This window comes from Sebastes fasciatus, chromosome 5 (genome assembly GCF_043250625.1).
Source record: "Sebastes fasciatus isolate fSebFas1 chromosome 5, fSebFas1.pri, whole genome shotgun sequence".
Classification (NCBI taxonomy): Eukaryota; Metazoa; Chordata; class Actinopteri; order Perciformes; family Sebastidae; genus Sebastes; species Sebastes fasciatus.
In genome coordinates, this window is record NC_133799.1 from 7,656,237 (window position 1) to 7,799,036 (window position 142,800).

Here is a 142,800-nt window from a genome sequence, read left to right on the forward strand (position 1 = left end):
GATCCAGTGTGTACGACATCCATCTGTGATAATAAGTGCTTTGTGCCTCGTCTCAGTGATATTACTGCCTTTTGCTCTCTGTGGGTTTGGCGGCCTGCAGGGAGGTGAACAGGGATACTGCTGCTCATGTGTGCAAAACCATAGGACCCTTTTTTAAAGTAAGAAGTTCCATGATGAAGATCAAACTGAACGGCCGTTGGCATTAGATACCGATGCATTGTCAAGAATATGTAACTTCCCATACATGTATACCTTATTAACAGTATGCATTACTTGTTGTATGCCTTGTTTAGCATCCATATTAAAGCAGAACACTCCTTCTTCTTGCCTCATCAAACTAATATTGTCAAGTGCCTCAATGTAGTTTCTATTAATTTAAAGTGTACAAATTGATTATTAATCTACCTTATTTTGCACATATAAAACAGCATAAAGTTCAATAACAAGTACAAGAGATGTGACAGGAAAGATCGAGAAGACAGAAGACATTGCCCCCTAAATTAAGAATAAAAAACTAATATAAAAGAAACATGAATTGGCAAACTTAGAAATATGTAAAACAAACTAAAGCAAAATAACATACAGAATAAACAGAGCAATGCAGCAACAATCAGCTGAAATAATGATATCAAAGAAGGAAACGATTATTTACACATCAAGATTAATCATGAATTATATATTACGGATAATGTACTTTCACCACTCGAGCAGTTGGGACTTTGTAATTAGGGAGCACACTATCATGTAATTCAATCACACTCTCCATCCAGGTGGACCACACGTTGGTTTCTCTAATCTTAAGCCTGCCATGTCATCCTCTGGGCTACATCACAGCAGGTTCACCCTCTAAATTGTCTGAACTAGAGAGCAGATTCTGTGCACACTGAAGGGCCTAATACTGTAGAAGCAGGAGGCCAAAGAGACAATAGTATAGTAAAAGAAGACAGCTTCAACACTGCAAAACCTTTAATTGTCAAACTTTAATTGGGACCACAAGCTTGACAGATAAAAGTTTTGCAATGAGACCAAGAGCAGAAACTCTTTTCTCTTGAGCTTTTACATGTCAAACTATTGCAGAGCAGAAATGAAACTCAGACACCTTAGTAAACACAAGGGGGCACACTTACTCTACTTTCTGTACTTCCAGCTTGACCCAGTCAACTTCTCACTGTGGCATGATCAGTGTTTTTCAATTTAAAATGTCATGGGCTCGATACTTCCTCTTTTCATGGTGCTACAGTGTCTCTGTTTACCTGACTGTTTGTTTGGTACGCCCAGTAATCTCAACCACATGCTGTTATCATTATTGGCTCCTTGACACAAGTGCACTAATGAGCGCTTTTCCTCTAATTGGACCATGACATGATGGGAAAATACCACAGGCATGATATGGTCCATCAGCACTTCCAACCACAAAATACCCACAGTGCAGACCAGCCCTAAACGGTAAAAATACATCAACACAGTGTTCAGCCTTGTATAGTAAGAGGGATCCTGCCTTTTGTTCACTTATAATGAAAAAAAAACCTACAGTAATTCTGTAAACTTTCAAACGAAACAAAATCTATATGTGAAATCTAGTAGAAATAATGTAAAATGATAGATAGATAGACAGATAGACAGATAGACAGATAGATGGATAGACAGATAGATAGATAAACAGATAGACAGACAGACAGATAGATAGATAGATAGATAGATAGATAGATAGATAAACAGATAGACAGACAGACAGATAGATAGATAAACAGATAGATAGACAGACAGACAGATAGATAGATAGATAGATAGATAGATAGATAGATAGATAGATAGATAGATAAACAGATAGACAGACAGACAGATAGATAGATAAACAGATAGATAGACAGACAGACAGATAGATAGATAGATAGATAGATAGATAGATAGATAGATAGATAAATAGATAGATAGATAGATAGATAGATAGATAGATAGATAGATCGATAGACAGAAAGGCAGGATATACATGTCTGGTTTGCTTTTGGTTGTCTTATAATCTTAGTTTTTCCCCCTATGAATTAATGGATAATATTCCCCTTTTCTGACCTTTAAAAAGCATTAAAATAAGACGAGAAAGAAAGAAAATCCACCTTTGGTTGAATTGATCACATCATGTGAACATATGCACACTGATGAGGAGCATAGCTGGTTTTAAGGAGTCACATTTTAGTTTAACAAACGTATAGTTGTTTTCAGCTTTGAACACCATCCATCCATCCATCTGCAACCGCTTATCCCGTTAGGGGTCGCGGGGGGGCTGGAGCCGATCCCAGCCGACATTGGGCGAAGGCAGGGTACACCCTGGACAGGTCGCCAGTCCATCGCAGGGCTGACATAGAGACAGACAACCATTCACGCTCACACTCACACCTACGGGTAATTTAGAGTCCACAATTAACCTAACCTGCATGTCTTTGGACTGTGGGAGGAAACCGGAGTACCCGGAGAAAACCCACGCCAACACGGGGAGAACATGCAAACTCCACACAGAAGGGTCCCAAGCCGGATTCGAACCTGCAACCCTCTAGCTGTGAGGCGCCAGTGCTAACCACTGCACCACCGTGCAGCCGCTTTGAACACCAAACATGTTTAATATGTAAATAAAATAATAAAATTCTTAAAACAGAATAAACTAAAATTCACTCAACAGTAATTGCTGCAGTGGTGAATATATTCAGGGACAAATAATATCATCAAACAGGTTGCCATAAGGTCAGTGAACTGAAGTGTTACTGCATTAAACCAACAGTAACTAGGTTACTTAAGTACATGTAGACTCATTGACTATATATCACAACAAAAAATATTTGTTCATGGATGACAGAAACCTCTACAGTCAATAGACCAAGTTTGTCCTTCATTACATACAATGACCCTCTCAGCAGTGGAAAGTTACTAAGTGCATTTACTACTGTGCTTGAGTACTATCTTGAAGTACTTTAACTATGAGTATTTCCATTTTCATCTACTCCGCCACATTTTAGCACTCTATTACATTAATTTAGCAGCTATACTTTTCAGATTAAGATTTTACACACAAAACACATGATCAGTTAATAACATATCCTGCATTGTTCTTGATTAAACTGCTCAAAAGTACATAAAGCCGTAAAAGTGAGCTCCGCTTCATCAGCTATAACATGAAAGTACTGCTTTCACGTTCATGCATCAATAATAATCATTTAATAATCAAATAATCAAATACTGACCGGGCATATTCTGCTTAATGAATATTTTTACTTTTGGTACTTTTACTTGGGTATAATTTTTAATGCAATACTTTTATTTGTAATTTAGTATCTTTATAATGTGGTATTGCTACTTTTACTTAAGAATATCATCTGAATATTTTTCCACTACTGGTAGCGCTCATGTATTATCTTTTTTTTTGTACCTTTTTTCTATTAAAGGCTGAACAATAAAACACCCTGCTGACCCGTTGAAGTTAAAGACTGTCCATATGGTATTGATTAGACAAACCAAGTCTGTGAGGATGTGAAGGTGTCCAGCTCAGTGACTGAATAGCAAGTCATAGTCACAACCTATTTTTTTTTTCTGTTGCTCAGACGTGTGTGTGAAGTCAGCCGTCTGTCTGGCACAGATGTGTGTTGATGTGCTTCCAGCTGTTTGTGGGGATTCATGGTGACTGGACCTATATGGTCTGGTCTGGTCTGGTCTGGAGGATCCTCCCTACAGCCTGTGAGATCATCACACTTTTAATTAGACCGGATCCGCCAATTAACGGGAAGTCAGACGGTCTCTCTCAGCCCTTTAAAAGCAGCTGAGTCAAAGCTCCTGCAGGATTCGGACAGAGGCTCAAACAGGGTGAGTTACCTTTTATTCCCTCTCTTATCCCTCAGGATTTTCAGAATAAATGAATGCTCTGATTTATGTATTCTGTGTGTCTCATGGTTTGGTTTCAGATTTACAGAAGGATGTCTTCCACTGTACTCTCTGCTGTTATTTTGCTGGCGTGTGCCTTGACATTTACTGCTGCTCAGAGTGAGTTTAACTCGTGTGACATTTGTTTTGCATAGAGAAACATTTAGCTCAAATGTATTATTCAGTATTCTGATTGCCAGAAATTTGTTTTTAATGAGGGCTTTCCTGGAATCTATCATGTGCTTCTGTTCTTGTACTTGTTCATGTTTACTCTGTTAATAATTATTAGAAGGGGAACCGTATGTCTGTGTATACAATATGTCACCACTTCAGAAATCAATTTCTGGCACAGTTGTATTATTTACACACTATGTCCTCAAGTAGACGGTGTTATTGGACAGAAGATGATGCACATTTTTAAAAGGCACAGATGCCATTACTTCCCTCTTTGACATTTCTTTTCTGTTTCCATGTTCTCATACACAGCAAACTGTAAAGGTCAATGTGGTGCCGGGTTCATTAGGGGCTCCACGTGCCAGTGTGATTATGGCTGCATGGTTTATGGAGAGTGCTGCAAAGACTTTGAATCCCAATGCACCACAGGTGAGAGTTTTTCCTTCTGATATACTTATAACCCTGTCACTAGCAATAATGTAAAGTATTACTCTGTTGATCTCAACCTACATACACTGATATCCAAACCTTTTCAGTTACTGATAATAAAAAAAAAAGTACACTCATCAAATGTGGTTTTCATGTCAATTTATAACAGATTTTCAAAGTTTGCACTATTTATTTTACCAATCCTTATCCCTGAAGAGAGTCAGTGGTGGTAGAAGTATTCAGATTCTTTGCTTCAGTGAAAGTACTAATAACACACTGTGAAAATACTCCATTACAAGTAAAGTCCTGCATTCAAAATCATACTTAAAAGTATGTAAGTATTATCAGCAAAATGTACGTAAAGTATGAAAAGTAAAAGTACTCATTGTGCAGTAATATGTTCCCATGTCAGAGTTTTACTATATGATGTTTCTGGATTAATATTACTGCTGCATTAATGTGTATGTTGCATTTTATTGCTGTAGATGTTGAAGGTTGTGCTCATTTTCCAGCTGATCCAAGATGGTTTTTAAAAAAACTATTTAGCTGAAGAAGTAGGAGAATTTTCCCAACCCATAAAGGAACACTTAATCCTTCAGTTTATCACAAACATTCAAAATCAACACATCTGCAGATACATGTTTTTTACATAACAGGAAGGGGATGCGAAGGTATAATCTGAAACGTAACTAAAGCTGTCAGATAAATGTAGTTGAGTAAAAAGTATGATATTAGCCTCTGAGATGTAATGGAGTAGAAGTTGCATAAAATGGAAATACTCAAATAAAGCACAAGTACCTTCAATTTCGTACAGTACTTGAGTAAATGTGCTTAGTTACATTCCACCACTGAAGAGAGCAACATATCATAATACTGCTTGAATGTTCCATATTAATAACACAATATTTACATCAGTCAGATATAATCAGCCCTGTGTAGTCGTGTTGTGTGTAAGTGTGTTGTGTTTGTGTGCGACAGAAAGCTCATGTAAAGGACGGTGTGGGGAAGGCTTCAAAAGAGGCCGGCTGTGTAGCTGCGACTCTGACTGCCTCAAATATAAACAGTGTTGTCCAGATCACAACACCCACTGTGATGCACAAGGTGAGCCTCGACCAACACAGTCAGCATGATTGAGTGTGTGTGTGTGTGTGTGTTTTTCTGCATGTTAACCTCAACAGTTTTCCTTCACAGTTTCGTACTCAGTAGTATCACCATGATATTTGCTGTCCTGATTAACATGTCCTTTGGAGCCTCCTTTTGATATTTGGTGGTCATTTGATACATGATCAGCTAATACACTGATGGTTGTGTGACAGCATGGCTGCATGTTAAAGTCAGCCCTCACCCTTCTCAGTTGCACTGTCATGCAACACTTATCATTTCAGATTAGTACATATGCATGAATGGTGAAGTGCAAAGAAGCCAGGATTAATCTGACATGGCATGTGGAGTAGCATGCAACGCATGCAGTAATCTGCACCGATGCATTGGGTTAAATTTGACAATATTTTCTGTCTCGGTTAATTACAACAGAGGAAATCAGTGGAGCAGCCAGTGCAACAGCACCCGTGGAGAATAATTCATGCAATAAAGTAAATGATAACAAACCCAAAGGTATATGTGACTTGGCAAAAAGGTCGCTTTTTTTCTACATTTTCAGTCATTTAGGATTTAAGGCAAATTGTTTTTTTAGTTTTTTTACATGTTTAACTCTCTAACTTTTATTCATGAATATTCCCACAGAGCCGACTCTGAATGAAGCAACAGAGTCTTCTCCATTCAGCGAGGGAAACAATGCAGGTGACTATGCTTTTTGAAATTTACTCAAGGAAGCTTTATTTCACACCACAAATAACTGCTACTTGATTCCAATGACAGAAACCAATAATCATAAAGTTAAGGCTGACCTGAATGTTTCAAAGCTTTGACCGTTGCCATGGTAATTGACCTCCAAATCACTATTCGAATGCTTTGTTTTTTAAATTATTTTTTATATATAAGCATGTAATAATAACGTATAAATCCCAAAATAGCCCATGACATAAGGAATAATCCCACAAAATGATTCGTTCATATTCAACATTAATTATTATTAGTTATTCTCAGACGGATGTTATTTGTTGTGTGTAGAGGTGTGTGATTGTACAGTAGTGCAATCAGCCCTACATAAACTCATTTGTTTTAGATTACTTAAAAGATGATTAATAGCTGAACTCAGTGGTTTCAATAAGACATATGTCAGGAAGACAGCAGAAAGATGTGTACGGTCGACTGCCACACTGTGGCTCTGTCGCTGTGGTTTGGTTTGGAGGCCAAGTCTCACCAGAACAAGCCAAGAGCACAAGCCCCACCGGCCAAAAGAAACACAAGGACGCAGTGTTGTCAGGAGTGTGTAGGAGGGTTACGGGCACAGGCTCAGTCTCAAGAGAGGAAAGCACAAAATAAAGCCAAGAAAGGAAGACAGAACATTTTCTTGGACGTTTTAAGTCAGTAATTGGTTTTACATCCGTGTTACTTTTCTCTCAGGAGGAAGACATGTTGTGACATTTCCATCTGGAACATCAGTGAGGTGCATGCTCAAGAAAAAAAATGCAGGAAATATGGGTATAGTGTTGATTAAAAAAAAATGTTAACAATGCAAATTATTAAAGGGAGAGTGTGTAGAATTTAGAGGGATCTATTGGCAGAAATGGAATATAATAGTAATAAGTATCTTTTCTTTAGTGCATAATCACCTAAAAATAAGAATCATTGTGTTTTCGTTACCGTAAATTGAGCCGTTTATATCTACATATACGGAGCTGGTCGTCTTCACGGAGCCGGCCGCCATGGTTCTACAGTAGCCCAGAACAGACCAACCAAACACTGCCTCTATAGGGCCCTTTGCGGTTTCGCGTCAGCCACCATAGTTCTCCTACACGCTTGGCACACAGGAGAAGTTTCAGTTGGTTGCAATCTGCATCCTCACCAGTAGATGGCGGCAAAACCTACACACTGCACCTTTAACATTTATATATTATTTGCCCACAGATGACCCTATGATTCCACTGGTCAGTCCAACATCATATCAACAAGATGATCTCAGTGATGGTGAGCAGTAGTGTGCATGGATAATAAATCTAGCCAAGTGTTTTTCCCCCAGTAAAGTTTCACGAGTATGACGTACTGGTGTTCACCTTTTCCTACTTGCCAAATTCCTCTAGGTAAGTACAGCCAGATTTTTCTCAATGAGGATTTTTCCAACAATGACCCGGAGGCAAGTCCAATCCCAGAGAGCACCAGCGGTTATGGATTGTCTACAGCTGACCTGCTGGATCAAATTTCTACTGAACCCAAACCCACCCAATCCAAGTTCAGCACAGAGACATTTACAGTCTTCTCTCAGACACAAATGACTATCTCAGATAACAAACCAACACAGGCCGACGACAGCCCCTCCACCCTTTACCCCACCACTGAAGAAACCCCCATAGAGAGCACAGGTAGGTCATATATAATAATTACCTGACAGACACAAATAGATGGGTGGCAAATTAAAGGAAAAAACAACATGAAGAACCCAAGTAAGATGTTGTTACAGCACCAGCTGCCAGAATAGCCTCAAAGTTGCTCTGTATAGATTCTCAAAGTCTATCTAATCTACTTGTAGATGAACATCATTCTTCTTAAAGATATTCCCTCGTTATGTGTTTTGATGATGGTGGCAGAGCCCGCTTTCTAACATGTTGATCCAAAATCCCCCCATAGGTGACTACAAAGTCACAAATCATTTTCCTAGTCTTTTTTTAACAGAAAAATAACTTCATTCTTTATTAAAATCATTGTTTGAAAAAAAACAACAACTAAAATGTAGAAGTTTTCCCATCTAGTGGCTAATGTTTTATGCTTGTCATTGGTTTGTGCAATTCATATTTCCACTGTACAGTGATGTTTTATGACTTTAAACCTTTAACCTTTACGAGGTTTAAACAATTCTATTTTAAAGGAACAGTGTGTAACATTTCGGAGGATCTATTAGCAGAAATATAATATAATATTCTTATCCATGTTTTCATTAGTTTGTAATCACCTGAAGCTAAGAATCGTGTTTTCGTTAGATTAGAATGAGCCTTTCATATCTACAGTAGATAAGTCGCGGGTCCTCTTGGGGCGTGTCTAGAAGGTAACATGCAAATTGCGTCTCCTGAGCGAGGAGATTGGCGTTACCACGGTTCTGCACTCGGCAACTCACGTTAACGCAGTCTTGGAAAGGGAGGAGTGAGCGGAGGGATTCTTAGTCGGTTGCAATCTGAAACCACACCACTAGATGCCTCCAAATCCTACACACTGTCCCTTTAAGTTATTCTCTAGGTTTGTGTGGAATATATTTTTCATTTGAAGGATGGTCATTTACATGCTTACCAAACCATTCAGTGTATAAAAAAATCAGCATTTGTATTTAATGTGTATTTCTCTGCTCATATATTCAGGTTTTTCTTTTAATTTTCCATCCATCTGTACAGCTGTCATTAATTTGATGATTTTTTAACATGCCTCTTACTACTGCTGAATTCATAATCATGTTTGTCCTCTTCCAGATGCCAGTGATTCTACCAGCTCATCCAACCCAGGAACAACTCTCCCACAGCCTACAACAACAGCCGACCATGTCTCCAGCCAGGCTACTCCAACCTCAGTACCACAAACAGAGTATTCTCCTACAGCCAACATCCCAGAGCTGGAGATGGTAGCGGATACCACTGTAGCCTCCTCTGATGAGCCAGAGGTTACAACCCTACCCAACGCAGCCTCCTCCACACCTGTGGCCCTTGTGACCACACAACCCTCACAGGGCTCCTCCACAGTCCTGGAAAATGCTCAGACCACCACCATCCCTGCCTCAACGCTGGACCCGATAACCATCCCAGAGGCAACCAGTTCAAACCCCAAACCAGATGATACAGACAGTGTCACAACAGGCCCTCCATCTTCTCTGGCAGACCTTGAAGATCCTTCCACCAGTGTTTCTCCAGCAGGGTTGCCAGAGCTTGATGCTCTGACAACCCACATTCCCTCATCCACTGATGCAGTGCCCAATGACATCACAGATGCAGGAGTAACCACTGCTGATCCACTAGATGTCACACCAGTCCTGACCAAACTCCCACCATCTGAAGCCACCTCCAAACCCCAGAACAAACCTGACCCATACAAGCCATCACCAGCTAAACAAACTCTGGCTAAACCCAGCTCCATAGACGAGACTAAGCCTCTGGACCCTGCACAAACTCTAGACAATACTAGAGACTTCCAAGCAGGTAAGAAATGTTCTTATCATCGGTCCAGATTCTCAACACAACATCCAGAGAAAACAAATAACCTCAAAGATGAATTCTGTGACTCTGAGAGGAGGAATTTCATTCCTGTAGGCTTTGCTGATATCTAATTTATTTTAGACTATTGCAAAAATGGAGGCCTCTAGTTGCTGGTACATATTTATTACTGCCCTCAGCCTGCTTTATGAGCTTGGTTATTTTGTCATCATGCCTACTGGGTGAACAGAGCTGCCTTCAATACGTAGCTACACTTTATTAAGTGGCAGAGGTGGCTGTTTTCACACTCTGTAAATGAATCAAACACTTCTTTGAAATTGGAAATAAAGCCCAGACACGTAATGCTTACAGCTCCTGGAGCCCAATATTACAATTAACACCCAGTAACTCAGTCTGTGATTGCATGGCTTTCTTTGTCTTATTGCTTGTTTATCCAAACAGATGGTTTTTCAGACAATTTGTGTCCTTTTTTTCTCAGATGACAGCAACGATACAAATCTGTGTAGTGGGCGGCCGGTCAGCGGAGCCACTACGCTGAAGAACGGCACAATGGTGGTTTTCAGAGGTTAGTGCCAGCTGATCATTAGATCTAAGTACTGTATCGTGCGTTAAGCCAAATATCATTGATTAACATAGAGAGAGAGAGAGCAATGGTGGAAATTAAGTAATGTATATTGACTAAAGAAATCTACTTAAGAACAATTTTGAGGGACGTTTGCTGTTTTTTTATGCTACTTTATACATCTTCTTCACTACATTTCAGAGGGAAATCTTGTACTTTTTTACTTCACTACATTTATCTGACACGTAAGATTTTACATGAAAAAAAACGGATGAGTTTTTAGAATACAATGTATTGTGTATGAGTTGTTCCACAAAAGAAGGATTTCCATTTAATCAATTTGATGAGATATTTTTCCTTTTCTTTTCCGTCCTAGTAATTATCTCATGACCCCTCAGATTTAAGATTTATCTTATGACCCTTTCTGGGGGCCCAGCCCCTAGGTTGGAAACCACCAGACTAAAGTACTTAACAGTATATACAGTACAGAAGTTAAAGTTAAGTTAGCTGCACATGGACCAGTAAAATACTACTTTTACGTTGATGTATCAGCTTCAACAATCTAAAAATGTCATATATAATATTATATCAGTCACAGGGGCCATTCTTCTGCATAATGAATACTTTTACTTTTGATACTTTAAGTACATTTTGCTGATATTACTTCTGTACTTTTACGATTTACAATGCAGGAGTTTTTTTCAGGAAATTTTACATTGTTGTTACTTTTACTTAAGAAAAGGACCTAAATTATTCAATCACTACAAGAGTACAAAAAGTACAGTTGAGCAGAAATAGAAAATGTACATTATATAACCATAACAATAAAATACACAGTTCCCACAAGTTACAAATTCTGATAGACATTGAAATGACTCTGATGGTAAATCTATTTTATTTTTCAGGGCACTACTTCTGGTCTCTGGACAGACACATGGTGCCTGGTCCGGCTCGTGGCATCACACGAGAGTGGGGCGTCCCTTCCCCCATCGACACTGTGTTCACCCGCTGCAACTGCCAGGGCAAAACTTACATTTTCAAGGTACATTTACTCATCTGATCCGAGATCAATAAGTACATTTGACAAATCTGAATTCGAAGGATTTCATGGATGACACCCTTTGTACCATATCAGGATGCATTTTTGCTGCCAAATACACAATCTTGGCTCACATTAATCACCAATTATCCACCTGCTGTCTAGGGTTATTTTAGTTGCCTGAGGTTTAATGTTTCGGGGTTGTGATCTTTGCAGGGACCCCAGTACTGGAGATTTGAAAATAGTGTGTTGGACCCGAACTATCCAAAGGTTATTGAAACAGGCTTTGATGGGCTTCGGGGCCAAATCACAGCTGCTCTGTCTGTGCCTCAGTACCAGACGAGGAGAGAGTCAGTTTATTTCTTCAAGAGAGGTGAGGAACTGTTGTCTTATTCAAGCTAATTAATATATTTTTATTTCTATGATTTATCATTAATAATATCTTTTTAGTTTCTTTATTGCTATTGTAGTTTTTCCTGTGTGTAAAATAAAATTTAGATTTGTATTAATTAAAAGTTGTGTGTGTCATGCATGAATACATTCTGAAATTGAATGGTTCTTCCAGGGGGATTGGTCCAGAAATATTCATACCAGCTTGGCACAAGTCCAACATGTGGCAGGAAACCCCAGTTTACCGTTCATACAGTCCGCAACCGAATGGTTCGACAAGCAGGTACTCCAAGAATTCACAAGAACTATTTTAAATTGTGTGACCTAAATTCATCTTAATGACAATTTGTGTGGTCCTGTATAAATGTAACCGTGATGAGTGTACTGGATGTTTGCTGAGCATTTTAACAGATTTACTTAAACTCACGTAAACATGTTTTATTTGAGTTACAACACATGTAGTTCTCTGAAAAAGTGAGTCATGCTTTTGTGGGGTAGCAATGTCCATCTTGTAAATCACTGGCAAGTGGAAATAAGTTGCCTGTGTACCGTTAATGGGACTGCAACTGTTGAAGGGTGGTGATATTTAACAGACAAATGTCAAAAATATAACATTACATAAATATACATTAACTACTATATAAATTTACTCATTTGACTCTCAACTGCTTCCAGTGTCTCGTCTAGGGCCAGCCGTCAGCTTCCGTACAACTTGGAGCGGTTTCCCCTCCACCATCACAGCTGCTGTGTCCGTCCCGAGCACCAGAGAACCAGAGGGATACAAATACTACGTCTTCTCAAGATGTAAGTCATCAATTAATACCCGTGTTGTAATCATATCTCTTCTTTGAACAGATTTAGGGAGTGGGTTCAGTTTTATTTTAATATATTTTCTATAAAGACAGTCAAGTACTAAGGAAACTTGTTGGAACATTTAAATTCTGTTTTCTGCACATCAAGGCCCAAATTTGTCTTATTTTGGAGGTCTTTAAGTAGTAATTTCTGTTCCTTCACAATAATATTTAATTGCTCCTCTTCAAAAGAACAAAACATCCTTCACTTGTCTGTCTGCACTAAGACTTTTGTCCTCATTCACATGATGTCTGACAGGCCTAACGAGGACCATGTGTGTGTCTGGGTGTGTGTCAGGGTGGGGTGGGCTACTAGGCAGATGGAAAGGTCATTGAGGGCGTTGTCCATTCACCTACAGCTCAAATGGAGTAACCACAGTAAAAGATTCCATTTTAACAATGATACCTTCAGTTTAAAGAATACTGTAATTCCTGTCTGAGTATAACATTTCACTGTTTAATCATCAGGAGGGGTTTAGTGTCTAGTCACTTATGTCATTCAAGAAAACACTCCAGCTCTTAAGACTCATGCCCTGTTAAAGCTGTCCAAGTTAATTCTGTTTGTACCAAACCCATGTTCACTAAAATGGAAACTGGCATGTACATGGATAAAAAGTACATCCTAAAAGCCATGCATTCATTTAAATGCTAAATGAACCATTCTGTTTCTATTGCAGCCAAATCCTACAATGTGAGGATGGACAGTGAACATCCCGTCATTCCTCCTACAACCAACGCGTCACCTCAGAGCAACGGCGTCTTCAAGTGCCAAAAGAAAGTGCGATGAAAGAAAGTTGTCTCTTATACATTTTTTTTCTTCTAGTTTTAAAGTTTATTACATTATTCATAAAACGCACTGCTTCAGCATGGACCGATTACAAAATGGTACTTTACAAGATCATAAAAAAACAAAAGCCAAACTAAAAACAACAAGTGAATATGATCAAGGCTGAATACAGAATCTAAACACGGTGCTTGGAAAATATGTAACTGGAAAATATAATGACAGCAATGTGAGGGCAGTCATCATTGTCAAGTTCTCTGACTAGTGCTTCATCTTGCGAATCGTCTCCCATGTACACCCCGAGAAGGAAATCCTTGACCTGTCGGGATAAACAATATTTTTGTTTAAACGTAATATATGTACAGTGGCTTAATAAAATATGTATGACATGTAAAACAATTATAGTGTTTCCTCTGTTATTCTCATCAACATTGAACTGAATTATAATACAGCAACATGTATTTAACGCTATGACTGGTAATTAAAATTAAACAAATGCTTTGCCAGGAGTTGTGTGCACATCATGTCTGTTGGTCTGTATGAGTTATAATGCAGAAAATGTGAGTTCCATTATGAGTTAGTGAATAAAGAGACAAAGAGGTTGATTTAGTACTATTTTTCAGGCATGCAACAACTTGCAAAAAAATATGACTAAAGTGCAATAATATATTTTATTAGTCAAAGTCTAAATCTGTAATTTTAGATGTGATTTACAATAAATATGGCAGTATTGTTGCAGAAGTACTGTATGTGTGGAAGCCTGCTGTTTATTGGAATCACACATTGCAAAACCCTCAAAGATGAACCGACTGGCCAAGTGTGGTACCACAGGGTTAATGCTGCTGTTACGTATTTGTTTCTGTGATTTGAGACCTTTATTAGACCAAAGGGAGGACAGAAAATGAGACATCTGGAACGCCTTAAGCCCCTACAGGCCACCGTGGGCGCCCCACATGCTGCTGATTTTGATGTGAAAATACAAACACCGTGTGAAACAGCATCACATTCAGCATGCTGGTTGTTTGGAACCAGACTTTATTGGCATTGTCAAACCAGACTGATGTGATACGACAAGCTGATCCAACATTCCCCTATATCAAAGTACGAAGAGCATCTTCAACCATATCAGGCCCTCATCAGACAGAGCGCACTTTGCAGATGGAAAACGTGAGGCGCAACGCACTGCCTTTTTGTTACTCGATCAGACAGAGCGTTTTTTTCTTTAACTTGAAGTTAGAAAACCTCAGAATGAGTGGTAATGATACCTTAATACAAACCATGAACTGTACAGTGAGTGACTAAATAGTAAAGTACCGCACTAATTTGCCTCCTGCTGTTTTCTGTTCAGATCATAGTAACTACGGTTGGTAAAGTCATATAGAGTAGCTCTGGGTATCCAGCAAAAGTCACCACAATGACAAACAAAACGCTAATGACATTGGGCGCTTTTCCTCTATGAGATGAATTTCTTTCAACTGGCAGTGTTCAGGGCTCTGCTGTAAAAACACGAGGCGCTCAGCAATGCAAAAGCATTGCACAAAATGCTTCACTGTCACTGAAAACAATTTCAAAAAAGTTGCCCCAGGCTGCTAATATGCGCTCTGTGTGATCAAGGCCCAACTGTGGTGGTCGCCCACTGAGTGTGCTGAACGCATCATTTTTACTCTTTTGCTAATGTTTTTATTTTGTCGGTCTCCATTTTTTATTTTTTTTGACAATGACTAATATTGATACTCTCGTTTTGGGCCTCATTTTGTTCAACTACTCCTGCTTTCTTTCATAATATCACATCATGAGCAACTGTTTAATATCCATTTGTGATGCTTTTATTGGAGTTAGCCAGATAGGAGAGAGATTTTAATGCTTTTCATGAATGTTTTTTTCATGTTGCCAAGCTCTATAGCACCTTGAAAAGGAGCTGTGGACTAAATAAACACAAAGCCAAGTGGGCCTGGAACAGTTTCAAGCTCATGAGCAGTATTAGTGCTCTCACCACCTATTGTGTGTGCGTGTGTGCGTGCGTGTGTTTGTGTGTGCTTTCACGTGTTACCTCCTCTCTTCATGCGGCCGCCGCGGTGTTCTGGCCAGCGTTGCAGCTGTCTGCTGGTTCCAGGTCTAGAGGGTTTATGTGGAGCACTGCTTGTATCTAGAAATAAACAACACAGCAAATCAGAACTGAACACCAATTAAGAAACATGAGGAGATAAATTGTCCTTCACAGCAGGGATCCGCACAGATATGTGGCTGCACTGTACCTGCAGAGCTGGAGGAGGGCTCCTGGCTGGTGGAGGGGAGGCAGGACTTGTCAGATTGCTGGCCTGACTCCTCTATATCTCCCTGCGAGACCACTTGATCTACTGACACTTCTCCACTGGACCTGTGATAAACACACCAACAAACAACATGCATGGGAACTGATCAAATTATACAATCATGCCGTCTTAAAATCATCTGTAAAAACATGAAGGCAAGAAAATAAAGAAGCACAAGATGCACTTATTATAAACCTGCTAACTTCTAGAGTTTTATATTTTATTCAGCTATTGATACTGAGAGTGGAGAAAACAAATAATGACCAAATAATGAATAAAGTAGAAAGTAGTGGCGAGCACAGATCCAAATCTTTAACAGTATCTGGTGCCCGGTAGTAGTAAGAACTAGAATGGCACTCGGCCTCTATTGAGGGAAGATATTAGTGAAGTTAATCTATGCTTGCAAACTATACAAAATACACTCATGAATGCTCTATGGCTCGAGGGCTAGAAATGCCTAGTACTACCAAAAAGCACAGAAAAAATTCAAAAATAGAGAGGATAAATAGTATGTTAAATTTAACTTAAGAAACAAATAATGAACGTTGCAGATGAAGGGCAGGGGAAAGCTTGCTGACAGCTAAGACATCTGAATTCCAACAACAGCCAAAAAACACATATGAAAAGATTGACAAGCAGCAGAGAGGAGTGAGCCTCACCTATCAGTATCTGGCTCCAGGAAGACGTCGTCTCTGTCCTCCCCTGTGCCGGCTGTTCCTGGAACAACCAGGCCTGGTGTGGAAGTGCTCACCATGGGAACAGACTGGGAGGCGAGCTCACTGGTGGTGTCAGACTGAGCAACCTCTGAGAAAATGTTTACTGGAAGAGAAGCACATAAAAAGAAGATACTGATTTGGTTGTAGCATGTGATAGCACTCCCAAATATGACAATTTCCATCTGGCTTACTGATTATTTTCAGAAAGTGTAAACTGTGTTGAGTATGCTGATGAAAAGGGTGGGTCTATAGATAAACAGAACAGATACCTTCATATCAGACTGACTGAGACAAACGGAGACAGATACCTGGTGCTGCAACTTGTGACGGTGTGGTGGGAACGCTGCGTCCACCAGACTCCTCTTCATGAGTTGCTAGGAACAAGGGGCTTTCATACATCCCAAGACCTGAAGACAAGAAAAAAAGCTTTTATGTTCTGTTGCAGTTAGCTGGTGGGGTGTTTAAAACTCTGTACTGTGGCGGCGGAGTACCTCCTTGTGATGCCAGCTGTCCCAGGTCAGAGTGCGAGGAGGAGCTGGTCTGTGGCATTTCGCCTGAAAGACCAAACCTGAAGCGAGGCACACCAGCCACTTGAGAACTGACATGCAAAAAACAGTCATTCAGTTCCATAAGACAGCAGAGTGACAGGTATTTTCAGGTATTTTATGGCGCTTTCACAAGCCATAGTCCGAATCAGAGTAAAATTGATACTTTTGGTTCGTTTTAGTCTGGTTCAGTTTCACGGTGCACAAATTAAAGCGGACCAAATAAAATAATTGATTAAAACTGACTAAATGTTGGCTTGTGAAAGCGCCCTTAGGTGCTTTTCCCCCTGCCTATTCCTGTTTGTATAAATAATATCTAAATATTCACTCAAGTCTCCGACTCTATAAAATTCAAAAAGTACATGTCCAAGACCATAACGTAGGTCTGTATGAAAGTTTTAAAGCAATCTAAAAGATACAGAAGCTTTAAGTTTTATTTATACATCAAAATACAAACTAAAAGTAATTCATTAAAATAGAAACCGTCAAAGAAGAAACCAACAAAATATAGAAGTAAAATCATGTCATCTAAAAATGTGTTGTATAATAATATCGGATCATGTACTGTGTTACCAGTGATCATTCTGACTTCCTGGTCTGTGTCCATGTGTGTGAGACTTACTGGATGGCCTGGTCAAAACCATCGGACTGGTGTTGCACCATCAGAGTGGGAGTGCTGGGAACCATCCTGTCATCATCATCGTAGAAGTGCTGCTGCAGAGGGAGAGATGGCAGAAAGTGTTGAATACAAACAGAAAGTTTCACACTAACATACAGTACGTATAGATAATGTAATGACTGTAAATGTTAAAGAGGACTTACAGAACTGCCCGACACCCCGGCAGAGAGCTGAGGGACTCTGCCCACCGACTGACGACGAACAGGGATACGCTGTGAAGTTACATTTGACAAAAATTTAGCAGAGCTTGAGTTCCACATACAGAGATGACATTAAAATATGAATACTGTGAAAGAGCAAATTTGTATAAAAGAATAATCAATAACTCAAAACAATACTCTTTTTTATATTTAAACTTCTCCGGATTGCTCATCCTTCATACCTGAACCTGAGCAGGAGGTCCCAGGTCTGATGTCGGAACAATGGTCAGTCGAGGTGACTGCTGATGTGTTGGTCTCCGTGGCGACTGGGGCATCCGTGTACCAGAGCTTGTGATAGGTTGTTCTGTGGAGAAGGCCTCCATACTGCTCTCGACTGAAACAACAGCAGAAATGCTCAAATAAACAGAGGTCCATTTTATTTTTAAATAAATGCAGAGCTATAAAGAGTTGTGAAAAAAACTAATCATAAAAACAAAGCCAATCCACTTCTTATTCAATTATTTATTGGCTCTAAAATCCTGAGACTTGGACAATTTTTTAACAGCAACAACACAAATCATGTTTAGGGTCAAAAACAAATTACTTGAAAGCATTCAAACGTTATTAAAAATGAGAGAAAGTCAATATGATTTGAGAGGATTACGCATATTCAATAAACAGTTGGTCAGAACAAACGTAAAAAAAAAACTGAATTCATTAAAATTACACTTGAGAATCTGGCTGGTTCCCTAATCGAACCAGTATTGTATGTTTTTCTAATCATGGGCCCCCACTGGTATAATGTACTAAGGTTAAGTTTTACGTCAACCCCCCAGCGAAATGGGTCCACAAAATAGCATGAATCATTAGATTCATTTTATAAGTAAAGCAATGACCTTTATTTTGGCTAACCGATGTACCACTCTTCCCTTCAGACGGACAACAACATATTACATCTGTCTCAGTCATCGTCAAGTGTCTGATAACTAACTGGATGGCGGGACAGTTTGTGAGCGCATGGGGAGAGTCTGGGGTGGATCTATGAGTGTGTGTGTTTGACGGGGTTTCCTGGATCTTACAGCTGGGTGTCTGGGAATCTGCTGGCCTTTGGGTGGAGTCAGACGCCCCCAAACTCTCTTCTGTCTCTGTGCCCGGGTCCGTTACATCAGCTCCCTGAGAAAGAACAAAAGTATGTAATAAAAGGAGATTTTTAAAAAGTTAAACGGGCAAATAAAAAGGTCAAGTGAAAAAGAGCAGTTGGGTAGAATTGGAGGAAGCGGGTTATTGGATGGTTCCCACACACTATAGATGCCAGGATTTACTGGCAGCGCCCCGCATACAGATTATGATTCATTTCCACGCTATATGGAACAAAGGTGCTCTTCAGAAAAGGCCAAAAATTATGAGTAAAAACACTCAAATATTTAATATGTATTGGTTTAAAATGTTGAGGCCCCATCCAGAACCCCCACGCACACCAGACACAATTAGTTTGTCATTCTATTTATTCTCACACTTTGTTTCTCATTCAGGGTTCCTATGGCTTAAGGCAAGATAGATTTTGAATTGGCACTTCCCCATGTCGTCCAGGGTATTACAGTGACAGCTAGCTGGCAGACAGTGGATCCTCTGCTCTGAGAATCCCAGCCAGAAGGAAAATATGATGTGTTTTTTGTTCCGCTATCCAGATCTGTGTAATGTTAAATGCGAGAGGCATTTGATAAATTATTTCTTAAAAATAGATGACTTTACAATGCAACAATTCATAAAATCCTACTTTCCATGTCTTCCCATGATTAAAAAACAAACAAAAAAAGCCATACCAATTAAGGCCTTACTTTTAGATGAATGTATGGTGTACGGTCTAAGACCTGCTCTATATATAAAGCGTCTCGAGATAACTTCTGTTATGATTTGACGCTATATAAAAATAAATTGAATTGAATTGAATTGAATGAATTGAATGCCTTTTAAGACTTTTTAAGGATCCGCTGGAAAATACTATTACTTTCTTTCTCAATATTGGATATTTATTTTCGAACCTGACTGCAGAGATGAGGAGAAAAAACAACAATAAAATAGAAAACCATCTAATCATGAAGCCAGCATGGATACAAAAAGTAAAAATAGAGCCACCAAACATGATCACAATGAGGAAACAACATTACATGATGTGTCCTTTAAAAGATAAACAGGGCATGTTTGTCAAAGTTAAATATAAGGTTTAAATTCGACTATAAGAGTAGCCCAGTAATTTGAGTATTATGTCAGAATAACGTAATGTGTTAATTGTTTTTTTTATAGTTTAATAAATATATTTAATTATTTAGTGATCCTCTCTGATTTGTATCGTCTTTTTTTTTTACTTTCCACCAAGGTTCATAGGACCCAAGGAAAGAAAAACAACTCGAAACAACTTAGAAATATTACAAACATAAGGAGCAGTAGTACTAGTAGTACTAAAACTGGTTGTCTGCTGAGGACATGCCCTCTAATGCGTCTAAAATGTCTCATAATGAGAACCTACAGTTCATATTTTAATTTCTTGGAATAAACTTTGGTCATTGTTACAGCTGGTATGGCCTTTTTTTCTTCTAATAACTGACTTCAAAAGTAAACAGTTTATTATTTAATGACCAAACCCCACCCACAGTGGTTTACAGATTCTCCACTTGTAGATTACAAGCGAAAGACCGTTAACTGTCCCTTTGGAGACACTGACTCATCCCACTGAACATGTGCAACCAAGACTAGAGTAAAAAGGTAAACAACTAAAGTCAACACACATACAGAACTTTCACGCAGACAGAAAGTTACGACACAGGGGTGAAATGCAAGTGACAGTGTGGAAAAACTGAGTGTGAGCTGTGTGAGCTGGAAAAGGTATGTAAATCTCTGACTGGAAGTGTGGGAAGGGTTAACGTGGTGGACTGGAAGTGAAAGCTGTGTGTGTGTGTGGATGTATGAAAGGTTGGGACTGTGAGTACATTATGTGTCATAGGTAATCGAACCTCTGTGTCGTCTCCTTCGTAAGCCTCGTTGCCGTCTCCGCTCCCCTCGTTACTGTCCTCTCCTTCTTCCCCCATCTCCCCATCGTCTTCCTCCTCATCCTCTTCATCTTCCTCCTCCTCTTCTTCCTCTTCCTCTTCTTCCTCCTCATCATAGTCCTACATTGAGCAGGGGTCAAATCATTAGTGGCAGGAAACCAAGTCATTTTTATAAGACAAATTCTGCGACTGGTGTCTAATTCCACTTTACATATTGCCTTTCACAATGCTTGACAGAAACTTCCTACCTGCTCTTCTTCCTCTTCATCCTCCTCTTCCTGGTCATCCTCACTCTCTGTGTCTGTTACTATGACGATCACTTCATGCTGCAGCTGGTCAGGGAGGTCACTTTGGGTCAGGGAAACCTCTTGGTCCATCATGACGGACTGGGAGGCTGCACCATCGTCTCCTTCCTCCAGTACAGGAAACTCCTCCATCTGCAGGACGGAAGAATGGACACTATGAACAACATACATTCTATTCATCATGAAAAGGTGTGATACATGTAGTACCAACAAGTAATAACCACATTAATCCTCCCAGTTACACTGTATTTACCAGCATATTGTTTCCCATGAGATAGGATTTCACAGTAAGGCTATAGCTTTCTTGATGGTAAACAACATGCAGCAGGACATAACTGTTTTTTTTTTTTTTGTAATGGCAGGAGATGTAAAGCCCTTAAAGCATATTAATCCTCTCTAAAAAGCAAAAGAGAAAACTGCGAACTTTGACTGAAGATCATCAAAGTGAAGATACGGTTGAGAAATGCAAATAGTGTTATTACTGCAATGAGAAATGTATTATTTATGTCAGGTGATGACCTACCTGGCTTGCTTCTGCACCATCTTGACTGTCTGTTGGCACCACCCCCTCTGCCTCAGCACTGTCGTCCACCAGCACCTCCTCCTGAGAAGAACACACAACACGTACATGATGACCATGACATAACTGTACCAGTTTTCAGATCCTTAAAAACAATGAAAACACCTATAAGGATTTCTATGTAACCCCCCCTCCTCACCTCTGGATCCACTCTCTGGATGATGCGCAGCTTCTTAGGTATAGGAGCCCTGGGGGTATCGTCCTGGGTGGACTCTGTGTCAGTGACCATAGTGCCGCTATCCTCCTCCTCACGAGGCCTCTTGGACATGGTGGAGGTTCCTGGCGTTGCTGAAACTAGAGATAAGGTGTGGATATTGTTTAGAATGATACTTTTAAAACCACACACCATAAATGGTGGCTTAATCAAGATTTTTTTTAAAGCAGCAAATAAATGAAATGGAAACTCAGTATGGCTCATTCTGGATGGCTGTACCAGCAATGTGGGCCTGCGCTCATGTCTACCATTGTTTAATTTGTAGGAAATATGCAAAATGGACTTGACTGCATTTGTTTCCCAACTTGTATGACACAATTCCAAAATTGAGCGTCTGTATAAGCATCACCACATTGAGTTTTTCTCTCCAAAATTTGCAAAACAGGAGCCTTGGTGTTCAATCTAGTATTATAAGCTCATTATAATATGCATATATCAGGGGTGTCATGATTCTCCAAATCCACGATTCAATTAGATTTTTGATTTAAACATGCCATTGTTAATGGAGTCTTGATTCGTATTGACACTTGCATTACAAGTGTGCTGAAATCTACAAAAATACAGTTTTGTTGTCATTCACTGTTGCACTTGTTCCTCTTTTTTCTTCTTTCCTCTCTCTCTCTCCTCTGATCACTGTTTGTCACTGAGCTAATTTCGATCGATTTCCGATTTACAATCGAAATCGTGACACCCCTAGCAGATATATACCTCTGCTGTATCTCTTTAAAATGTGAATCTCCTATCCTAATCCTAATCATCTCAGTTTTAAAAAGTTTAGTTTCTCACCTGTCCCAAACACAGAGGAGGTGGAGGACGTTGAAGGCCATTCCACCTGCGAGCTAGGGGTTGCCTCAATGACCACGGGTGGCGGCTCCTGATTGGCTGGCTCGGCATGGGTCATGCTCTGTTGCTGAGTCGGCTGGACAAACGCTGTGGTCTGTGTCTGGGTCTGCTGTACAGTCAGCATGGGGCTAGCTAAAGAGGTCTGGACGTTGGGGCTGGCAGAGCGCACCGAGCCGCTGGCACTGCCGTACACAGTCACATGCTCCAGTGACGGGCTATCAGTAGACTGCATGGCTGTAAAGGAGTTTAAGTTAGTGGAAAAAACACATTCAGCTTTACGTTGAGCCTCTAGCTGCATTAATTAGACTTAACACACTCGCAGGGAAAAAGTCCTATGTAAAGGCATACCTTTACTAAAATAACTTTTGACACTCCTCTTTAAGACAATGTCTGAAGCTAGACTTACCTTCCTGGGTCTCCACCTGTGTGGTGGGCATGACAGTAGCTGTGGGTGTTGGGGTGGGTACAGTAGCTGGGGTAACCATGGGCCTGATGCTTGCTCTCGGAGTGGGTTTGTTCCCTGGATTGACAGGCTGCTTGCTGCCTGTAGCCACAGGTGTTGGCTTAATGTTGGCAGTTGGAGGTTCAGATGTGCTGGCACTGACGGAGACAAAGATCAGGACATGAATAATGACCATCATAATGTACATTTAATATAAGTAAGATTTGAACAAGTCACAGCAACTGTACTAAAGAGCATCTCAGAACTGCAGGAAAAGGTATGATGTGTTCATGTCTATATGCTCATGTTGCCCTGCAGTGGAAACTTATAAGCAGTTTTCGTGGTTGTGCAACATACCTGCCCCTGTCTGCAGCTGGGGTCGTCTTCAGACTGATCTGCCTCTGTTCTGTGCTCCTCTGTTGCTCCTGGGTCTGAAAATCAGGACAGAAAGACAAAAGTCATGATGGGAATCAACAAGATGCTGAGTCATGATAATGCAGTTTCACCAAACTTTGGACAATGTCACTTGATATCAGGGAGTTGCCATTCTCTGATCCCATCAAATTAATTTATCAAGACATTGTCCACAGCGGAGCAGTTGTCCCATACGACTATGTAGAAGCAACAAACTCTTCACAAATAACATTTGGCTCTCGGAACAAAACTTAAAGTTAAGATACATTTTACAGTGATGTCAAGGTTACCAACAATACTTACATCTAAAAGATGATTTCATTAGTAAACAATAACACTGCTGATACGAAAGTTCCGCCTCTTTTCTTGATGTCCTGTTTTTAGTATTTGCGTGCCTTTGCTATTATAGGTAACTAATGTTTTTATATTAAGGGGAGACACAGCAGGTGAATAGGTTAAAATAATTTAATAATAGTTATCACCATGAAACTTTCCCAGTTGATTACTTACATTAAAACAATTATTTTTGTATTACAAGATTTCTGAAATCGTTAAATAGTCAATGTTAAATATGCAAATAAGGCATTATCTTATGCTAAGTTTTGTTGAATTTAGTAGAAATTTACAGACGCAAATACACAAAGTGTAGTAAAATAAACACCTAAATGACCATTTGCAATTTGTTAAACTTCAGCTCAGTATTTTTTTTTTAATTAAACAAAATAATTCAAATGTGTGGCTTGCGATAACATTAAAGCAGACTCTCACCTTGCTGGGACCCGCCTCAGGTGGCTCATCTCTCTGCTCCTGTCTCTCCTGTTGGCCTCGCAGGTCTCTCAGTTCTCTCTCCTGTCGACTCAGGCGGCCCTCGTATTGAGACTTGAGAGCGCTCACTCGCACCTCCAGCTCCTCACGCTGCTGCTTCAGCTCCTCGTTTTCCTTCTGCAGCTGGTCTTTGGTGTCTGGACATAAAACATTCAGGTCTGAGATCCAAATAAAAGCAACACTACAATACGGGCAAATAGAGGAGGACTCTATAACATAAGGAATTTATCATAGGTCCACTGGTTGAAATATGTGGGACAGCCTCTCACTGTTGAGCATGTTGATCTTCTGCTTGGCATAAACGATGGCCTTCCTAGTCTTGTCCTCCTTGTCAGTCATCTGCTGTCTCAGCGTGTCCTCCTGAGTAGCTTTATCCTGCAGCTCCTGCCTCAGCCTGGTCAGCTCTGTCTGCAGCCTGGAGGATTGTTCCTGGGTGTTACGCGCTTCAGTCTCACGCTCTGTAACCACCTGTCGCAGGCCAGGAAGACATGATACTAATGAATACATGTATGTAGAAAAGACAAGCTTATTTGGGGGAGCACTGTACTGCCCTTTTCAGGAATATTTTTTCAGTGATGTAAAGCAGTGTTGTAGTACTGAAGATCTGTCTTGGTCTCTTTTTGAAGGTCTCAGTCTCAGGATTTTATTTTTCAAGACCGGTCAAGACCGCAACTGCAGGGATAACACTAAATTGTATGTCTGATTTATTTGTTAACATCATGACTGTGATTGCTCATAGGAAACAAAAGAAAATTATGGGAATGTGTATCTTTCAGATCAATTTGAGGAGTGCCTCTGGTCTACATGTTCCATATTTTATCTCAAAGTGTGTCATGCAGTGTGGGACTCGCACTGGTCTAGTCTTGACTCAGTCTCAAACCCTAAAAAGTCTTGGTCTTGTCTCCGTCTTGATATACTCTGGTCTTGGTTTAGGTGGTTTTGACTACAACACTGATGTAGACTGAACTAAGCAAGATATATGATCTTGCAAACTGATCACAGTGTACAACAGGCATGGCCTCCCACCCTGATAGAAGGCTAGAACACTAGTCTAACTATAAAGTGAACAGTTCAGTTAAAGGTTTTGGCTGAAACTTGTATTTTAACCTTGTTGATGTTCTCCAGCTGTCCTTCCAGCTCTCTGGTCTTGGCTTCGCCCTGGTTCAGAGAATCTCTGAGGCTCTGCAGCTCCTGAACCGAGGCTTGGCGAGCCTCCTCTTCTTGGGATGGGGCTGCTGCGGCCTCAGCTACCAACTAGAGGAAACACAGTATGAAAGATTAATTATGCTTCAACCAGCACAACAGGGGGGGCTTCAGGCCACTGTTCAAAGATGGATTGAAAGGAACAATACAACCATTCACTTTTTGTTTCACGTTTTGGATTAAAGCAGTGAGATAAACATCTACTGAGCGCTCACCTTGTCATGTTCCATCTTGAGTTCATCATACTGAGTTTTGTAGCGGCGTCCAATCTTCTTGACCTGGGTGATAGTTCGCATCTTGTTCTGGAGTTCCTGGTTCTTGGTCTCAAATTCCTTCTTCAGCGCATCTCTCACATCTGTTATCTTACTCATATTGTCACGCAAGTTCTGTATCTGGCTTTGCAGAGATGTTGTTAGATTATTGGTCCTATAGAGAGAAATTAAGAGATTGTGAAAATGAATGCCAAAGAGGCAGAAAAATAACTGGCAGGGTTGAATAAGGGAGAAAAAGTAAACACTTAATATCCTGGTCAATAAAAGTTAAATATTTATATCATTTACAATCCCTCACCTGGCAGCCTCTGCTTTATGTCGGGTGTTCTCCTCACTGAGCTGCAGAATGCGTTTGAGATGTGCCTCCTTCTCAGAGAGCAGACGCTTGGACTCTTCCGGATCTGAATCTTTTTGCTGGCTCACCAAATGCTAAAAGAACATGAGAAGAAGTTATGCCTTGGTGGTGTGAAATGATAAAACATTAAGAATAAAATAGTCATCACAAGACTAATGACAGATTTATCTATTTCTTACAAGCAGCATTATTTATTTATTTTTCACTGACCTGTGTCCGGCCTTTCCAGCGCTTGATCTCCTCTTCCAGTATCTTCTTCTCCGCCTGCAGCATGCCGCTCTTCTCACTCAGCTCAGTGTTGGCCTGCTGCAATGGCATGATGTCTGACTCCAGCTTTTGTACCTGAAACACAGAAGATGAACTAGGAGGTTCACTCAGGAATACTTCTCAAAAGAATACCAGGATAATGGAGTAAATTTTGTAGTGAAGTGGTAAAATGTCCTTTCACTTAATTTGGCAAAATACAGTATATTATTGGAGCATGACATATCAAAGGAGTGCACATCAAATTCAACACAACCACTAAATTTTTCTATAGAACGCAACTTATACCTTAGCTTGGGTTTGCTGCAGTTCTTGCTCCATCTTGACCTTGTCCTCTCTCAGCATCTTGTTGGACTCTATCAGGATGCTCATTGTTTCCGTCTTCTTCATCAGCTCATCATGCTGAGCCAGGGTCTTCGCTGTCACCTGAGTAGCATTGGGCTTTTAGTCACATGCGGTATCTCTAGGTTTGAGTCCTAGTGGCCGGGTAAGACTTGTGTCTCGTGGATATCATTAAGTAAAATGTCCTTGACCTCACTTTGACCTCCTTAGAGGAAAGTGAGCAAATTTAAAGAGGATTTTTTCAAACAGATCAATGAAACGTCCAGGAAAACAGGTTCTCCAACTTCCTATTAGCAATCAACTCAGTTGACAAATCAGTGATTATAAAAACCTACCTGCATCCTCTCCTTTGCAGCACTCAAGCTGTCCTGTGCCTCTTTCAGCTCTCGATCCAGGTGCTCCACCCTCAGACGGTAACGCAAACTCTCCCCTTGGGCTACCTCAAAACGAGACTCTGAAATCTCCTTCTCCCGACGCACAAACCTTTGATGGAGAACAAATAGTTTGAAGAACATGGAAGGACAGGAACAAGACCAAAAGTAGACAGTATAACTGGTCAAAACGGCACACTAGTAAAGATTGCGACGTCCAACCTCTTTGCTTTTTTTTTCCTTCATGTTTTTTTTCTTCAAAATTACAAACATAGATTTTATTTGCAAGGCTCCTCACGTATATGGTAGGATTATTACCTGAGAATCTCAAGGACTTGGTCTTGAGATTTGCCCTCCTCCGTCAGGGAGATGTTCATGGGATTCTCACTGGCAGCGCGTTGCAACTTGTCGGCCATCTTGCTGCTCATTGTCTGGATCTGTTCATGAAGGAGGGTGTTCTGCCTCTGCAACTCCTCATGGCGGCTCTCTATCTTCGACATCTCCTCCTATAATGTGAGCAAAAAAAATTAAGATTGAAAGCGTGATTGCTCATTTATCACTCTATTAAAAATATGTTGGAGAAAATAACCATGACAGCTTGAAATATGATTAAATCAAATCAAGAAATGTTCCTTTGATTTTGTGAACTCCATGTTATTATATGTAATCCTGTCTAGTCATCACCTATACCCATATCTATTAAATCACCTTGAGGATCTTTTCCTGCTCCCCCCAGGAGACCCTGGCCTCTAGTAGCTCAGCGCTGACCCTCTGGGATCTCTCATCCAGCTGGAGTCTGAGTTCGACGGCCTGCAGGGCCTGAGCCTTCGCAGCCTGCAAGGCCTCCACGTCTGCTGCGTGCAGTATCATCTCCCGCTCATACTTATCTTGTGCTTCAGCTGCCAGCTTAGCCTAGGAAATGGGAAAGAAGATTTGACATAATCATTGCATGTGAAAGTAATGTCATCTAATTGCGGTTGCCATTTTGTTGCTGTGCAGTATTAATTACAGGAGATGCACTAATTCATTGGAGCATATATTTCTTAAAAAACTCAACAGGTGGTCCTGAAATTTGCCTGATAAATATGTCATTCAAGTGTTTTCACTGACCGATCCATCATGACGTGTGATTGGCAGTTTTTCTAGATGTCTAAGAGATATAGAAATGGTCGTTTTTTACTTGATGTTTCAACTTGCTTTGTGATCACTCAGAGGGGTTTGCAGAGAAGGGAGACATATTTAAGAGGAAGTATAACAAGACGTAATGAATCTCTGCTCCCGATAAAAAAAGCCTATTATTTTTTAAATACACAACCGTAACGTACAGGGGGATATTTTATGAAATCCATACTACGTAAAATATTATGGGTAGCTGTGTGGTGGATTTTGCACGTTGGGAGCTTTCTCTAAAGATATTTGAGAAAAGGAACCAAATGTTGATCTGTATCAGATCTGCTGATTTTAATTACATTAAAAAGGTGAATGCATCAGGAACATTTCCCAATAAATAAGAACTGATCATATTCATAACCCTCTACCTTAAATTTTATAATGGCTGCTTACCTGCTCCTGGCTGTCTTGCAGAGCTTGCTGCTGCTGGGATTCAGCTACTGCCACACGCTGTAATACCGCCTGGTGATCTGCCTGGGCATTGCTGAGACTTCTCCTTAGACTGCTCATCTAACAGACACACAACAAAAAGAGAAAGTTTTCGCTAGGTTTATAATGGTGAATAAAGCTGAACATCAAAACAGTGCTCAGAAGATCAAATGTGGAGAGGGAAAGATTTCAGTGAACTGCAATTTCTTAAGGAAAATCTACAGCTGATTACTAAATATGTGTAGAAATCTAGTGTTAATAATGTGGGATTTAACATACCTGTTCCTCCAGTGAGGCCAGGGCTCTCCTCTTCTGCTCCTCTGAATTGTGTTTCTCTTTCTCAGCTTCCAGAAGCTTCTCCTCCAGCCTGCGGTGCTCCTTCTCAGCCTCCTTCATACGAGCTTCAATGGAGGAGCGTGCCTGCTCGGTTACCTGGTCATTAGGCATTTGCAAATATAAAATGTTATTCAACCAATCATCATCACCAAAACGTCAAAAAAAATGTATCATTGTTTGTTTAGCGTGTTTTAAATAAAAAATACAAATGTGTCTATTTAGGAAAATCAGGATTCCAGCCAACCGAAAATGTCATGACATTTATGGTGAAGGAAAAAAATTCAAGCAGGGCTATTCTTAACAAATAGCCATGTAATGTGCTTCATTGCATGAGACATGCGAACAACCTTTGTCAAACTCTGCGTGGTCTAATGGTAGGCAGGTGCAAAATTAAACCATGAAATAGAAGTAATGTCGATGAATGTCAGCACTCAGTTTATTGAAAATGTAGGATCTCAAAACATTTCATTTTCAAAGTCTTAGTGCTGACAGTGTGCTGGAATTATCATTGTCATTATATAAAAACAGTCTTTATATTTTTGTACATAATTGCTCACACACGTATTTATAGTTTTTGTTTTTTAAATCTTCAATGTGTTTGTGGTCAATGGTTTTATGAGGGGCGGAACACTGATGGGCAGTTTGGGTTTGTTTTGCACCTGTTTCTCTTTGTCCAGGGACTCCTCCAGGCTCTGAGCCATGGCCCTGTACTGCTCCATGCTGGAGGTGGCAGCCCTGAGGCTCTCTGCCAGCTCCTCTGCCCGGGTTTCTGCCAGCCGCAGGCGGCCCTGCAGGTCCTCTCTGTCTTGATCTGAACACGGCAGACCTGAAAGTAGGAAGAATCAGTGAAAGAGGTGAGATGAAATTAGACAACAGTACAATTAGAATGTGCTTTTAGGAAGGGAGGATGGATTGTAGACTAATTACATTGTTAAGAGTCTGTGCTTAAAAACCCACAAATATTTGAAAGAGTGTGGCTCAGACATTTTATAATGTCTAAGAAAGTGGCTCTTTTACTGCATCCCATCCCCTATAAACTGTTAGAACAACATGAGCTGGTGAGACTATAGTATCCTTGCATATTTTTTTGTTGTTGGAAAAAGTAGTTCAAGTATAAAACTGGGCCAGTTGACTAAAAAAAAATCAAAAAATAAATAAATCGTCAGAACGTAACAAATCTGGGCAATTTATTTGTCTAGTTATGTCTGTTATTAAAAGGTAAAGTGTATATATATAGGATTTGGCGGCACCCAGAGGTGTGGTTGCAGATTGCAACCAAGTAACCCTCCGCTCACTCCTCCCTTCCCAAGACTGCGGAAACGTGAGCCGCCAAGTGCAAAACCGTGGTAACGTTGTTCACCTCTCCCAGAGGCCATCTTTATCATAATAACACTACTATAGGAGCAACGGAAATCAGACGGCGGCTGGCGGTACCGCGGTTTTACACTCTGCGGCTCACGTTACCGCAGTTTCACAAGTGTATCGGAGAAGTACGGTGGCCTTCAGGTAAAGGAAATATGCGAAAGGCTCTCGCTAAAGCCAGTGTTTGGTTTGTCTGTTCTGAGGTACTGTAGAAACATGGTGGAGCAACATGGTGCACTGTGAAGAGGACCCGCTCCCTATGTAGATATGAAGGGCTCATTCTAAGCTAACGAAAACATGATTCTTAGTTTGAAAACAGTTATGAATATTATATTCCATTTCTCTTAACAGATCCCCTGAAATGTTACACACTGTAGCATTAACTTAACAAGAATGCAAACTAGCATGTAAATGGTGATTGTAGTGCACAATAATTACAGTGACTTTACGAGAGGCCATAAAGGATTTGAGTTCCAATGACGTTAACCTTGGAATTGTTTTGCTTAAATCTTTGTGGTCCTGGGATTTGATGTCAACCAGTGGAAATGCAAAATGTTTAGATGTGTACATGTATGGCTTTCTCTGTGTATTGTAATGTTGTGTTACGCATGTCTGTGCTTTTATGCCAACCTCTCATAATAGGTGTGATGGGGGAGGTCAGGGTGTGACGTCCTTCACCGCTGCCTAGCTGCAGCCTGAGGGTGTTGAGCTCCAACTCGGCAGAATTCAGCAGCTCCTTTGTCTTCTGGTGTAATGGCACTTGTAGCTCCAGATGCCTCTTTGCCTCCATCAACTGGATCTGTGCATGAGAGATGAGTGACATTGAGAAGTAAGCAAACTATTGAATTATCTGTTATTTCTGTGTCTGGGTTAGAATGCAATTGTTTCATTTGGGGGTGTGTTCAAGATTAAACGGGGCGTTAATCTGTTCTTTGAACCCAGTAAACAGTACTGATTTATCAGTACACCACAACACCTTTAAACATAACTAAGTCAGACATAATTGAGGTGGGACAATCTTGTAAACTAGCAGAAAACAGATGGACAACCATTTAATCTTATGCTTACTTCCTGGTTTCTGGTGAGCAGGTGGCGCTGTTCCACTTCATGCTCCAGCCTCTTCTGCAGCTGGGAGATCTCTCGTTCCTGCTTCTCCAACTGGTCATTTAGACGCTGACGTGTATCAGTTTCTGAACGCTCAAGAGTGGCCTAGAAGAACACAGTAGTTAGAATTTTGAACCGTATTTACTGTATGTGTGTGTGTGTGAAACAAAGAGTGACAAACATCCTACTTATAGATTACCTGAATGGCCTGGAGGTTGGTCATCAGCAGGTTCTGGCTCTGTTGTTGGCTCAGGATCGACTCTTTCTCCTGATTCATCCTGGACTCCACCAGCTTCAGCATATCTCTCTCCTTACGCAGGTTCTCAGCACGGCCCTAGGAGACAGGAGGACTTAAGTCTAGATGGCTCTATGATTCCTCAAGCAGTCCCAAAGCCAAATCAAGCACCACATCTAACCAATTCCCCAATCATGATGATAAAATGCAAAGAAAACAAACATCACCATGAAAACGATAATGGTTTCTGGAACAAAGACAAACCTCAGCCATGGAGAGTTTTTCTTTGGCAGCTCTCAGGTCCTCATTCAAAGTGTGGATGGTCTGCTCATGCTTCTGTGTGGCGGCGGACATCTTCTGTCCTTTCTCTCTGAGGGACGCAATCTCTTTCCTGTAGCGCTCAACGTTGTCCTGAAGCATCTCATACCTGATATTGTTAGACAAGACATTCTTTTTAGTGGCCTATGCGCTCTCCTATGTATTCTTTAAACACATTAGGGTGTTGAGTAAACCAGAAGAATGTTTTTCAAACATACCTCTTGGAGGCAAACTCTAGCTGGGTCGATATCTTGGCATTCTGGGAGTGGAGGTCAGAGAGCTGCTCCTGGAGCCTCTCGTTCTGCCCCGTCGTTCCCTTGTCACTCTCCATACGCTCCTTCTTATAGCTGGAGAACACCTCCTGCAGCTGCAACCAGACGTTATTATTTAATGTTAACAGAGTTTAGTTATTGTTAACATTTTCATGGGGGACAACAAACCTGGGTTTGCAACGGTGGTGCCATAGACATCACTACTAAGCCACTGAATTAGATTTACAGATGACTTTTCAAAATGAAAAAAACCCAAAATAAACCTAAATTCTTTTCAGTTTAGCTTCTTTCTTGTTTGCCCACTTGGCACTGTTCTTTTTCTTCATTTCACTTCAATTCATTCTCTAGCATCATTAGCAAAAAAGGTAATATTTGGGGCACATCATTTAAGTAAATGGAGATCTCTCAATATGGACACACTGCCATCTAGTGGCAGGCATGGGAAACAAGTGAGCCAAGCTCATCAGTGAAGTGGGTGCTTGTAGTGGGTGTCCATGAATATTGATCCACAGATTGCCTTGCTATGTTCAGTGATAAACAGAAATCTGGACAGCCGAAGCCATGGGAGTGCTTTACGGTAAACTAACCATCAAGAAAATTAATGCCTGTCACTAAAAGTGAGTCATCCCCATGGAACATGTGTTGGGCAGGACAACGGGACACCGTTAAGTCTCGAGCCCTGACGGTACCTGTGTTACTGTAGTAAAACAAGGCCTGTCATGTTTTCAGAATTTTGGCATCGACTTGGTACCAAAGTATCAGTTCTAGTGACAACCCTAGTACAGATTGTTGTGCTGCTGAGATTAATACACCTGAAGATGCCTTATATCAATGTTTGCTCACCTGTCGCAAAGCTGCCTTGGCTTCCAAGGCTTCAGCAGACTCTGCTGCCATGGAGACAAGTGCAGTGGGCGTTCCTGTGGTTGGAATGGCTGCAGGTGAGCGTCGGGGGGTGGAGGTCAGGGAGAACTCCTCAGGTGATGTACCTTAAGGAAAAATGAAAAAGTTCAGCCAAATAGGATCCGATTGAAACTGTTACTTTAAATTGCTTGGTGCCATAATGGAAGCAGTTAACTGTGCATGTAAAGGATGTCCTGTCTTGTGTCAACACTATATAACTTGGTCTATCTGTTGTCGGTTACCTTGCTGAGGGAAGCTGACTCCGGTTGCCTGAACCAGCAGCATGCGGTACGTGTCCCTCTGCCTCGCGATGGAGTCAGTCATCTTAATTTGTTGGCCGCGTTGCTCCTTCAGGGACCCCAGCTCAACCTGAGCTTTCTCCAATCTCTGCTCCAGTTCACCACGCCTGTAACAGATCATCTTTATTAGCCTAACTGACAGTTTGACATCTTTGGTTACTTATAATAATTGATTTATGAATCTAAAATGTATTTTGGGGTGTTTTTATGCTTGGCACTCTTGTTCTTTAGCATTTCTTTTCCCAAATTTTGATACCAATCGCTGATTTTGGCTAATGAGACATCACAGACATTTAACTTATATTATATTTAGACTTATATTTCGGTTTGTTTATTGCGAGAAACAAAAATAAATCGGCACACATTCAAACGTACCTATTGCCTGTTGCCTCAAACTCTTCTCTCTCCTGGGTATCACTGAGCTCCCTGAGGGCCACCAGAAGACGCTGGTTCTGCTTCTGCAGCTCCTCTACACTGCGGAAGGTCACCAAGTGTTGGCTGATCACCTCTGATGTGCTGCTGATGTCAGTTGAGCTCACCTCCTCCTCATGAACCACATGGTTTCCACGAGCCTCTTCCAGCTCGATCAGCAGCACACGCACCTGGCAGGAAAGACAGCCGATGGCATAGAAAATAAGAATTTGGAGAAACCTAATAATATATATTGTATGGAAATAACCAGGATTAGACTTTAAACTGGAGGAAGAGAGTGAGAACCCACCTGCTGAGCCATGTCTCCCAGCTGCAGTTCACATCTCTGGCTGTCCCTTTCCAGAACAGAGGAGCGCTTGTTAGCTTCATCAGCCTCCTTCTGCAAACGGTGCACCTCCTGAAGGAAATGTACATGAAAAAAATCAAATTACCGATTTTAAGTGCAGAAGGTATTATGTAATGCAGAATGTAGTATTTACTAACCAGTTTCAAAATAAGCTACTTATTTTGCCCATTTTCTTCCACCGAGGAATGTATTTATTTATTGGACGAACAATAAAAGTTCCTCTCACACATGACACAATAAAATGTAATCTAATGGAAAAATCCCATTTGACTGAACACACATACAGCTTGTCTGCATTACCCACCTTAACAGCCTGCTCCAGCTTGGCAGAAAGACTGGCTACTGACTTCTGCATGTGCTCATGTTCGTCCCTCTGCCGTTTGAGGATAGGGGCTTTTGCTTCCACTTCTTGTACAATGTCATCCAGGTACTTGTTGACCCGCTTGTTCTCCAATCGCTCCAACTGCAGTTGCTCCTGGCTCTCCACATATGCGGTATACAACTAAAAATGCAGATGAGATCTCATATCAAAATGGGAAAATGAGCAGAAAAGGCAACTTTGCTCACCATTAGTTCAAAACAGTTGCTTACTGAGAAATTAGCACAACCAAGTCAATAACAACCAGTAAGAAAATACAAAGAAACGGTCCTATATCGTTGCACTCTAAATGCAGTTGTTCAACACTGAGGCGTTTCCAAATTAAAATGAAGCATAAGCTTAATTCAGTTCAATTAAAAAATTGTTTTTATTATTAATTCACAATCAACATGTTTTAAAAAAAAAAAAGTGATACTTTTATTCGGCACCTTTCTATTTCTATTATTATTGGTCTACATAAAAATGTCATCAATAACACCTTTAACCTTAATATGGTCTATAGAGACAACATCAAGTAATATTAGAAATCCATTTTGGCAGTCCATTGCACCTCATCAATATTAAATCAAATTTTCAGAAGGCATTCCCTCAGACCTATTTCCAAATTCTAATAAGGCTTATAATAAAGTAATTTTGCTGTTCACATTCAGTTGCACATACCTCAGTCAGCTTCATGCCTGGCTTTATCTTGGATACAGCAGCTGCAGTTGGAGACATTGTTGTCATTTGCTCTTCTGCGATCACAGATGTTGTACCAATAGGGCCTGGAAATGCAAAAAGTAGTCAAGGGATGACAGGTCATTTAAAGAAAATGACTACCGGGCTTGATATTGTCTTATATAAAATTCAAGTAAGTACCAGAATCAACCCAACAGACCTCTAAGTTTAGAACTTGATAGCAACTCATTTGCATTGTCCAGCTCTTTCTCCAGACCCCGGATCCTCTCCTTTAGCTCAGCAACACTCTTGTCTGTGGCACCATTCATCTCCTGCAACTTCTCCTCAAGGGCCTTGTGGGCTGTGGCGTAAAGAGTAAACAGAGAAAACATCAGGGAATACCAACAACAGGAAATTAAATTAGAAGTTAAACCACTCAGCTAAACAAGCAAGCATATTCAGACTCTCTGCTTCTAGGAAGAAGTCAAGTATCAAATAATGGGAATGGTAGTTGTGGTCATTGTGTAATAGCCTCGCACCTTCTCCAGCATCCTTCAGCAGCTTATGCAGCTCCTCCACTGCCCGACTCAGCTCTTCACTTTTTGCCTCAGAATCCGCTGCTGCTCCCTGACCAACACAAAAACAGGGTAAGAGTTGGCAAAATAATGGCAAATGAACTGTGACATTTCAGTCAGTGTAAATATAAAGCCTGCCAATAAAACCCAAGATGAAATAAATATGTAGCCCTTATTTTGTCTTCGGGACAATGTTTAAAAATCTCATCTAATCAAATATGTCAAAAGACCTGAGGTGCTCTGGCATATTCTGAAAATGTGAAACAGTGATACTCCATGGATGTCAACTGGAATTAATCACATCGGCTTTATGTCATACATACCTTGTATAGATTGGAAAGCTTAATGTTGGCATTCAGCTCATTCCTGAATTTTTCCTCCATAGTGGCTTGTTGGTCCTTGGCCTAGATTGAGCAAAGATCCAGTCATACACTTCAGTGATTAAACTTCACACTGAGTGCTACAATGCTGATCAATTTGTTGGAGAATATATAGTACATGACACAAATGGATTCTTGTCTCTGTGTAAAAAACAACAAATAAAACACTTGGTATAGGCTGTAAGAAACAGCACTAGCATACTTCTTTTAGTTTGCTGATCATGTCTTCATTCTGTTTCTGAAAGTTCTCATTTGAAGTCTTCAAACTGGCCACTTGGTCTTGGAGTCTGTTCAACTGAAAGTCACAAGCAAACATACTTATTAAGTAATGATTATAGGAGATAATGGTAAACATTCATAACTGAAGAAAGTGCTTAAATGAACTCAATACATAGATTAACAGCTTACAGCCAAGGTATGAGCAGAGCATGGGCAGTAAGTGTGTGTATCCCCCATGTACCATGTTTACTTACTGTATTGGTTCATCACGCCTTGCTCTACATATAATGTGATGGAATTTGACAAATTGAAATATTGCTTGTGGTATTGTTAATGTCATTGTTGCTACTGCCATCATAGCGTTTTTCTCCACATCTTTATGTAAATAAAAAACGAGGCATACCTCATCTTCCCTGTTCTCCAGGTTGCATTTCAGTTCCAGGATCTTGTTTCCCTTCTGTCGAGACAGGGACAGCAGTTCCTCACTCTTAGCCTTCAATTCCTCGTTCAGCCAAGATGTTTGGCCATTCAGCAGCTCCTTCTCTTGTTCCATACGCCTCTCCTTGTACTGTAACGACAAACAACCACAACTTTATTGAGTTACTTGTTAATAAGGGCAAAACATAGAAAAAACATGTGAAGGTAAAAGCTGTTTACAAAGTCACATCATCTACAGACAAATCTAATATCAAGATATTAGTCAATCAATGCAAAAATAACAATATAGCTCACTTTAATGTTGACTTCAGCAGATTCAAGTTCATCTAACTTCATCTGCAGGCCCATCTTAGAGGTGTTGACCTCCACCAACTTATCGTTGAGTTGCCTGAAGTCATCTGGTGAAGCAACAGGAATAACATGCCATGTCCAAGTGACGGTTAGTATACACGAATATATATATATAAAAAAATAGATTAAAACAAAATGTCTCCAGACTAATTCATCCGTTTATACCATTTAAATGCTCCACTTCCAAGGATCTCCTCTCCAGTGTTCGCACAAGTTCTCGCTTTTCTGCCTCCAGTTCCTCTTTGGCTTTTGACAACAAAATCTAAAAAAAGATATATCATTTATTATACCATAGCGATTGCTGGTATTGCTTACCATTAGGGATGCACCGATACCAGATCGGATATTGGGCCGATACTGACTATATTATATTATATATATATACATATATATATACACACATACAGTATATATATAGTATATGTCAATAGGTAATTCAAACAAAGACACAAACCACATATACTTCTTGCAAACCAATGACATGTTACCGCTTTCACTTTTCCAAAAAGCCAACAATACATGGTTTCTAGACACTTTAGGTTAAGCTTTGTTTTGAGAAAATCTTGTTAAAATCTGTAAAATACAGTTAACAAATGTAAATGCAAATGTATAAATTGACTGAGGCAAGTGTAGACATCAACCATTACTGTGACATAGTTTGTTAATTATTACAAAATAGGTAAAGACATAGAAGACACAGAATATAACCAAGCAGTAATATGACTGAAACAAATGGTTTGATCATGTCTGATTTTGTTTGCCTTACCTGCTCTGATGACAGCCTCTCTTGTGCAGATTCATACTCTCCGTTCTTCTCACGCACACTTTTAAGATCCTCATCTAAAAGGGGAGATTTGAAGAAGAAGAATATATCATGGAGTAACGCAACCCAGATAAGCTAAATCAGGTCAAATCCGTATAAAACACTGCAATAAGTTCCCTCTTACCTTGCTTGTTAAACTCCTCTTTGAGTTTAAGATGTTCTTGAGTCTGGGACAGAAACTCTTCTTGACTCTGAGCAAGTTGTTTCACTTTCTCAAAGAAGTGTTGCTCTGCAAGAAATCAGGTTGGCAAAAACACACAAACATGAAAAGTTAAAACGGTTAATTGACGTTGTACCGTTATTCACTGTGCTTTGTCATCTTGTAGAAACGTTAGCGGCAACGTTATATATATATATATACATGCATTTATAACGCGCTTTTCTAGTCTTCCGACCACTCAAAGCGCTTTACACTACATGTCAGCATTCACCCATTCAGACACTGATGGCAGAGGCTGCTAAGGTGCCAACTTTGCCCATCAGGATCTAAATACTCATTCACTTAGAACCCTATAATTAGTTCATGTTAGCCTCTGTGAGTTAATTGCAGAGCTGTTATGTAAGAAATGATGCATTTGGGGATATAAAAAGGAGTGCATTGAATCCTTTATAACATGGCCACTCTGGTGACATTATGCAAAATGCACTTTTTCATGTCTTGTCAACATAAGTACGAGTCCCAGATGTGCCTAGACCCCCAAAGTGTGAGGAAAGCAGGTCAGATTTGATCCTGGATCTGAAGTCAGATGGGGTTTTTATGCCATATAAAGGTTCCCAAGTGGAACAGTAGTACCGATGGCTATGACTTCGGGAGCAATTTGGGGTTAAGTGTCTTGCTGAAGGACACAGACATGTGAATCGGAGCAGCCGGGGATCGAACCACCAACCTTGCGATTGGTGGACAACCGAAACCACAGCCGCTCATTGGGTTAGTTAACGCTAGCCTCAGCGTCAAACCGTGGTTACTGATAACCGGCAGTATTGCCTAGCTTCAGCATTTGTTCTAATTCACTAAAACAAACAACAACGTGAGGTTAACCTGTAGTTTTTAGCCGTTACCATGCGCGCATGACGACGAGCAGAGCAACACACTTAGCTAGCACACTAGCACCGCTGGATAACATGATAATACCAGGCGATATCTTACCGCTGTCAACACGAAACTGTTCCTGTTGGGCTTTCAAAGAATCTATTTCGTACTGCTGGTCCGAGAGGATCTTCTCGAGTTTGTTCTGAACAGTTTTCGGGAGTTTAGAGATCTCAGAGCTGTCCAACTCCTGCTGCAGCAGAGCCGCCATTTTCAACAGTTCGAGCATGCGCAGTTTGAGATTTCACTTTTGTCAATGCTCCTGGTGCATCACGGGAGTTGTAAGACACAAGTGCATTATGGGAGTTGTAGGAAACAAGCGTGTGTAGATCATGGTGTGTAGATTGTGCGACGAGTAGACCCAGTTTACTTTACTTTAACTTTTCAGTGATACAATCATAGACTGTATATAAATAATATATTCTTTATACATAGTCTATGGAGACAATTTGAATGTTAGGTAAATAAAAGTCCTGATAAATACCTGCATTATTCCTACATGACTCCTTCACTGAAATATATATATACATATATATATATATATATATATATGTATATATATATATGTGTGTGTGTATATATATATATACATATATATACATATATATATATATATATATATACACACAAATATATATATATGTATATATATGTATGTATATATGTATATATATGTATGTATATATGTATATATATACATATATATACATATATATACACACACACATATATATATATATATATATACACACACACACACACACACATATATATATATATACATATATATATATATATGTATATATATATATATGTATATATATATGTAACTTAATAGTTAAATAGCATTGTGGATTCAAACCATTAATTAATATTATTTGTCCTCTGTGTTGACCTCTGGTGTTGACTGAATACTCCCTCAGTCAAAGATGGTCAGCAGATGGCGCCAACTCATACTAAACTAACTGTCAAATAGGCGATTTTATGCAACAATTTTTTGCATGTTGCATGAAATCGCCTATTTGTACAGTATTGAAATTGAATCTCATTTCAAGATTAATCTTATCTTAATGTCCACTTGATTTTTCCTCTGTCTTTCAAGTATGCTCAGTTGTAACGGAGATAGCTATGTTGTCAACCCATGACCTATTTCTATGGTATGAAATTTGGGATTCACTTACCTACTGGCTTTTATTATTTAAAAAAAAACCTAGTAAGAGTCTGGCGACCTGTCCAGGGTGTACCCTGCCTTCGCCCAATGTCAGCTGGGATTGACCTTACAGCCCCCAGCGACCCTGAATAGAATAATCGGTTACAGATAATGGATGGATGGATGGATAGAACTAGTAAGTGTAAGTGGATTGAATTATTATGTTTTATTAAAGTAGAATAGTTTCCAAGGTCAGCAATATCAATCTATGCATTTCTTTAAAAAAAAATACAGGATGGAATCACTTGTAGCTTTTTTTACATGATAACTTAATAGTTAAATAGCATTGTGGATTCGAAACCATTAATTCATTAATATTATTTGTCCTCTGTGTTGACCTCTGGTGTTGACTGAATATTCCCTCAGTCAAAGATGGGCAGCAGATGGCGCCAACTCATAGTAAAAGACAGCCATGTGTGTGCAGACACTCATATAAGCAGTATCTGTGTGTGTGTGTGTGTGTGTGTGTGTGTGTGTGTGTGTGTGTGTGCGCGTGTGTGTGTGCGTGTGTGTGTGCATGTGTTTGTATAAATGTGTCACTTAGAAGGAGGATGTAATTCAGCAAAATATTTTTTTTTGGAGAAACTTAAGTTGTGCACTCCTGGGAAGTCCAGAGATGACGAAGCAGATTGACCTCTGACAGATTCCAGTTATCAAAGTTATTAAAAGCTGCCATTGAAAACATGGCGGTCATGTCCTTGAGAATTATTCTGGGAATTTGTGGTGTTTAATAACATGAAGAAGAATTTATGTTCTATGTTGCACACTACACATATAGGGTGGTTTTTAAAGCTTTTTCTGATATTTGTTCGACTAATATCTTTAAATTTGAAGGCAAAAAACATAGTAAATTAAAAGGAATTTAGTATTTTCCCCCAGAAATAAACATCTGGCAGTGGAAAGAAAGCTTGAAACATTTTCACAATATTTTAAGTAGATAGAGTTTACAGAAAATATCATTTAACATTTAAATTAATAAATAAAAGGTGAGGTTTTGTAATCTCTGGTTTTGTTTTTTTGGTGCCTTTATGGATTTGAACTTCTGAAATTTAAAATCCTGGCTTTGAAAACATGCAATATATTTTAACAAACACAATGCTAATTTTGTCATTGATCTTCATCACTTTCGAAGCTTCATACGTAAATAACAGGATTATACAGTATGCCACATAATAAATTATTAAAAGTGCATTTTAGTACAATTTAAGGCTATTAACAGCAGACCATGTCAAATGTTATATCAGAGAATGCTTTTGGAGGTTCTTGAAGAGCAAATGTCTAAAATTCATCATTCATGTGTACAGTACATGTGTACAGCAACTTTATAGCTTTCGTTAGACTGATGTACTTTCAGTTACTACTACAGTATATGGGTATATGCAGGCTTTAATTACTTCAATTGTTTCAGTTTCTGTTATGCATTAACTGCTTCCCTGGTGACATATTCCACCTGGTAGGTATTTGGACTCTGTCTGGACCAGTTTTGACAAATACCTCAGTGGTTCATGTAAGGTGATACTTCTGAGACAAAAGACTGATGGCACGAACACGTGAAGTGTTTAAGCAGACGCTTGCTCCAGGCAGCACAACTATTTTTTATTACACTCGGCTGTCACGCCTTGATACCGAGATGTACAGTAACCTATAGCAACATTGCTGTGCAAACCTCTTAATCTGAGTCAGTTGGTTGCTGTCCGCCCTTGTCATAAGAGTGAAACTCAGAAAAAAGGACACACACAGACACCCTGCAATTTATGGTGTTTGAGGTAGTTTAGGTGTGATTCATGCTGAGTTTCTAACAACATTGACAAACAAATGCAGCAGTGACCTGTCACCTACAGTATGGTGTGACAGAACTTCAAAAGAGTTTTGGATGTGTAATAATTTAGACAGTTTCATCCATCCACCCTTCCCTTCCGCCATCATTTGTATCCTATCTGTCTATTCATTACAATTAGTAATGTGAGCCTAGCGTGAGAAACCAGGGAGACCAACCCAGAGGTGGACTGTGATGTGTAGGTGGTACTGTAATTTATTTTCTGCAGCGGTTACAGTTTCGTTCCTCATACCTCTAATTCTTATCTCTTCCATCCTCCCTCATGTTATTTTTAACTGTTTACTCACTCCACCTTTGTTTTAGTAATAACATGATAGTATTCTGTGTTGATGTAGTGGTTGCATTGTTGTTCCACACTCATATGAAGAGTAGTTGTTTGTTTTGTCGAAATACATCAGGAGTAAATGAGTCAAATGATAACATTTACATCGCCACTTCATTCTTGACAATAATGAGTCATGAGCAGCTTACAGATATCTAAACAAAGCGACTTAAAGGATTACATTTATGATGATAGCCAGTGAGCACAGTTCGTGGTTATGTCATCCCACCCACATCCTCTGTCCGTATTTGGTCACGGGGGCCATGTGCGCCTCGAACCGGGTCTCCACTGCCGTGTCGTGACATCACCTCAGTGAAATAGTTTTTTATGTGGGTGAAGTAGAGCGTGGGGGAGCTGGGCTTTCCAAGAGTCCAAACACAAAAATCACAAAAGTTCTCCAATTAGCGGAGCAGTATAAACAAAGGGGGGAATGAAAACGTCATACATGGGGGTGGGATCAGGTGGTCATTGCAGGGGTAAACACCGAGGTAAACATTCATTTGAGGGGACTGATGAGTCAAATCTGTGACCTGTTCCAAGTTCACTGAGGTAAAACCTGAAACACCCTCAAATCTGGAACATGCAAAAGATGCTCTGAATTTTACTTTAATTGTTATCCAGATAACTTAGTAAACCTGCTTCTTGAAGATGCCTATGCTTTTGTTATGTATATGTTCTGCAGAATATCTAGGCAAAATACGTCTTCTCACTTCTTGATGGTTTATTGCTTATTCTGAGCTTCCACATAAGTCATCTTGCATTAAGATGAATCTTCTCTCAACTCTTGCTTGGACCCTCTGTGGCACTCACCGAACCCTAATAATCGTATTTCTGTGATGTGTGGCAGGCTGAAGCTCGGAAGTATATCCCAGGGTAGAAGCTCCTGTATTTGGTGGGAACTTTGTGGGCCAGTGGTGGCACACATGGATTGTCTGAATAATCAAAATGGGGTGTTTTAGGCACCCGATTCGACTATTATCCAGCCATTAAATTGACATATAAGCACCAAAGATGTGGGTCAATAGGGGCCTACTATGTTGTAAAAATTAAAGTGATACTTAAAAGCAACACGTTCTAACACGTTGTAAAACTGAATGACACGTTAAGTTTTGAACACAAGCAAAAAGGCTTCTTTAGGTTTAGGCAACAAAACCGGCTAGTTAAGTTTAGGGAAAAACATTGTGTTTTGGCTTAAAATAACTACGTTTCAAAAGTGAAAGTGAAACCTAATGCTTGTGAACACAGAGACATCTACACGTTGTTGGTTTTACACAGTTTGCAAACCCTAGGGTACTAACTCTTTGTTTTGTGACCTATCCATCACTGCCGACCTCCAACCCACATGGAGTCTCACGTTGTCTATACTACAGCGCCTAACTTCAGCTTTCGCTCTGGTCATAACTACTATGGTCACTAGAGGTCGCTGTCATGCTCTTTTATACCTTCTTTCTGTGATCTACCATGTGAATAGATAATAAAACCTAATATTGGGTGTAGGAGGCCCCTATTGACTCACGTGTGGTGCTTAGTGACTGATAACGCCTATTTAATGGCCTGACAACAGTTTTATCGGCTATTTTGACTTGGTTGCCACTCATGCATACAGTTCTATAGTCTAGGTCAGCAGCAGCCAGTCTGGCTGACATGTTTAGGCACCTCGGGAAACATCTCACTCCTCAGAGAGTTCCTGTGGGAGGAATCCAAAAGGTTTTTGATAAATCTCAGACACGCTACTGTGAGAAAATGAGGTGTTTCCAGCCAGAGGCCATGCAAGCCGAGCCAGATGCGGTGCTGTGGAAACACAGACACCTGTACAGTATATCCCTAGAGAAATATGTGTTAGCGTGTCACTGTTCACCAACTCTTGCATTTTGAGTAATTAGAAATCAAGAGCTCCTTTGCATGCAAGATATCTGAGATTATTGGAATTTACTTGAGACCACATAAAAGAAGACACCTTGGAAAGTGCTGTAAGGCGCTTTACAAAGGTATGGTGAGATGACTATAACTCTTTTTTGTATTTGGACCTAAACAGGTGCGAAAGCAGTCAGTATGCCACTTCTAGTATTCCTGCAAAAAGGATTGGCCTGATCACCTCAGCATAGATCTCTGCACTGCACATCATCAAATAACACTTTGCATCACTGTAGAGATAGTTCATTCAGTTGAAGAGAAAAGGAAGCAGAAAATAAATAAACATCTATTGTCTGGACTGTCTGACAAGTTTTAAAAAGACAAAGATGAACTGGCTCTATAATATAGAAACTAAATTATACCTTCTATAATTATGGTCTACCTTTATTACAAACCTCTGTGTCCTACAGTAGCAGTTGTTGTGTTTGTGTGGTAACGTGTTTCGCAGTTTCAATACAGATGTGAGGCAACCTCATTTAATTCACGACATTTCAGATTGTGGGTTAGTATTGCAAGTCTACTTAAAAATCTTAATTGGCTTTTATGTTGTGGTTTTGGCACGCCTGCAGCTCATTGGGGTCACAGGGGAGTCAAGTCTATGCTACGAGATTAACATGATGAGGCTATTTAACATGTGACAGCCTGCTTCAACAGGAGAGACATCTTCCGCAGTGGTATGTAACCCTGCATTCGTGCATCCCTTGGTGCCTCTGTCTTGAATACACTTGAGGTAAGATGCAGTGGGACAAACGGTGTTTGTAGGATTTTGAGGGATATATTAGCAGAAATGGAATATGATATTCACAACTATGTATTCTTTCGTGTATAATCACCTGAAACTAAGAATTGTTTTGTCTTCATTAGCTTAGAATGAGCCCTTCTTATCCACATATGGAGCAGGTCCTCTTCACGAAGTCTGCCATGTTGCTCCGCCATGTTTCTACAGTAGCCCAGAACAGACAAACCAAACACTGGCTATAGAGAGAGAGTCTTTCGTGTTTTTACGTTACCTGAAGGCCACCGTAGTTCTACGACATGCTTGTGAAACTGTGGTAAGGTGAGCCGCCGTCTAACTTCCGTTGCTCCTACAGTAGTGTTATATGGTAAGGATGGCCTCTGAGCGAGGTGAACGGTGTTACCACAGTTTTGCACTCGGTGGCTCACATTACCGCAGTCTTATAAAGGGAGGAGTGAGCTCTTGAGTGAATGCATTACCTCATTTGTGTAATCAGTCAACCCGATCTCACGGGAAGTATAAATAGCACGATATTGCAGGGACATTCCGTATGTCATGAGGACGCATTTTAGGTCATTTGTACGCCATGCAACAAAACTACGGTAACGTATGCAGTTATTTAGGCAACAAAACATCATGGTTGGGCTTAAAATAAGTACGTAAACAAAGAAAAATATGTACGGAAACAACGTAACATAAGAAAACACGTCACAAACGTCACTAACGTAACATACAAAACAAAATACCGGTCTCCTAGTTGAAAGGCCTGTGTTTGTTGGACCCACCCATCTTCTCTCTCGCTCACCATAAACTGTCTTTCTCACTTTTTATTCTACGTCACTAGCTCTGACCGTAGCATATTTACGTGGATGTGTTTACATTGCTGTCAGTACAGACTACATGGCGTACAAAAGCAAAAACTACGTTGTTATTGAATGCTAAATGCCTTGCGCTGTATCATGGCATTCATACACCTTTTTGTGTGAATGGGCTGAATCAGTACAAAAGCCAAAGTGCAAAAAAAGGAAGGTTATGGTTCGCTTACTAGCATGATATTGTCATTGTGAGGTTGCCAAGCAACCAGCAGACCTCCTAGTATCACAAATCAATAAAATGCAATGCAAAAATATTTTATGTCATTTTATTATTATTTTTTATTCTTGACAACATGTATAGTAGACTATGTTTCAACATATTCAAGTTTAAAATAGTTACCAAACCCATAGCAAAATCGAATATGACGATGATGATATTGGCCGTCATGCTGAGTCGCACTAAGAAAACCCAAGACTCACGATTTCCTTTCTTGTCACTGATGATGGTAAAATACCAGAGGCTCATGAATGAATTTTCCAGACACAATATGGACCTCCCACCACACTGGCTTCAGAAGCGAGGGAAGGTAATGTTGTACTGGACAGATGGAAGACATGTTTACACAAAAATGTTTCCACATCCAGAGTGCTTTGGCCTCTTAAGTATTAAGATTCCCTGTCCTATTTAGCCCTTTAAAGGTTCTTTAAATCTTGGCATAAACACCACAGAGAACTGAAGTATACATGTGTTTAAATATTGTATCACATTTGAAGATGTCACTTTGTACAAACCCTGGATTTATAAATAACTTGTGTACAGATCAACCCAAACAACATGCTATAAAAAAGTCCTTGAATTAATAAATTTTTATGAGTACATACAGCATATAATTATATCTATCTTTACAAAATAAAACATTACAATTATTTTAAATTACAGTTAGCTTGTTTTGGCTTTTGTTTGGAGGGAGAGGATTTGAGATATACTTTTTCATAAATAAACGGTGAATCTCCTCACCTTACTGTAACCCACACTCATATCTGGGACATCAGATAAATTTTGTCCCTAAGAGAACAATTCTCAAACACTAGTGAGCTAGTGGAGATGTTATGGTTTTCTATTTGTCTTATGTTATATTGTCTTTCAACTTCCTTTCTTCCTCAGCAGCCAAACTCTGTGCTTACTCTACATCATTTTCCTCTTCGTCTTCCACACCAGCCAGCTCTTTCTCTGGCAGCAGGCCGTAGCTGTTGAGGAAGGCCTCCACATCGGTGGCGAAGAACTCCTCGGTTAGGTGCTGCGTACAGGCCAGGAAGTTCCCTAGTAGTTCTCCGGCCTTGTACACCAGCAGCGTTGGCAAAACCTCATCAGAGAACCGCTCTGAAGCACCGGACGCGACAGCATCGATCCTGCAGAACTTTACAGCGGGGTACTCGGTGGCCAGGCAGTCGAGGCAGCTGTTGACCTCCTCACAACCTTTTACCCCAGCCTTGTAGATGTGGACTACCACCACTGTGCTGTAATGCTCCTTCTCGATGACCTCAAGGAAGGCCTCTCCACTGACCAGGTCATGCACACCTTCAAACCTGGGCCCAAAGCTGAGTTTATCATGCATATCCTGCATGCACCGCTTTCTGTATTTCTTTAGACATCCCTCATCCTCCTCCTTAAGCATCTCGTACTCTTGGACACTCATCTGAAAAAATTATATAATAAAACAACAGTTCAAATATATATTGTTTGGTTATATTGCATTATTTGCAATTTGTAATGGTTATTAAATACATTCATTAATTATTACAGTTTTCTAAGATAACTCCAAGAAGCTCTCATCAGACTTTTTTATGCATAAATCTGTACTAGTAGTGCTACAGTACACTGGAGATCCATTTCACAAAGATGTAGCTGTTTCATAACCCACAAAGTGTTCAAAGATTACATCAAAAGCAAAGTAAAGGTCTGCCATCGTTGTTGTGGTCTGTTTGGTTGTACCTTGCGATTAACGCCTGATTTGCCGTCATCTTTTGGCCTGCCCGGGGATGACATTTGTCTCAACAGCTCTCTTTTTGCAGGTGGCAAGTTTTCCTGGTCCATGCTTTCCAACTTAAACCTCCTCCAGTCATTGATGACTCCTTTTGGACCTACGGAGGAGGCAATTAGCATTGAATTATTAAACGGTAGTGATGGGTGTATCTCAGGCTCGCCAACTCTGTCAATGTATTCTCATACAACAGTTCGTATGATATCTTACAAAAAGTTATTCCTCATTATTACGGCGTTTTCCTACGAATGTCCAGCGTCAATTTCCACTCCAGTCTTTTCGTTAGGTTTAGGAAAAGATTGACTTGGTTAGGCTTAAGAAAGATTGTAGTTAAGTTGCACCACACCGGAAGTGGCGTAACTTAAGTACGGAAGTTACACGACAAAAACTACTTAGTTAGGTTAAGGAAAAGATCGTGGTTTGGGTTAAAATAACACCGGAAGTGGTGTAACTTAAGTACGGAAGTTACGTGACAAATAAATCAACATTGATTTCTGGTTTCACACGGGACACAAACACCGGTCTCCTGGATACATTTCTGGTGTTTTTTTGACCCACCTATCCACCCCGACCTCCACGTGGTGTTAGCTGCTCTTTATACTTCCTCATTCACAATTATGTGGATTACATACAAATTGATTTTGTGGGATATACACAAATTACAGTGCATTTACTTTTCCTAGGTATCGCGACTCATGTTACCGCAGTTTCACAAGCGTGTTGGTGAACTACGGTGGCTTTCAGGTAACGTAAAAATGTGAAAGGCTCTCTCTATAGAGCCAGTGTTTAGTTTGTCTGTTCTGGGCCTCTGTAGAAACATGGCGGCGCAACATAGTGGACTCCATGAAGAGGACCCGCTCCCTATGTAGATATGAAGGGCTCATTATAAGGTAATGAAAACACAATGATTCTTAGTTTCTTAGTTATGAATATTATATTCTATTTCTACCAATAGATCTCCCAAAATGTTACACACTGTTCCTTAAAGAACTTTGTGACAAAATACATTTTCTATTAATATTATTAGTATATATCTATAACTATTTAGTGAAGGCTGATAGAGGCAATAAAAAAGGAAAACATTGTTGGTTGCAGACACAATTCAATCTTAGTCCAGCAGGAGGAACTTGGTTGGTTATATATGTGTGAGTTTATTGTGTCCTGTTTTAATTTAGGGTTTAAAGCTTCATCTCAACCCTCTAGGAAGCGCACTAATTGCACCACTATTGCGTAACAAAAAGAAGATTAGAGCGGCAGTTAAACTGCCAAAGCTCTACAGATCTGTACTCTAGCTTTGCTTCGGTCATCCTGTTATGCATTTAGAGCCACTTGCTCTGTAATCAATGCTTTTGCTTTACTGTTTGTAAAGTAATTTCTAATGAAGGCTTCTTATAACTGAAATTTCTGTTTGCTAAGATAAATCGACCAAACCCACTGCCGAAGGCACAATCACAAAGAAAGGTCACCAAGTAGTACAAATATTCAGTTCCTGTGTTATGTTTGAAAACACAGCTTCTACTCACCTGTCTGGGTAGCGGTCTCTTCCAAATCAAGCATTTTGTCAGACATGTTTCTGGTTAGCTACCTGTAAGATAAAAACTTGAAGAGTTAAAGGAGTTTATTCATATTATGTGGTTATGATATGCATGATGCAGGCTTTTGATGTTTTTTAAAGTGTTAATGGCCTGTAACACTTGTTTGTTCTAATTGTTGTCAATAAGATAATTGTATCACTAAGGATTTGAAATCTTTGCACTGTCACAAAGCTGCTGGATACCAAGTGAGTCCCATGATATCTAATTAAATTAATGCCGTCTAAGAGGATTACTGATCTGCAACAGAGCTCTCTCTTGCTTGCTGTCAGCATAGTATTTTAAGATGCAACAGATGGAACAGGCAACTAAAAACATGAACCACAAACAAAACAAAATTATTCAACTGTGATGTAATAATCTGATGATAATAATATGTGTGTATATAACACAATTGGTGCATTTAAAAGAAGGAAAACAGAAATAATGAATGACTATACAGTAGATTTCAGGTTCCTTACTACAGTATGACGTGTGACTTCATATGATTGTTCAGCATTTATATATAGAAAATGTACAATGAATTTTCAATTAAATCTTTAACCACTCTTCAGTACACTCCGGGTGTCACACTGCTTTGTAATGTCTGGGGTGTCAGTGTTTGGACCAGTTGATGTGTGTGACTTATGCACTGCAGCCTTTCCCCCAGGATTTCAATTAGTGCCTTCCTTCCTGTGTGCTTGGCTTATGATCTTTATGGCCACCTTTCTAACCCCCAAATCCAGTGTAATCAAGTGGAGATTTGCCGTGATTAGTTCCTACAGTACATGAGCAAATGAAGGCACGTATAGGTGTTTCAACTCTCTGTGTGTGTGTGTGTGTGTGTGTGTGTGTGAGCCACAGGCAGACAGTACACTCTTGTTAACAGCTGACTCTCTATTAGACACAGACCCATGACTAAATACAGTAGCAAAAGAAAGAATCTTTTGTTTTCCGTGCAGAAATCTTTAATTTAAAACAAGAAAGAATCTAGAATTGGTAAAAAAAACCTCTATACGATACCTAATGTTTTAAAATAGTGTAAATGACAAATTATATACATGAAGATGAGCCCTCAAAATCAGCCTGAAATGTATGTAAAAACACATAGACCAAATAACTAATGTCCTCAACATCCTCATAGAAAAAAATCATAAACTTCTCATTTCTACACATTTCAAACACACAAGTTTCTTCCAAAAAATAAGAAATGTCAATAGAGTTTTTCTTACCTCCCACAGTCACAGTGAAGTCCTCGCTTTGTGTCAGTAGCTAACCTTGCACTGGTCTACACTTCACTGAGCTGATCTGTTGCTGGACGGTGTGTGTTTTTGTGTGCACGCATGTGTCTTTTCCAGCCAATGAGCTTAGTCTAATGGAGATTTCAAAAAAGACCCTATAGACCAAACAGAAATAGAGCATAGATCCTAAGAGGATTTCACTTCAGGAATTAGAAGCCTCTACTTGTTGATAAAGGCCCTACTACACAAAATGAAGAGAGAGAGAGAGACAGAGAGAGAGAGAGAGAGAAAGAGAGAGAGAGAGAGAGAGAGAGAGAGAGTGAGAGACAACAAGTTCATTTTCAAAAGTTTCTTTTTTACAAGGATCTAATAAATCACTTGATTAGGCATTCGATAATCTTGTGTCTATTCGAGTAGAGTATACAAGAGCTATTGTGTTGCATTTCACTATTACAAACAGCACATTAAGAGTTAATTCAAACAAGGGCACTACATCCCTGAGATGAACTCTTAAATAAAGTGATCTTATCTGTCATAGAGCTTCAGAACACATGATTGGGATCTTTAAAAGGCTGCTAGCTATGGGGGCATGGGGGATATCTCGTGATGCTTTACCATGCGCTTATTGATCATTTTCAACACAGAAATCACACTGTAGTCTCGTCTCCTTTCTTAAACTATGACATTTATACTTCCTCAGAAGTAGCTTTAAAGTTAGGAGAAGATGTTTTTTAAATATTCACAAAGATGTTATTGTGAGCATAAAATCAATGCATTTCAACAAGGAGCATCTGGGCATCTTGTTGGTTAAGTAAAAAAAAATATCAAGAGCAAACATGACATAGTAAATGTTTTATGGTTATGCACTCACAGTAAATAAAATAATTAAGGGTCAAAAATATTAAATCAAAATTCTTTGATTGATGGGATGCTTTACTTGAGTAAACGTACCAATACCACAATGTAAATAATACTCAATTACAAGTAAAAGTTAGGCAGAAGCTTATTTAAGTAGAAGTACAGAAGTATTATCTGTAAAATGTGCTCAAAGTATTTTTATTCTCTGACTTTTGACTCACTGTGAAAGTTGCCTTTATCATATTTGATGATGTGAGAAGTTATTGATGTGCATATATAGGTTTCACCTTAGAACAACATACATTCATCTAATAAATATCAGGATATATGTTTCCACAAGCTGCAGTGTGAAAAGAAATACCTCCGTCACTACTAATTATTTGTCTTTCCCTAAATGCCCCATTGTACATGTAGGCTTTCCTTTGCTGAATCACTACAGTGCAAACAGGAGCGGTAAATGCTCTCCACACCCACAAGCTATTTTCTGGGACAGCTCATGCAACCGCGTTTGACTTCTGTCCTTCGTCTCTGTGGCTGCGTCCTGTATTTATTGGCTTAAAGGATTACTAGACTTTTTTATTCAGGCACACGGAGAGCATGCATGCCAGGTGGGGCTTCATTATTACCAGTCCAGCGCCCTCTGGTCTAAAAATGTCCGTCGGCGACTTAGAGTCCAATATTAGCTTTGCTACGTATCTGACTGAACTCACATGATAACATGTTCAAACAGCAAAGAACTGATTTACCAGTTACACAGGCCCACAACAACAACAACAACAACAACAACAATAGGGTATGGCCAAGAGCAATCTCTCCAAGAGGAAACATTTGTTAAAGGAAGTCTTGCATGGGAGATGCATTTCAGTGTCTCTATGGGTACAGAGGATCGTGTATCTGTGCTCCATTCAGAGACACTCTGTTACATCATCATGGATCATTGGATCACTTCTCTTGGCTGGATACCAGGGTGATACTAGATCAGCTCTCTTACAGCTTTTTTAAAAGCTAGAGGTCAGCCTTTTGCCTTTATGATTTAGACCTAGAATAATCAGGTCGTTCTGAAGAGTTTCATACAACTTTACAAGCTCACGATCTGTTACACAAGGATCTTACAGGGTTAACAGTTAAAATATGGGACACTGGCTGGCTGACCACTTCACACTGTGATTCTAATGCATCTTTGCATTAACACCTAAGGCACATGGCTACTTGTATAGTATACATCCAATTCAATATATTCACTCCTACGGGTTTAATCCTATCAAATACATACCATATTATAAGTAGATTTGTTTTCCATTTGAATCCACCACAGCTTGCATAGACAAGGATTTAACTCTTTACTTGCATCTCCACATGTGTACATCAGTACATAAATATACCACATCAACTCATTTAACTATGTATTGTGCCCTTAAAGGTACAGTATGTAGGATTTGGTGCCATCTAGTGGTGCGGTTGCAGATTGCAACCAACTCAGTACCCCTCCGCTCACTCCTCCCTTTCCTAGACTGCGGTAATGTGAGCCGCTGACTGTAGAAACATGGCGGAGCAACATGGTGGACTCCGTGAACAGGACCTACTCCCTATGCAGATATGATTCTAAGCTAATGAAAACACAACGATTCTTAGTTTCAGGTGATTATACACTAATGAAAACAGTTATTAATATTATATTCCATTTCTGCTAATAGATCCCAGAAATATTACCCACTGGCCCTTTAAATCTACATGTTTGTTCTGTAGTCTGTAATGGATACAGTAAAACAAAATGCACCTTTTTTGTTTTCTTGCTCTTGATTGTTACCTTTAGAAAATGTTGAAACCATCTTGGCAATGTGTTCTATCTCTATGTCCTCTTAAGATAATTAAGTGTAGGCCTACATTCAAAAGATTTGACTTTGTTTACCTTGTTTTTTAAAAAAAAAGAAAAGCATTTAGTTCCCTATGATCTCCTTAGTTGTACGCCATGTTGCAGACTATTAAGACAAATGTACAAAGTATGTAAAATTAAAGAAAAGACAAGAAATGTTGAACTGAGACCTCCGATTTCTTCCTGACTCACCAACACCAGTATGTCTCTGTTTGGTTTATAAATATGCATTTATGTCTACCAGCATGTCCCCTCCAGGCAGGGGTTGTAGAGTACAGAGACAATAAACTAAAGAAAACCATGGTAACCAATCTAAATAGCACACAGTATTTATGCCTCAAACAATGAACAAGATGAAAAAGATATCCAGGACAAGGAGAAACTTACAGTAAATGACGTATGTGTAAATAAGTGTGCGTCAGCTTCTACTATACTGTACGTACGGGACATATTTTCTTATATGAACCATATGCTCCATGAGCTTTGTGTGTGGAACTAAGAGGTATAGAGTTACCTCATCTCACAAAGCCTGCGGCCACTGCTTTCCGTATACATTCATGCTGAGGTTTTGTGAAGTTTCGGGTTTTCTTAGTAAGCTTTGAGTCACACATGTAAACCTCCAGAATTTTTGCGTTGCATAAACAATGTGTTTTAATAGATCTTCTGTCTCTCTCACGTTCTATAGCCTAGGCGAGTCCTTTTTGTCTCACATTGTTCAGGTGACTCAGTCGTGTGCATACCATAGATGAGGTGATGGTGTTAGGAGCAGATAACTTAGGCAATGGCTTTCCCCGAGGCTATTAATCACTGACTTAGTGGGAGGAAATCACAGGTGGCCTGTTCATACCGATCTTATCAGGCGCCCACCGTATCACTGTGTTCTTTGCGTGTAGTTTCATTCCACATCCGATCATTTATTCTAATAGTACACCTGTCATGGATTGATTGCAACTGTCAGAGTGATGAAAACCAAAAGAGGAAACCACTGTAATTTCATATAACAACAAACTTCTAGAGTAGCCTATTTATTCTGTTTACTTCTGACAAATATGTAATCTCCTTACAATTCTTCTAAGTGTAAACATCTACCCATAGTTGCCCTTGTGTTGACCCCTCTCTCTTTAACATTCACACACACACACACACACACACACACACACACACACACACACACACACACACACACACACACACACACACACACACACACACATACACACACACTCCACCTTTCCATAACCAGTGACAGACGTGCCTGATGCTGGTCTTTTGGTCTGCCAAAGGGAAAACTTTTACAGTTCTGTAATTTTCCTCTGGCCAGGCTCAGACATAGATTGTGGTTTCCCTTCCGACATTTAAATCACAGGATTTGAGAGTCTTCCAATGTTATGACAGCTTTAGGCCATTACGGGCAGTCTGAAAGTCCAGCCTTGCTTTATTTGAGGCCCAGAGCCAACACATTTCTGCTGCTCCTCTGACTCAGGAGTTTTCACTTCCAGTACAATGAGGCAGACGTTATAAACTGGCAACGAGGGAGACTTCACGTCGTCTCTCACTGCAGCACCTACAGGGTTTGAAATGACTGTCAGGTGATTTATCCTAGCTCCTGTCATTCCAGAGGCTTGGTTTTAATTACAGAGCAACTAACAGAAGTGCCGGACAGTCTGAAGGCATGAATAGCTATGTGTCTTATCAAATTTTCCTGTACCACACCCACTTTCTGCAACCAGGTGCACACAGGTACGGAAATGAGGTTCTCCGCCTCCACAAATACTTTTCTCCACATTCCTCACATCACTTCTTTGGTACACTCATTTCTCTGGTTAATAATCAGTCAAATTCTGCCAGGGCCTCTTTCCCTCCTTTTCTCCTCCTCTCAGCAGGCTTTGGGAAATCTGTGGAGATGCCACACCTGGCCTCTTTTTTTAATCTTTTTTTATTAAATCTGATCTTAATAAAGTGTCAGTTCACCCCCTGAGATTGATACAATTGAAGTGAATAAAATTGTGTTTGTGGTACCCATAGCATTTAAAATGTATTTAATATTAGTGAATGTATTTAGAATTTAGTATTAAGTAAATCTCTTTTTATTTTGTGATACATTTTTAATTTAAAGGGGACATATCATGCTCATTTCTAGGTTCATACTTGTATTTTGGGTTTCTACGAGAACATCCTCCACCCTCTGTCTGAAACGCTCCGTTTTAGCGCCGGTGTCTCAACTCAAAACCTGGACAAGTTAAACCAAAACTACCTGCATGGCTAGTTAACCACTAGAGGTAAGTGAAAACACAGTGAACCAACCCTTTATGGAGTGGATGAACACTTACATACTGTACTTTCTACGGCCTTCACTTACAGTAAAAGTACAGTGAAAGCCAAAAGCATTGAGTGCATGTTAACTCTGAAGCAAACAGATGGAAACTGTGATGAAGTGCTGATAGACTGAGGACAGGTTTAAAATGGATAAACTGAAACAGGCAACGGAGACGAAGATGAACCCATGGCATGATATACCCAGATGGTTTCACACAGAAAGGGATGTGTTTTGTATGAATGTTATGTCCCTATGCGTGTGTGTGTCTGCCTCAGTGTCTGATGGGAGCACTGGAAATGCACGGACACTCGTCTGATCTTACGGAGAAAATTAGAAAATAAGCTTTTGTTTCTTCAGTGATTCATTGTGGGCACAAGTTTTTCTTTCCTAAATGCTCTCCCTGCGTGTGAAATGGCACGAATGTCCTGCAAACAAAGTTGAGGCAAAATGACAAAAGATCACAAGAGACATGTCCTTTCAGAAGAAATTAATCGGTACTGTATTTCTGTTGTGAAGCTGGATATTTTTCCTTTTCTGTGCTCAAGGGGAAAACCTTCAATCATATTGTAATCTACAATTATTTATGGATAAATTAATTGCATTTCCAGACAATTTATCACTCAAGTTGAATTTAAATTGTTCTCAAAAAATAAGTACAAGTCATAAGCGCAGATTTAATTTCATCCATTCCTACTGTGGTGATATTTGGAGTCTTAAAGGTACTAAATGCGAGATTGGGAGCATTTCTATTGCCTCCGCACGTTTCTCAACATGGCAACGGCTGAGCCGGTGTCTTGCAGCTACCGGTGCTAACAGCACTAACAGCGCTAACAGTGAAAACAAACTTGACAGAGATAACAGTGTTAACCTGGGCGCTACGCTTTCCCAATGATGCTGTCGGTTGGGACTGCGTTACCAGCTGTTACCGCCGTATGAGAGCAGTGCAGAGTGGTGGCCGTGAACTAGCCAGTGGGGCACGCTCACATGCACAAACATGCACTAAAAGGCAAACACGGCCGGTCCGGCTATGTCAACAAAGCACAGAGAAGCTCAGATTACAACACACACAGAGGGAGAGTGACTTCATTCTCTGCTCGGGTAGACATTACTCCGCTATATCTTCACATAGAAAATAGTTGTTTCCTGCTATATTGTACAGTACAATTGTACAATGTACAGTAAGTAATATTGTCAGCTGTAGCCCCAGGTGGATACAACATAAGACAATTGAAAGTAAATTGTTGCAAACAGCGGTCTTGCTTCCCTTGTTTAATTTATTCTATACACTCACACTGACTACAGGATAATGATGTTCTGAATCTTTTCCTGCACAACTGAAATAAAAAAAAATGAAATTTGAACAACGTTCCTCTGTAACTCCATATAACCTATTCTCAGTGCCACTAAAGGTCTCTATAGGTCTGGCACTTTCTTGCCACTAATAATTTTGCAAGAGCAAGCAAGACATTTTTACATTTGGTGCAAAAACTCAACTCCACACTCAACTCTACAGTTAAGATTCAGATGCCTGCTTTTTCTGTTTTCCTGTTTTCCAAACGTCCGTCTCTGATGTGTCTTTCTGATGACATTCTTGTATAATGTATGTATGTAATGTAAATATGGACTATATGGGCTCCAGAACTGCAGTTACAGATGTTTAATGGACTGCAAGTCAGTAATTTCCCCTTATTATCATCACCATTATCACGATCATGGTCATTCATGATGCTGAGAAATACGAGAAAGTCATCGGACACAGGAGAATATGGGTTTCACATGTGTGTGTGTGTGTGTGTGTGTCTATTGTGCAACACTAAAGCTGGTTCAGTGAGTAGTGCGTAAGAAAGAGAGGGAGGGAGGGAGGAAGGGAGGGAGGGAGGGAGTGACGAGGCGGCAGTCACCCACCTACTCTCCTGCCACTGCAGCTACTATTGCAATCCATTCATAAATATTAGTCATCCCACAGTAATGTTGGTGTTTCTGTTGTCAACTCGAGAGGCCCCCCTTGAATGTTTCAACTTCGGAGGGAAAAAGTGACGCACTCATTAAAACATTGTGCTGTGATATAGTTATCTAAGATGCCACTGGGAGGAGCTGCAGGAACACAGAGAGAGAGCCACAATCACAGTCAGTCAGTGAGCAGAATGAAGCAGAGGATGATGGGAGGACTACAGTAGTCATTCATTCTCTCTGCATTGTGCTGAGATTTTTAATTTTATTTCTATTTTTATTAGTCACAAATCAAACGTGTGATATAATGAAATCATAAATACGCTAATCTTATCTCAGACACACTGTCACTGATGGGAACTTCACATGAGGGATATGTTTTAAAGCAGCAAGTAATATTGGAAAACTTACAAATACAGGTTACACAAATGAAAATGAAAACATTTTGAGATAAAAAAAAGAGATAAAACGATAACACATGGAGTAAAAAGTCAGATCAAATCAAGGCAAAGTTTACAAATAAAATAAGCTGTGTTCTGTAAATTTCTGCAGAGCTTTTTTTTTTTTAATATGTAAATTAAACCATTAATAAAGTTTTAAAAAATCATCATAAATTCAGTGTCAAACACATTTTTAGGTGTAAAATATTTTGCACTGTCTGTTTATGTACTCAAGCTGTTAGTCAAAAAAAAGATTTTTATCATGCAATGTTTCATTTTCCCCTGACATTCACTCTACTTTTTGTATTTGCTCCTGCTTTCTTTTATTTGTCCTCGTCTGTGAAGCACTAAGTAATGGTAGTTTTGAAAGATGCTATGTAAATAAAGTTATTATTATTTTGTCATCTGGTAATGCAATGTCAAGAGTACTATGATACAGATGTAGCTGAAAAGGAAGCTAACTAATGATACTAAAAATAAAGTTTTCTGTAGCAATATTGAGGTGTTATAGCCCAGCAGCATACGTATCGCCACAGACTTTTGAGCATGGTGTTGTGGTATTTGTTGGGCTGAAACTAATGATTCATTTCATTACTAATTAAACATATGGTTATTTTCTTAATTAATTGATTAGTTGAAATGTCAAAAATGGTAGAAAGAAAGACATAAGTTTTCACAGCTCATGGGATCATCTTGAAATTGCTTATTTTGTCTGACTAACCCCCAAATCAAGATTCAATCAACAGTTAGGCTACATAACTAACTTCAGTTGTTAGTTATCAGTTATCAAAATAGTTGCTGATTAATTTTTTGCAGATCGACTAATTGATTATTTCCGCTTCAGTTAATTGTGCAGAATTCAGACTTTTGGCCCTGTAAACAGTAGACCACCCTGTTGTTGCCAAATTGTGCATTTTTTGCAGGCTTGTGTTTTCATTATGTTTCAAATTTGAGGATAGTACTGATATAGGAAACTTACAAAAATACATCAAAACAGCCAATGATATAAAGTGTAAGATAAGTTAAGGTAAGATAAAGTAAGATGCATAAAAATAAAGCGGAGGTAATATGTACACCATATTCAAATGGAAAATATTAAAAAGTACTGTATCAAATATCAAGTAACAGAGTAGTTTAAATGTTACAATAAATAAATACAAAACATGGTTTCATGTGTCATTGGATCATTAGACATGAGTACTTCTGTGTTTCTGAAATAGAGTAAGCACCTACAGACCAGATCAAACAGGCCGCAAGGTCACGGACAGGTTCTCTGTCAGCAAGCTGTGACAGGGGTCCACGTCACTGACTGCAATTTTGAGACGTCTGGGAGCCCTGATACCAAATGAAACATCAATACCGGTAACTCATTCAGTGCTACTGTCATGTTTTCTGATTGAACTTTTTTGGACAGAAGCCAGTTGACCTTTCTCAGGTATACTTATTCACTGTACGCTTCACTGCCTACCAGTCCCTTTCTGCTTGTCTTACACTCCCACCTTCTCATCACGCTTAATGTGTTTACATGCAGTCCCTAGCCTACAGTATGATGACTCATCCACTGTAAGCGTGCAAACAGCTGCTGAGGGTTTCCTTTATGTTTTCTTAAGCAATCATAAGGAATCTTTTCGAAATCACTGTACTTGTTGTCTAAATATACACGTCATTTAAATAACACTATTCAAAAACTACACCCACGTGTCAGAAGACATGAGAAGAGAAATTAGAGATTTACTGTCTGTTAAAGCTGAAGTAGGCGCGATTGGAGCAGATATGATTAAAAAGCGTTATTTTTTATAAAACGGTCACTATATCGTGACAGTAGTACATGAAACAGGTTACCTGAAAAAAATCATGTGCCTCTGTGTCCTCCGGTGCTCCTAACGGCATCTGCAAGATTTCACAGACCGGAGGAAAACAAGCAGTAAGAGCTGATCTGAGGTCTGCTGTCCAGCTGCCGTCTATGAGAGCCGGCTGTCAATCACTCGTGAATTCCGACCAAAGGGTCAAACTAGGCAGCGAGCGCTGATCAAATATTAATCAATATTATGTTATGTTAATGCCTATTTCTCGCCTCAAATGTTTTCAGAATCATCTTGTAGTGCATGGTTTAGCTGTAAAATTTGAAAATTTGTGACACCGCCGCCATTGTGAAATCTGGTGAAGGAACGCCAAGTTCCGGTCACATGACCGGAGCACAGCCAATAGAAAACTCTCTCTCAATAAAATTACCTGTGATTGGTCAAAGGCTCCCGTCACTGGCTAGATTTTTTAAAGCCTGAAAACAGAGCCATGAGGAGGTCTAGAAGTCTAGTTTTCTCTCAGAACACTTGAATTACAATATGCTGAAAGGGTATTATGGAATTTTTGCCCATTGACGCCAAAAATATACTGCCTACTGCCACTTTAAATATGATACTATGTTAGTTGTTATTTTATGTTGATTCAAAGCAATAAGAAAAGATTAAATCTTGGCTGGCAATATTCTGCATTTTTCTTATTGTCAACATATTGCATGAAAAGACCAAAACCTTCTGGTTGCTTAAGTCCAAAATGGCAACGGCCAAAACCAAGATGGCAACAGCCAAAATGCCAAACTCGAGGCTTTAAAATGTGGTCCACAAAACATTGGGGGACGTCACGGTGACTACATCCACTTCATACAGTCTATGGCTCCAGGTATGTGCCATTGTTTTTATTTGAGTAAATCTTTTATTTAAATCTGAGGACGTGCTTGACTTGAAAATGAAAGGCTTCTGTTAGTTAATGTAGTACTTGTAAGGCGACATGGACACATCCGTCTTCTAAAATCCAAGGCAACACGAAGAAGTTTTGCACATATGACATGCTTTGAGTTTCTTGTCGCCGTCACCAGACGTGTTGTGACAACACAGTACAAAGATCACCTGTCATGGAAACTTTTGCAGCAGCTTCTGTTTCCCTGAGTCCCTATGACTGCCAATATCCAGATTTCTGGAGAAAGACACCAAAAACTAGTCGTTAACTGGAGAGTGACAAACATGGTTTTCCTCCCACAATATCTATTGTTCTATTGTTCTATTAACTTCCCTGTTCTACTTTAAAATTCTGCGGAAAAAACACTAATGTTGCATTTTTTCTCAGGAAAAGGGAGCTAACCTAAAACAGGTGTCTCATAAGTGTCATAGCCAGCACTTGTGCAATGTCTATGGAGATAGAGAACAGCAGGGGGCTTTTTTAGCCAATTGTCCAGTTTGTTTCCATCCATCCATCTTCAACCGCTTATCCGGGATCGGGTCGCGGGGGCAACAGCTCCAGCAGGGGACCCCAAACTTCCCTTTCCCGGGCCACATTAACCAGCTCTGACTGGGGGATCCCGAGGCGTTCCCAGGCCAGAGTAGAGATATAATCTCTCCATCTAGTCCTGGGTCTTCCCCGTGGTCTCCTCCCAGCTGGTCGTGCCTGGAACACCTCCCAAGGGAGGCGCCCAGGAGGCATCCGTGCTAGATGCCCGAACCACCTCAACTGGCTCCTTTCGACGCAAAGGAGCAAGGACTCTACTCCGAGTCCCTCACGGATGACTGAGCTTCTTACCCTATCTCTAAGGGAGACGCCAGCCACCCTCCTGAGGAAACCCATTTCGGCCGCTTGCACCCGCGACCTCGTTCTTTCGGTCATGACCCAACCCTCATGACCATAGGTGAGAGTAGGAACGAAGATTGAACGGTAGATCGAGAGCTTTGCCTTCCGGCTCAGCTCTCTTTTCGTCACAACGGTGCGGTAAAGCGAATGCAATACCGCCCCTGCTGCTCCGATTCTCCGACCAATCTCACGTTCCATCGTCCCCTCACTCGCGAACAAGACCCCGAGATACTTAAACTCCTTCACTTGGGGTAAGGACTCATTCCCTACCCGGAGTAGGCAAACCACCGGTTTCCTGCTGAGAACCATGGCCTCAGATTTAGAGGTGCTGATTCTCATCCCGACTGCGTCACACTCGGCTGCGAACCGATCCAGTGAGTGCTGGAGGTCGCAGACCGATGATGCCAACAGGACCACATCATCTGCAAAAAGCAGCGATGAGATCCTCAGCACACCGATCTGCAAACCCTCCTCCACCCGACTACGCCTCGATATCCTGTCCATGAATATCACGAACAGGATTGGTGACAAAGCGCAGCCCTGGCGGAGGCCAACCCCCACCGGAAACGAGTCCGACTTATTGCCGAGGATCCGAACACAGCTCTCGCTTTGGGCGTACAGGGATTGGATGGCCCTGAGAAGTGCCCCCCTCACCCCATACTCCCGCAGCACCCCCCACAGTATCTCCCGGGGGACCCGGTCATATGCCTTCTCCAAGTCCACAAAACACATGTAGACTGGATGGGCATACTCCCAGGCCCCCTCCAGGATCCTTGCGAGAGTGAAAAGCTGGTCCGTTGTTCCACGGCCAGGACGGAATCCGCATTGTTCCTCTTCGATCTGAGGTTCGACTATCGGCCGAACCCTCCTTTCCAGCACCTTGGAGTAGACTTTACCAGGGAGGCTGAGCAGTGTGATACCCCTGTAATTGGCACACACTCTCTGGTCCCCCTTTTTGAAAAGGGGAACCACCACCCCGGTCTGCCACTCCTTAGGCACTGTCACCGACTTCCACGCGGTGTTGAAGAGACGTGTCATCCAAGACAGCCCCTCCCCACCCAGAGCCTTCAGCATTTCTGGGCGGATCTCATCAACCCCCGGGGCTTTGCCACTGTGGAGTTGTTTGACTACCTCAGTGACTTCCACCAGGGTAATTGATGATGGTCCCCCATCAGCTTCCAGCTCTGCCTCTACCATAGAGGGCGTATTGGTCGGATTCAGAAGTTCCTCAAAGTGCTCCTTCCACCGCCCGATTACCTCCTCAGTTGAGGTCAACAGTGTCCCATCCTTACTGTACACAGCTTGGATGGTTCCCCGTTTCCCCCTCCTAAGGTGCCGGATGGTTTTCCAGAAGCACTTTGGTGCCGACCGAAAGTCCTTCTCCATGGCTGCTCCGAACTCCTCCCACACCCGCTGCTTTGCCTCCGTCACGGCAGTGGCTGCTGCTCTTCGGGCCCGTCGGTACCCTGCAACTGCCTCCGGAGACCTCCGAGATAACATATCCCGGAAGGCCTCCTTCTTCAGTCGGACGGCTTCCCTGACCACCGGTGTCCACCACGGTGTTCGAGGATTGCCGCCCCTTGAGGCACCTAAGACCTTAAAACCACAGCTCACCGCCGCAGCTTCAGCAATGGAAGCTTTGAACATCGTCCACTCGGGTTCAATGCCCCCAACCTCCACAGGGATGCCAGAAAAGCTCCGCCGGAGGTGTGAGTTGAAGATCTCTCGGACAGGGGCCTCCTCCAGACGTTCCCAGTTCACCCTCACTACGCGTTTGGGCTTACCAGGTCTGTCCAGAGTCTTCCCCCACCCTCTGACCCAACTCACCACCAGATGGTGATCAGTTGACAGCTCCGCCCCTCTCTTCACCCGAGTGTCCAAAACATGCGGCCTCAGATCAGATAATACGATTACAAAATCGATCATCGACCTTCGGCCTAGGGTGCTCTGGTACCACGTACACTTATGAGCATCCTTATGTTCGAACATGGTGTTCGTTATGGACAATCCATGACTAGCACAGAAGTCCAACAACAAACGACGACTCGGGTTTAGATCAGGGAGGCCGTTCCTCCCAATCACGCCACTCCAGGTGTCTCCATCGTTGCCCACGTGCGCGTTGAAGTCTCCCAGGAGAACTATGGAGTCCCCTACTGGAGCCCCATACAGGACTCCATTCAGGGTCTCCAAGAAGGCCGAATACTCCGAACTGCTGTTTGGTGCATACGCACAAACAACAGTCAGAGTTTTCCCCCCCATAACCCGAAGGCGTAGGGAGGCGACCCTCTCGTCCACCGGGGTAAACTCCAACGTAGCGGCACTCAGCCGGGGATTTGTGAGTATCCCCACACCCGCCCGGCGCCTCACACCATGGGCAACTCCAGAGAAGAATAGAGTCCAACCCCTATCCAAGAGTACGGTTCCAGAACCGAGGCTGTGCGTAGAGGTAAGCCCTACCAGATCCAACTGGTAGCGCTCCACCTCCCGCACAAGCTCCGGCTCCTTCCCCCACAGAGAGGTGACGTTCCACGTCCCCAGAGCCAGCCTCTGCCGCCCGGGTCCAGTCCGTCGAGGTCCCTGGCCTTCACTGCCACCCGTGTGGCAGCGCACCCGACCCAAGCGGTTCTTCCTGCAGGTGGTGAGCCCACAGGATGGAGAGGAGGGGGGTGCCACGTTCCTTTTTCGGGGTATCCCCGGCCGGGCTCCGTGGCAAGCCCGGCCACCAGACGCTCGTTGACGGGCCCTCCGTCTGGGCCTGGCTCCAGACGTGGGCCCCGGGCTTCCTCCGGGCCGGGTAACTCCTCCTCTGCCTCGTGTCGTTTGTTTGATTTTCCTTTATATTTTTTATACCTCATTTGGAATTAAACCCTTCTATTGTAAAAAGAAAACAAACATAAACAGGATAGGGATAGTGAGTAACCTACTGTAATTCCCTTGTTTCTTATTCTTAATTCAGCAGGTGTAATAACTATCACAAATGATGGTATAATACTGTAAAATCTCGTGACATAATGGGTAATTTCCACCAAACTACCAGTAGCTACATAATGAAAAAAAAAAAAAAAGCTCTAAATGGTATAGTAATTACAGCTAATAACTGAAATGGCATCAACACTGCACCCACCATATCTTCTATTTTGTTACATTTTAAAAGTTTACTCTGGTTAAAGTTCATTACACAGAATTCCCCTCCACAACATCTGTCATTACGACAACATCCTCATTTAACTGAACCACGGGAGACAATTTAAATGCTTAATTATTGCTATTTTTTACATTCAAGCAAGAAGCAATAAATCCAGAACTGATATATGTGATCAACATGTTGCCTGAAACTCCATTCCAATGGTGGAAAGTAACTAAGTATTTACTCAAGTATGGCACAACTTTGAGGTACTTGCTCTTGAGTAATCTATTAGTGCCCTACTTTATACTTCTACTCCGCTACATTTCAGAGGGAAACATATTTTGAACACCACCATACATTTTTCGGACAGCAGGAGTTACTGGTTACTTCACAAATTAAGACAAAACATTTGCCAAGCTTACAAAATAAAAACTAAAACTACACAACAGTAAATTAAAAACTTACAGCTTGACTAAGGACAACATTAAAATACTCATTAATGCATCTAAGAAATATAATGTATAATAGTATAACACACTGACAGGGGAAACAATTCTGCAATAAGTGTTTTTATTTTTGATACTTTGACTACATTTTACTGAAAATACTTACTTTTACTTAAGGAACATTTTGAATGCAGGACTTTTACCTGCAATTGAGTATTTTACAGTGTGGTATACTTTTACTTCAGTAAAGGATCCAAATACTTCTTCCACCTCTGCTAAAATCACAATTAATTCATTTTCTATAAACTGTTACTGAGAGAGCCACATGAGTCAGGGATGTAATGTTTTAACAATTAATCATAGTTTATGTAAAGTTTAAATATCAACTTTTGCCCACAGAGTCAGTGTGTCAGTGCATGACAAATAAGGTAAAGAGAGGAAATGTGGAAAAACCAATGAGATGCACACACTAAGTGTCTGCTTGTAGATTCACACACAATTCCTATAGGTCACTGAGAATCAAATCTAAAAAGTTTAGTTTTTGTTTTGTTAACAACACTGCAAGCTTACTTTTTCTATTTCTAAGATTGACAGCAATGTGGGCTAGGCTGTATCCTTCAAACTGGCGCACGCTTTCAATTTAGAAAGAATAGATCACTTAAAAGAAAAAAGGTAGTTAAGTTTAATTCACTTGAATGGAAAGTATAGAAGGCATGGAAAGAAAACTCCCTGCTTTGCATCCAAATCACAAAAAGTAAACCCCTGAGACATGGTTTGGCAGATCTAATTTCTCCTGGAAATTATGTTTAGATAGATAGATAGATAGATAGATAGATAGATAGATAGATAGATAGATAGATAGATAGATAGATAGATGTACTTTACTGAAACCAAATTAGGAAATCATTTTTACAGCAGCAGCAGCAGGAAACATAAACCCCATCCTGAATTGAGGCAACTGTTTTTGAGTGCATGAAACGCTCCATTACTACGCACTGGAGTCGACATGTTGACATGTGACCAGATCATGATTTTCACCTTACCATAAAGGAACAGTGTGTAGGATTTAGTGACATCTGTTGGTGAGGTTGCAGATTGCAACCAATTTAAACCTCTTCTGTGTGCTGATAATATAAATCCTTGTATTCTGTATATTTGATTCTTGCCTATGAAAGATGTTCAGGTTACTCGAGGTCAGAATAACAAATAAGTGAGGAGCCAGCAGGTCGAAACCAGTTGTCTCAGAGAATATTAGGGAGACGTCCGTTTGTTTGTTCTTCAAGGTTAGACACACTCCTTGCACCACAACACCCACAAATGTTATCAGTATATTTTCAATTAGGGTCAGCAGACTGACCGTTGCACATTCCAGTCCTGTGAGAAAAGGTGAGGACATGAGACACTCCTCCTCCTTGACAGGTTAGAGCCAATTAGATGTTAGGACGATGTGACGAAACCTGTGTATGAAAGAGGCGAACTTCCTGTTATTCGCCAGTTGTTTCACTCTCAACCTGCGTGTTGTTGACTGGAACACTCACTGCTTTTGCAATTACTTTGCTTGTGACCAGAGAATAAATCTACCAGAACGAAAGAAGTTGTTGGCTGAATTCTTCCGGAGAACCTCATCAGGCTTCCAAATATTACACGTTAACAGTGCCAAGCATGAGGAAGAATTACGGTGGCCGACGTGAAAACGCGAATGGCCCTCTGTAGAGCCAGTTGTTGTTAGAGTAACGTAGGTCATTTGGAAAATAGCAGAGTCAGTATGTAGAGTGTGTGTGTACGTGGGAAGTGAATGGTGAAGCAAGAGACAGAGAGTGGCAGCTCCTCAAGACCAACAGAGGTTTCCCGGCTGAGTGGAGTAACAACGGGGCTTATCTCCAGAGCGAGTAACATTATCGACTCTGGCCCAAGCAGGAAAAGTTAACACAGTGGTTTGTCTGTTCTGTGTTACTGTAGAAACATGGCGGCCGGCTCCGTTAAGAGAGGACCCGCTCCCTATGTAGATATAAACGGCTCATTCTAAGGTAACGAAATTGTTTTATATTTACTTATTTTAAAGCAAACTTATTAATATTATATTCCATTTCTGCTAATATATCCCCCTAATTGTGACACAGTGGTCCTTTAACTGTTAAGTGCCGTGAGTGTCAAAACATAACCTTAAAAAGTTTAATCCTGCTGTAGTTGCTAACGAGCAGATATTGTATTGCAAGATTGGATATTTTGGCGGGTACAAATGAAATATGTTGTCAATGAACATCTTACTTGAAGATTTTTGCGACTTCCCATTTACAGTATTTTAACATTTTGTCATTATGTTAAAAGAAAATGTAATATGACATTACGTCTCCTTCAAAATATATTTGCTGTTGCTAATTAGTTGTACATAAGCATCATTTCTAGGAGACAGGTTTGCTGCAAATACATTCTGGTAAAGTCAAGAAGTCCTCCAAATGAAATGATGAAATACATAGTTGGTCCATGCAATTACACATTTCTGTTACAAATCATGGATGACATCCTTCTGCTTTATAATTTGCATAAGGGAAATGCTACTCACTTTCTGTTCATACAAACCACAATCATGCCTGAACAGGATTATCATTCTCTAAAAATGACATCATCAGTAGTTGAAAGCTTTCCTCAGTACTGCTGCCTTAAAGAATTCATTTGCGTAATCCAACAGACTGAAACCGTTAATTGTGATTCAGTGTTTAATAGAATTGTTTCTTAGTGATGTCTGGGAGGACGTGAGTTTGTACACATCCACACATGTGTACACATCCACACACACCTAACACTCACATCCACACACACACCTAAATACATTAACAGGGGTGGAAGGCAACTAGTACAAATCAAGTATTTAAGTACAAATTAAAGGTACTTGTACTTTACTTGTATTTCTAACTGTATACTTCTAATCCACAACATCTCAGAGGCACTGTTAGTTTGATTAGTTACTTTTCAGATTACAATTGTTCATACCCTTCCTGTCCAGTGAATACCATGTATTTCCAAATTTTTAAGATTATTTTCTGATAAACTGAAGGATGAAGGATGAAGTATTACTTTATGGGTTGAGAAAATTCTCCTACTTCTTCAGCTAAATAAACTATTTAAAAACCTTCTTGGATGCATCATCAAAGCTGAAGACAGAGCTGTTTTTTCTGAGCTCATGAAAGGTTGACTTTTTAGAGATAACGTGAGATAACAGAACAGCAATGCTACATAGTACACATTGATGCAGCAGTGATAATCCCAAAAAATAATTTAAAATAGTTATGGATAACTTTTTTGCAGAATGAGTATTTTTACTTATGATATGAGTAAAATGTGTTGATGACGCGTTCATACTTTTACTTAAAGGTGCCCAATAGGAATATCAGAGCATGTTGCCTCCACACGGCTCTCAACATGGTGACAGCTGAGCTGGTGGCTAACAGCTAACGGTGCTAACAGAGCTAACAATGCAAAGAATGGCAACAGTCCTACAGAGTTAACAGTTACTTGAGGGGGAATCAGAGGATGGGTGTTACGCTTCCGCAACAACGTCGTCGGTCGGGACGACATTGTCAGCAGTAACTGCCGTATGAGAGCAGTGCAGAGCGGCGGCCATGAGCTAGCCAGTGGGGCACGCTTACATGCATTAACAGGCACGTGTGGCCAGCCGGCTATGTAAACAAAGCACAGAGAAGCTCGATTACAACACACACAGAGGGAGAGTGACTTTATTCTCTGCTCAGGTAGACATTACTCGCCCCATGCGAAGGTGAAAAAGAGTGAGTGAAAGGGAGTGCAGTCCTTAACTAAGGAGTGATCAGGTGAACTTAATCAGGTAAATGAGGGGTGACAATGGTTGAAAACAAGAGCCAATCAGTGAGGTAGGTGAGGAAGGGAAGTGGAAAAATAAAATAAGTTAGGGATCTTTACTACAAAAGGGCTTCTAGATGTCCTCAAATTTAACAAACACATACACACACATTCATCATCAAGTTACGTGCTGATTCTGGACACCAATTAAGCGTCGCTTTGCTGAATGTGCTTCCAGTCAGTCTCCGGGTGTCCAGCAACTCTCCTGCCAAGTCCTGGATCCCTGTGGCGTCTGATTCACGGAGCTTTCCAACAAACACAAACTCGTCATTTCCTTTCAACAGCCTGGGAAGGATGACGTAATAACGTGTTTTATTCTTTGAAAAGGAAAAGTACTGAAAGATTTTATAGCCAGGATTACATCTACTGATTCTTAAAAATGTGAATCACATAGCTGTCATTAGTTGGTAATAGTGTTAATCTGTAGTCATTATTAGTCGGTATTTTGATATCATTGATGATTTAATGTTACACTTGCACCTCATCTGCTTCCAGCTGTGTTAGCGGACAAAGAAACAGCAGATGCTTGCTCATTCCACTCATATCAATGAATAAACCTTAACTCATTACTTTAATACTTGTTTGTTTTTTACAAGACAAATGTTTCCAAAGTAACGTATATCGTATCTGGAACGCAGAGAGGAATTAGTGAAAGGGCTGAGAAAATATGCAAGGCGTGTCAAGGTGAGAGTTTGAGAAACCCTATTACTAATATGGGAACGCTTTCAAGTCACGAGACAAAATGACTGACATTTTACAAGTCAATTGAAACATGATGTTAGTCACTAGAGTGACGTGTGAGAAAGGGACTGAGCAACACGGATACCAAAGTCTGTGTGTGATTTGGGATGACAGATGTTTTCAGACAAATCTAGCGGTTGCAGATTGCAACCAACGCGTGTATGTTTTTTTATTTATAAGTCAAATTCTTCGAGTCTAAGTCAACTCTTCAAAACATGAATATATTTAAAGGATGTGGTTCACCTTTTTTCCAAGTCTATCTTAATGCAGTACTCACATGCCCATACATTAATTAAAAGCATTATTAGTTGCTGTAATTGTGTCTCTTGTCTATAGCCTATACTGTCCGCAAAGAGATCAGTTCTTGACACATTTTCATTGTCAGTGATGGGGGACAAAATCCACAGTGCTCTTCCCATGCAAAAAATACTTGTAAAGCTCAAGTGGTAACTTCCAAAGTCACAGTCTTTTTAATCCCCCCTTTGTGCTACTATCCATCTGCCATGGCTCAGCAAGGAAACATTGTCTGTGGAAGCAAGAAGAGATTTTCATGCTAATAGAGTGCAACTTTGGAAGATACTTACTTGATTTGTCTGCTGAAACCTCATATGAGATTCAGCTGAACGTCACAATGACTCCCATCACTTGAATGATTACAGCAACCAATAAGCCTTTTAATGTACATATTGACATGCCAGTATTGTTTTAAGATAGGCTTGAATACATGCAAACCTGCCCTTTAACATGCATGATGTCAGAATGTTTCAGGTTTCAGAGACACAGTGATTCTTATCATGTGAAGTACAGATCCGAGAGTGAAGTTAGATAAACAAAGATCGTCTCTAAGATCTTTGGTATGTGATGTCATCCATCAGTCTGCTACTTCAGGCCCTCAAATGGTCTTGTACGTATAACAGTGATGTATGTCTGATAGATGAGTAAGTGTGTGCTATGAGTGAGCATGTGTCAACGATATGATATGACAGCATGTTCGTGTGATCCCTGACAGTTTAACAGCTGTTTATATGTTTTTATTTTGTCATCCTGTGACACAGTGTTGATGTGACGATGGAGAAGGACTCTTGCCCCCTGTGTGACCTTAAAAGGTTATATTATAGGTAGTTTCTGTCTAAGGGACGCTCCTGTCATGTACAAGCCTGATGAAATATGCGGGTCGATCGGAAATGGAAACATCCCGTGCCAGGCATTCCTTCTCGCCGAAACTCACAGAGACATACAGAGCATGAGGGTCAGACCTCGACAAGAGTGAAGGCAATAGAGCCAGATTCATTCTCGCTTCTTTCTTTGCACTAAAATACATATAATATAGTCTTTCTCTTTCTTTGTTCTGTCTTTCTTTTGTTTTTATTTCCTAGCACAGACACCTTATCTTCAGTATTTGTTTTCAGTTTGTGGATCATTTACTTCCTGACTTAAAAACTATCAATGCTTCCTTGTTCTTCAAGAGTAGTAATGAGGATGAACCTTGGCTGCCCTTAACCAAAAGCTTTACAGTAACATTTAAAAGTTGGTATTGGTGGTACATTTCCATGATTTATTGTTAGATCAGAATTATATCATTTTAACCTGATGTTAACAGACATGTCAACTTGAGCAAAAAAAACAAAAACAAAAGCAGATGGGTGTAAACACAAAGGTAGGTGACTCATCAGCTCTTCCTCTTACTTGCACAATGTTTCATTGTGTGCGTGTGGATTTTTTTTTTTATCTCTTGCCCTTCCCTTCCTTCCTTGCAGCGGCATCTTTCATATCCCAAGAATTCACCTTAAGTGCATGTTTAGTCCTGGCTTTCTGACTTAACTTTTTGCCCATTACAGGAATTTTTTAATAACCAGGTTTACAGTTATTGGCCACAGAACATCCTGCCAATACACAGAAATACACTCAGACACCAGAGAGCAGGTTTCTTACCTGACCCACATCGTCATACACCTCAGGCCTTTCATTACGACAGTTAAACTATCACATGCCCCTGAAAGTATGAAAAAAATGTTATTAGTGTGAGTGTGTCAACAGTCAAGTGAAACTATCATCATTTTGAAAGTGACATCATTGACAACGACAAGTGGAGATCTTCCCCGTGGCAGTTGGGTGCCATAGCAATAGCAAAACACCTCACATCATCATGGTAGACGCATGACAGGATATGAGCTTATAAAACATTGCAACAGCATATTAATCACAATTATTACACGGCTTGGTTGAATACTCAATACTATACTATACTATAATACTTGTGATTCACTGATCCCTGATTTCATCAGCGTCACAGCTTTTTTTCAGATGCCCAGATAAACCTGTGATAAACCCTCTTTTATGAATTGGATTTGTTGAATATTCTGATTGGTCAATCACGGCGTTCTATGGTCTGTTTTCTTTATAGCAGACCATTGCTATGTATAACAGACCATTGCTATAGGTGCAGTTCTGATGTCAGACTCTGGTGGACCGTTTTGTGTCAAATGATTGATTTCTTAATTAAGTAGCCATGTAATAAGCCTTCAGGGCGATGCAAGACCCGCGAGTGCCGCATCGTCCTGTCGGGGTTTATTTCACAACAATGACCTGCTCTCTGTACATAATCCCTTAGTTAATCGGCAAAAACACCAAACATTCTCTGGCTTCGGCTTCTCCAATGCAATGATTGGCTGCAATTCTCTATTTTCTATCATTGTAAACCGAATATTTTTGTATTGCATTTTGAAGATTTGCCTTGGGCTCTCGGATGTTGTGATTGGTATTTCTCACAATTCTTTGATATTTTATAAACTAAATGATTTGAAAAAATGGTCCACAGATGAAATATCATATGTGGTGTACAACAAGGAAGTTGTTTTGGGCCATTACTATTCTCTATATTCACCAATGACCTTGTTCTCAATCAAGCAAAAGCGGTTATGTATGCAGATGATACAACACTATATTTACCAGCAGGATCAATTGTCTAGTGCTTTGGATAGGGAATTACAATCAGTTGTAATGTGGGCATGGAGTAACAAGTTAGTTCTTAATTTATCAAAAACAGTATTTGAAATTTTAGACTTAAACACAAGCCAAAGTTAAACTGGACAGGGAGTGCCTGTGGAATAGGTAGAGGAAACCAAACTCCTTGGAGTAATATTAGACAGCACACTGAAGTGGTCGAAGCAGATTGAAAAAAACTGTTGCAGTTATGGGGAGTGGTTGGGCCGTTATTAAGAGGTATGCTAATTTTTTACCACAACAATGCATCTCTCACATTGTTCAAACATTAGTTCTTACTGTGAACTGTAACAGAAGAGCTAACATCATCAGAATGATGAACATAACCTTGGGTTGGTCATTGCTGAAGGACAGGACAGTTATTGATCTGCTCTGTTTTATGAGAAATATTTTATTGTCTAAAATCTTTAATGTCCCATACCATAAATTTTCATATAGTGGTAATGGCCATAACTTTAATACTAGGCTTTCATCAAGAGGTTGTTTTTCACTTTCTAGCATTACTGGGAGTAAAAAGGGATTTTTGTGTGGCTGTCTGGCACTGGAGGTGAGTAGGAAAGAAAATGGATTGAGGAATGGGAAGAAGGAAGAAGTTGGTGCCAAAAAGGCAGTGGTTGTACTTACCAAAAATCACAATGGATAAGGGGAGGAAAAAAAGTCCCAGGAAACTTAACAAAGAGCAAATAAGCTGGAAAATAACTGAAATAACACAGTTACACAGCAAGCTGTCCCCAACAGCAACTCTCCCACAGTCAATTCCTGCATGGCATTTTATATCCCCTCCTGGCCCCACCCTAATTGGACTGAACCACTGCATGGAGGTAAAGGGGAAATTCACTCTGAAACCTGTTTTAAAACCTGAAACAGTGTCATAGTGAACATTTGAACAAACAAGTATTTCAAGGTGAGCAATTATTAATGGACTGTTTCCTCTTAAGATAAATTATTATGCTCCCTCACCCTTAACTAGTCAACAGTGTCTGGTCACACAGAAGGAGTAAGAGACTGCAGGGCCCTCTTCCTCTTCAGCTCAGATTGCCCACAACCACAATGACACTACTAAACAGGGAAAATTAGGTGAATACCCATGGCACAGATAAGCACTTAAACATGGTCACCATTTCATTTCATACATCTTAGTGATTATATTAGAAATAAACCAACTAATTGATCGCTTCTCCCTATGTCTAACTAGGCACAGGTGGCCTGACTCTGCCTGAAATTTAGTTAATCTGGTCATTGGAGAAGGTATGGATGAAACCTTTTCACACAGTTCTTCACACTGATTCAAAAAACAATGCAAGGCAATGCACGTTTGTGTTGAGAGGAAAATATGGAATGGTTTAGCATCAGACATTACACATTTAACAAGTAAAACTATTTTAAGAGTTAAAAGAAATACCTGATGCAACAGAACACCAGCCCTTCTCCACATACGACACGTTGTGCTACATAATATCTGACTTTATGATCATTATGGAGGAACTTTCTTGGTTTATTTATATTTTGGCAGCTGTATATGCTGTTTTTTTAATGGTGCTTCTGTTGTTTTTGAGCTGTATTGAATGTTTTTAAGGTGTGGTTACTTATTGTTTTGTTGTTATTGCCATTAGTAGTTTTATTGTTGTTGATTTATTGTTTTTTTGTAATTTGCTTCTTTTTCTTTTTTGTTATATTTTTGACTTGTTATTTGTTATTATTATTGTCATTAGCAGTTTTATTCTTGTTGATTTATTGTTTTTATTGTTTTGGTTGTAGTTTGCTTGTTTTTATTTAGTTTTTTGTTCCTTTTTTGCTTTAGATTTTAATAATTACAAATTTGTTTTTACATGGTGACATAGTGTTTTTGTACCGACCCCAGAAAGAGTAAATTCTACCTTGGTAGTAACTAATGGGGATTCTTGGTGCTCTCAGATAATCTACATTTGTGATTGTGTCATTTAAATCTACAGTTATGTAAGAGACAATTGGCTTCCGGTGGATCAGTGCCAGTGCTTCACGAGTGGAGGTGGCTGGCGCCAGCTCCCAATTGACCCCAGGTCCTGCCACCTGCAAGACGTCACGTAACTCTGGTTTCTGTATCACGGCCTCCGCACCGGGATCGGTTCCAGAGAGGTCCAGAAGCAGTCAAAGGGAAAACACTCACTGAAGTTTACTGATCTACTCCCACACTAGGGCCCACGGCCTGCTCATGCTCATTACATCCACACAAAGCAAGATGGGCTCCCCCGCTCGATCTCATAGACCGGGACCTGAGCATGCCATTGATGCACAATAGATAGAATAATAATACTCACCCTAGAGCAAAGGACAGTGGGGAAAACAAATAATGTGCACACACAATTAGGTCATTTTCATGCCGCGATGGAGCAAGTCCCTCTGACGGGGAATCCTACGCCTGGTCCTTTGAAGTACAGGACAAAGATTATGAGATGGAGGAGGAACTGTTCATCAGGTTCAGTTGAGATGACAACTGATGCACATGACTTAATTAATCTAATTTCCTCGAATCGTCCAGTGAGAGGGGAGACAGTAAATGTGCTCATATCGGTTGTGAGAAATGTGTGAATGGATGGGAAAATTTAGCTTCATTGTCTGTGTTTAGATGGGATGATACCCGGCAGCCTAACTCACCACTATGTGCCGGCAGTCACGTCAACGTTACATCCACCAAGTTTGTTTTGGAATGGGTTCCTCTGTCGCACTGCCAGCCCATACTGCTGAGGCCCGGTTTCCTGTATGCTCTTGGACTGGGTGCAAGTCTTCACACCCCATATAAAAAGGTATTTTTATTCCTCTGCATCTTTTCCCGGCAACACGAACATCAAGTCATGGAAAGTTTTAGGGATGTGCATAATACCACAGCCGACCTTGTCGCTTCCTCCTTGAGACACGCCATGTTGCGTGTGGTATGTTACTAATCTAAAATCAACACAACATGATATGAAAAACAGAAGCAGTACACAGAAACGGTTGCTGGGAATGTACCGTTGTAGTATTAATATGGCACTCTTGCTTTGCCTCAGGAATATGAACTGATAAAAAATCTTTCCGCTAATTAACAGACATACCTTCAAAGGGAAAATGGAAGGTTACACTGACTTATCTGTGAATAAGAAGATCGTGCCATGTTGGCTCACAGCATGCAGACCCCCTTGAGCCTGACAAGTGTCTACATGTTTTAACTGATGTGCTGAAAAGTGGAAGCTCTGGAAATGTAGGTTAAGATTAAAATAACGCCCCCTCAAAAATGAGTATCACCTTAATCTTATTACAAAGATCATTTATTTGTTGGTCATTTGTTCTTTTGTGAACACCGTCTGTTGTTTAAAACTCACTTTCAAACCTGTAGAGAATATGTTTATATGTACAGTAAGTGTACATGAGTGCAGCTATAAAGTTCATTCTTGGGAAGAATAGTAGACAAAATATTCTTAATTCAAGGTCCACTCACTGTCTTTTTCCTTTGGAGCTTTTACTATCTATCCATCCAATAACGATTCCTGCTTATCCTTTAGGGTCGTTAATCCCAGCTGACATTGGGCGAGAGGTGGCGTACACTCTGGACAGGTTGCCAGTCAATCACAGGCTCTTTGGACTGTGGGAGTTAACCCAAGCAGCCATGAGGAAAACATACAAACTCCACATAGAAAGCCGCCAGCCAGCCGGCTGGTTCGAACCCAGAACCTTCATGCTGTGAGGCGACACTGCACCTTATCTTATCTTCTGAAGGAACAGTGTGTAACATTTTGGGGGATCTATTAGCAGAAATGGAATATAATATTCAAAGCTATGTTTTCATTTGTGTATAATCACCTGAAACTAAGGATCATTGTGTTTTCGTTAGTTTAGAATGAGCCCTTCATATCTACATAGGGAGCGAGTCCTCTTCACAGAGTCCGACATGTTGCTCCGCCATGTTTCTACAGTAGCCCAGAACGGACAAACCAACACTGGTTCTAGAGAGGGGCTTTTACGTATTTACGTTACCTGAAGGCCACCGTAGTTCTCCTAGTTCGCTTGTGAAACTGCGGTAATGTGAGCCGCAGACTGCAAAACCGTGGTATTGCCAGCCGCCGTCTGACTTCTGTTGCTCCTAAAGTAGTGTTATTATGGCAAGGATGGCCTCTGAGTGAGGTGAATGGCGTTACCACGGTTTTGCAATTTTTACTTTTTGGTATTCCATTTATTATTATAGAATACGTATGTCTCTGCATCATACCAAAACTCACAATTCATTTTTTCTCCTGCGATTCGTTTGCATTTTCCATTTTGTACACATACAGGTACTACCACTATAGGTACAGAACTATTCTGATGGCACACTTCACCTTCATCACTTAGACATTTTAGACTTTTTCTTCCACTTTAGGATAAGTTATTATGTAAGCTATATACTTATGACAAAATATTATATTGCCCTCCAAATCTCTGGTAGCATACAAATGCAGAAGACTAATTTGGAAAGACATTTGATTTATGTATCACTCTTTTATCACACCTACATTCAAATATCTGTGGACGATTTGGCAAACTGTGAGTTCTTAACAGCAGTGTGTTACTGACTGACAGAGGAGCAACGGATTGTACTGTAAGTCTGTCTATATGTTTTCTTTAATCAATTCTGGATTTGTTTCTTGCTGTTCCCATATACCCAATCTAAGAAACATAATGTTTACAATTTGTCAAAATGTATACATTTTTCAAAATTGGATTAATTCTGAACTGTTATGTGCTTCACACTTATCTAGTGCCTGGAATACATTGTTTCCTTAGTAAGGAAACACTTGTCTGCCTCTATAGCAATCAGAGAGTTTATTAAAGGGCACAGTCAGGGTCACAAAGTGAAAATGAAAACAATGTCAGCTGGTTTCTGAGAAATGTGCTCCATTTCCTGGTAGCATTTATTAGTGTCAACTTTGCAAGTCAATAGGCATTCACAACAAAACTAACCAACAGGTTATTTACAGTATATGGCCATTTTAAGCCCATCATGTAACTGAATGTAACATTTTCTATAGAACGACAATGCAATTCTAGACAACAGTGCAGCTTAGTTATTAAGGTCATTTCAAATTACCCAAACCAATACACAGACTGAAGTAGAAAACAAATCAGTAAAACAATACTGAAATAGGAATGCATACTGTTTAACATTATATCCAAAGGGAGTCAAGATCAGTCATTAAGTTCACTGTGACCATCACTCCTATACTGTATCTCTGTAAAACAGATCACTGAGACAGCCGTACCGTTGCATGAACATAAATGGAAGAGAAGCAGTTGATCTAAGGAAGCATTAGGAATGTAATGTACGTTACTACGTAGTTGAAGCTGTAAACTAACTTTCAAGTATCAAATTGCGTTGTCTGAGGTCATTACTGTAACAATAACTTATAACATAATTAATCTTTCAATAAATAAACACAACCACAGACTTTTGTTCTCGATAACCAGACATAAATATACAAAATGACATATAAAAAATGTTATAAATAGCATACAATAAATATAAATATTAATAAATAAATACATAAAAAAATAGCATTATAAAATTAAAAAAATTAGAACTCAGTAGTCCTTTCTTTCAAAATGACTGTGGGGTTGACATCATTCCCGCCCGAGTGGGACGTGCTTGAGTTGATGATCATGGATCCCGTGTCTTTAACATTGGGCACAGAAAAGGATGCCACGGGACAAGGGCCCTGCACGTTATTGCAGACGAGCCTCTGCAGGGAGGCGGTGTTGACGATGTCGAAGCCCACGCTGCCTCCGAACGTGCTCGGCTTCCAGTACTCCGGCGAGCAGATGGGGTTTCCCATTAAGCCCTTGAGGGAGTAAGGGGCCCCCATCTCCACCATGGTCTCCCCAAAGATGGCGTTGGTCCGGGGCTTCTCCACCAGCAGACCCGGGTAGAGTTCCACGGCGTCGACGTGCCCATAGAACTCCTCCAGCACTGCTGCCATTTCTTTCTCTCCTGAGTAACACAAAGCAGGACACGGTTTTAGTTAGCGCCTCAAATCTGGCTTCCCTCACTTGCTCAGCAGCTGCAAAGTTTGCTGCTAGTCTAAATATGAGCTCAGTGTTTTGACTGATTCAAATCAAATAGTAGATAAAAATGATCTCTCTTCTTTGTATCTTTTACAAGCACTCATACGATATTACTCTTTTCTCCTCATGCATCACACTTAGTTTTTCAAGTAACATTAAATCCTCTTTCCTTTAGAAACTTAAATATTCTCCTCTGAAGCAGGAGGTCTCTCTCGTCTGTTTATGTCCTGCTCTCTGTGATGACAATCTGTTTACATTATCTCAAGATGAAATGAACATCTGGCTCTTACAGTCACGGAAATAAATTCCTAACCTCTAACCAAAGTTACTATGGACTAAAACGGAGTCTGTGCCATTTCTTTAATAATGAGTAATCTATGACTTTGATTTAAGATCTGTAGCATTTGGCCGTGACGTTCAAGCTCAAATTTAGTTCCTGCAATCAGTTCATGACAGTGCTATTAATAATGCAGCAATAATTTGGCCTGAGGCAACATGTCCTTTCACTTCATATTGTTAATAACCTCTTCACTAATCTTAGGACGTCGTCCTTTCCACCTGCACGTATATTGTCTCACCTGTAAGGTCTTCAAATGAGCTGTAGGGCTTCATGGAGAACCGTTTCCTGTAGGCGTTCAGAGACTGGTAACGCATCTTTCTGCTGTTCTCAATGGACTTAATTGCCACATACATGACAGGTCCTGGCACATTTCGGCCCCCAGCGACCTAAAAGAATGAATGGAGAAAGTCAGTTAATCTGCCTTAAAGCAACAGCGGTGTTACAAGCTCAATCTAAATGCTCCTCAAACAAGTCTTACCCGTCCAGCGATCTGATTGGTAAACGACTCCACAAGGTTGCCGATGCCGTGCTCCGTCACCACGGAGTTGTTGAAGACAAACTGTTTATAGTTGTACTCTTTCTCCTCAATGTGGAAAGTATCGGGCATCAGAGGGTGCCAGTGGTACAGGGTGTTGAACTCGGAAGAGATGCGGTTCTGGTACTGGAAGCGCTGGTTGAACAGCAGCTCGGGGTCAAACTTGAGCTTGAAGTTATAGCCGCTCAGGTGCTGCACGTAGTCCTCGATCACAATCTTGATGGTCTCTCCTACAGGACAAAAGATTCAATATGTTATATTATAGATGTTTTAAGTCCCTCTCCACTAAAAAAAATGTGTTTTGCTTTTTGTTACTTTGATGAGGAAACTTGAAACCTCCAGTGCATACACCGAGAATAAACTTTTCAGTGAATCTGGAGACATCTTGTCCAGCAATTAAACTTGCGAATAAGAAATATTTGCACATTAATATATCTTTCAATGAGGAAGAAAAAGTAGCTGTATGTATTTTTAACCAGGTGATTTGCTTTTTTGTGGAAAATCCATCTTAAAACATGTTTAGAGGGGATCTTTAAATCATTTTGGTGATGAGTAATAGTTAGTAAACATGCAGTGAAGTGTGAAGCAATAAAAAACGAAACATTTCCTCTTTCTCAAATCTTTCAGTAAATCATTCAGTTGCTGGTTGGTGATTAACGAAACAAAAAGTGCAACTTCCTCTATTCATAACTCCAACGGTAACGACATACATACTATGACCAGTGCGTCACATCTTTCTCGTCATTGTTTTGACTTTATATTCCCTGCTACATTACAGCAAACTCACCAGTCAGAATGAGCCGTGTGGTCTGGAAGAGCCTCTCGTCGTCCCAGTCCGGGTGGACCTCCTTCAACACGTCACACACCCGGTTGTGTTCTCGTAGCCAGATGGTGGCGTACATCATCAGGCCGGGGACCAGGCCGAACGCCTCGTGGCCCACAGCGAAGCGGTGAGGGTCGGGAACGTGAGGAGGGTAGTGCATGTCAACGCCCACCTCCTTTACTGTTGGGGGATACACCTCTCCATCCAGAACCTGCAGAAGAGAGGAAGCAACTGTTAAGACACTTGTGTGGTATGAAGCATTCGTCTGCTTAAACTACTGTCTCTCTTCTCATACCTGATATTTAAGCTTGCCATCCTTCATGAGCCGGAGCTTGTGTTGCCTCTCCAGGTTGCCTCCATAAATGTGGTTGAGGTCCACCTGAAAGCAAAAACAACACTCATTAATACAAAAGACTCATTCAAAAATCTCGTTGTTCTTTCCTCACTAAAATCAGTTGAGGTTTGAAATCTGCCGTGCTTACCCCGTGACCTTCAGCCAGGGTAAAAGCAGGTCCTTTCTTCATATCAGATTTGAAGAACTGGTGGGAGAAATGCTGTGCGAAGAACGCGAACATCAGGCTGGTGCCCTGCGGGTCTGGGATGAACTGTCTCCTCAACAGAAGCTTCTCAACCAGTACCTTAGCGTCAGGTAGCTCCTTTTTACCTGGGGAAACAATTAAACACTTTACAGTAAGCATATAACACAGAACCGAGCCGGTTCAGTATGGATAAAACACATTAACGTGATTGAAATGTGATGATTTACTTTTACTTGTAGGAAAAGTTATAAATGAGGTCACTGTAAATTCCTGTTCGATGTGGTTTTATGTTCGTTAGTTTGGGCTTGTTGGGGCAGGTTTGTGTGTGTTCCCTCAGCACCTTTCCACTTAGTCAATCCAGTGGAAGTGATTTCAATATGTGCACTGCTTGTGATGTAATGAGGCCAAGCTGCTTTTGCTAAGTATCAAGAATCTGAGAAAACTGGTTCTCCAAAGGCAGAGAGTGTAACTCACCTACGACTCCCATAGGGGTTGGGCAATCCTCTGGCACAGGGGGGAGTGTGCGCGTGTAGTACGAGAGGTTGGAATAGGCCTCCCAGCTTTTATAACCATAATCCATATTGAAGGTTGGAGGACTATCAATCAAGTGGGATCGAGCTAGAGAGGAAAAAATGCATTTCATTATTAGTATAAATGCTACAACCGCCTCTCTGCAAGCTGATGTACAAATGTGTTGTGAAGATCATCTCATTTTGCCTTAAGCTAGAGTTTCTTACATGTCAGCACGTATCTCATGATGCCATCCCGGAGGAAGGAGATGTTGTTGATGATGTTCCAGAAGCCCTTGAAGTGGGTGAGCAGGTAGTGGACCGTATTGGGCAATGGCTTCAGGGATACTTTGACCCAGGTGAGGAATTCAGCTGTACAAGCCAAGAGGGGGGAAAGTGAACTATTGAACAAATCACCACAATAAATTTGACCTTCACCTCACGTATGTGCCATTAAATACTTACGTGTTGTGCAGTTTTTTCCGAGATATCCTGTACGTGTGCAGTCACACTCGTAATCATCTGTTCCCTGGGCTGTGCAAACGCCCTTGTTCTGGCATGGCTCTGAGCAACATGGGTTACCTGTGGCAGACAATGTTGGACGGTTACTGACAATTCACTTCAACACAAGTAGAGCTGTAACAATTAATTGATTAGGTGTCAACTATTAAATTAATCGCCAGCTATTTTGATAATCAATTAATCAGTTTGAGTAATTTTTTTAAGGAAAAAAAAAGACAATTCTCTGATTACAGCTTCTTAAATGTGAATATTTTCTGGTTTCTTTACTCCTCTACGACAGTAAACTGAATATCTTTGAGTTGTGGACAAAACAAGACATTTGAGGATGTCATCTTGGGCTTTGGGAAACACTGATCGGCATTTTATAGACCAAACAACTAATCAATTAATCAAGAAAACAACCGACAGAGTAATCGACAATGAAAATAATCGTTAGTTGCAGCCATAGACACAAGTCTGTTAGAAATGCCTCAAAATGTATGAATAATAAAAAAAACTACAATATTCATTATGCTATAATATAATAAACCTCTGAGCTAATGAAGACATGGTCTACTTTAATGGTAGTATATGATATAATATCACTATAAAAGCTAAACCTACATGTCTTATGACACACAAATAATAAAAAAAAAAAAAATACACAACTTTAGACACTTAAAAAAAAAAAAAAAAATGAATAACAATTTTCATTATGCTATAATATAATAAACCTCTGAGCTAATGAGGACATGGTGTACTTTAATGGTATTTTGAACCTTTCAGTAGGCCTATTATAGGCTATAATGTCACATAAAAGCTAAACCTACATATCTTTCGATACACAAATAATACAAAAATACAAATACACAACTTTAGACACTTAAAACCGAACATTTCAGATTGCTACCTCCTGTTTAAACTGTGAGATCAAAGTTTCTGTTTATTTTACTTACCCCCTTCGCAGACAAGAAACCCCAGAGCCAAGAGGAAAACTGCAAGTATAAATCTGTTCATACTCCAAAGACTTTTTTTTGTCGGATCTCGTCTTTTCTTTCCTGCTCTGTCCTTTCCTCCTCTTCGGTGGAGTCGCTCTGAGGCGCAGAGTTTGAATACCAACCTGCTGCTCATCCAGCACCTTTATACACGAGGAGAGAGAGGGGAGTGACGTCACCAGTCTCCGCACCAGTCTGGTAGATGATGTGGCGATGCTCGAGGAATATTTTATCTTTCACAATCTATAATTTCTCTGGATTTCAGATGCATCATGTGTACGTTTTTTTTGGCACCAAACTGATTTAACTGCCAACGCTTCCTTCTTCTTCCCCTTTTCAATATAAATATTGAGATGAATTTATAACAAAAAGTCTGAAAAGTTCAAACATTTATATGTAAAGGCTGTATTTCTTCCCATACAAAGCTGTAGAATACTCGATTTTACAGAAATGCATTTCAGTATTAGACCTACATTTAAATTAATGTGTCTTAGGCAAGGCAGCTTTATTTGTATAGCACATTTCAGCAACAGGGCAATTCAAAGTGTTTACATAAATATTCAAAAACATTGCGACAAAGTGCAAAAGAACATTAAGACATAATTAAAACAGTTATAAAAACATTAAAGATTAGAAAATAAAAACAAGCTACAATTAAAAGTTGGATAGAAGCTAAAATAGAATATAACACACTAGAGTAGAAGCTCTAGTGCAGTATAAGATCTTAAGTACTACAGAAAGGTCTTAAGTACTACAGAAAGTATTAAGATACATTTCCCCTGAATATCTTAATTATATAGACCACGTTTCCACCAGAGGACGGATGTAATCCAAAATCCAGATCTCCCCTTGTAAAGGAGATTCTATCTCAAGGATTTTCCTGATTAAAATAAGGTTAAATAAATAGAAATACAAAAAAAAGATAGTGTAATTTAATGTAACAAAAGAAATCTATACTAAACAAAAAAACACATGGAAAGATAGTAATAATGTTTTTGTATGTGATTCATGAGAAATGACCTGCTAATGTATTTTCTCTAAGATTTTTTTCTCTAATGAAATGAATGATTACATTTACTTGACAGGCTGTATGAAAGCTTAAAAAGCCACTTGTCTTTGTGGCATCAAGTCCAGGCAGATATTTCCCTCTGTTTTATTGTCTAAATGAAATATAACTTAAAATAACAGTGCTTCTTCTTCAGACATTTGATGGCAATCAGAATCAGAATCAGAATCAGAATGGTGTTTATTGCCAGGTGTAAGAGGTATACACTAGGAATTTGCTTTGGTTTTGTTGGTGCAAGTTAAACAGTATGATAACAAAAGAATAGATAAAAACGTTAGAATAAAATAAGAATAAAAAAAATTAATTTCTACCAATATACAATATAAAAAAATCCAGTAAAAGAGACATTTTATTATAATTGTGTCAAACCCAAAGGGTCTTCTAATCAGTGTTTGGCTTAAAACATGGGTTGGAAATGACCAGCAGACTGATTCAAAAGGGAATCTTTTAATAATACGTCTAACTTAAGCATCACCCCCTATGTCATGCTCAAGCAATTCACTCAAAATGTTTATTCTGCCATCATGTGTACATCACTGGTTGGTGCGTAATTGGAGAGTTGGAGAGAAAGTCGTCAGTTTTCCATGCTGAGTCAAAATCTGACTCTTCTTCGGAGTTTTGCGCAACGTTTTCCTCTTGGGTTTTCCAGTTCTTTTTAAACTAAGATTGTAAACTGAGTTATCTCTAGTCGTCTACGTGTAGTTATTGGATTTTTCCTCAACTGCTGTGACCCTTCCTGACTGTTCATCTCTGCTGAGAAGCACCTCCTCCTCTCCAGTGGTTTCCACTAGTGCAACGATATATTCTCGATCAGCATGACACATTTTCAGGATTTGCTCTCCGGTTAAGGTACGTTTCCGATTTCCTTTCTTTTCTTGCAGCGTGATGTTTTCTTTTGCGAATATAGGACATGAGTTTGGAGAGGAAGGTCAGCACCAGGAACTGTTGCCTGTTGGGGTTTTAACCAGCGTTTTCTCGAGCACTTCACTTTACGTGACTTAAGAGGACAAGGAAACGCGCTACTGCCAAACACACTGCAGAGTACTGACACTTTATTAATCCATATTAGCCTGCATTAAACGCTGAATATGACAGATCAGAGTGAACAGATGCAGTTTGTTTCCTGTGAAAGAGTGACATCTTTATATTCATAAAGAGTTATTTTATTTCCTGTTTACATCACTGCAGGTTGATAGTTTACTCATCTCTATTGTTTAACATTATCTGAGTCAATAGAAAAGTAGTCATCTATCACTGCAGGTTGCAAACTCATACCATCCAGCCCCCTCAGGCTAATACCAATCAGGCAAAACCTGTTTATAGTGACCTAATAACAAGTGCATGTATGAAGAGATAGGATAAGATAAGAGATGCCCTGTACTCAAGGCTTTCCTCTGTCATATTTCTTTTGGGAAATGCAGTGAGTCAAAGATGTGAGTTTTTTTTTTTACCTCCAACCTTTACCTTTTATGCCTCAGGTCTATTTGTACCGTAGGAGATTCACTGTATGTCTTTAAAACCTATCATTTACTGCAGCGGTTTCATGGCTGGTTGCTCTGTGTGTCTTTCACTAATTTGCAAATGGACTGTAGTGCTGTGAAGCCTGTGTTGGCAAACACACACACAGAGGACTCAGCAAGCAGCCTGCCTGCACTCATTGTACGCTGCAGAACAGAGCGAACTGGCACTAGGAAAGTTTGGACCACTGATCCAAACTACGTGCTGTGAACACACAGACTCCCTACGTGCTCCCAGTCCACCCAGTAATGATACGCTTTGGTGAACAACTGAGAAAAGGCTCGCTGACCTTGATATGCCATCACCAGCACACACACACACACACACACACACACGCACACACACACACACACACACGCACACACACAAACACACACACACGAACACGCACACACACACACACACGCACACACACACACACACACACTCTGTGTCTCTCTCATACACACACACACACACACACACACATACACCCACACACACACACTGTATGCAAATTTCTTATCAACATATGTGTTCAACCATCATGAAGAGAAAGCCTTAATGTTGCTAAAAATAATCATCTTCTGTAGATGCACACTTGCCATCTTTGTTCAGTCATGTCCGCTTTTTGCATCAAAGATCCATTTCTTTTTACTTCCATCTTTCTCGCACACATGCTCTCTACATCTGCACATTATGTACTTATCTCACGCACCCATAAATGGTCGCTATTGGCCTAGTCCTCCTATCAGAGCTTTGTGGCTCAGCACACTTCCCCTTGCCCCTGTCAAGAGATGCAAAAGGCTGATATTTCTAAAGCAGCTTTGGCTGCTATAAGAAGGTATCCTCCTTCAAGAAGTTACAGTAATATGCCTGAGCTTGTGGTGACATTGTGATGTTGTTGAAAAGAAAAATGTTTTCATGTAAATGTCTTTACTGCTACGTGTTCCTGCATTTGCACTTAAAATAAAAGCGTTTTTGTTTTGTCCTCCAGGTTCCAAATGCTGCAGTTCTGGACTGAGATGTTCTCCTGAGTTAAAGTTCATATCTTGACGAAGGTTATCCTAACACCTAACAACACACAATGGCTTCCACTATAATTGTGAGTATTGACACGTAGGCTACAGTAAAACCGAGCAAGTTGAAACAGAAATTCCAGTGGTTTCAATCACGGTGCAAATTATTCCATCGCAGGTCTTATAGCTTATTGTTTTTTATTGTCTTAAAGCTTATTGTTTTTGCATTATCACTGCATCAGATGGTTAGGGTTAATGTGGGTTGTTTTAAGCAGCAAAGATTAGCATCTGTTTGACAGCTATATTCACACCGCCCTGTGTGACAGTGTTACATCTATTAAAATTCTCACGACAGCCGAAACCAAATTCTTTGTCCTGCATTATGGTGTAAAACAGGAAGTCACAAACAAACAACGTTTAAGGCCACTTGTGTCCCTCATGCATGGTCACACCTTAAAACTACAGTGAATAACAGATGTTAAGATTACTTGAGAAAGATTGATAGTTCTGGCGGTCTAAAATAAGACTGTCAGAAAAAAACAACAGAGCACAAAAATGCAAAACAACTTTTTAATCCAACATGTGGGTTCAGTGATAAATATCTACGGAGGACAAAGGGAACATTGTTTAAAGATTCATGACCTCCAAAAGATGCCTGTGTTTTAACTTATATATCTCATATTTTTCAACACTGGAGAGTGACGGCATTTTGATCTGCTACCAAAACGGTGGGGGTGCAGTAACAAAAGGGGCTTTGGGGACCAACATATCATTTTGCCATTTCTCATGGCAGTTACCAGTTAAAGCTGGGGTAGGTAATTCTTAGCGTCATCAGGCAAAAATTCCATAATAACCTTTTAGCATTTTGTAATTGAGGTGTTCTGAGAGAAAACTAGACTTTTGCACCTCCTCATGGCTCTGTTTTCAGGCTTTAAAAAATCTAGAGTTGCTATTCCCGCATTGACAACAACTGCCTACACTGCAAAGCAACCCACAAAAGGAAGACGGACATCAAAAAGAGAGTCTGACAATAAAACGTGTCAATAAAACGTGTCACAATTGGCAAAGAGTTTCAGAGATTGAGAGAACTTTGAGATCGTATCGGCATGTGTCTGTGCTCGTCTGGTGGGAAGGGTTTAGGACAGAGAGGGGAGAGCTGCAGAAGCAGACTTTTTTTCATATTCTGGCATTTTATGCCTCCATGCGGGCGACAGCTGAGGCCGGAGGCTTTATGTTTTGGGGTTGTCTGTCTGTCCGTCCGTCTGTCCATCCATATGTCTGTCCGTACGTATGTCCATCCAATCCATTCTTAAACACAATATTTTAGGAATGCATAGAGGAAATTTCTTCAAAGTTGTTTTTGTGTTACATCTGGCACAAACATCCACTTGGACTCAAGGATGAACAGATTAGAATTTGGTGGTCAAAGGTCACTGTGGCCTCACAAAACACAGTTTTGGCCATAACTCAAGAATTCATATGCTCATTATGACAATTGTCACACAAATGTCTAACAGGATAAAATGATGAAGTGATGACATTTTGGACAGACGTCGATGTTAACTGCAACTTTACTGGTTGGGGAAGGCATACAACCGCCTTTTCCAGAAAACCTGAGCTCTAAGGTTTCACCAACAGGAAATATTGTTTTCACCTGACAAAACACTGCCATTATAAAGTGTTGTCCAACTGATACTCCCTTGTTCCCGATAGTCTCCTTCTTTCACTGTACATGTACGTACATTTAACTATTAGTAGGCACCAGTAAGTATTTTATTGGTACCTGATTCATACAACAAAATTACACTGTAAATCCCAGGCTGTGTTACTTTTTTTTAAAATGAGCATTTTTCTGTCCAATTGCAAGGAGGAAGTAATTATTGATCAGCGTGAACACAGTTGGGAAGTGAACCCAGAACCAGAGAATTTCACAGCGGATGTGACAGCCACTGTCGACCTGCCAAAACCCCAGATGTTCTCACTGATTGACCTGCCTACATCATATTTCATAACTAGATTGCTCATGCGTTATGGGTGATGCACCTACTTATCTATGTGGAGGGATTTTCCCACGAGACAATGAAGTAAACTGAATGAATGTTGTATTGCAGGTGGAGCAGCAGTTTTCTCACAAATTCACAGTGACGGTGGTTCGAGCCGAGAGCGTCACCAAGGGAGCGCTGGGTGACCTGCGTGAGTCTTGATACATTCCAGTATAGTATATGCTATTTTCACTGGAATTGTTTCTACGTGGAGAAAATTATTTTAGATCAACTATTCACAAAAAAACAATACAAATGTACTTATTCTTAGTACGGGGATACTTTAACTTTGGGATTTGGGGGCCATATTACAGAAACTTCTTAACAGGCAGATCCTATCATAACTGTTTTGTAACCATGGTAATTAGGGTTAATCTATGGCTTTTTTCCTATGGATTTAGGAAAAAAGCCATAGATTAACAGTTCCTAAGTCAATGTTCCTATCAAGATAGGAAAAGTTTATTAAACAAGCATCCTAATTTCCCAAAATCTAAAAATAAACTCTCCTAACTTTAGCATAACCGTTAAACTGCCCCAACTTTCACCTTTCCACCACTGTTTTTTTCCCCATCCTTCCTCTTTGTATCAGTTGTCGGTGTACTTATTTTCTTTTCGATAACATCAATGCTCCGTTGGATACCGGATACGAATGAGACTGTGTCTGTTCCCAAAAAGAACATCTCTGGATTTCTCTACAGATGTTATTAGTGCCAATACCTGAAATAATATATGTTTTAGTGTGTTCCAGTGAGAAAAATAACGGTTACAAAGTTATTTAGCTTGGCGAGATGAGAAAAGTAGCGTCAGCTGCTAAGTAACAGACATAAAAGTTGATAAGCGATGTTAAATTGTGTATTTCTTGATTTGATTTCTAAGACAGGATTCCTAAAGTTAGTTAGGATTTGCTTCTGTAATAACAAATTGGGGAAAATCCTATCTTAGTTTCTTCCTGTCTTAAGACTTAATAATACGGCCCATGCTATTCAGTAACACTGTCGAATTTGCGTGTGCGTGTGTGTGTGTGTGTGTGTGTGTGCAGTGGACACCCCAGATCCATATGTGGAGCTGTTCGTCCCAACGGCCCCAGAGAGCAGAAAGAGGACCAAGCACATAGACAACAACATCAACCCAAAATGGAACGAGACCTTTCACTTCATATTAGACCCCAACCAGCAGAACACCCTGGAGGTTAACACCTACATTTTATTTTCAGTCCATATAATACCAGTACAGGATGAGAAGCAGGGATGTAGGGGAGAGTAAAGCTACATATGAGTAAATGGTATCATCATAGAAACATGGTAAACATTATTTTAGGGTCATCTAAGTAATGAAAAAAAGCTTTTGATTATGATCATTGTTTAACTTCTTGACTAAACTGAACTCAAACACATACCAGAATAACGAATACGTAGCTCTTGAAATGGTTTTAACTGATGATGTTTATCTCAATCAGTTAACATTAATGGACGCCAATTATGTGATGGATGAGACACTTGGGACTGCGACCTACGACATCACCAAGCTCCGCGTAGGCCAGACAAAGATGGAGCCTTTCCTCATTGGCAAGGTAAGACATTCAAGCCCAGCACACTCTTTCATCATTATAATCTCATGTTGTGCAGGCGAGCGTTGTTTTAACTTACAGTGGCTTCCTTTAAATATACGTTAATATCCTATGTTTTCCAAAGAAATTAAATATGTGAAGATGGATTACAAGAAATGTAATATTGCATATCGCTGATAGAAGATATATTGCATATTGCACCAACTCTCAAGATGACAGCTCCCATATCCGGGATATTTTGGCTTCACTTCTGTACAGTGGGATGAGACGCGTCGTCCATCTTTATATACAGTCTATGGTGCCAACATAATAGCTCTTTTTTGGTGGTTAATTAATACATTATAACAATTCTAAAGAAAAGTATAAAGTGGTTAATTACATTTCTATTTAAATAATGCAATGATTCTGCAAATGAAAAAAACATGTATGCAAAAACATTCATGTCTTTTTCCTTCTTATGTCCTTTTTCACCTCATAGATTTTGTTTGTGACACTTTATGTTTGCCTGTTGACAGAATTACTGACAACGATCAGCTGCTCCTTTACTGAACAGTAACCACATATTTCATTGTGTTAACAGGCAACCAAAGTGTACTTAGAGATGACGCTTGAGATTTGGTATGTATTCCCTTCAAAGTCAAAAATTGTCTCAGTATACTTTATTTAGTTTTACAGCAATAATTGTTTTGAGCGGTTCACACAGGCCGGTGGAGTGAAGGCTTGTGTATAAATCCGTCACAGGTTTAAGAATACACAGGAATTTGAGAATGCATAGTGATTCACATGGAGCAGTGCAGAAACTGAAATTAGAGCTTAAAGCAGCGTGACTCAGTAACAACAAGACACTTTTGTAAGATAATATAGGGTTAAAATGCATTATAATCCCCATGGCATCACTGCATAGGGGTTAGTGGGAGGATTTGGAAATGCCATACATGTTTGAAGGGTTTGTAATTATGAGAACGTGAGCAGTAAAGGGTGAGAGGTCATGACTGTTTGTCTGAGGATGTGAGTTTCACCATCCAGAGGCAGATCTTATCTGACCTAAAGATCAGTTTCAACATCATCGGTATTGTTACGTACCCAGAGAGATCATATCTGCCTTTCAGCGGAAAATCTTAGAGTTATTGTTTGTCTTCCCACTATCAGATTTGATTAAACCTTATTTCTGTTATTTGTTGCTGCAGTACCAAACTGGACCTGCGGTTCAGCCTGGCCCTGTGTGACAAAGAGAAGCAGTTCAGACAGACCCGCCGAGAGAGAGTGATGCTGGGCATCAAGAAGCTGCTGGACATGGAGAAGCCTCGCTTCCTCCCCAGCTCTCCAGAGGAGGTGGGAACAGAGATTTAACATGGCATTTGAAACGTAAACAGTTTTCAGTCATTTGTGTAATCTGTGAGGTGACAGCTTAATTTAATCAAGAACTCAATTTCACCATCTGTTAGTACCTCACTACATATAAAACATCGAAATGTTTTACACGCGTCATGAAATATGCACCCTGTTCGCAGGAAAAGACGTATGAATGTCATGATAATGCGCAAGGCATTTAGGGTGTAATAAGAACGCCTTTCTTGCTTTTCAGGTGTCATTTGTACACCATGTAGACTGTACTGACTGCAATGTAGACACTTAAAAATACTACGATCAGAGCTAGCGACATAGACTAAAAAGCAAGAAAGACTGCATATGACGGGTAGGAGGGGAGGTGGATGGGTCCAACAAACACAGGGCATTCTACCAGGAGACCGCTGTTTTGATTTGCAAGTGACGTTTCTCACATGTTTTTTAAGTGATGTTTGTGACATGTTTTGCGTACTTATGTTATGTTGTTACCATACGTATTTTACTTAGTTTATGTACTTTTTAACCCCAACTATGACATTTTTCTAACTAAGTGATTTTGTTGCCTAAACCTAACTGTGTACGTTACTGTAGTATTGTTGCGTGGCGTACAAATGACACGTGAAAACCATAAAATTCGTCCTTATGACACGCGGAATGTTATTGTAATGTCGTGCTATTCATACGCCTTCCCGTGAGACACAAAAATGAGAGGCTGCAGCGAGCTGACATAAAGGCAATCGGTTCCTTACTGGGTTTCTTATGATTAAATCATTTTCTTAAGTCTCAGCAGGCATGTACTTTTATTTCAGCTGAGTTACTGATACTTAAATTCTCATTTGCTTCTTTGCGTTCTTTATGCCAGCTATGCTAACCGTTTCCTGTCCGTGGCTTCATATTTAGCGTACACGATAGTATCTCTTCTAAAGCTCTCAGCAAGAAAAGAATGTGTATTTCCCAAATATTCAAATATTTCCTTTAATATAGCCTCAATAATGAAGTGACATGGTGTATGCCATTTCACTCTGCAACATGTTGTATATCTAGCTCACATATTGATGATGTTGCCTCTGCTAGCCTGCTGCCACACCGCTCACCTGAAAGCTATGCTGCCATTTACTGCTGCTACTGCTATTCATAGAGCCCCACCTCTCAATCTACATTCCCCAAAGGGAGGAAAGTTAATATATATGTATAATAAATCACTCCCTGCTGTGCTGAGTATTTATGTGGGGAGTGATAAGTTCAGAGCCTATAGATGCCAAATACCTACGCTGTGCATATTTTACACCCACGTAATAATCCGTTCCACACGAGTTAGTAAGCTTTACCTGCTGTAGTTTCTGGGAATGATGGGTGTGATATGTGTGCTAATTGTGGTAGCTCTCATTCCTGTACAGTTTCACTGCTACGAATAATGTAATCAGACTTGCTAAATTCAAAACTGTGATGCACTTTTTCACAAAGTGTGTTCTCAGCTTATAACACTTTGACATTTCTCCCACTGGGAATCAAACCTTTGCAGTAAGCCTCACAAACCAGCAAGCTCTGCAGCCCTGCTCTGAGCTCAGCTAAGTTTCATTTTCTCACTGCTGGTGAGGTTTTGGCCAGACGCCCTTGGGGCTGGCCCCAGCCAGGCCTGCTCATGTCCTCAACATGTGCCGGAAGCTCCAGAGGAATGAGATAACCAGCTACTGCCTTCCACTATGCTCCAACATCCATCAAGTCCCTATCCAGGAAGATTCTCGCGGGAATATGTCAGAATATTCAGAACTGACCACGAGATAAACAGACTGCAGAAAGGAAACGATGTTGCACAATGGGAATTATGAAATAGCTGAAAATCTGAAGGCTCAAATGAAAAAAATGTTGCAAAGGCGTGATGCAACCCTCACTGTATAGAGGCACAGGAGGGAAGTTACGCAAGCCGAAAGAATAAGAATGAATGCAAGACTCATACTCTAAACTGTGTATTATGTGATTATGCGATTAAGCAGGCCTTTGTCTCCTTCTTTCTCACTTTATGACTGTTTCCTTGTGTGTGTGTGTGTGTGTGTTGCAGGTGCCGGTGATAGCCATAGCGGGCTCTGGAGGCGGTTTCCGTGCCATGGTCGGCTTCTCAGGTGTGATGAAAGCCCTGTTTGAGTCTGGGGTCCTGGATTGTGCCACATATGTCGCCGGCCTCTCTGGATCAACATGGTCCGTTTTTATTGCTCTTCTCTTTTTACACATTCTCCTCTCCTGACCCCTTTTATGTTTTAAGACACCTTTTCTCTTTTTATCACTTTGCTATTACTGCTATGTTTCTTTTGTCCTGATGCCTCCTCCCTTCTCTGGCAAACTTTCCTGCCTTCCTCTGCCGGTATGAAGCTGTCATCTAGCGAGCACCTCTGGCTTTTTTTAGTCTCAATCTTCATGTTTGTAGAGTGACGTATTGGATTTAACTCCATTACAAGTGCAGTGCCTCCTTCATCTCATTCTCCTACATTTTACATTGCACTAAGATTTGTACAATTTCTCTTTCTAACTTTTTTGCCTTTATCTCTGTACCATAGGTACATGTCCGCTCTCTACTCCCACCCAGAGTTTCCAAATAAGGGTCCAAAGGACATCAACCCAGAGCTGATGAAGAGAGTTAGCAGTAACCCACTGAAGCTGTTGCTGCCCCAACACATCACCAACTACATCCAGGCCCTCTGGACCAAAAAGGCTAAAGGGCAGCCTGTTACCTTTACTGACATCTTCGGTATGCTCATAGGAGAGACGCTTTTACCTGCGGTAAGCTGTTGTTGTTTTTTAATTTAGATGGAATTCCTTATTTCGCTGTCTCCTCCTTGCTCAGCAGTACGTCAAACCTCCTCTGCCCTTAAGACCCCATGTTTCATTTCCTCTTTTCTGTTTCTGTTTCTTCCCCTTCATTTGTATTTCTACTTTTTTATTTTACTCCCAACATCACATGATGACAAAGACAACTCCTGCTACCTGCAGAGCGTAAATGACTCAATGACTGTGTTCTCTCCCACCAGAGGATGGACATCAAACTGAGTGGCATCCAGGAGAAAATAGACCAGGCCCAGAGTCCTCTTCCTCTCTTCACATGTCTGCACGTCAAGCCAGATGTTTCAGAGCTCATGTTTGCAGGTAAATAGCTGTCTTTGCATGTGCCTTAATGTTAAAAAGGTGTGTTGCATGTACACCATGTCCCTCAGAGAACTATTTTGTGTATGTAAAGAGTAACTGGAGATGATCAGATGAGCTTGGCCACATGCAAAACAACCAAGCGGTGCTTATTTCCTTATAATGCTGCTCCGCCGCCACAGAGAGAATGTGCCATGGTGTGATGGGCTGTCAATGAAGGCTCTGTGATGCAACTGTGCTATATCGAGGAACTGAGTAGTGCACATGAGGCCATGATAGACTCTGGGTTAGTGTCATGTTGTATAGTACTTCCTCATTGTTGATGCTGCCTGCACAGCAACTGTACGCTACATTTCTCTGGAACAAACATTTGAATAGAAAATACAATAAAGGAGCATCAAAATCATCTCCAGTGATATCGTACAGATCAGTACTGGCTTCAAAACCGAAAGATACAGTATTATTACAGTTAGACTCAAGTGGATGATGTTCGCACTCAACACATTCTCTTCTGTAAATAATGAATAGGAGTAAAAAAAAAAAAAACTCATCGTGGTAGCTGCAATTCCAGTTAAATCTTCATATAATGTATTGGAAGACATTACACACTTGATTTGTTCCTGTTTCTAACTTAATGCTGGGATTGGTAATGTTGAAACTAGCAAGAGTACGCTAGATTAAAAAAATTATCCAACTGAAAAACCCTCCCCAGTGGTGCAACTCTTTTCCAATGAAAGTAGCAACACTAGCTTCAAAAGATCCCAAGTCAGCAACACTGACAGTCCGTCGCATCAGGCCACCCTCCAAAGCCACTCCCCAAAAATTATCATTATGAACATAAACCACGAACATGGCTATTGTTATTACTCACAGCTGTGAGTTTCATTCATTCACAGCTTAATTCGGACCGAATTAAATGATTGGATGTTTATTACAGTCTTGCGACAGCCGCAGATACCAGATTTTTGTTTCCTTTTTTTTGTCAGTATTTGTATTTGATTTATTGATTGCTGTCGGGATGTAATGAGAATTTCAACAAATATAACACAAAATGTATTTGAAGAGCATTACCAACCCTAGCTTGAAGGAAATGTCCGTGCTCATAAAAATCCAAATTGAATTGTCGTTTTTAATCTTTAAATATTACTATTAAAGTATCAAAGTTGCTTAATTTCGTGTTCGAAGAAGAACAAAACGATGCATTTTAAAATGCGTCTGTTTCAAACACATTGACAAAAGCTCCTAAAGCCAAAGAAAACAGTGATAACATAGCTCCACTTAGAGATCTTTAATGACAAGATGACATAGTATTAATCATGTCTGCCACACAATTGTGATGACACAATAGAAGGCTGGCATGCTATTTGTTATTTCTGGCTGATGAAGTGCCAGTATTGTGCAAGGCCTCTATTCTTTAGGGTGAGGCCACACTCACTCCTAGTCTAGAATCTAGAAACTAAACATAAAAAAACTGACCTTCAAAAAGTACACGCTCAAATGCTAAGTCCTTACAAGTGTGACTAAAATAGAAAAGACTTGTTCTTCAGTTCACTCCTCTTACCTAAAATCCCCGGTTTCTTTGTGCCCTCAATGGAAAATACCATATTGTCAAAAGACAGCTTAAGTTAAGTTAAGCTGTGAAATTCTCTTCACATTTAAGAGGCAATTATTGTCTGAAAGGTTACAGAGGTATGTGCCTGCATCTCTGTGTTTGTTTGTGTGCATTTGTGCAACTATTTGTGTTTGCATGCCTGAATGTTTGTGTATGTGACAACTGTTGTTGCAAATGTGACTTAATGACTAGTTGGTGAAAAGGGAAATGTAGCCAGGGCCTGAATAACCCCGTTGTGACCTTATTGACCTCTGTGGTTCCTCCGACTCTCTGTGTATGTATTGTGTATGAATCCTGTTGTACTTAAATACCCCTCAGGTACAGTGCACACTACAGACAACACAGAGGTTTATTGACTATGACTTATCCTACTGTTGTTTACTACTGAAGACTGCAGACACTCTGACTACTATTTAAATATAATTCCAGATAAGTTTTCACAGAAATGCATTTTGGGGCTTGAGAGATTGAATTGAAAGTGTCCATCTCCTCCAAGGCTGCAGACAGCCTAGATTTTTTAAATATTCAGTGGGGCTGTGTATTGGCAAAAATCAGTTGATACAATACGTATCATGATACAGGGATTACAATTCAATATATATTGCGATGCTATAAGCAAGGCAATATATTGCAGGTTTTTAATCTAATTTTATAAAAACTGAGTAAAAACAATAACTTTTTAATGCAATCAGAACAGTGGGATCTGCATTTGCATTTATCACAGTCCCTGTAACATCCAACATCATAGCACTACTTTGAGAGGGCACATCTTTTTGCAAATGAAATTAAGTATTGACTTAGTTAATCTTTGCATGCAAACTATTAATTAAGAATTAATAGTGTTTTTGAGAATCAGTACAGTATCACAAAATATAATATTGTGATACTCGATGTTTCCGATATTTTCTTACATCCCTAATATTCAGTGCTTCAGTGTGAGCATAAAACTTTTAAATTTGTGTTGTTTACTGACGGTACATGCATTGTAATTCTATGTACAAATGTACACGGAGCAGACATATTAGTCAGTGAAGTAGTACTAGTGTTGAAGTACTCAAGATCGGTCTTGATCTCGAGAACACTCCCAAGACCACTTTTTGAAGGTCTCTGTCTTGCACTTTTAATGCCTTTTCCCGGTCTCAGATATAGAGGACTCAGGATTTTCTTTCAAAACCTTTCAGCCACAACTGCGGGGATATCACTAAATTATTATATATATATTTGGCAATAAAAGAGGTGGATGAAGAGGGATCTTCATTTGTTTTCTGTGGGTGTTTTTATGGGAATGTGGATCTTTCAGATCAAGTTGAGGAGTGCATATAGTTCGACATTTTATCATAAGTGTGTCATACAGTGGGGGACTTGCACTGGTCTGGTCTGGTCTTGCCTCAGTCTCGTCCCCCTCAAGTCTTGACTTGATCTTGGTTTAGGTGGTCTTGACTACAACACTGGTGACTGGTGCTTGTGGTCTTGACTACAACACTGGTGACTGGTACTTGATGATGATGGTAATCATATTGGTTCCAGAAATGTGTTACGTTTCCGTTACATTAACACTGAGGTTTCAACCCTGCAGACTGGGTGGAGTTCAGCCCGTATGAAATTGGGATGGCAAAGTACGGCACCTTCATGACCCCCGACTTGTTTGGAAGCAAGTTCTTCATGGGAACCGTTGTCAAGAAATACGAGGAGAACCCTCTTCATTTTCTGATGGGTGAGAAAGATGATTACGTCTAAAAGATTCATACCAGTTTACATTAGTAAACCTACTAACTGTGTTTTCACTGTGCCAGGTGTGTGGGGCAGCGCCTTCTCCATTTTGTTCAACAGAGTGCTGGGAGTCAAAGACACCGTTGGTGGCTGCACCATGGAGGAGGAGTTAGGTAATCTTTCTGTTTCTCCTTCTACGTATGTTTTGTCCAGAGCTGCACTCTTCTGATAGGTAAACTCTAAATGATGCTTATTTGCAGGTTAGGTGAAAATCACTTAATTAAATATATTTGTTAGAAGTTCATTCTTCAACTGCTGAGGAAGGAACAAAAGCTCCAGAACAACCACTAAATGGACCGTTTAATAAGACTGGTTTGTCCACTACTGTTACCCAGGTAACAAAATTAACTTTTAGTCGCAGTTAAATAATAATTTTGCAAGTTGTATCATACAATAAAACAATAAACCAACAATTTAAGATAATAAAAATATTGATTGAACTTGACAAATTGGTAATTTTGTTCTCAGTCAACTATGAGGGCTTTTCCATTGGCATTTTTGGCTGCGCCGAGTCAAACCATGCCGTGGTGATTTGCGCTTCCACTACCAGTTTAAGTGTACTGAGCTGTGCGCCCGAGCTGCGAGGACCATCTCCGGTGTCGGTCCAAAGTGCACCCGACCCGACCCGAAGCACGTTGCAGTGACGTCTCGCCAACCGCGGCCAACCCATGACGATGCCCTTTCTCCCCCTCAAACAAGCGTGTGTTGCGTGTAGTTGGTTTCGAGCAGTTTGATAAGAAATTAAATGTTTATCTCTGAATTAGCGATGCTTTTTAGCGGCTATTCTTAATAAAAACAAGTCTACTAATACTGCAGAGAGAAAGAGAACTCCTTTGACCACTACACATACACCTTCAAGCGGGTAGCCCTGTTGCAATGGAGATGCAAATCCCTGCCACGCTGGGTGACCGAATCAAACCGAGTCGAGCCTAGTCATTACGTGTATGAAAAAACCCTTAAAGATTTCTTTAGTAGATCAGTCATTTTTTATGGTTTTTCATGCGGAATGACTCATTTCCAAGAAACTAATGAGCAAATCTGTGGTAAACACAAGATTTAAAGTGGTGCTTTTGTGTGATTCTTTGTGCAGAAACTACAGATCTGTCTATTAAATCAACTAATTGATTAGTTGACAAAAGTCTACGAGTGTTGAACTAATAATTTCTTTGGTCGAGGACAGCCCTAGATTGAAGTATTTTTTTATTAAGTGCACTATGTACTGTAAATAAAATCACAATTTCTGGCTTGTAAATGTAGCTATATTTATGTTAATCCAAAACATATATTTATATGCTTGGATGTACTTGCCAATAAATTCATTATTACATAGAAGAAAATGTATTTCCAGTGTCCAAAATCAAACTAAAATGAGGATCACCTATGTATTACAGTATACGTGACAATACCTTGTGAAACAAATCTTGAACATAATCTGAAGTATGTGTTTAGTCATGGGTAGTTTGTGTAAGTGGGTGTTTGTTTCCAGATAATGCCTTTGTCTTTGGTCTGTAGTGATCTACTGTTTAAATAACTCCCATGGTACACCCTTCCACTGAAACTGATATGTTTGAGATCCTATTGCTGTCTGTGTTGTCTTAACTCTGTCTCACGGCAGAATTATTTCCACACACTTTGACACCTGACGGTATCCTCTCTAAAAATAGCAAACCTAAAATTATCTCACCAGATTTAAAATATGTAGCATGAGTGTGAGTTTGTGATGTTATCACAATAGTGGGAAGGTATCTGCTTTCCTGTGAATATTCTGACAGTTATGGTTGAACGCATTTGTTTGGGGTGACCTTTAAACATTCAGACACACTGAATCGGTTGTACAAAAGTACTGAGAAGAACGTCTCCTCCCAGTTTAAGAACGTCTTAGTTTATCGGGTGTATTGCATTTCTCTGAGGACTTATTTCAGTAGAGATAAACAATAGTGACAGTGAACTTGATAATGTCACATAACTGAATAAAAGCATTCTGTCAGGTACAGTGTTGACATGTGGTATAAATCAGATTAGCAAGCTGCTTTTGAAGTTGTAACCTGATGAGTGAAGCTGTCTTGTGTCTTACAGAGCAGATCAAACCACAGCATATCGTCGGAGAAGACAGCCTGGATAATGACGACGAGCCACGTAAAGGTGAGCTAAGATATGCGTGATTCATACGAGGAACTAACAAACAGACTTATTGTGCAGTACGATTAAATTTAGTATGGTGCAACAGAGATGTTTGAATTCCAAATGGTGTCTGTAACTATTTTGAATCATTGAGTTTGTGGTCGTTGCCTTAAGTCGTTGCCTTAAGACATTTTTCCAAATTTCTGTGGTAATGCTGTAAGCGTGACTCCGTTACATCAGAACAGCTACTGTGGTTTCTGTCCGGGCAGGAAAAAATGCTGATACTTGATACTTGATTCACTTTTGTTTGAAGACTCCATACTGTATGTTAGAAATGTTGGCCTACAAAGTGGTTTAAATGTGTTTTGCTCTCTAAAATCCTGTTAATAATAATCTACAAGCCGAATTAGGAAGTTGATGTTTTTTCTTTGCAAGTATGAGCTTTAGGTGTGTGTGAAATTGTAGATAGAAAGGGAAGGAAGAGAGAAAGAAAGAGAAGGGATGGGTGTAAGATAGAGTGGGTCGTTTGTTTCAAGTTTCAAATGAATTACCCTTGAAGATAGAATAAAATGTTTCTTTGTACAAAGGGCGTAAAAAAGATATTTTAATACTCTGGAACTAGTTATAAAATCACTTCTGCCTCTTTATTTTGTTACAACTTCATATGGCATCTTTAAAGTCCCTCAAAACTTGTTTCAAATATTAACTACTTTTTACTAAATATGCAACTCTTAAACCTACTTTTTGGATACTTTGGGGCAGCAGAAACAAGTTGTGAACACTACATTGACATATCATCACCTTTTAAAGGCAGGGTCGTGATCTTGGGAAACCAGCAAGAGTACACTAGATTTTTAAAAATGATCCGACCAAAAAAACCCAGTCCAGTGTTGCCAACTCTTTTCCAATGAAAGAAGCAGCACTAGCGCCAAAAGTCATTAAATCTAGAGAGAAAGTCACCAAGTCGGCAACACTGACAGCCTGTCGCTTCAGGCCTCCCTTCAAAGCCACTCCCCGAAAATTATCATTATGAAGGTAAACATATAATGAACATGGACGGCGAACTTGGCTATTGTTAGTACTCACAGCTGTCAAGCTAGCAGCTTGTGGAAGACTCCAGTGATGCAAAATGAGTACACACTGGCAGACAGGCAGGTATGTTTATTATAGTCCTGCGACAGCCACAGATACCAGATTTGTTCCTTTTTTTTGTCAGAGCATTTGATTTATTGATTGCTGTCAGGATGTAATGAGAATTTAAACTAATATAACAACATTTTTTTTTAAATCGATAAGTGAACTTCATATATTGCGCTATATTTACACGTCCAGCAGTTACAGAGCAATATCATCATTCATTTGGAGTTGTGCTTCTGGCTACGTGATGAATGTTAAGACCAATATTCATTCTCTTTTAGTTCTGTTTTTGGTCTCCACCAACTCCTGACAGAAGTATCTGGCTCTTCATCAGCTAAATGCTAGTTGGTAGCTGTAGGCGAAGTAGATCAAATTACATTTTGGAAGGTAGACTGGTAATTTGTTTTTTATTGTTTTGTGATTCTTGTTAAGTATCTCATTTACTTTTATTACAGAAAAGGATTAATTTTCTGAGCCACAGTTAAATTCTTTGCCACAACATTTGATTTAACAATATTTTCATTATTTTGGTGCTCAGCTGGGACAGAGAATCAGGATGCAGAAGACGAGTTCAGTCGCACCGCTCAGGCTAGCTGGGTTCAACGCATGTTCACATCGCTCTTCAGTGACTCGTCCTTATTCAACACAAGAGAGGGCCGGGCCGGGAAGGTAACTTGATATGTTCATTGTTCATTCAACATTATGTAACACTTCATACAAAACACTTTATGTGCTCCAGCTGCATTCTTGTTACACTTTTGCTGTATTCAAATTCACAACAACCCTGTTGCCAGGTGCATAATTTCATGCTGGGCCTGAACCTGAACACCAGCTTCCCGTTTTCTCCGACCAATGAGGTCACGAGCCACGCCCAGACACCTGAGGACGAGGTGGACGCCGTCACAGGTGAGAAAGATAGTCACAATTAACTGCTTAAGGAAATGAAAAACAGGACAGGACATAATTTTTTTGTGGTTTTAATTCTCCAGTTTCTTGTTAATCTTGTCTGGCAATGTTTAGGAACTGTATCCAGTCACATTAGGAATCATATTGAAATATTTGGAAATGGATGAGAACAATTGAATAGTGACCTATTTCTTAATTTGCAAGTAGATGCATGTGGATGTAATTACAGTTAGGGCTGGGCTAGGGCTGACCAAATTGACCAAATCTAAATTGTATTGATTTTATACTGTAGTTTGGTCCTTACACAGCTGCTCACAGTTTTGTTGTCTTAAAGATGCATTAATTGTTTGTCTTGGCCACTTGAGGGCATTGAAGCAAACACAGCATTGACATATCATCACCTTATAAAGTTGTTACGATGAACGTCCTACAAAAAAAGCTGCCTATTTAGACATCTGTCTAACAGGACAGATGTCTAAATAGGCAACATAAGCATTCATTCATTTAGAGTCATGTCCTTTGAGCGCAGGTGTGGTTTGAACATTTTTTGAATAATACCCAGCCCTGTTTCCATTGAACATTACGTAGTTGAGTCATTCATTGGGTCAGTCATGTGGAATAAAATTTGGCTGCAGCCAAAGAAAGTGTCCCAATCATGTTCCTGCATCATTCTCAGACCCAGATGAGTTTGATCGTATATACGAGCCTCTGGATGTGAAGAGCAAGAAGATCCATGTAGTGGACAGCGGCCTGACCTACAACCTTCCCTACCCTCTCATTCTGCGGCCGCAGCGCGGCGTCAACCTCATCATCTCCTTCGACTTTTCTGCACGACCCAGCGACTCCAGTCCCCCATTCAAGGTCAGAGTCGAAACTCTTTTTACAGTCACGAATTGCTTAAAAATGATCTGCGCAAACAGGGAATCTTGAAAAAACGTTTGTAAATGTATCCCACAGGAGCTCCTATTGGCTGAAAAGTGGGCTCGAATGAACAGGCTTGCATTCCCCAAGATCGACCCCAAAGTCTTTGACCGCGAGGGCCTGAAGGAATGCTACGTCTTCAAACCAAAAATAGGCGAAAAGAACTGCCCGACTATCATCCACTTTGTCCTGGTCAACATCAACTTCAGGAAATTCAAGGCACCTGGTAAGTATGTGCATGCCTGGAGGTTTCCACAGCATGTGTGAAGAGGAAACTATGCAAAGGCTCTTTGTATTATTATAATAATGCCTTTTTACCGTCATAGCACATGAGGCATCTCTTCCTCGAAATTGCACACAGTAATTTAACCGTATCCGGTCCGCAGCAGACAGTTTTTATGTTCAGCCAAAAGTTGGGCCACTAATCTGAGTGACCCCAATAAAAAAAGTCTCTGCTCAGGGTCTGTGTGGTTTCGTGGTGGAAATTGTGTGTCTGTCCTAAGGCATACCTGCACTTTACTGAGTGTGAGTGTGTGTGCATACATAGAGATGTGGACCACAGTGTGTTCAGTGTGAGCTGCTCGAGTGAATTATGGTTCCGTTAGGAGCCAGGTGCTGGTAGAGAATCTCTCGCTCCAGTGGGAGAGCTCTGTGTAAACAAACCATATATCATGAGCCATACAAAGACGCACTATCTCCACATCACCTCATCTCCAACGCTGCCTCTTTACGTTCATTTGGTCATCAGCCCACATACTTCCGCAGTCTGTTTATGGACGTTATATAAGCTTTTAGCACTCAATCCCAAAAGACATCGGAAGGAATTATACCATAAATGGACTTCCCGTTTGTGGGAGTTATGCAGAACATTATAGAGTTGGTTCACTATTGTATGCGTGCATTTTCCTTCCTTCCTTCCTTCCTTCCGACATGTGGTCTTTCCTCTTTACTCCTGTAATAATACAATAAAAGCAAAATCAGGATCAATGTTACATTTTCCCTCAAAAAGTAGCTGATGTGAATAGAGTTATTCTGAATATTGAGCAGGAAAGTTTATTCTTGACCTTAGAAATAGTTAAGTGTACAAAATAATACTGAGAAAACACTACTGTAGTAAATGTATCTTTAGATTATCGTCTTCAACAGCGATTAATGTCAAATTTCAGTCATTTAAAGTTCAATTACATCTTGTCAGGACCGGCACAGGAACTTATTCCGCTCTAGGTGAAAAACAATTACGCCACCCCTCTATTAGCAACGTACCATACCAGCTACAACCAACAAACGCCAATATTCCATACACATAACGCAAATGGCAACGCTAGTGTGGTCACAGTGTCAACAATAGTAAAGTATGCATTTCGTTTGATCTTGATCCCTATACAAATAATGTACCAAACAGGTCTAATAACTCCAATAACCTTGGCATCATGTATAGCTATTTTCCAAATAATCCAATTTCAGCTCCTCAAACGAAACAATACCAGTGCAAATCTCTTCTATATACTCCCACACACATGAAATATGCTCAAGCAAGTTTCATCAGCAGCAACGACTAGAGATGAAATACCTTTTGACGTCTGACATCTGAGCGCTAGCACCTGCTGCTTCTTGTCTTTTGGAGCAACGACCGTAACGTTAATTGTGCTAGTGGTCACTTGGTTCAGTGGTACTGGACTTGAATGCGCGCCGTCATCCTTGCTAACACTCCCAGGATCAATATCTTACAACGAATCCCTCTATTGAGTACCTGCTCCTTCAATAGTCTCCTCATTTTCGATTCAAATAATTCAGGTAATTTGTTTAGACATGCTGCAGTATTTCCTTATCCTCACTTTCCATTTGTATTGTTTTTTCTCAAAGACAATCGAACTTGGTATCAGTATACACGGCTACCATTGGCTTTTGAGAGCTGGGGGCGGGAGGTGGGAGGCAGGATAGCAGCAGCTGCAGGTGCAGCGTGATTGACACATTCCTCAGCAATTCATCGTGCTAACAGAACGTCTAACCTAGCGAGACTTCAGTTACTGCTATTGGTTACGCCACGATTTTGCTCATGAATAGTTGGCCCACATTTTACCGCCCTTGCCAAAGTGCAATGCATAGTTTGCCTATATGGACACGCGGGTGCTGCATCTCATGAGCTTTATCAGCAGATGGAGTTTGCACAGATTTCCATTTTTTTCTGACCACATAATGAACCAGTGTGTAGGATTTTGTTGCATCTAGTGGTGAGATTGCAGTTTGCAACCAACGTAATACCCTCCGCTCACTCTTCCCTTTCCAAGCATGTCAGAAATCTAGACACGCCCTGAGAGACTTCCAGCGGCTGGAAATTAGCTGGGAACTAGCTGGGATCTGGCTGATAATAGGCTGGAAGGAAATTCTCGGTGGCTGCATCTGTATAAATGGCTCATTCTAAGCTGACGAAAACATAAATTCGTAGTTTTAGGTGATTATACAGTAATGAAAACTTACATCAACCCTCTTTCTTTCTTATTAATTTGCTTACAGGTGTTCCCAGAGAGACTGAGCTGGAGAAGGATTTGGCTGATTTTGACATCTTTGATGACCCAGAGTCACCATTCTCCACTTTTAACTTCCAGTACTCCAACGAGGCCTTCACCCGACTCCATGACCTCATGGAGTTCAACACACTCAACAATCTGGAGGTCAGTTTTGTCCTTATAGTTTCACTACAGGATTTATACATGGTATGGATGCAAAGTTGGCGTAGATAACTTTCTGACATGAAACAACAGGAAACAAAAGTGATGTCCGCAGTTTGTAAGACTGAAGATTATCAGGGGGTTAAAAACGGATTCAGGCCTTTGTTACATTGGCTTACTGACTTCCATGAATTCCCTCAGTCATTCTTTGTTAATCCAGCTTCATTCAGTGTTGTCAGCGGGGAAGTTTTACATTTTTGTGTTGTCACCACACAAATATCAGTTTGTTATGCAACATCGAAACTTTTCAAATCCCAAAGGCACGTCTAAGACCGGATACTACAAGTTTTGTCTAGTTCATAGTAGGTGTGTTACTCGAAGAGGTCAGACAGACTTTCACTCTAAATATCTGAGTCACTTCCATGCTGAGTAAGGATTAAAATGTGATTCAGTGTATTTATTTAATTCACTGTAAGGTCAACCCATTCAGATAGAGTTAATCGGATTTGAGCACAGTTTTAGACAGCTGCACTAAAGTACAAGGAAAAAACAGAAAAACAGGATGGTGACGGCCAAAATGCCGAACTCAAGACTTCAAAACGGCAGTCCACAAACTAATGGGTGACATACGGTGACTACGTCCACTTCTTATATCCAGTCTATGGGAAAACCACATTTCAGCTTGATGTTACGTCGGTCAAATTTTATCAATATATGAGAAATCTGCCCAGCAACACCAAAGTTTGGTAATTTATGCAGCATTAGTTAGATGGCCACAACAGACTTAAATAAATGTGACCATACTGATCTTAAAGCGGTGTCAATCAACACGTTTAGCCATGCTAGCGGCTCTAGGGATGGTATTGTCGCTCGGTCTGCAACATCGTTGGATGATATGTGAACCTAAAGACCTATTTATAGCTTAATGGATTTGAGGTAAGAAATTTTCTCATTGATCAAAAAAAAAGTCACAGCATGTGAGTGGAGTGGAACGCAAGCGAACAGGGAGCATGAGTGAAAGAATTTGGGATGGAGTACAGAGCGGATTTTTAAAGCGTCGCTTTATCTCCCGCTCCAATTTCAGCACGCCCGAGAGAGCACGACACAGAATGTATCCGTGTATTGTGCACGACAGCTGCATAAGATTGTTTCAGACTTGTGTCATCCAAACATTTTCAATAACTTAAGAGCGTTGTAAAGTCCAGAAGTCAACAGTTTTTGAAAAAGATAGATGTAATCAATATCAAAATTAGCAACATGTTTTTAATCTAATTAAATATTCAGCTTCAATCCATATTTGTTGGCGTTTAGCCTTTCAAAAACAACATTTTCACTGCAGTCAAAAAACTGTTAGCTCTCACTCGTGGCACACAAGGGTGATACATTCAAAGCTTCATCCAAAAACTTCAATTGAAGCTTCAAATGTAAAAATAAAATGACAACCGAAATGCAACGCAGCTTGTATGTTTTTTGGAGCAAGCGAAGGGCAATTTGAGTGGAGCGGCTTTGAGCTGCGGAGCGGAGGGAACGAACAGCTCCGTGAACTAGCCAGTGGGACACACACAGCTTCTATTCACATGATGGGTATCAAAAGTACTCCAGTGGTATCATTAGCACTTTAAGGGAACTGGTATTGGTACTGGCATTGTAATTTTTTAAACGATACCCAACCATATTGATGATACAATATAGACTGATGCAGTATGGCATTTTGGATTGAATCCCTGTATTTGTCCCCTGCAGGTGATTAAAGAAGCCATCAAGGACTGCATCGTGTCCCGGAAGGAGAATCCCTCGAGCAACTCCCGTCCCTTCTCCCTCAGCGCGATCCCGAAAAAGAAGTTTCCCAAAAGAGACCCTCGGGCAAAACCCTGGAGCCTCCTGGAAAACGATAACCAGTAGCCTGATCTAAGACTTTGGATAAAGTGGACTTTAGGGATTTTTTTCTAGATTCAGTCTTAAAGTAAAACATTTTCTTTTTGGAAAAATGTCATCGTGTTGATCTCCTTTCTGTACCCTTTTAATTATACTTTTAATTTTGTAAAGAACTTTAACGTTTACTGGTAAAAGCCTTATGATTGCATTCGTAAACAACACAGTGAGAATTTTCATCTGGCTTTATTTGCACGAATGTGACTGCTGGGAAGACTGTTGGTGTTTGAAACCACTGATGTCCGCTTTTCCCTGCTGGCCGTGAGAAAGACTGGATGTTGAAAATCAACACTTAGTAAACACTGCAGTGTGTCTGGATTGTTACAGCTCACATCTGGCTCCATCACAAACAACTGGATTAGTTAGTTAGTTAGTTATCTCTTAGTTCTTCATGTGTGAAAGAAAAGTCCACTTCAGATGCATGTGTTCATTCACTTCTCTTAAATGCATCATCAGAAGTGTCTACTCCAGTTGCAACAGTCTCGACTCATGTGGACACCTCTTGGTTTTCAGTTCATGCTTCCTAGCAGAGCTGCATTTGCATCTTATCTATGACTTTTTATTCAGCCATGGAGCTTTGTGAATGAACTGTTTGTCAGCTGAACTCTTTCCATATTGACTCCAGAACATGCAAATCACCATGTTTTTTTGTTTTTTATGCCGGATGGCTCGTCTTAACATGTAATCCTGTTTGGAAACACGGAAGAGGAACCTGTAACCATTGGTTTTGTTTGATGGCAACTTCTAAACACGCCAAGTGCACCCCCTCTGGATACCTCAAACATCTCAATGATGCTTACCCACCTACTTAGAAGTAGCACTCCCTGCTCCCCTGTAGGGAGTGTCTCATATTAAAGCCACCATTTTTGAAAAACAAAACCTGATGCCATAGAAACGGCCCCGCTTCTATTCTCCCTCTCTCTCTCTTTATATCTCTAGGTGTGTTTATTTTCCTGATCATGTTTTTTCAGGCTGCCTTTTAGATACAGCCACAGTTGTTTTTTTTCTCTGCATCTTTGCTCCTTCAACAAACTCAACTTGCTACAGGACGCCTCCAACGCCCCCCCGTACAATGAGGTGGAGCTTGGGTCAGGATCAGGAGACCCGCTCGCAGCTGAAAACGGTGGCTCTCTGCCGCATTCAGTGGAATTTTACACACTACACCTACACCTGCAGCAGGGGAGGCCTGGAATCTGACACACTACACCACCTATACCTGCAGGGGCCCAAAGGCTGCACACAGAGCAGTGGAATTTTACACTGAAGCATTTCCAACCCCTATACGCTCATGTTTCAGCCCCGCTGGTTTGGAAGAAACTGAAAAAACACAAAAAAAAGTGTTCATGACCCACAAACATTCGCAAATGCCTTTATGTTGATTTGTTTTAGCAGGTTATTTGTGTCCGTTTTTGCATGTTTCTGCAGTTTCTGTCTTATGTCTTCTTTAAAGAAATAGTTTGTGGAATAAGTTCATTCACTTTTGTTTATTTGACACCACTCTTATATCTGTCTGTTACATGTAGAGTCATGGCCTGGTCTCTGTTCTACCAGTTTTTGTAACGGTTTGTTTCTAAACCTAATGGCTGGTGGTTAGCTGGAGTCTATTGACAGACCTGCCTTTAGGCCTATATGTCTCATTGCGTGTGTGGTTTGAGCTAAGACACACCCACACAACATGTCTGGGGTAAAACAAAGAAGAAGAACAATGGGGGAAGGCAGCAGATCTAGCCTAAGCCTCTCATTAAGGTGAAATGATTGCACCTGAATGCGGCTGTTCCTTTCCAGGCAGGATTGTGCCTCAGGTGTGATCATTTCTTTTTGATTTTATTTAACCATTATTAATCCAGGATAGTCCCATTTGTATTTAAAATCTCTTTTCCAAGGGAGTCCTGGCCAAGATGGCTGCATAAAAGTGTCCCACATAAAAGCACAATAACAAAACAGCAAAAAGTCAATAACAACATAAAAATCTCACATAAAAGAGACAATTAACCGACTTAAAACAAACAGCAAATTGCATCAAATGATGAATTAGCAGGGTTCAGTAACAGGGTGTATACATTCAGTGTCCTCTTTTTATAATCTTCATGCTTAGAACATAATCTAGTTTAAAGGGTCTCCGTAGCTCACATCAAAGAGCGGGTTCGAGGAATGACGTACAAAATTTGTCCGCATGACGGAAGGTTGCAGCTACTGATAGTCAGTAAAGAACATAGATGAGGAGGCAGTTTGTGCAATATGACCTTATAAAGAAAAATATGGTTGTATAAGGAGGACAAACCAACTTACTCATACAAACTGCATCGACGTGTGCGGAAACCTGAGTCAGAGACAAATTGCAACGCAGCATGATATACTGAACCTAACATTCATCATCAAAGATGATGAACTAGCATGCATATATAAAATATCATCACAATCAATTGCTGATAAAAACGTTGCTTGAACTTTCCTTGCACCAAAAGAAGAATAGCATTTGTTTCTATGACAGAAACCTAACCTAACGAAGGTGTGATCATGTAATCTTTTGATGTAAGTTACATATTGTTATCTTTGGAGACAGCCAGGCTAGCTGTCTCCCCTTGTATTCAGTCTTTAAGCTAAGCCAACCAGCTGCTGGTTGTAGCCTTATATGTAAAAGACAGAAATGAGAGTGGTATCAATCTTTCCATCTAGGTTCATTTACAAAAAAAAAGTACATTCCCAAAATGTTGAAATATTAAAACAAAATTTATACTCAACAAAACAAGCATTCATCATTTTATCGGACATTTTGTCAAACTCTGTGAGCAACCCTGTCTCCCACAAAATGACGTTCCGATACAACTAAACTGCATTCTCAATTATGTTTCAAGAGAAACATATTTTCTCCCGGATTACAGTTGTACTTTTAAAACACATGGTTAACGTTATAAATTGAAACAAACCAAAACAACGCAGCAAAACTACGGTACTTTGCTAGGTTTAGGCAACAAAACTACTTGGTTAGGTTTAGTAAAATAACATTATGGTTTGGCTTAAAATGACTACGAAATTGAAACAAAACAAAACAAAAACACAACAAAACTACTTGTATAAGTTTAGTAAAAATGTTGACTTTTAGTTTCACATGGGACACGAACACCGGTCTTCTGGGCAAAATTCCAGCGTTTGTTGATCTCTCCACCTGTGCAGACTACAAACGTATTTGTGATATGTCAAAACAAACGTAATCCGCAACAAAAAAGATTTGCCTCGAAACGTAATTCACAATGCAGTTTAGTTGTATGGAAATGTAATTTTTAGGTGACCAGGCTGCTGTGAGCTATCATGTTACACTTTTATTTTTGGTTAGTTCATTTAGAAAGCATACACGAGCTGTAGCAATTGTATTTTCTAATATTTGTTTTCATATTAAATTTTTATGATCTCTGACAATGTTTACAAATGTTTAAGATGCTAAGCGGTCAGTTCTCGGGAATCAAGACGTGTTCATAAATACTCCTGTGATCATTAACTGTTTGTATTATAACTGGCAAAGCACGACATACATAATGTTTATGTGCATCGTAAAGAAAGGACGATAATAAAAGAGAGAATTCATCTTGTGTGTAATGTTTTCTGTTCAAATATATGACATCCTTCCTTCATCCGTGAGACTCCTCCTGAAATAACACTGCAGATAAGAAAAAAAAATTCTGTTTCCTTTTGTTTGGTTTATATATTTTTAAAAGCAGGATTGGTCAGTGTAGATGGATAGTTTTTGGACAGATCTTTTAACTACTTGAAATGTAGGCTTCAGTGTGTGTTGGACTGTAACTGAAGGCAGAGATGAGGAATCTCAGTGTTTGTCTTCCGGTCTGTCTGACTAACAAGTTCAGACCCTCGCAGTGATGTTATCTCATAACATTCTTAAATGAACACTATAAAACAAAGCTGGTAAAAGGGTCGGTTCACTGGAAGAAAAACACGACCTCAACCTTATTCCTTTGTAACATCATCCTGCCTTAATGCATGTTGACATTATTTGAACTCTGACGCAAATGTGAATCATTTTAATGTATTCTGTAGCTCTGGAGAGAAAATAACACTGATGATGTCTTCAAGGTTATCTTGGATCCCTTTCCCACTGGACAAAAAAACCTACTAATACCAGTCAGTGACAAAAGGTAACAAACGGCATTCGTTCCCGGAACAAATGACTCTGCAGTAGTCACGGGTATCTATCGGCTCCATGTCCAATCGCCAGCGATGGAGACATGACACTCGGGTGGACACGCCCCTTGTCTGGTTCAATACTATGTGACGCGCGTTGAAGTTAATGTATAATAAATAAAATAAACATTAATTTGGACAGTTATTATAAGATGCAATTGGTTGCATTACGGGATGTTTAGGATCCAGTATTTTTTAGAGCTTGACCCATATTAGTGACGAAAGGTCAGAATATCTCCGTCTGTTGCTACAATTAGTCAATCAAACAATCAGGTTTTTTTTTTTTTTTATTCGTCTCTTGCGATTCTCCCAACTTTATGGAAGTGCAATACTAAATCACTCAAGCACTGCTTTCACATCCTTTGTTTTGCTACCATCCCCGATTCCAAGCTGTGCTGCGATCACCTGCCACAATCCATCTTTAAATTCGCATCTCTGCATTCTTTTATTTCTTTATTGCAAAGTGTTTTGTTCTGGGAGACGAAGTGAATGTTTATCAGATACCATTTTGGATGATGACGTTTGCACGGACGGTGGTTCTGAGTGGTCAAACAGCCCTCGTATGCCTTTTGACGGATGCAAAAAAAAAAAATCAAACCTGTTCTGAACATTTTTATTTTTTTTGTTACCTTGGGTGGTATCTATCGCCAATGAAGTGGTTTTGTGTGTGTGTATCTGGGCCACATGGTTGTTGTTTCTTTCTTTATTGGTATAATGCATCCTCTGACATGAATGTATCAGCTGTCATCTGTTAACTGTATCCTATGAATTTATATTTATGTTATCAGTTATTTTATTTATTCTTTTCTTCTCTGTTTCGTTGGTTATTTTATTTTATCTTATTAGTATTTTAATCTATTATGTCGTATGTTCTGTAATTCCTTAAAATGCAAGTAAAAAAAATTAAACGATTTTGGTTTTATTCACCAAAGTTTTGAATAACCATCTTCAAATATTTCCTCAGGACAGAAATCTCAGAGACGGAATCCAAACCTGGACAAATAAAAGTATCTGCGTGGGTAGAAACTAGTAGGGGTAAGTAAGACAATATGTTTTTTGTTTTTTTTTCTTTTGGTGCACAGAACCTTTAAATGTACATTAAATTGTTGCTGCAAAGAATTAAATATCTCAAAACCTGTGGAAATAAAACCCAAACTATCTCCATGGATAGATAAATATGTATTTCTGTGATACGGTGTATTTTAACAGCCCAGTCACACTAAATGGCATATGAATGTAATCGCATGTCATTTCACATCCAATAAGAACATCGTTCTTTTGTCCTGTTATTTGTACACCATGTAGTCCGTACTGACTGCAATGTAAGCGCATCCGCATCAATATGTTACTCTCAGAGCTAGTGACGTAGAATAAAAAGGGAGAAAGACCACTTATGGCAGGTGAGAGTTTGTGTCCGAAAGTGTGAATTATTTTGGAGTTACATCAGTGACGTTTGAGATGTGTTTTCCGTATTTCTGTTACATTGTTTCCGTACATATTGTTTTATTTAGTTTACGTACTTATTTAAGGCCCAACCGTGATGTTTTTCCTACACCTCATTAAGTGGTTTGCCTAAACTTAACTGCAGCCGTCATCATAGTTTTGCTTGGTAGCGTAAAAATGACATGCGAAAAGACTAAAATATGTTCTCATGACACGCAGAATGTTCTGGATATGTCGTTTATACGCCTTCCCATGAGATGGAGTTGATTTTATTCACTAGGAAGAACATGTTCTTTGTATTTATTTCGTCAGCGATTATGTCTAAAATCATTATTAGCTTGCCTCATATTCAGTCGGGAGTCTTATGACGACTGATGTTATTTAATGAATCTCAAAGCCCAAAACATCAACATGACCTCAACATGCTGTTAAATGTGATGTTACAAAACAACACACTGAACCACTCTCACCTCCAGAAAGGAGGAAGCCACCCACAGTCTCTCCCAGCCTGAAGACCTGTTCTAACGCAGCACCCACCAATTCATTACATTCCCCAATTAAATCATCATCCAAGAGCAATATTCCACTCATATGAAAGTACTAATTAAGTGCTTAAGGTACTTTGCTATGGTGTTTGTCTTTTTCTCTGGCACAGAAGCGCCTGGCCTGGCCCGGCGGCGGCGGCGGCGGCGGCGGCGCCCTGCAGATTTCATATTGAAATCTGGAGAACACAGACAGTTTCTCAGAGGCTCTTTCAGGTTTCATCCCCTCTGCAAGCAGTGCCGGTCTGTCTCAACTGGAGGGGAAGCGTGGCGTCCATGTTGAAATTTTCCAGGGCTTGTTAATTTGCACATTCACGTGAAGGTCATGTATGTGCCTGTATCCTCGCCTTTTGATGTGCTGAGTCACTCACATAGCACAGACGGGTTGGGGCGCACCACAAAGCCCGCAATGAGGACACTCATGACCGATGCACGCAACGCTGTGTGAGTGTGAGAGTGTGTGTGTGTAAGAGAGAAAGAGTGAGGGGGTGGAAGCAAGACAGATAGAGAGAAGGAAAAGAAATGTGTACGCATGCTTTCATGCAAAGGGTGTCTATTGACGGTCTACAGGAGAGCAGCCGTGGGGGGTTGAATGAGACTCCTGTTTCATAATATCATAATATCCTGATATTCTGGTTGTGTTATCCAGACTATGTAGACCTCCAGTGCACTGAGCAACACTGTCTCGCTATTTCTACACCACGTAACCTTTTGAGTTAACCCTGAACTACATCCCAAATAATAAAATCAACAGGGCTAATGCTAAATATTAATAGCGTGTCTAGAAGGTAACATGCAAATTGAGAAACTCTCATAAGGTGGTTAAGGTTAGACATTGACTTCGAATGGTTAAGGTTACGTTGTCGGGTAGCGAACGTTGCAAGGGTTTTTGCAAGATTTTGCAAGTTTTCTCAATTTGCGGGTTACCTTTAAGAACCAACCCAAATCTTGTCCAATCAGCGAGCTAACATTTGGGGAGCTGTCATGTCATTCATCTTTATTTACAGTCGATGGTACCAACTCAAAGGGTGGTCAAAAAAATAAAAGTGATTTTTGTATTACTTTTGTTGCTGAAAATAGTCCAATGATTACTGATATAACCTGTTTAAATATAATCCCCTGATTGTGAGGACTGTATGATGATAAATTGATTTTTAAAGAGACAAGAAGTGGGGTGGGAAAAACTTTAATTAATTAATAACTATTTATTCCATCCATCCATCTTCAACCGCTTATCCGGGATCGGGTCGCGGGGGCAACAGCTCCAGCAGGGGACCCCAAACTTCCCTTTCCCGGGCCACATTAACCAGCTCTGACTGGGGGATCCCGAGGCGTTCCCAGGCCAGAGTAGAGATATAATCTCTCCACCTAGTCCTGGGTCTTCCCCGTGGTCTCCTCCCAGCTGGTCGTGCCTGGAACACCTCCCAAGGGAGGCGCCCAGGAGGCATCCGTGCTAGATGCCCGAACCACCTCAACTGGCTCCTTTCGATGCAAAGGAGCAAGGACTCTACTCCGAGTTCCTCACGGATGACTGAGCTTCTTACCCTATCTCTAAGGGAGACGCCAGCCACCCTCCTGAGGAAACCCATTTCGGCCGCTTGCACCCGCGACCTCGTATTTATTGCCCTGATCCATCGAGGTGTGCCGGGGCCCTGGTATTGCACATGCTGGCTTACTGGAACGGATGTGACACAATAAGTTAATAGTTATAATTAATAATTAATGTTATTAATTACACCTATGAAATGTCTGCTGTGAAAAGGAACTATAATTACGATGCATTTGCTCCTCTTACACCATTACTCAGAAACCTGAGGCAAAGGTCCAGCGGTCTAGACAGGGCAGATAAGGAAATTAAAAATTCCACGTCCAAGAAAAAAAGTAGGCATCAATGAAATGTAGGTGTGTCCCACTTTCTTTACTTCCCAGAAAAGGCCTGTGTGTAATGAACTATAGTTTCTATTGGTCAGGATCCACACACACACATTGTGTGCCTGTTACCCGTGGCAACATCACAGGACTCCCTGCCAGAGTTTAACGTGAGCTCATAAGAGTTTGAGAATGAAGCCAAAACTTTCACCCCTTTGCCTGGAAGTTTCACAAGCGGATAAGTCTGTTTGTGTTTGTTACAAATTGTCTCTCTGATTCAAGTAAAGATGAGTGTGTGCATTAGCGACATGGAAAGTGTGTCTTACTTCCTGCACGAGAAACCTACATGTGACGCAGGAAAAGCCTGACATCACAGACCAGACGCGGTGGTCTCCCCACTAACTGGGTTAAATAAACATACTTGTGCCACAGCAGTGAACTAGTCAGTGGATGCAGTGACTCAGCACACAAACGCACATACACACCCACACATACTAATTCTGGTTGTCAAGATCATCTGTTTGGATTCCAGGAGATAAAACTTTCATCACGAGAGCAGTTGCATCTGCGTCCTAGCAGACTAAATGCTCATGCAATTATAGGGGTGAAGTTATGCAGGTTTATCACACAATTAAAGCTCCCCTGTGTGTGTGTGTGTGTGTGTGTGTGTGCATGCGTGTGTGTGTGTGTGTGCATAATTTAGTCTGTGACAAAAACCTTGTTCCTTAAACCTTATTTCATTTGTAGACTTAAAAACATACAATCGTTACATCTATGCTTTTATACTGTTTATGTTTTTTTCTTGTACACCGTTGCTCTGAGTGAGATTACCCAATGACTGTCCAATCAACAATATAAAAAAGTCTGACAGTAGCATTTCAGCCCGGTCTCACTAAATGTCGTATGACATATACATTTGTATGTTATTTTGCGTGCAATAACAACGCCTTTGTTACTTTTGGCGTGTCATGTGAACGCCTCATAGTTTGTACTGACTGCAATGCAAACACAGGACTTTCAACCAGGAGACCTGTTAAGTTATTAATTTACATGTATTGATCACTTTGTATTGCCAATGTGTGGACGGGACAAGATTTTGGCATCGGAAGCGTTCTGGTTTCTGTGTATAGTCCGAGTAGTATTGACCAATCACATTTAAGCAGGCTTTAGTTGAATGCAGGTAAACATGTCCGTTTGGAGAGCAAAAGAGACGGAATGCGGTGGCCGAAATTTCTGAGCCTATCGGCTATCATCTGACGATGATTTCGCTTTTTATTGGTTTAAAATTTGCTTGTAAACTGGCTACTTGTGAAACAATCCAGTCGCACACGTCGTCTCTCAACTCCAACTCCAGTCTTGTGTCTCAAGTTGCTAATCGGACTGTAAACGATGAGCAGCACACAGAAAAGAAAGTCTTAGCCCGGATATCCGCTGGCTACACCGGAACCCCAGAAAAATAGTGCCCCTTGCACCTAGGGGCTTATCCGTCGTTACGTTGAGCATTGTGATGAAGGTAACACAGTTTGTAGTCTAAGTATAGAGTATATAAGTCTAATGCAGTGAGGGCCAAAGAGCAAATGTACTACGGAGTGTTAGGGCCACATTGAGGAAAAAAATCTGAGATTTCCAGAATAAAGTCATAACTTTACGAGAAAAAAGTCATTATATTACAAGAATAAAGTCATAACTTTAGGAGAAAAAAAGAAAATAACACGTAAAATTACTACTTTATAATATTACGACTTTTTTCTCGAAATCTCAGATTTATTTTTTTTCCTCAATGTAGCCCTAATACTCCGTCGTACCGTCGTACCATAGACCTACAACAATGATAAATAAAAATGAAAATGTAAACATAAAACAGTTATTCATTTCCATTTCTAAAAATCCACAGGGAGCCACTGGAGAGGAGCTGAAGAGCCGCATGTGGCTCCGGAGCCGCAGGTTGCTGACCCCTGGGTAGATTGTAAAACTGAAATGCCCTTCTGGGATAAATGAAATGGTCTAAATCTGAATCTGAATCTGGAGTTGAATATATAATTGGAAATGTTGTGAGTTTTTTATACGTAGGAAATTTTACAGAATATTTCTGGTGCTTTGTCAAAAATGTGTTGACTCATGACATTGAGTTAAACCAGCAACCTGCGGCTCCGTAGCCACATGCGGCTCTTCAGCTCCTCTCCACTGGCTCCCTGTGGATTTTTTAAAAATGGAAATCAATAACTGTTTTTTGTTTATATTTTCATTTTTATTTATCATTGTTGTAGGTCCATGGTATGACGGTACAACAGAGTATTAGGGCCACATTGAGGAAAAATAAATAAATCTGAGATTTCGAGAATAAAGTCATAAAATTATGAGAATAAAGTTATAGTAATTTTAGGTGTAATTTTAGTAATTTTTTTTTTGTTTTGTCTAAAATGTCTCTTTTGATAGTAAAGGTTGCTGACCCCTGAGCTAAATGGATATGTAGTGTGCTGCTTTCAGAGACAGTGCAGTGGGGCTCTCCAACAGCCCCCCACCCCCCTGTGACTGTCTCTCCTTCTCACACACACTCACACACACACACACTAATGCCCCGCCGACACTGACTCTCCTTTCTCATACACTCTCAATACCACCCCCTACTGTATCCCTCTCTCTCCCTCTGATACCTGATTGTTTGCACAATCTGTTTATATCATGTTTATTTTTGTTTATAGCTTATTTTGTATAAAATGTACAGTATATCGGTAGAATTTAATTTTTTTTAATTCTTATTTTATTCTAACATTTTTATCTATTCTTTTGCTTACTTTATTACCAGAATAGTAATAACTTTACGAGAAAAAAAGTTGTAATATTACGAAAATAAAGTCATAAGTTTACGAGAAAAATAGTCAAAATATTACGAGAATAAAGTCATAACTTTACGAGAAAAGAAATTGTAATATTAGGAAAATAAAGTCATAAGTTTACGAGAAAAATTGTCAAAATATTACGAGAATAAAGTCATAACTTTACGAGAAAAGAAGTTGTAATATTAGGAAAATAAAGTCATAAGTTTACGAGAAAAATAGTCAAAATATTACGAGAATAAAGTCATAACTTTACGAGAAAAGAAGTTGTAATATTAGGAAAATAAAGTCATAAGTTTACGAGAAAAATAGTCAAAATATTACGAGAATAAAGTCATAACTTTACGAGAAAAAAAGAAAACACCTAAAATTACTACTTTATAATATTATGACTTTATTCTCATAATATTATGACTTTATTCTCGAAATCTCAGATTTATTTTTTTTCCTCAATGTGGCCCTAATACTCCGTCGTACCGTCATACCATGGACCTACAACAAATATGCTTACTTGCACCAACAAAACCAAAGCAAATTCCTAATATTTGCACTGTTTATATCATGTTTATTTTTGTTTATAGCTTATTTTGTATATTGTATATTTGTAGAATTTAAATTTAATTTTGTTATTCTTATTTTATTCCAACGTTTTTTATCTATTCTTTTGTTATTATACTGTTTGACTTGCACCAACATAACCAAAGCAAATTCCTAGTGTATACCTCTTACACCTGGCAATAAACACCATTCTGAGTCCGATTTCTTGTGTTTTGTCGCCATCTAGCGGCCAACACTGGTAACTACATGCACAAACCTGCAGTTCCACGCTGCGTCCACTAGGCGGCGATGTCGTGTAACGCGGAAGCACAAACCCACCCAGAGGGAAAAGGGAGGAAGTCAGGAAGCTGCCTGCTTGTGACAGCAAAGAGAGAAAAGCACAGTAGAATAAAAAAAGGCCGGACTTCAGTTTGAACTCTCTCTCTCCTCTTCTGGTTAGATTTAGACTCTTAAAAAACAACAACATGGCGAAGAACACGCTGACGGCTCGCTTCAGAGGAGTGGACGTGGACGAGTACGACGAGAACAAGTTTGTGGACGAAGACGAAGGAGGAGAGAACCAGCTGGGTCCTGACGAGGCTGAGGTGGACTCACTCATCAGACAATATCCTTACCATGATTAGCTAGCTGCTGTCTGTCTGCTGCAGGAACACAACCAGTCTGAGTGTGTTTATCTGCTCCCTCTCTCTCTGTATACATGTATATGTGCTGCATGTTTGAATGGTTGCTCTGGAAGTAGGCCGGTCACTGTCCAGACTTGCCTGGCTGTCACATTCCTGACATTTCTGCTCCAAGACAGAACAAGCTTTTTATGTATGTATATTAACCACAAAGCTAGTATGCATTTTATATAACTACAAGCTCACCATTTAATCCTGTAATTTAGTTTATTAACAGATGTATAGTCGTGCAGCTCCATTTGCGTTTCTGCAGGTTAGTTTAGAAAGATGTTGCAGAAGCAGAGGTAAAAGTCTGTCTACTCTTTGCTCTACAGCAGTTACCATTTGGGTATAATTGAAGAAGCTGTAGGCAGCAGTTTCAGCCTTTTAGACCTTATAAGGCATGAAAGTGCAGCACTTCCTCATTATATGAGACTAGCTTCCTCCCACCTCATGTTACAGAGACTTAAAGGAGAGGTTCATGTCTGACAATGACTCAAAATAGGAACATGGAAACGAAACTAACTTGCCTTTATTTGCATTTAAGTTGCCCTAAGAAGGGATCTTTTCACAGCCTGTGCAGTTATCAGTTATAGCGATGACTCTGTATCCTTTAAGATGGCTATCTGTATGCTAATATAAAAGCAAGGCAATGCTATTTATATTGCACATGTCATTTCATTTATTTATTTTACATTAAAATACATGTGCAAAAGACCCACCAAAAGACTAGGGGGTGTAAATGACAAGTTTCATCAGGATACGATATTATATTGATTCTTTGGACGAGACGATATTTGTTGATGTCACAAAGTCTACCAAGATACGATTTTCACTTCAGGGGCTTGATATGAGACGATATCATATGCCTATTTAAAGCAGCAGTGGGTAGAATTTGAGCAAATATGATTAAAAATGTATTTATTTTTAAATTATTTTTATAAAACAGTGACTATATCCTGACAGTAGTGCATGAGACAGGTAATCTGGAAAAAAATCATTTGCCTCTGTGTCCTCCGGTGCTCCTAATGGCATCTGGAAGATTTCACAGACCGGAGGAAAACAACCAATCAGAGCCGAGCTGGAGCCTGCCGTCTCTGAGCAGCTGTTAATAACTAGTGAACTCCGATCAAACGGTCAAACTAGGCAGCGCTGATCAAATATGAATCAATATTCTGTTACTGTAATGCCTATTTCTCACCTCGATGATATTGGATCATTGAATCGATATCAATCCAGATCGATGTATTGTTACACCCCTACCACAGACAGCAAGGAACCCACAGTCACCCTGATTACTTAAATCCCACGGACCCACGCCTCCAGTAAACTGATCATAAACCTGAGAACACTCAAATGTTTTCAGTTTGCTCCTGCTGTGCTGTGTTGCATCCTTAACCCTCCCTGCACAGGAAATCTCATGGAGGCTTTACAAGCGGTCTTGAAGAACCCGCCAATCAACACAAAGAACCAGAACGTCAAGGTGAGTTTGCTGTTCTTGGTCAATAATGGTGACGGTGCTGATGGATTATTTTGAAATGCAGCTAAACTCTTGTGGCGATTTAGGTCAGTAATAAGTTTTGCATGAACTTTTACTGAACTGCCAGTTTGTTTTACTGTATAATTATATGTATTATATATCTTCCATCCAAATAGCTTAACAAATGGACAGTTGGAGATGTGGGCAGTGATTCAGAGGTCTGGAACCAGGCTAATGATCAACTCTTCTTTTCTATTCAGGAGCGTGCTGAGGGTTTGGTGCTGAAGGTGCTCAGCGCCTTCAAGAGCAGCGACATTGAGAAAGGGGTGCAGTCCCTCGACAAGAATGGCGTGGACCTGCTGATGAAATACATCTACAAAGGCTTCGAGAGGCCGTCAGAAAACAGCAGCGCGGTCCTACTGCAGTGGCACGAAAAGGTAAATATTCGCACTTCATTGTTTAACATGAATCATAAAAGTGTCAGGGGGAGAGAGACGGGGGGAGTTTTCCTAAAATCCTTCTAGACAAACTATTGATTTATAGATAAAACTATGTGACTAGAGGGAGGAGTTGATATTTGAGATGACACAGATGAGCAAAATTTAAATTAAAACACCTCCAGGACCGTTCAAACATAAAGTCTGCGACCTTGTTTTGAGTTCACACTACACAACTTTCAAAGTCGTCAGATCGCAGTACTGTTCACACTACACAACTTGCGGTCTCGTAATCGTCTTTAAGTCGTTGTGTTTTCACACTACATGACTGACCGGCGACAGGGGGTCACACACGGCAAGATCTTTCGCCGGGAGGAATCCCCGATGAGGTCTCCAAACTACGTTTTGTAGCGAAAACACGCAGGAAATACACGGTGAATGACGTGATACCGTACGCAAGACACATTGCTGATGTTGCTGTTGGCACATGTTTACAAAAATGCCCGTTTCCACCGGTTTCCACGCTCTTTTACTATTTATTCCTCTAGGTGCTAACTTTGCTCCGTGTTGCAAATGCAGCACATACAGTAAGTTTCTATTGTTACAGGCGACACTTCCTCCCCCAGGTTTCCCCTCAACCTGCGTCTTGCGCTCTCATTGGCTGTAGCTCGTGGCCAGAGTCCCCGACAGGTCCAGATATTTAGCATGATAGATATCTGGAATGTGTCTGCGAGGCATCGGCGAGCGTTGGAGAGCCTCTTGGCTCGCGTCTTCGGACAGTTCACACAATACGCTCGAGTACTGATGTGCTCCAAAAACTGTCGGGGAGCAGAAAATCAGGGCTAAAGTGGTGTAATGTGAACTGGGTCTTAGATGTAGCTAATTCTACTCTAACCTGTCAAAGAAAAGTGATAATTGTTTATAAATGGCGACAGATTAATGAATGTTTCTTCAGCATTATGTTTGGGGTCTGTAGTTTGAGCCCATGGCAGGACTGTAAAGGCAAGTTCGAGATGGACTTAAAGTGGCCACAAGATGCCACAACTCTAGCTGAGCTACCAGAGCTTAACAGAGACTCAGTTTCAGTACTAAAATAAAACAGCCTGACCGTATTTTTCTCCCTGTGTCTCCAGGCTCTGGCAGCTGGAGGAGTGGGCAGCATCGTCAGGGTACTAACAGCGAGGAAGACGGTCTAAAGTGGATCAGTTCTCTCCACATCACTGACGGATACAGGATACTGTTCATGTAATCATAACAGATGGCATAGGGACTAAAAGGAAAAAGCAGACATTTAACCCAATGTGATCCTGCTGCGTTCAAGCTTAGACTAAATAATCTAATCAAATCAAATCTGGGTCACATTAGGTTAAAAAAACATCTTTTTCTTCTTACATCCCCTTCCTGATCACAGCCGACTGAATCATGTTCCTCACAGGGTGCTACAGAGAACTTCATGTGTCTGTGCTGCTTCCTTCATCTACTTACATTTTCTCTCCAGGTCATTCCTACACAGTGTGTTCTCAGTCTGCACGCCAGTGGTTCCCAACATACAGGTGATAAATCTTAGAAAACACGAGGGCTGGGCCCCACGATACCATGTCATCACGATACTTAAGTCACGATACGATGTCATCACGATACTTAAGTCACGATACGATCTTATTTTAAACGTTTTGTGATATGCTGAGTATTGCGATAAGATTTATTGCGATTTATTACACGGCTTTGTTGAATACTCGATTCTGATTGGTCAATCACGGCGTTCTACAGTCTGTTATTTTTTCATAGCAGACCGTTGCTATGGGCGCATTTTCTGATGTCCGACTCTGGAGGACCGTTTTTTGTGTCAAATTATTGATTTCTTAAGTAAGTAGCCGTATAATAAGTGGGATAATGTACAGTGAGCCGGTCATTGTTGTGAAATAAATCCCTTCAGGGCGATGCAAGACTCTGTACATTATCCCTAACTTATTACAACGGCAAATTATGCAGTTTGTCAACATCTGTTTTATCTAACGAGATACAGTTTTCACTTCTGTTCATCTCAGAAGTCGTAGGTCAAGGGACCCCTTTGAAAATGGGCGTGCCAGTTTTTCCTCACCAAAATTTTACGCAACTGTGGAGCGTTCTTCCTGACAAGCTAACATGACATGGTTGGTACTAATTCCTTAGGTTGTCTAGTTTCATATGATACCAGCCCGCTACAACCTCTGAAAGACAGAATAGCGGCCTGGCCTGTCGGATTTTTGAGAGGTTAGTTTATATAATAAAAGATCGATACTTGACATCCAGTATTGCCACGCAAAATATCACCATTACATTGCTATATCGATTTTTTTCTCCCCACCCCTAGAAAACACATATTCTCTAATCATTTCCTCTAATCTTTTCTTTTTTTTTTCTTGTGAATTACATCATTTTACACCTCTCTTAATGGTCACAAGCCAAAAAGGTTGGGAGCCACTGCTGCACACAGACATTACTGTACCTACACACTCATTTGAACAGACACACTCACAGGCATGACTCTTAGCATTGTATCCTCCATTGACTTCCACACAAACACACAGAGGGTTTCAGCTTTGCTTCTCTCAGGAAAACTCTCTCTCAGTATTTGTTTTCCATCTCATGAGTAGAGACGACCTGATGGAATAAAAGCCTGACTCTCAGACAGTAAATCCTCTCCCTATAATAATAACACCAGAGCAGTGGGAGGCTCTTGAAAAGCACAGTCACAGATGGAGGGTGGTGGATTTGCTCACGGGGGTCGCCTTTTACCCCGTGGAGCGGGAGAAGGGTGGGGGGTTGGTGTCATCCATCCTATCCTTTCACGCTGCCCCAGTTAAGGATTATTACCCACGATGCATCTCCACCACCACCACTCTTATTAATCCCATTTTACTGCTCCCTCACATCCCTCATGTCTCTCATGCACCCTCTGCTACTGTGCAGGGCTTTAAATAATGTGGCTCTGCTTCTGTACTTTCAGGAAAATTACAAAGTCACCCTGAGAATCCGTTCTCAGATTTATTTTGGTATTTAACAGAATAATAATCTAGGATTAAACATTTTCCTCTCGGTACTGTTATTGTTTTATAGTAGCGATTTCCGCCTCAAGGCCTAATCCCTACTTGATCGAAATAAAAAAAATAACACCGCTTAAAAGGTTTGATAATATCCGCGTGCTTGATTTGCAGGAGAGACTAAGACGAGAATTAATATTTTGTCTCTTATGCGATTTAAAAAAATCTATTGTTTGCATGATCCTACTTTTGAGTATTCTGTCAAGCATTTCATACTTGTCTTTTGTACATGTTATGTGTCTCTTCTGGAGAAACTAAGTGATTTTTTGTATTGAATCTGGGTTTAAATTCATGCTTGTTCGTTTAAACAAAATCCTCCACACACACGGTGTCGTCTGGCAGTCAAACTGTTATTACCACATATGCTTTTAATTTCCATACATTTTATAAAATAAGGAAAACTGGAAATGTAAAAAGTTTTATCTGCCTTATCAGGTGGATTGCGTCTGTTGCCAAATGATTTATTCTGCTTACATCGATGATTTTGTTGCCCTTGTGTATTAGAGAAGAACCTTTAAGACAAAGACGTGGAGTTATAAATATAAACAGTATAAATAACATACAAGCAAAGTGTGTTCAAAAAGTTTAAAATGTTATGTAGACATAGTGATCAGGGGAATTCAGTCCCAGCATAATGATTTTGTTCCTGCTCATTTCCAATCACACACACACTCAGAGTGGATGTTGCTTTTTCTAAAACACACCTCACAGTTGTGTTTTACTCACGAGTAGTTGCTATTTAGGGTTTTCATGTTTGAATACTGTCATCAGTGATGATGCATCCAGACATTAGATTCCTTTTCTAATGCAGTAAAGTCTAGTTTTACATGAAATCTAGAAGGAGAACGGCCTGATTTCTTCTTCTGCTTCATGTATTTCTAGTCGGAGATGCTCCTCCAGCTGAGGGAGCGTGTACCAGACTGATGTACAAACTGCCTTACTCAATATTCCTTTTTTATGTTTGTGCTTTTTTGACAAAAAATAAATAAAAGGTGTGAATGCTGATCATAACTTTGTCATGACTTTTGATTAAGGTTTACATGCACATACTAAGTATGATGAATACAAGTCAGGGTCTGTATTTTATCACTGCTACAACACTTACAGTGCATACAGACCCTTTCACTCCTCACATTGTGATGTTGCAGCCTTATACTACAATCGTTTGAATTACATTTCCCCTCATCAATCTACTGTCAATACTCCATAATGGTTATGTAAAAATAAAATGCAAAATTTCTAAAAATAACAAAACAAATATATTGACATAAGTAGCTGAATCAGAGGCCCGGATCACTCTAGACCAGCTATTCAATAAAAAGGGTAACTTTGGTATTTTTCAAACTGGACGCTATTTTCCCTGCTATGTGGATGTGTCTAAGTGACTAATGGGGACAAGATTTTTTTTAATTGGTCCAGTATTGAGGGCCTGTAACCGGCAGCTGCAAAACGTGTAACGTTCCGTCCACTAAATGTTCTTGTTTTTCCCACCGACGGGCTCAGATTGTTATAAGTGTCTGACGACATTATGGAAAGGACCCTACAGAGAAATAAAATGTTTTTCTTACCTTTCGCTTGATCCTGTCTGTTTGTTATTATGTCCAAGTCCCGTTCAAGGAGAAGTCTCGTTGTGAAATCTGAATATCGGGCAGCAAACAGGTCTCTGTGGCCACTCTTCCTCTGAGGGCAGAGATGGGGTCACAGCACCAACAGGAACCAGTCTCCAGATGTTTGCAGCAGCTGGTTCACCCTCCTCTGCTTGTTGCCCCTCTCTCTCTCTCTCCTCGTCTGCTCCTCAATGAGCCTTTCATCTGTATACTCCAGCTCAAATAAATACGGGCGGCCATCGAATTCAAACACATCATCCACATTGTGGAAATCATCTAAATATTCAGACATTGAAGATCTTCTAAATAACACTAAGCTACGCTTTCTTTACTCCAACACAATGAACTCTGCCCGGCTGGCACTCGCGTTTCCACCATGGATGTATTCCACTATTCCATCGTCACACCGTCTTCCGGCAGCATGTCACCTCGCAGTATAATGTCAGACACTGGACGGAAATGACGGTGCCAGCTTGCCAATGTTGACTTGTTACTAATGCGCTGCGAATGACACTAACGATGGCTCTGCTCCATTCAAGTGTTCCAGTGAGAGTGACAGTGAGCCAGCATGCTCATAGCAGGACCCTGAACTCAAAGCCGCTAAATGGAATTCAGCCATCATTAATTGTATTATTTGCACTTGTGCTTCTCCTGCTGCGACAAGTCAAAATGTCTTCTGTGAAAAAAGGCTTATGGGATTGCAGCCCCTTAACGGCTGCCCTCTACAGTACTCTGGCTCTTGTTCTGTTGCTAGAGCAACAGCTTTGGTCCAAGTTTACTTCCTGTCAGTTACTACAACATCGCAACAGGAAATACAAAAGGGCCCATTTATAATGTTTATGTGATCAAGTTTGAAAAGGTCTTTTAGTCAGCCAGACACAGAAACACTGCAGAGGCATTTGATCGCTCTGCTGTAAGGCCCAGATTTGTGGAGTGTTGAGGTGAAGGTTGTCCTTTTGGAAATCTCTCTCCCGTCTCCACAAGGGATCTCTGGAGCTCAGCTAGAGTGACCGTCAGGTTCTTGTTCACCTCTCTTATAAAGGCCCGTCTCCCCTGATAGCTCAGTTTGGCTGGGCAGCCAGCTCTAGGAAGAGTCCAGCTTGTTCCAAACTTCCTCCATTTAATACCTCTGGAGGCCACTGTGCTCTCGGGAACCTTCAATGCAGCAGAAATCATTTTTGTAGCCTTACCCAGATCTGCGCATCGACACAATCCTGTCTCTGAGCTCATGGCTTAGTTTTTGCTCTGATGTGCATTGTCAGCTGTGGGATCTATAGACAGACAGGTGTGTGCCTTTCCAAATCATGTCCAATCAGTTGAATTGACCACAGGTTGACTCCAATCAAGGTTTAGAAACATCTCAAAGGTGATCAAGAGAAAGTGGAGGCACCTGAGCTAAATTTAAAGTGTCATAGTGCAGAGGGTGGGAATATTTGTCGATGTGATATTTCAGTAATTTCTTTTTAATAAAATTGCACAAAAAAAAATAATCTAAAATCCTGTTTTTGTTTTGTCATTATGGGATATTGAGTGTAGAGTGATGAGGGGAAAAGGATTCAAATGATTTTAACATAAGGCTGCAACATAACAAAATGTGAAAAAGTGAAGAGGTCGGTAAGTGAAAGATATAAGTAATACAAAAAAAACTTCACGTTTACTCACAAATTTAAGAATAATGAGATCCTAAGTGGACGAGACAGAGGTGAGCACATAACTTCTTAGAGGTGTTTTAGAGTAGACTGTACAAAATATATTTTTTGATGATAAATACGTTGACTGAAGCAAAAAGTATAATTCAGAACAAGGTTGTTTTAAGCCCATTAATGTTTGCATTTGATTTAAACATTTGAAAGGATGTTACAGCAGTTTTTCTTTCTCTTGTTTTTGCATTTATCAGGGGTGCAAACCACAAGAATAAAGTTTATATTAATTGTTTTTTGCAATCACCTTCCATACTTATTGAATTGTGGAACTAAATTCTCCTCAAGATTTATTTGATGTACGTTGTCTACCAGCTTTTTGTTCCCAATTCAGCCAATTTCCCCATTATTTCATCCCTATCTATCTATACATACAAATATATTAGATTGTTGTTAATTTAATATGTAGATTGCTACTAAAGATATTAAGACATTCATACAAAAATTACAATTAGAATTTTGTTTTGCAGAAAAAATGTAAGGATTAAAACAAAAAAAGAATAGTGCACATGTGAGTAATCATGTGATCACTCAAGAGTTACACAGCAGGTAGCTTAATAAATTGTCTTTTTTTTACTCCCAGATGTGACATGCTTAATAAGGATCTGTTTTATGTAGTTGTACATACATAATGCTTCATTTCAGTGTATATTCATTTATTACATTTTTATTACAAAACGGATACAATAGGTACAGTATGGCAATACATTATGAGAAAAAAAACATATGTACAAGTCATAAAAATAAAATACATCTTGGTATCAACTATTGGATGGAGCAGTATATGGCACATTGATGATGTAATCAGTGTAATGATTAGATAGGGTTTCTATTTGATGCATTCACGTGTATGATAGGCCGCTACCTGAGGATGTACAATATGTGACAGTCAAGTTTTCTATCGCCAAAAAGATCACCGTATCTGAACAGTCACAAATCCACTTTAGTGACTGTGAGGGCTAAACAAAGGTGGGAACTGCCCATTTTTTTCTCATTCAAGCACTTCCCAATAAGTTAATAATAGGTAGATGTAAATAAAAGGCTAGCTGAGATTTCTTGAGTAGGGTTGAGGCCTACTTTCTGAGCCAGCGGTGGACGCTTCGGCTTCGAGGAGCAAAATCTTGTTGGTATCATAAATAAATCTGAAGGGGCAGGGGAAAATAATAAGGCAAAACATTAAACATGTCACTGAAAAAGTCCTGACAGGCTGAGGTGAGGATTCCAGGGATTAGAGCCAATAAATAGCCAGTTTCATCCGAGCCTCCTGTTCAGCTACAGCGGCCTGTATTGACGTCTTCAGGGCTGTATGCACTCACTGGCCTCGCTCACACTGAACACAATGTCTTTTTTCAGTTTGTTTACCGATGTGGCTGCTTTTCCAAAAACCACTCACTCATTTAGGACGCAATCCATCACCGCACCTCTGCCTTAGCGTCATTTAAAGTGCTCTCAGTAGGGGTAGGCAGAGACGGCGATGTAGACGATGAAGGTCGTCTGGTACTCGATGCCTCCGCCTTCGTTGTAGGAGAGGGCGCGGACCTTCATGCGGAACGTGTGGGGCTCTCGTAGCGGCCGCGTGGTGAACAGCACACCCTTCAGGTTCTCGTCTCGCAGGGCGAAAGGTAACGTGACGTCCTCGTCCACCACCTGGAAGCTGGTCCTGGGGTGCATCACTCCGTCCTGTGTGTAGGCCACCAGTCTGATGAGGTCCTGGTTGGCTGCAATGCCAAAGGGCAGAGACAGCAGCTTGTACTCCAGGGCGTAAGGGCTCAGTGCACACTCCAGGTCATTTGGTGGGCAGTTCTTCAGGCAAAACCTAGACACAACATCAGACAGCAGATTAGAGTTGATTACACTGTGAGCACCATTTGTCTCAAAACTTCTGCAAATAAAAGCGAAACTATCTGCATGATATGGTACCTCAATGGCTACGTGAAGAATGTTTCATATTTTTGTGAAGTTGAACTGATCCTTTAAAGGACCAGTGTGCAGGATTTAAGGGGATTTATTGGCAGAAATGGAATATAATATTCATAACTATGTTTTCATTAGTGTATAATCACCTGAAACTAAGAATCATTTTGTTTTCTTTAGCTTAGAACGAGCCGTTTATATCTACATAGGGAGCGGGTCCTCTTCAGGGAGTCCCCCATGTTGCTCCGCCATATTTCTACAGTAGCCCAGTGCGGACAAACCAAACACTGGCTCTAGAGAGAGACCTTCACGTTTTTACGTCACCTGAAGGCCACCGTAGTTCTCCGACACATTTGGAAAGGGAGGAATGAGTGGAGGGGCATTCAGTTGGTTGCAATCTGCAACCTCACTGCTAGATGCCACTAAGGATGTCGCAAGAACCGATACTTCGATACCAAGTCGATGCCAAAATTTAGAAAATGTGACGGCCCACCGTAGGTACCGTCAGGGCTCGAGATTAACGCCGTCCTGTCGTCCCGTTAAAATGTGTTTGGGACGCAGTAAACTTACTATCGACGTGTTCAGGGGACGCATCCTATTTTTTTCCCTGATATTGCTACATTGGTAACAACAAAATCTGTGTTGAAATCGGCAGGACGAGAGCTGGTTAACGTTGCTGCTTATCGGCTGTCAACACGGGAGGTACCATTGATTAACATTATGATGTGTTCAGGCTATCTATTCGGTAAAAATTGAGAAGTGGGCGAAGGTAAAGTCTAACGTCATCATGATGTGTTCAAATGTAATCTCGTAAAAAAATGAAACTTGAATAAATCCAGTTGTTTGAAGGAGATGTCTTCACAGCAATATAAAACAGATAATAGAGAGGGAATTATGACCTGTTGAACTTCCTAACAAAAACCAGTATGCCAATGGTAATAAAGGAGTGGATGGTGAAGTACGTGGGATTTATTGTTTTACTTTTGTGGATTAATCCTAATATTCCTGTGAAGGTTTACCCTGTGGCTGGTTCCCTCTTGTAGTTCGGTGGACAGGGTGTGTCAATACACTGGTAACTTCCTCTCATGTTAAAGCACATCTGGTTCGGTCCACACTGGATGTTCAGCTCCAGGCACTCGTCTATATCTGTAGATATGACAAACAGCTTATTATCATTACAGTACATCAGCTTATTGTCATTACAGTACATCAGCTTACCGTTATTACAGTAGATGCTATAATAAAATGAAATGATGGTGATGGAAGGAAGCAAGGAATAGCTGGTGGTCTCACCTTGACATGTCTTGCCATTGGCCATGAGGCGGTAACCAGCAGGACAGAGACACCTGTGGCTCCCCGCTGTGTTCATACATTCATGCTGACATACATCCCTCACCTCACACTCATTGATGTCTGTTGGTGACACACACACACACACACACACACGCAAACATCCACAGAATGATCAGAGAACATAAATGATGCATTAAGACACATTTTTAAAGCTCACAGTCCCATATTCACAGCAAAACCCACAAGCAGCAAAGCAAAGAGAACATCTTTCATCCTCTCCCTCATCTCAACCCTGCCTGTCCTCCATTGTTACCTAAGCAGACGCCACCCCTGGGCTCAAACCCCTGCTGACAAGCGAGGAAGCCCTGCTGAGAGGAACGTATGCGAGTCTCTCTGCGGCTCCGGCTCCTGTTGCGCTCCCTTGTGGTGGCTGCGTTGGAGTGGTAGCTCTGAGAGGCCAAGTTGTGGTACAGTCGCTGGTAGGAGTTGCGCTCAGGAGAGGACTGTGATGTCCGGTAGCCGAATGAGTAACTCTCATAGCTGGGCAGACGCTCCAGACCAGCGCAGGATTTGCCATCCCCCAGCAGTTGGCGCCCCGGCGGGCAGGTGCACTTGAAGCTGCCGGGTGTGTTGATGCACTGGTGGGCACAGGGCTGTGGAAGCTGCTCACACTCATTTATGTCTGCCCTCAGCACAAAGAAAGACCAGCAGCAGGAAAAGACAAGAGGACGGAGTGACAGAAACGAAGGTGCAAAAAGAATACAGAAGTAAAAGGTGATATTCAGAGGGATGAAAAGAGCAAATTAGGCAGCGCAGGCCATGAAAATAGAGGAGGGAGATGAGAATGAGGGGGGAAAAAAGGGTATATGTCAATTACCCCACTGTACAACAATACATTTCCATGTCCCTAAGACAGAAATGTATTGAGATTATAAATACATTTGTCTAATTTGAATGAGAGATTATCTCCTCTCATATCAAATAAAAGTAATGCTTTGAAGCTCATGACTTCAAATCTAGTTAACGTTTTATCTGAGGAAATTATATCAAATATATTTCACATTTGATATCAGGTACGAAATCCAATTCATGCCAGATGAATGTTTCACAAAGACAGACATCAGCGTACGATGTTAATGAGGTCACGAGGGGGAACATTGAAAGTATGCCATTACAAAGCCACTCCAGGAAATAGCCAGATCCAAACATAGAGGTAACAGTTTGAAAAGTCAGGATTGTAAGAGAGTGAAAGGAAACAGAGTGACAGACAGAGCTGGGAGGTCATGGTGCTGGTCTTTCTCTCCCTACCTTCCTTTCCTACCCTGTCTCTTACTCCTATCTGACAGTGTAGGTAAGAAGACATAACATCAACGTAGAGCTTTAGAGGACCTGATACTATGCATAATATCTTTGCAGGGTCTTTATGTTACGAGTTAGTCAGCGGTTTTAATTGCAGCATTTTAGAGATGTAAGCAAGCACTGGCAGGATGTGATGTCTGAGCTACGTTGCAGATGACAGCAGAGTTATTTTAGATTTTCAACAAGAGTGAGTCACTGACACAAGGAGAGAAGAAGTATGCTGGCAGAAGCGAGCAAGCTGATGGGAAGTGCAGTGCAAATGCGTTTCACACTTTTTAATTGCTTAAAGGGATAGATTGTGTGTTTTGAAGTGTGGTTGTATGAGGTACGTATCCATAGTCAGTGTATTACCTACAGTAGATGACTGTCGGCACGACCCCAGTTTGGAGAAGCAGACAGGAGGTAACTCTTCTGTTTCTCAAAACTGGGGGCGTGCCGACTGTCATCTACTGTAGGTAATACACTGACTATAGATAAGTAACTCATACAACCCCACTTCAAAATAGCCAAACCATCCCTTTTACATGCTGTATGTTTTGGCAAACATCATCAGCTAAGCAGAATCACACACTAGCAAGTGGAAGTATCACTGCAAATGAAAAATAAAATATTGGATTCATGTTTTCTTATGTTCATGAGAGACATAAAGGATGTACGTACCGAGACAGGGCCGTCCCACTCCCTGAGATCTGTAGCCACGTGGACAGGTGCAGTGGTAGCTGCCTCTGGTATTCTCACAGATCTGATTGTATCTGCATTGATGAGTGCCATCTCTGCACTCATCGATGTCTACAGCACAAAGGATACAGAAGTAAATCATAATCTAGATCCCTCCCCGTCTGTACTTTATTAAAATTTGCACTTCAGCGAATGCTCTCTGGCTTAACAAGGAATACTGTATGTTGGTGAATACTCACCTACACATGTCCCATTGCCACCTTTAGTCATACCATTGGGGCACAGGTCAATACAGGTGTAACCACCTCGTGTGTTTTTACACTGCTGATCTGATCGACAAACCCTCTGTCTGCATTCGTTTATATCTGGGGTGATCACAGAGAGAAGAGGTCAATTACAGAACAAGTTTCTTCAAGGAAAATGATATGAATAATCTAGATAAAGCACTATACGGAGAGGTGTAGCTGTCTTACCTATACAGCGTCGGTTCCTGAGGTGAAAGCCCGGCTCGCAGGCGCATCGGTAGCTGCCAATTGTGTTCAGACAGTGCTGATTGCACGGATTGGATTCCTGGCACTCGTTCACATCTGAGCAACAAAAACAACAAACACTTGTAAAACCTTTCACATCAGCAACACTCACAACAAAATGCTCAGTTGATTAATAAAACTTGTTGATGTACCCGTGCAGCTGAGACCATCAGCCGTTCTCCTGAAGCCGCGCCCACAGCGCATGACACATCGGTAGGCGCCAATAGTGTTCTCACAGTCCTGTCCATCGTGGCATACGTTCCCATCCAGTGAACACTCATCGATGTCTATGAGAGCATTCATTTAATTAAACAATGACCTGTGTGTGTATTAATAATAAAGCTGAGAGCACTGATTCAGAAGTGAGATGTATACCGTGACAGGTCCTGCCGTCAGCTGAGATGGTGAGGCCTCGGGGACACGAGCAGTAGTAGGTGCCCATGGCGTTGTGGCAGACGTGGGAACAGGGGTTCCTGGCCTCACACTCATTCTCATCTGCAGCACATACATGATACATAAACAACAATAATGCAACATCAGAACAGATTTAAGCATACAATCAGAAAGTTCTGCTCGGATAAGCTGTTAAATCATTTAACGGTGCTTTTAAATGCACTATGTGTATTTCCAACCAGCCTACGTCCGCCCAACAACTGGCAATTGCCAAAATATTTGCACAGAGCAGTGACTAAGCGGCTCTCTCATCGGAGGCAGACCATTAAATTAGAAAAATAAAACGACAAACATCGCCCAAACTAGCTCCCCAAAAAACAACCATGTACTGATATATTTGTACTTTAAAAGCAACTTTTCAATGGACTTTTAACTTAACATATCAGTATTATTAACTAGCCATAGACTACATTGTTGTTCAACTGATTCTCACTGAATTCGGAAAATCACAATATGCAGTGATAAACATTACCTGCACAGTAGGGCCCAGCAGACACCAGAGTGAATCCCTGAGGACACTGGTTACTGCGATCTCCTGGAATAATACGAACATTTCATAATTTAATTTAGATTTTTGAGACAAAAACATGCAGGGAAAATTGGTTGACGTAAAAGGTTGACTGGACTAAGCATACAGAAGAAAAATATAGTAGCCTTGTTTAGTCTACCTTTCACACATAGCCAAAATATTATTCCTACATTCAGTCCTTCTAATCTCACCCTTGGTGATACGAGCTTTGATGCTGTACTCTAACATCTCCTCCAGGGGGTGGTAGTGAGCGTTGATGCCTGTGGCGTGCAGCGTCTCTACGAGGTAGGGCATCTTGCCCTTGGACACGTCGTAGGAGATGGTGTGGTTCCAGGAGTAGGGCACACTCTCCCTGTCGATGCTGAACATGCGTGTGGACAGAGCGTACAGCTGGCCTGGGCCCGTCTGGATGTAATCCTCTGTGTAGTCCTGAGTCGAACACAGTGTACATGTGAGGCAGCTTCAAAGTACAAAAGCTCCACAAAATATGGCATTGTTTATAAAAGCATCTGCAGTGATGTAATGGATATGTAATTTGTAGTAAATTGAATAAAACAGAGTTGAATTGATTTGTCAGGCTCATTATGTTTTGTTTTTTACGGCTTTTCCCCAGATTTTATGATGCAATCTGGTTAAGTCATAAATATACCAATATGCCTCAAAGTGTAATCACCTGTTTAGCTTATTTGTTTACCTTGATGCTGATGTCAGTATGTGAGGGCAGCTGCAGGATGTGTCCGTTCACGACGATGTCCAGTAACAACGCTCCATCTGAGTCATGGCCTCTGGCGATGTGGGTCATCCTCAGGATCTCACCTACCAAGATTACACCACAGACGCTTGTAAGGTTCCACCTTAGTAGCGTTATTCTCTTCCAAACTCATCAGTCTACAACAAGCACCAGATTGAATGTGCATTGGTGTAAATAGTTCCCATTACAGTAACAATACAGACACAATGGCCTGTCCGTTCTTACCTGTGGCAAACTCCACCTGCGTCTCTCGCCTGAAGATGCTTCCTGTTAGCGTGTAGCCATTGACAGCCTCTCCTACTTCCTGTGCAGTGGTCCAGTAGACAGGGTTCAGGATTGAGATGAGCTTTCTCATTGCAGGACCTTGAAATTAAAAGCAGAAGAAAAAGAAGAAGAAGAAGAAGAAGAAGAAGAAGAAGAAGTCATATTTCATTTATCATGAGATTTACTGAGAAACACCTCAGGTGCACTGGTTGCAAGGAGCCAGGTATTATTTGGTGCATTTAAAAGTAGAAGATTTAAACATATGAAACTGTTGGAAGACTGACCTAATGTCCTTGGTACGTTAGTAATAGTGGCCTTGATGATTCTGCCACCAGACTTGCTATCTGTGATGGTGGCATTGAGGATGGAGATGCCAAACTCAATATCGTTGATGTTCCCTATGATGCTTCCCCGTGCCTTCTGGGGTCCACCTGAAAAAAAGAAGAGAAGGTATTTAAGAACGCTTTGAATGCAACGAACCAGAAAGTATAAAAAGCAACATACGCAGCATAGGAAGGAGGTCGGGTTGGATGGGTGGGAAAAAACACCAAACTTTCGTCAAGGACACCGATGTTGGTACCCCATGTGAGTCACAAAAGTTCTGTACTTAAGTTAACTTAACCCATACGTTGACTTATTTGTCACATAACTTCCATACTTAAGTAACTTCCATGATCTTATCCTAAAGCTAACCAAGTTGTTTCCTGTGAAGACAGAAGTTTATTTTGAAGAGACTATATGCATGTTACGAGCGTAAATTGACATGTGTTGCTGGACATTCGTAGGAGAACGCACGAAAAATTTAATAACTTTTTGATATCATAAAAACCATCGTATGAGGATACGTTGACTAAACACATATATAATATGTATTTACAAAAATGCCTCACCTGGGCAGCCCTGACTGCTACACCTGGACAGCTGAGAGGAGTCTCCTGGACACAGCCGACCACTGTTGCTAGGAGACGGACTGTTACAGACACGGACACGTGTCCTCTCTCCGCCCCCACAGGAAGTGGAGCATTCTCCCCAAGGCTGCCATGAGCCCCAGTTACCATCAACTGCAATAATATACCACAAAACATACGATAAGCACACATATTAACACACCAATCACCAAAAAACAGGCATACGGCAGGGCATTTTTCATTACGACTCACCAGGACAGGTGCCTGAGCTGCATCTCTGTATCTGCGTATCAGCACCTGCACATGCTCTCCCACCATTGGCTGGTCTGGGGTTGTCACATGTCCTGTAGCGCCTCATCTGACCTCCGTTACATGTCTTGCTGCAGCTGCCCCAGCTACTCCATGGACCCCAGTTGCCGCTGACTGACAGAAAGAAAGTCAAAATGTCAAAGACAAAAAAGGAAAAGAGATAAGCCAAAAGAGCAGTTACGTTACTGGGAAGAAATCAAGAATCAAGATACAAGAAAGACATTTTTACAGATGGATGAAGAGAATATATGTTTTTTTCCCCCTATAAAATAAAAGATGCTGCATTTGAAAAATCTAACCACTAAGAGCAAATAAAAGTTAGTATGACTCACTGGGGCAGGGGTCGCTGTTACAGAAGTCAATGTGCACGTCGTTGCCCTCACACTGCCTGCCACCGTGCTGAGGGGCGGGGCTGGAACAGAGGCGTGTCCTCTGTCTGGTCCCGCCTCCACATGAAACACTGCACATGCCCCAGCTCACCCAGGACGACCACTTCCCATCCACTGGAGGGCACAAGAAAAGAAGAAGCAGGAGCATCAGTCACTTAGACTGATTTCACATCATCCACTGGGGAACAGACATGTTATGGATATAATGGACTAAAATCTCCAATCTGATTTTATTGTTAAATTCAATCCCTGAGGTCTCACCAGGACAAGGTCTCTCCTTGCACACTTGTGTTTGGGTGTCTGTGCCCTCACACTGAGGCCCATCAAATGCTGGAGGAGGGTTGTTGCACAGCCGGATTCTGGACTGCATACCCTTACCACAGGACTCACTGCATTGGCTCCATGGTAGCCAAGAGCCCCAGTTACCCGCCACTGCAGGAGTATAAACAAACAGTCGGTAAATAATAATAATAATGCATTTCATTTGTAAATATACAGGCCTATAGTCAGATATTAAGGCCCAGTAGTGGACAGTAAGTACATTCCCTCAAGTTCTGTACTGAAAGGACAAGTGTGTAACATTTAGGGAGATCTATTGCCAGAAATGGAATATAATATTAATAAGTATGTTTTCTGTATAATCACCGGATAATAAGAACTGTGTTTTTGTTACGTGAGAATGAGCCCTTCATATCTACATAGGGAGTGGGTCCCCTCTCCACAGAGTCCGCCATGTTTCATCAGTAGCCCAAAACGGACAAACTAAACACCGTTAACTTTTCCTGCTTGGGCCGGAGTCGATAATGTTACTCGCTCCCGTCGCCGCCTCTCTCTCTCCTGCTTCACCACTCACTTCCCACGGACCTACGTTACTTTTACAATAACAGGCTCTAGAGAGGGCCATTCGCGTTTTTGCATCAGACACCGTAGCTCTCCAACACGCCTGGCACAAGGGAGAGGCTTTAGTTGGTTGCTATTTCCTCATCTCACTGCTAGATACCGCCAGATCCTACATACTGGACCATATACAAATCCAGTTATATAATATATAATAATAAAACACTCACAGAACTGTCTTATAAGTACTTTAACTTTTGTCAAGTACATTTTGCGGACTACCTTCTAGTACTTAATCATAAACAAGTGAGTAAAGGATGTGAATAGTCCTTTCCACCTCTGTTTAGGCCCATAATCCTGCATACAGAAAGCGGGTTTATTAAGACCCTGTGAAAATCAAGGCAAATAATAAAATCTGGAATAAAGCCTGTTCATAGTAAATGGGCAATATATTATAGGCAGTTACACAACTGAGATAAACAGCATTGAAACATAATTTAACCAAGCACTGACTTTAGTATTTAGATTTTGAGAAAAGTGGGATTTTATGCAATTTTAGATTTTTAGATAACAACTGTTTGTATGGGACATCTAGTTGAGATCAGACAGACATTCCTGCCAGTTGCACTTCCTCATACCAGCTATTCATACAGCTGACAGTCTTCTGCTGCATTTACAGAAAAGGTATTTGGTCACTCACCTGGACAAGGCCTGACACTGCACATGATGACCTCCACTGCCTTCCCCTCACAAGGCCTGCCTCCATGCTGAGCTGGAGGGTTACTGCAGGTCCGGATCCTGGTCCTGTTTCCCTGACCACAGGTACGAGAGCACTCCTCCCAGAGAGACCACTCTGACCAGTTCCCATCCACTGCAGAGGGACAAAGGTACAGACTTTGTTACCACATGTGCCATTTGCACACAGCCTCCTTATAAAAGTGAGTACTGAGGTTGAATCCTCTGATTTATAAAAAACACTATCACCTGGACAGGGCTTTCCCCGACAACTACGTGTCTCTGTGTCCGATCCTGCGCAGTGGCGTCCTCCATTGGCAGGTAGAGGATTGTTACACTGTCTCAGCCTCTTCTGGGACCCGACTCCACAGGACACACTGCAAGGGCCCCACTCTGCCCACTCGGAGTAGCCCCCATGAACTGGAAAACAAATGAATGCATGTTAACGTCATGTCAATTTAGATGATTGTTGCTTCGTTCTTCATTGCAGAGGAAATAGAAGATGATGAATACTTTTAAAAAAGAATCCCCACAAAGGCCTGCTCACCTCGCACAGTAAGAGTGACCCTGACCAGCACTGATCCCAGCAGGTTTCTGGCCACACATTCATATTCAGCTGTGTCCTCCTTCTGGGCACTGCTGATCCTGAGGGAGCTGTTGGACAGGGTGGAGAAGCGGTCGTTGCCCAGCAAGGGGCGCCCCTGGCGGGACCACTCTATCATGGGTGTGGGCTCACCCTCCGCCTGACAGTTGAGCACGATTGTGGTACCAGCATCCACCACTGTGTCCACTGGCTCCACTATGATGGTCGGAGCCCCTGGAAGAAGAGAATTCCACTGATTTCACACATCAAAATCAGTTTGGGAGCACCAAGAAAACAACCCCTGACGATGTCACTGTTTGAGGTGCAATACTAAATCACTGGAGTGCTCTTTTAGGTTATAACAACTTCTACATTTTGTTCATGTAGCAAATGCAAGATTTTACAGCAAACAGGACTGAAGCAGAGACGACAGACACTTACTCTGCAAGGTGAGTTTGACGCTCCTCTCCACCACCCCAGCATCATTTGTTGCCACACACATGTAGTTGCCAGCATCTTCACTCTGTATACAATTTAATGAAAACACAGTCCATCATCATAATCACAATTAAAGTTAAAATATGTGCCAGTAATCTCAGGGAGGTCTTGGCCGGAGAATTGGGCGTTCCAGTGTCAGATGAACTATAGGAGGAGGGCCTGTCCAGTATACAGAGCTGTTCTATTAATTCTAAGATATAGATTAATTCAATTTAAAGTCTTACACCGACAGCATTACTTTAAGACTAAACATAGTAAGATATTTGAATCACTTTCTCCCATGTGTGACAGGTGTAGTATTGCAGAAGGATCACTGTCATTCTCATTCTGGCACAGAGCACTCAGACTTTAACTTTTCATCAACATTATGTACAGAGTATTACACATAAGAGGTATCAGTCTCATGTGTTTTCCTACCACTGTGCCATAGATGGCCAGAGAGCCATTGTCCAGCTGACGGATGCGGTTGTTGATCTGGATGTTTATTCCACCTTTGCTCCAGCGGATGGTGGGCAGGGGGTCTCCCCGAACCTCACAATTCAGGATGGCATTACCACCCAGCGGTTCAATACGGTTGGAGTGAGGGTCCCCATCAATGATAGGAGGCTCTGGAGACAGGCAGAAGAAGTTGACATTATGGACACATCACTTGATCAGAGTTGAGTTGTGAGTCACATGGTAACACTTTACTTTAAATCCCCCTACTTAACATTTATAAGCAGCAGCATACAAAGATTTAATAAATGTCTTCTAACACACTGTAATATAGTCGTATGCAGCTATCATAGACGTATCATAGATGTAGATAAGAAGTGGACGTAGTCACCATGACGTCACCCATTGATTTAAAGGCAGGTTTAAGGCACTTCTGAATTGGCTTCACTTTTCAGTGCTGCCAGAGTCGCCTGGCAGCTTTAAGGACAAGTGTTAATGTCAAATTTCTCCTATAAAGACATATTTTATATTATTACAACTGTGATAATTTACTATGTTGTCATTCATTATCTGTTTATAAACCAGCTGCGACTTATGGTCCCTACAGGAGGAGTTATAGTTGTTAACAAACACATTATAAAACATTAATATCTGCTTACAACTACATTAAAATGTGAAACCATTTATTAAATGTTTATAATGATAAATATAGGGACTTAAATTAGTGTTTCCAGCTACATATGTAAAATGAAGTTGAGTGAAATAGTTTCATGGCAGTGTGTTTTTACCTTTGACATAGACAAAGCCCAGTGATTTGATGGTTCCTACGCTGTTTTCTGCCACGCAGGTGTAGGTTCCAGAGTCGTCTTTGCTCACTCGCTCTATCACCAGCTCACTGTGGCCGTTCATGTGCCCGTAGTTAACTAAAGCATTAACAAAAGACAATAAGAGGGAAACAGTTAAAAGTCTTTATTCTAATATACTGTATCACATACAGCTACATAAAAATGCTGTTGCTATTTTTTTACATTTGAAATAAAACATTTTCCTAATCAATGGGGGTCTTTATATATCTCTATATACCTGGGATGATGTTGTTGTTGAAGGCCCATGTGATTCTGGGTAGGGGGGTGCCACTGACTTCACAGGTCAGCAGGAGGCGCTCTCCCTTGTTGAGGGCCACATCTCCGAGCAGCTCAGTGAAGACGGGGTGAGTATGAACAGACAGGGTCGTTGTCCGACTGTCCTGTCCGACTGCATTTGTGGCAACACAGGTATACCTGCCTCCATCGTCAGGCTGGTTCAGAAGGAGGGGAGATGAGGAGAGTGGGGGTATGCAGAAAATAATCGTTGCATGCAAGACAACAGTACCACCATCTACAGTAAGCTAAATTTAATGCAAGCCAATTTCACTTTCCAGTGATCTACAGACATTAACAAACGGAAAAATAATTTGTTGTTTTTCCTACCTGAGCGGTGTCTATTACTAGCTCTCCAGAGGGCAGGATGGTGTACTCCCCTGTG

At 40.6% G+C, this 142,800-nt stretch overlaps 7 protein-coding genes across 10 annotated transcripts in view; 3 read left to right on the forward strand and 4 right to left on the reverse strand.

Annotated features, from left to right (window-relative positions):
- The first annotated feature begins 3,708 nt into the window (after window positions 1-3,708).
- On the forward strand, window positions 3,709-13,846 carry prg4b (proteoglycan 4b). Its single transcript, XM_074634859.1, has 14 exons — window positions 3,709-3,849; window positions 3,948-4,026; window positions 4,393-4,509; window positions 5,488-5,610; window positions 6,253-6,309; window positions 7,540-7,599; window positions 7,713-7,991; window positions 9,087-9,806; window positions 10,300-10,386; window positions 11,289-11,425; window positions 11,639-11,795; window positions 11,988-12,095; window positions 12,488-12,616; window positions 13,341-13,846. The coding sequence occupies exons 2-14, from the start codon at window positions 3,960-3,962 to the stop codon at window positions 13,448-13,450; spliced, it is 2,151 nt and encodes a 716-aa protein (XP_074490960.1). The 5' UTR covers window positions 3,709-3,849; window positions 3,948-3,959; the 3' UTR covers window positions 13,451-13,846.
- tprb (translocated promoter region b, nuclear basket protein) lies at window positions 13,472-39,656 on the reverse strand. Of its 2 annotated transcripts, none has more exons than XM_074634856.1 (51): window positions 39,489-39,656; window positions 38,466-38,570; window positions 38,285-38,358; window positions 37,684-37,780; window positions 37,462-37,565; window positions 37,133-37,297; window positions 36,713-36,805; window positions 36,454-36,534; window positions 36,095-36,182; window positions 35,776-35,916; window positions 35,559-35,662; window positions 34,824-35,021; window positions 34,463-34,570; window positions 34,117-34,343; window positions 33,685-33,848; window positions 33,386-33,528; window positions 32,489-32,637; window positions 32,217-32,379; window positions 31,917-32,051; window positions 31,682-31,822; window positions 31,244-31,412; window positions 29,911-30,077; window positions 29,195-29,347; window positions 28,880-28,996; window positions 28,025-28,228; window positions 27,635-27,822; window positions 27,281-27,428; window positions 26,892-27,029; window positions 26,550-26,681; window positions 26,283-26,413; window positions 25,928-26,138; window positions 25,617-25,763; window positions 24,779-24,977; window positions 24,453-24,646; window positions 23,628-23,701; window positions 23,235-23,428; window positions 22,772-23,062; window positions 21,911-22,065; window positions 21,715-21,795; window positions 21,135-21,323; window positions 20,851-21,006; window positions 18,919-19,012; window positions 18,082-18,233; window positions 17,843-17,911; window positions 17,643-17,734; window positions 16,967-17,043; window positions 16,784-16,882; window positions 16,419-16,578; window positions 15,703-15,824; window positions 15,498-15,593; window positions 13,472-13,766 (listed from the first exon to the last, which is right to left on the reverse strand). In XM_074634856.1, the coding sequence occupies exons 1-51, from the start codon at window positions 39,637-39,639 to the stop codon at window positions 13,717-13,719; spliced, it is 7,080 nt and encodes a 2,359-aa protein (XP_074490957.1). In that variant the 5' UTR covers window positions 39,640-39,656; the 3' UTR covers window positions 13,472-13,716. The 2 variants fall into 2 exon arrangements, with proteins under 2 accessions (XP_074490957.1, XP_074490956.1); XM_074634855.1 differs by having other exon boundaries at window positions 16,967-17,073.
- Window positions 39,657-47,300: 7,644 nt separating this feature from the next.
- On the reverse strand, window positions 47,301-74,141 carry pdcb (phosducin b). Of its 2 annotated transcripts, XM_074634862.1 has the most exons (5): window positions 73,993-74,141; window positions 72,298-72,358; window positions 49,828-49,889; window positions 48,256-48,404; window positions 47,301-47,959 (listed from the first exon to the last, which is right to left on the reverse strand). In XM_074634862.1, exons 3-5 carry the CDS (start codon window positions 49,871-49,873, stop codon window positions 47,444-47,446), a joined length of 711 nt encoding a protein of 236 aa, XP_074490963.1. In that variant the 5' UTR covers window positions 49,874-49,889; window positions 72,298-72,358; window positions 73,993-74,141; the 3' UTR covers window positions 47,301-47,443. The 2 variants fall into 2 exon arrangements, with proteins under 2 accessions (XP_074490963.1, XP_074490964.1); XM_074634863.1 differs by lacking the exons at window positions 72,298-72,358; window positions 73,993-74,141 and adding an exon at window positions 51,108-51,246.
- A 4,033-nt stretch (window positions 74,142-78,174) lies between these two features.
- On the reverse strand, window positions 78,175-83,815 carry ptgs2b (prostaglandin-endoperoxide synthase 2b). The gene is made up of 11 exons (XM_074634860.1): window positions 83,623-83,815; window positions 82,631-82,747; window positions 82,394-82,537; window positions 82,131-82,274; window positions 81,600-81,781; window positions 81,413-81,496; window positions 81,082-81,328; window positions 80,238-80,524; window positions 79,998-80,145; window positions 78,393-79,345; window positions 78,175-78,234 (listed from the first exon to the last, which is right to left on the reverse strand). Exons 1-10 carry the CDS (start codon window positions 83,795-83,797, stop codon window positions 78,933-78,935), a joined length of 1,941 nt encoding a protein of 646 aa, XP_074490961.1. The 5' UTR covers window positions 83,798-83,815; the 3' UTR covers window positions 78,175-78,234; window positions 78,393-78,932.
- Window positions 83,816-85,437: 1,622 nt separating this feature from the next.
- pla2g4ab (phospholipase A2, group IVAb (cytosolic, calcium-dependent)) lies at window positions 85,438-111,984 on the forward strand. The gene is made up of 19 exons (XM_074634858.1): window positions 85,438-85,576; window positions 87,222-87,329; window positions 89,355-89,436; window positions 90,325-90,473; window positions 90,742-90,855; window positions 91,433-91,470; window positions 92,040-92,184; window positions 94,259-94,395; window positions 94,752-94,974; window positions 95,223-95,337; window positions 98,523-98,660; window positions 98,740-98,829; window positions 100,793-100,858; window positions 102,513-102,643; window positions 102,769-102,880; window positions 103,557-103,741; window positions 103,838-104,027; window positions 106,316-106,473; window positions 108,214-111,984. The coding sequence occupies exons 2-19, from the start codon at window positions 87,312-87,314 to the stop codon at window positions 108,370-108,372; spliced, it is 2,250 nt and encodes a 749-aa protein (XP_074490959.1). The 5' UTR covers window positions 85,438-85,576; window positions 87,222-87,311; the 3' UTR covers window positions 108,373-111,984.
- An 8,325-nt stretch (window positions 111,985-120,309) lies between these two features.
- Window positions 120,310-126,509, forward strand: arpc5b (actin related protein 2/3 complex, subunit 5B). The gene is made up of 4 exons (XM_074634864.1): window positions 120,310-120,438; window positions 121,904-121,987; window positions 122,245-122,421; window positions 123,555-126,509. The coding sequence occupies exons 1-4, from the start codon at window positions 120,310-120,312 to the stop codon at window positions 123,615-123,617; spliced, it is 453 nt and encodes a 150-aa protein (XP_074490965.1). The 3' UTR covers window positions 123,618-126,509.
- Window positions 126,510-129,450: 2,941 nt separating this feature from the next.
- The window catches only part of hmcn1 (hemicentin 1), a 93,901-nt gene continuing 80,551 nt past the window's right edge, over window positions 129,451-142,800 (reverse strand). The window contains exons 82-107 of one of the 2 annotated variants that reach the window (XM_074634865.1): window positions 142,746-142,800; window positions 142,360-142,573; window positions 142,065-142,199; window positions 141,259-141,449; window positions 140,785-140,866; window positions 140,308-140,577; window positions 140,010-140,180; window positions 139,726-139,896; window positions 138,450-138,620; window positions 138,132-138,302; window positions 137,743-137,913; window positions 137,473-137,643; window positions 136,867-137,013; window positions 136,544-136,681; window positions 136,262-136,383; window positions 135,759-135,996; window positions 135,511-135,573; window positions 134,961-135,080; window positions 134,738-134,872; window positions 134,529-134,642; window positions 134,295-134,420; window positions 134,038-134,166; window positions 132,332-132,700; window positions 132,019-132,138; window positions 131,745-131,871; window positions 129,451-130,627 (exon numbers count right to left, since the gene is read on the reverse strand). The exon at window positions 142,746-142,800 is cut by the window's right edge and continues 136 nt beyond it. In XM_074634865.1, coding sequence (XP_074490966.1) covers window positions 130,261-130,627; window positions 131,745-131,871; window positions 132,019-132,138; window positions 132,332-132,700; window positions 134,038-134,166; window positions 134,295-134,420; window positions 134,529-134,642; window positions 134,738-134,872; window positions 134,961-135,080; window positions 135,511-135,573; window positions 135,759-135,996; window positions 136,262-136,383; window positions 136,544-136,681; window positions 136,867-137,013; window positions 137,473-137,643; window positions 137,743-137,913; window positions 138,132-138,302; window positions 138,450-138,620; window positions 139,726-139,896; window positions 140,010-140,180; window positions 140,308-140,577; window positions 140,785-140,866; window positions 141,259-141,449; window positions 142,065-142,199; window positions 142,360-142,573; window positions 142,746-142,800 — 4,288 coding nt within the window. In that variant the 3' untranslated portion in view covers window positions 129,451-130,260. The remainder of the gene's footprint in view (window positions 130,628-131,744; window positions 131,872-132,018; window positions 132,139-132,331; window positions 132,701-134,037; window positions 134,167-134,294; window positions 134,421-134,528; window positions 134,643-134,737; window positions 134,873-134,960; window positions 135,081-135,510; window positions 135,574-135,758; window positions 135,997-136,261; window positions 136,384-136,543; window positions 136,682-136,866; window positions 137,014-137,472; window positions 137,644-137,742; window positions 137,914-138,131; window positions 138,303-138,449; window positions 138,621-139,725; window positions 139,897-140,009; window positions 140,181-140,307; window positions 140,578-140,784; window positions 140,867-141,258; window positions 141,450-142,064; window positions 142,200-142,359; window positions 142,574-142,745) is intronic. The other variant, XM_074634866.1, reaches the window with a different exon arrangement.

What these genes read in the sequence shown, in the direction of transcription:
- prg4b (XM_074634859.1), top strand. Translation starts at nt 3,960, where the DNA reads ATGTCTTCCACTGTACTCTCTGCTGTTATTTTGCTGGCGTGTGCCTTG. An exon ending in GCAAAACTTACATTTTCAAG is followed by an intron (nt 11,426 to 11,638) that starts GTACATTTACTC and finishes TGATCTTTGCAG; the next exon opens with GGACCCCAGTACTGGAGATT. An exon ending in ATACTACGTCTTCTCAAGAT is followed by an intron (nt 12,617 to 13,340) that starts GTAAGTCATCAA and finishes TTTCTATTGCAG; the next exon opens with CCAAATCCTACAATGTGAGG.
- tprb (XM_074634855.1), bottom strand. Translation starts at nt 39,639, where the DNA reads ATGGCGGCTCTGCTGCAGCAGGAGTTGGACAGCTCTGAGATCTCTAAA. An exon ending in AGTCAGCTTCCCTCAGCAAG is followed by an intron (nt 33,529 to 33,684) that starts GTAACCGACAAC and finishes TTTTTCCTTAAG; the next exon opens with GTACATCACCTGAGGAGTTC. An exon ending in TCCAGAGAGTGGATCCAGAG is followed by an intron (nt 21,796 to 21,910) that starts GTGAGGAGGGGG and finishes TGTTCTTCTCAG; the next exon opens with GAGGAGGTGCTGGTGGACGA.
- pdcb (XM_074634862.1), bottom strand. Translation starts at nt 49,873, where the DNA reads ATGTCTGACAAAATGCTTGATTTGGAAGAGACCGCTACCCAGACAG. An exon ending in AGAGACCGCTACCCAGACAG is followed by an intron (nt 48,405 to 49,827) that starts GTGAGTAGAAGC and finishes CCTCCTCCGTAG; the next exon opens with GTCCAAAAGGAGTCATCAAT. An exon ending in AATCAGGCGTTAATCGCAAG is followed by an intron (nt 47,960 to 48,255) that starts GTACAACCAAAC and finishes TAATTTTTTCAG; the next exon opens with ATGAGTGTCCAAGAGTACGA.
- ptgs2b (XM_074634860.1), bottom strand. Translation starts at nt 83,797, where the DNA reads ATGAGCAGCAGGTTGGTATTCAAACTCTGCGCCTCAGAGCGACTCCAC. An exon ending in AACCCCTATGGGAGTCGTAG is followed by an intron (nt 81,782 to 82,130) that starts GTGAGTTACACT and finishes TTGTTTCCCCAG; the next exon opens with GTAAAAAGGAGCTACCTGAC. An exon ending in ATGGCAAGCTTAAATATCAG is followed by an intron (nt 81,329 to 81,412) that starts GTATGAGAAGAG and finishes TCTCTTCTGCAG; the next exon opens with GTTCTGGATGGAGAGGTGTA.
- pla2g4ab (XM_074634858.1), top strand. An exon ending in CCCTCTTCATTTTCTGATGG is followed by an intron (nt 98,661 to 98,739) that starts GTGAGAAAGATG and finishes TCACTGTGCCAG; the next exon opens with GTGTGTGGGGCAGCGCCTTC. An exon ending in CGAGGTGGACGCCGTCACAG is followed by an intron (nt 102,881 to 103,556) that starts GTGAGAAAGATA and finishes CATCATTCTCAG; the next exon opens with ACCCAGATGAGTTTGATCGT.
- arpc5b (XM_074634864.1), top strand. Translation starts at nt 120,310, where the DNA reads ATGGCGAAGAACACGCTGACGGCTCGCTTCAGAGGAGTGGACGTGGAC. An exon ending in ACGAGGCTGAGGTGGACTCA is followed by an intron (nt 120,439 to 121,903) that starts CTCATCAGACAA and finishes TGCATCCTTAAC; the next exon opens with CCTCCCTGCACAGGAAATCT. An exon ending in TACTGCAGTGGCACGAAAAG is followed by an intron (nt 122,422 to 123,554) that starts GTAAATATTCGC and finishes CTGTGTCTCCAG; the next exon opens with GCTCTGGCAGCTGGAGGAGT.